General features: G+C 45.5%; 1 protein-coding gene across 1 annotated transcript; it reads left to right on the top strand.

The window, feature by feature from the left end:
* The first annotated feature begins 17,005 nt into the window (after window positions 1–17,005).
* FBXW11 (F-box and WD repeat domain containing 11) lies at window positions 17,006–97,179 on the top strand. The gene is made up of 14 exons (XM_082489999.1): window positions 17,006–17,128; window positions 26,467–26,546; window positions 58,961–59,023; window positions 60,147–60,372; window positions 70,973–71,159; window positions 72,016–72,106; window positions 84,178–84,315; window positions 84,913–85,031; window positions 86,024–86,273; window positions 87,301–87,419; window positions 88,051–88,161; window positions 89,205–89,283; window positions 90,829–91,017; window positions 94,555–97,179. The coding sequence occupies exons 3-13, from the start codon at window positions 58,973–58,975 to the stop codon at window positions 90,988–90,990; spliced, it is 1,533 nt and encodes a 510-aa protein (XP_082346125.1). The 5' UTR covers window positions 17,006–17,128; window positions 26,467–26,546; window positions 58,961–58,972; the 3' UTR covers window positions 90,991–91,017; window positions 94,555–97,179.
* The last annotated feature ends 22,654 nt before the right edge of the window (window positions 97,180–119,833 follow it).

The raw sequence follows: 119,833 nt of genomic DNA, 5'->3' as shown, positions 1-119,833 counted from the left end.
GTTGTTTGTGTGGTGGTTTTTTTGTTTGTTTTTTTTTTGTTGTTTTTTTTTTTAAAGAAGCTTTTGCCACTGTGCCTCTTAATGCGGGCCAAATCCAGATGGGTGACGTGTGTGCTGGGTGCGCCCGCTGCCTCTGCTTCTCCCGTGTCCATGCTAGATATATGGAGGACTTTCCCAGAGAGGATCTGCCTCCTCTGTTAGCTGGGAAGGCGATGCGTAAAAAGACATCATTAATATCAGGAATTTTAATGTGTGCTTTAAATCGCCCGTCAGCTGGTTTTGCCTAGCGGCGATTCTCTGGCTGAAGCTGAGCATTCACCTCCTTGTGCCACAGCCCCAGAATGGAGCAGGATCTGTGCCAGCTCGCGCTCTGCCTGTTGCAGGTTCCTCCAGCAAAAGGTCTTTGTGGGAGCTCAGGCGAGCTTCAGTTTTTGTACCCGCTGCCTCACACCGCCTTTGACCTGTAGTCGTAGCAGACAGGAGAGCGTGGCTCATGGTCCTCAGGTCTCCGGATAGCAGAAGTCATGGAGATGTGACGTTTCTGCTGGAGCAGAAATAAACACGATGCCCAGACGACTTTGCTGCATGCAGCTTGGTAGAGGAAACTGATCACCATTCAGCTCGTGATGCAGATAAAGGCATCAAGCTGAGATCAGCACAAAATATTAAAAAAAAAATAATTAAAAAATCCCATCAGTCAGCGTGCGTCACAAGAGAAGCTATTGCTTGCAGAAAACTACCCACGCAGTCTCACCAGTCCGTGTCACCAGGCATGTGGATGTATATTGTTTTTAAAAAAAAACAAAAAAACAAAAAAAAAAAACAAAAAAAAAAACCACAGAAATATTTCTCAGTTAACCCTTTACTGGCAGCAACAGCAAAACCTGGATTCTGCTTTTTTGGTTTTTGCGTTCACAGGGGAAGCGAGGAGCAGCGGAGCCTGGCTGCTGCGCAGGGATGCCTCAGCGCGTTCCAGTTCAGTGTCGCAAACGCTCCGTGCCAGATGTGCCTGGAGGTTTCCGTTTCCTCGTGTACTGATCCTCTTGGCTGGTCCTCATGTCTCTTCCCCTTCACGTTTCAGTGAGAAAACACAAGGTGCGTCCAGTCGGCAGAGCAGCCCTGGGCCGGGTCCCCTCTGTCCGCGCGTCTGGTCCTCTCCAGCTGGCCGATGGCGAAGGTGCTCGTGGTACTCACGCCTCTGCCTCCTCCCAGAGGCGCTTCCCCTCTACAGAGAGATGTCACTGGGGAGAAACGTGGTGAAACTCTCTTCTTCCTTGTAGCTGCTGGAAAAAGGTCACTGGGTCCTTTTAACCCTTCAGAAAGCAGTTCCTGTCGCAGGCTTGCTTTTGTCCCCGTTGCGGGGTCAGTGTTCGCCCTCGGATTGTCTCGCGTTTGAAAGTGCTGATTTACGGTCATCTTTTCTTTGCTTCAAATATTGCAGCGCACCGTGCCGTCAGGTTGGGGGGGTTCTGCCTGGTGTATAAACACGGTCCTCGCTTGCAGCGCTTTCACGCAGGAGGCTCGTCCGCCTTCGGCGCGCCGGATTACTGCAGCGTGGAATTTGGAAAGGAGTTTGGTGGGCGCCAAGTTTACTCGCTTCCAGACACGAGCGACCAGAGGATGCAGGTTGGTATTTGAAAGCTGGGCAGGAGGGCTTGCCGCCCGCCCGCCGGACTGCGGGATGTTGGATAATTATTTCCCCGGAAGGGATGCCATCTTCCTCAGCCTGTAATCAAGAGGATAAATAAAGCGTCGTTTCCCGTATGTCGCGTAGAGCCGCTTCTGTGCATCTCGGAGAGGTTTAAAGGGCGCTCTGAGGGTCCCGTCCCTGTGCTGCTCCACCCGCCCTGTTTCACGCCGAGCCTGGCCGTGGCGTGCCGCTGGGCACATGCCGGCACCGCCTGAGCCTTTCTAGCAGATGATCAGCCTCTGTTCGCTCCCCCGGTGCTTTATTTTTCTCGTGCCAAAGGGCTTCAGCTCTTCTAAATGCTTCGACTGTGTGTGCCTTACCCCCTCGCTAACACCCGCTGAATTTTTATTTTAGGTATCGTAAGTCCGTATCACTCTTAACCGCGTTCCTCGGTTTGGTTTTAAGTTGGCGCTGTGCGCTCAGATATTCCGATAATGCTCTTCTTAACCGCCGCTTTTTTGTACGGCTGTAATTAAAGACAGAATTTGCCCTTTATAACTTGTTATTTCGGGAGCTGGAGCCCGGCCTGCGCTGTTGTTGCTAGCAGGCTACAAATGCCATTGTCCTGGGAAGCCGAGCGCAGCCGGCGGCGCTGAAAGGCAGCTCTGGAATTTCACTCGGCTATATTTAGGCGGTGGTGAAAAATTGCACTTCCAACACTTTTGAGTCTTTGTCAATGCTTAAATAAATCAAAGGGCAAATCCTGACTTCTGGCTAACGAGCGGGACGAGGAGGTGACCTTAAGCCGCTGCGGAGGCTGAGTTGGTGAAAAGGCGAAGCGCGGGGTGGGAGGGAAGAGCCCCGGCACTGCCCGCCTGGACGCTGCCTTGCTCGGAAGGGGCTGCCGGAGCGGCAGGACACGGCTGCGCAGCCGCGGCCGCCGGCCGGTCCCCGCTTTGTGCAGGTGGTCCGTGGCCATAGCTACGCTGGGGTGGCTGCTGGCTCCTTGCTTTTCTCCCTGTACCCCTTTTGGGGTCTGTCCCCCCACCGTTTCCCTCTGTCTCCCCTTCGCTCTGCCATAGCTGTGTAGCTCCGTGCATGCAGGTCTGCTCCCCGCAGAGCCGCGGTGGTGGCCACCCGGGACGTGGCAGCCCTTGGAAAGCCGGGACCCGGAGGTAGGAGCTCCTGAAGGATGCTGTCTGTAAGTCCGGGTGGCTGAATGTTAGGCTGTCGTGTGTTGGACTGTTCCCTTCAACCCCAACAGCTGTAAGGCAAAACCAGCTTCTAACCCACGGTTTCTTCTTTTTAATGCCAGGGTAGGGGTTTTCTGAGAAGTTCCTTCACCTGTTTGGCCACCAAGTTTCCACACTGGCACAAAAAAATCCTCATTCTCTGGCAACGGGATCCTCCCAGCCGAGTTCCCTTGTCTCTGTGTTTCCTGCCACGTGCTGGCAGAGTCCCGGGTGGCTTCTTTGCCCTGTGCTCCGACTTCGGGACTTGGTTTGAATGGGGAGACCTTCGACTAGCCTTGGTTGTGGCTCCCAGTAGCCTCCAGTTATCCGAGCGCTGCTCTGCACATTGCCCGGGCTCCTACAGCCCCGTGCAGGTAAGACAGTACTGAGCAGGAGCTCCTGGAAGGAAGCGTGCGGTGACGCCGGCCGTGCAGCCCCCGGAAAATCGCAGCCGGCTCCAGGACACCCTGCAGCGTCCCCAGGGGAGGGATGCCCACGGCTGGCTTGAGTGGTGGCCACGGGCAGGGCAGACCCTGCCCACCCTGCTGTGGGCCACGGAGCTGAGGACCCCGCAGCCCTCCTCCTGGAGGAGGAGGATGCCACCGCTAGGTGAAGCCCCGGCGTCGCAGCAGAGGGTGCAGCGCTGCAGGGAGACGGTGTCGGGAGAAATCGGGGATGGTGAGGGCTTGCTGTGCGTTCGGGACGCTGCTGCTCACTCTGCCGTACCCGCTGGCAGCAGTGCGGAGGTTCCCCCGCATCCCTCACCCCATGAGGGACAGGACTGAGGGGGTATGTCCCAGCCCGCGAAGCTTCAAGCCCTGAACATGGCTGGTCGTTTCCATCTTGATGGTGGTTTCCATCATGCTGTGCTGTTCACGTGGGCACTGACCCCTCTCCAGGCTGCTCCTCAGGGGGTTATCTGCCCTTTTAGGGATTTTCCTGGGTTTGGGGCTGGGGGGAGGGCTACTCTGAGCATCGGAGGGTGGTGCCCCGCACTGTGCTGGGCAGGAACTGAGCTTCCACAGCACCACAGGAGGTGGTGGTCCCCGGGCACGGTGCTGTGCAGCCCCTGGGAAGCCGTCTGCAGGCAGAGGAGCTTTAGAATCACAGAATCATTTTGGTTGGAAGAGACCTTTAAGATCACCGAATCCTACCGTTGCTCAACCAGGCTGACAAACTCCCTTTGCTTTTCGGGAGCTGCGTTCAGCTCAGGTGGCTGTAATTTAGGAGAAAAGCTCCTGAATGCTCCCGCATTGCTGCTCATGCTGCTCCTCAAACCCCCCGGGAATGTTCGGGACGCATCGGACAGCCACGCTGAACCCCTTGCCAGTTAAACTCACCGAAGGGTTTTTAACCATCTGGTTTGGTAGAGAGGATTGCACTTTCCACATGCGCAACCTTGTGCCTGCGCCTCTCCCGTCCGCACTTCTCCCCACGCGCAGCCACGTAAAAGCTCCGTCACATCTCCTCTCCGTCTTTGCTTCTCAAGACAAAACGAACCCTCTCCTTCGGTCCTGCCCGGGGGATCAGGTTGTGCCGTGGGTCTCCCCGCTGGCCGCACGCCCGCTCGAGCGTTCCTCGCCGCGAGGGGTCGGGAGCAGGATGCGGCCAAGGCTGCGCGCAGGGCACAGCCCACATCACGCACGCTTCTCGGCCACGGGCGGTTTGGGGCTGATTTTGGGGTTACACAGGGGGACACTGACTCGGTGTGCAGGAAGGAGGCGTAGAGCGCAGCCCTCGGGGTTACCCTCGACGGGGTGGTCCTGTACAGTCACGTCTAAATTTAGCCAAAATAGCGGAGACGTTTGTATTATTTGAGGACGGGAGGGGATGGAGGCTGGTGATGTGACTGAAAGCTAAAAGTGGGTGAAAAAATTATTTTCCTAGTGAGGAAAATGGAAAACACAGAGGGAACGAGAGGCAGAAGAGAAGAGGGAGGGATGGCCGGTCTCATCTGAGCGCTGGATGCTGTCCTTCGGGAACAGCGGGCGGCTTTGAATGGTCACAGGCATCCCCGGTGGTGGGGTCCCCAGCCACGCTGTCGCTGCTGGTGCCTGGCTGAGACGGAGCGGCCTCCCTCCCGCATCCTCTGGCTTTTCTCCTGCTGGTGTGGTGCCTCTGTCCAGGCACGGGGAGGGGACACCGCAGTCCTCATCTCCGGATGTTCTGCCCTTCAGCACAGCACGTGGCTCCCGCGGCTCCTGGGTTCTTCCTCCAGGCTGAGACCTGGACGGTGCTCAGAGACACCGGGAGCTGTTCAGAAGCCTGGAAACATCCATGGTTATGTTAGCGGGGGTGAAAAAAAGCATTTTACTAAACAAATGTCATCCTTCAGGTCACAAAATAAATGCTGCCTCCAGGGAGCGGCGAGCGATGCTCCCAGCGCTGTTGGAGGCTTCAGTGCCTTTCCCAGGACCGTCTGGCCAGGACAGACCCAAACTCTTGTACGCCAGCGCCATCCCGCCGTTCCCCCCCCGAGCCAGAAACGCTTCTGGATATGGGCACCTACTGTGAGCTTTGAAATGCTGCTCCCTGGCTGCCCTGGGGAGGGGGGGACCACGCTCTGCAGCTCTCTCCAGCGCCGTCGCCGCCCTCTCGCCGGTGCTCGGCAGGACATCGGCATCCCTGCGGCTTTGGTGGATGCCGACGCATTGAGGCCAGGCGGGTCAGCAAAAGTTTACTTAGAGGTCGTCTCTGTTTAAAGAAAGGGGTTTTCCTATCTATTTAAATAGCGTTTTACAAGGTTTGCTCAGTGCTTAGCTTGCACAGAGGTAGTTTGGAGTTTGCCTGCAGGGGCAGGTGAGGGGGAGCGGCAGAGGGAACACTCACGCCGCCGGAGCCGGTTTTCATTAAGAAAAAACTCCGTTTCCACACTGCCTGCCCGCCGCCGCCTGCGGAAACTCCCACTGACTCAGCGCCTGTGGAACGCGGCAGGTAACCAGCCGAAAGGACGAGGCTCCTGCTTTGCGTACGAGAGAAAACGCGGGGACTTTCCGCCTGAATCGCGAGTGCCGGAGGTGGAAGCGAGGGGTTGCCGTAAAAGTCGGCCGCCTTCGCTCAAGCGCCGCTTGGGAGGCGGGAACATATTTGTGGAGGGTGCGGAGGGAAGGGAGGGTGCTTTACACCCGCGTCACGGGTGGCAGCGGGCCGTCGGGACCACGTGGTGCCGGCACACCTCCCGTACCTCCGTGCTGGGGTTTGTGCCGTCGTTCCCCCTCTTTCGTCACACACCCGATGTACCCTCCGTTCCTCACCACCCTGCCTTTCGCCACGCTGACTTCTACACGCTGCTTAACCTGCTTGTTTTATTATGCTGGGATGGATTTGGGCTGCGTCTGTGGCTAAATGAATCTTAAACGACTCCCTCCTGCGTCCTCTGTGCATCCCGGCTGTGGCCAAGGTCTGCCCAGTATTCCTGAGGGCACTTAGGGATGGCAAAGAAGTGCTTCGCAAAGTTGGGGAGGCCAAGGGACGGCGCTTCCACAGCATTCTCCTAGAGAAACTGGCTGTCCATGGCTTGGATGTGGGTGTCTGCTTTGTTGGGTGAAAAAACAGCTGGATGGCCGTGCCCAGAGAGTGGTGGAGAATGGAGTTAAATCCAGTTGGCAGCCGGTCACAAGTGGTGTTCCCCAGGGCTCGGTACTGGGGCTGGTTCTCTTTTAGTATTCATATTGATGACCTGCATGAGAGGATCGAATGCACCCTCAGTAAGTTTGCAAACAACATCAAGTTGGGTGGGATTGTTGATCTGCTGGAGGGTGGGATGGCTCTACAGAGGGATCTGGACAGGCTGGATCCATGGGCCGAGGCCAATGGTGTGAAGTTCAACAGGGCCAAGTGCTGGGTCCTGCCCTTGGGTCACAACAACCCCATGCGGTGCCACAGGCTTGGGGAGGAGTGGCTGGAAAGCTGCCTGGTGGAGAAGGATCTGGGGGTGTTGGTCAACAGCTGGCTGGATATGAGCTGGCAGTGTGTCCAGGGAGCCAAGAAGGCCAACAGCGTCGTGGCCTGCATCAGGAATAGTGTGGCCAGCAGGATGGGGGACGTGATCATGCCCCTGTACACAGCACTGCCCCACCTCGAGTACTGTGTTCAGTTTTGTGCCCCTCACTACAAGAAGGACATTGAGGCGCTGGAGCATGTCCGGAGAAGGGCAACAGAGCTGGTGAGGGGTCTGGAGCACACGTCTGATGAGGAGCGGCTGAGGGACCTGGGGGTGTTCAGCCTGGAGAAAAGGAGGCTGAGGGGAGACCTTCTCGCTCCCTACAGCTCCCTGAAAGGAGGGTGTAGCGAGGGGGGGTCGGTCTCTGCTCCCAAGGAACAGGCGATGGGACAAGAAGAAATGGCCTCAAATTGTGCCAGGGGAGGTTTAGGATGGATACAGGAAAAATTTTTGCAGCAAAACCGTTGAAGAACATTGGAACAGGCCACCCAAGACAGTGGTGGAGTCACCATCACTGGGGGTATTTAACAGATGGGTAGAGGTGGCGCTGAGGGACGTGGTTTAGTGGTCGGTTTGGCACTGTTAGATTAACGGTTGGACTTGATGATCTTAAAGGTCCCTTCCAACCAAAACGATTCTATGATTCTGTAGACCTATGGTTGCATTTCCATCTTGAGACCATCCTTGCTGCGCTTCAGCCCGGTTTGGTTTAATGCCTGGGTGACGCTCGTTTGCTAGAGCAGCTCCAGGAGGAACATCCCAGGGGTGTAAGGAGGGCACCGAGGGGGAACGCGCCGTGTGTGGCTTTGGTGTGAGGAACATCGGGACCTGTCGTGGCAGCGGCTCGGAGCTGCTCCAGCACAGGGGGGGATGCTCTGTGTGGGAAGGGAAGATCCCATGAGGCTGGCTCTGATGGCTCGTTAGTTTTTGTGTAATATCTTAATCTTGAGTATATCAGAGCTCATTTGTGGGGAATGCAGGCGCTGGGTTTGAAAGAGAGACTGATACACGTGGGAGGTGAGTGGAGATGGTACTGGGACAAACTCCTCTGCCGTGAGCGCAGCCGAGGATCATTTCAATTCAATGAAAATTATTCTCCTGCCCTTTTCCTTGCTGAGGTGGAGATCCTCTCACCCCGTGGGCACAGCCCCCCGCGGTGGTTTGAGAGGTGCCCCTGTGCCCCGTCACCCACCGTCTCATCCCCCGCGGTACAAGCTACCAGGGAAATCACAGAGCTGCTGTAACTGTGTAAGAGCACACCGGAGACTCGGAAAGAACGGCTATTCCGAAGCCTCCGTCTATGAAAAGCTGCGTTTCCTTTGGTGCCCGGGCAGAGAGAGGGTGTGGGGTCTTCGGGGCTCTGCGTTGCTGTAGCTTGGGGGGGTCCCAAGTGAGGTCCCACGGCCGGGCTGCACTGCCGAGGTCTGCTGGGTGCCCACTGGGACCGCTGGGGCCGCGGGGAACCCCAGGGCACTAATCCTTCCCAAAGTCCGCGCGGTTGTAATACCTGGTCAAAAACTAGCCGGAAATAAATTCCAATTAAGACCAACAAAAGGGCTGGAGCTTTCCCTTTCACTCGCGAAAGCAACGGGTGGTTTAATCCCTCACCGCCGGTGCTGGGAATAAAGACCGTCTGTGCAAATTGCTTTTGTTCTCACGTTCGTGTTAACGGGGAACTGAGCTCCTCACAGTCCCTCGCCGCTTTGCTTCGGTAGGTGGATGCACCTGGAGGGTGCTGCATCATGAAGCAAGTCTGCTCGTAGCTTTGTCGTTGGCTCCCAATCAATTATTGGCTTCAGGAGGTTGTCTTACAGTTGGCAGGACACCAGCTGCCCAGATGTCACCTCCTCCCGAGCGGGATGGAGAGACAGCGCTGCCCGCGTCCGCACCCAGGAGGTGCTCTCCTGCTCTCGCAGTCAAAATCTTGTTCAGGGTTAAGTTGTCTGCTTCCAAGCGGTCCGTTGTCAACTCTTCTGTCTGTAAATTTAATTAAATGCTGAGGACTGAGCTTTGTGGCGCCTTCACCATATATGAGCTGATTCGGGAGGGTGACAACCTAAAAACCAAAGCTGGGAGCGCAGCTCCCTGATGGTCCGGCAGCTTTGCCGTTCCTGGGAGGAGCATCCATGGCACCGGGGAGCAACATGGTCAAGTTCGAGCCGAGCCGAAACAAGCTGAGGCCAAGAGAAGTCCTTGGGCTTTGTGGTCGGCTGATAGCAATGGCACTACCGTATTTACCGCCCGGCGCGGCTGCGTTGCAGCTCGCCTGGGCACCGGCACGGCCAAGCTGAGCTTGGGCGCGGGAGGTTTGGTTCTGTTCTTGGATGGTGAAGGGTCAGCAGAAGGGAGGGCGATGTGCCGGGCGAGGGATGGAGAAAACCTTCTGCCCCACCTGAAAAACCCCGGTGGGAGCCCCAGGAAGGCTGCAGAGCAAGGCTGGAGCTCAGGTTAAAGCTGGGATTTTTGGTGCTGGTTTTTGCTCTCTCCATCCAGCACGAGGTGAAAATACGTTATAATTTCTTAAGTGTGCAAAACATGCTGAAGGCGTCAAGAGAAAACAAAGGCATTGCTGGAATAACCTGACAGCATGTCTGCAGAGAGCGTCTGCCAGCGAGTACAGAAACAAATGTATTGCAGATGTCCGGGGTGGGATATAAACCATTAGCAGGATGCATGGTGTTTGTGTTTGTATTGGGGCACCAGAGCTTCGAAAAGGCATTTTGGTCACCCCAGGGCGTCTGTGACTGCTGCGGGTAAGTCAGGAGAGAAGCTGGGCTGGGAGAAGCCGGAGTGGGTGCTGAGGAGCGCCCAAGGGTGGTGTCCCAGTGGGTTTCTGGCAGGGAAGGATGCGTGCGGTGGGGCTGAGGGATGCTGAGCTGCTGGTTTCCCCGTGGCAGGCTCCCGCAAGGGGCTGTGGGTGACTCTGGCCATGGAGGTGCTGGCCAGGACGGTGCAGTTCCCACCCCCAAAAGTACAAGCAATGGTTCAAACAAAGTGAAATGGTGTTAAAAACTTCAATTGAAGGGGTGCTCCAGTACGCAATAGTCCCAGGGCTGGGCAGCTCTGGTGAACCAGCCAGTTTCAAGTACAGCTTATTAAAATTTGGGGTTGTTTTCTTAATAATCCAAAGCTGACACTCTCTAAATTATACCCAATTTGCAAATACCATTCTGAATTGTATGAGCTGACCTTTTTTTTCTTTTTTTTCCATAGTTTTCATAGAATAGAATCATAGAATGTTTTGGGTTGGAAGGGACCTTTAAAGGGCGTCTGGTTCCACCTCCCTGCCATGAGTAGCGACATCTTCAACTAGACCAGGTTGCTCCAAGCCCCGTCCAACCTGGCCTTGAACACCTCCAGGGATGGGGCAGCCACAGCTTCTCTGGGCAACCTGCGCCAGGGGCTCACCACCCTCAGCGTCAAAAATATCTTCCTTATATCTAGTTTAAATCTACTTTCTTTTAGTTTAAAGCCATTACCCCCCATCCTATCACAACAGGCCTCGCTAAAAAGTTTGTCTCCAGCTTTCCTGGAGCCGCTTTAGGTGCTGGAAGGGGCTCTAAGGTCTCCCCGGAGCCTTCTCTTCTCCAGGCTGAACACCCCCAACTCTCTCAGCCTGTCCTCCCAGCAGAGGGGCTCCAGCCCTCGCAGCATCTTTGTGGCCTCCTCCGGCCCCGCTCCAACAGCTCCGTGTCCTTCTGCTGTTGGGACCCCCGGAGCTGGAGGCAGCACTGGGGGGGGGTCTCCCCAGAGTGCAGCAGAAGGGCTGAATCATCTCCCCCGCCCTGCTGGCCACGCTGCTGGGGATGCAGCCTGGGATGCCGGGGGCTTTCTGAGCTGCCAGTGCACGTTGGTCCATGTCCAACTTCTCATCCACCGGTACCCCCAAGTCCTCCTCGGCAGGGCTGCTCTCTGTCCCTTCATCCCCAGCCTGTATGGATCCCGGGATGTTTTCATGTGACAGGAAATTTTATTCCATGTACAAGACCAACTCCCGCCAAACGGGGAGGGTTTATGTTACGCGCTGCACCTGCCTGTGTATGAAAAGAGCAACTGCGTGCTGTTTTCTTACATCTGAGAAATGGTTTCTGGATTTTCTGGGAGACCTGAGGAGCAGTGCAACTTGTCTGACCCGGATGAGCAGCAGTCTGTGAGCAGCAAAGAGGGTCTGCGGAGGAGTGTGAAGGAAAGCGGTGATCCCATGGGCTGCAGAGGGTCAGGCATCAAACCACGCTTTGGGATGGGAGCTTCTGGTTCTCTGATCTCCAGACCACAAAATCACGTCCTGCTTTATCAGGTAGGACGTGTCTACGGAAGCAGCGCAACCCAGGTGCTGCGGGAAAGCAGCACACGTGTCGCTGGAGCAGGCGAGCGGCAGCCCTGAGTCACGAAATCCCGGCGCTGCCGCTGGCAGCCATCTCACCGCCCACGCCTTCTCCTCCTTCCTCCCTTCCTTACCTCCGAATCTTTATCGAACGAATGAACATAGCCACAGGAAAGAAAACTTGGGGTGCTGGATCCCGTGCTTGGGTCCTGAGCAAGCTCTGCGGTGCCTGGGGGTGCCCTGTGCCCCATCACCCCACAGCAGCAGCCCCGTGCCCACGTCCTCGGGAGCCGTGGCCATGCGAGAAGCAGCCCTGGCCCCCCCCGCCCCGGGACAGCCACACGGGTTTTGCTGCTCCGTGTCCTGCATGGTCCTATGGCGGGCAGCGCCTCCTCCTTCACCCAAAGACGTGGGGTGCTTTGCATTGATATTTTATCTTCCTTATTTATAAATAATGGTGTTTTGAGCCCCCCTCGCTCCTACCCTCGTTATTTCAGGTGCTGTAGCAGAGCTGGATGAGGACCGGCTGCTTCTATCTGGGTGGCGGCAGAGTTAGTAGGTCTGTTATTGGGCAGGGCTAAGAATAATTAGGAATCTGTTCAATTTTTCCTAGATCTTTAAAAAAAAAAATAAAAATCATCAAACAGCGTCACCCCATTTTGGCTACAAAATATTTCTGCGAAGGAAGAATAAACATTTTCGTACTTCAAGTGCAGTCATCCCTGCCCTAAGAAAATGTTTATTTATATCTTACTGCTACCAGCTGTAAGTTCCATAATTGTTCTTGCGGCAGCAGCATTTGAAATGTACCTGCCCTTGCTTTTCTCGCACTGTAACTCGTTCCTGGCCATTGAGTAACCTCTGATCCCTATCCAAACAGCCAAATAAACCAGCGTAAGATCCTCGGATGAGGGTTTCGGTGAGCGGACTGTGTTAGGCTGGGGATTTCGGGAAGGCATCCGAAGTTTGGGAAATGGATACTCGTGGAGTTACCGGAGGATTTGAGCAGCTAGCTCCCACCGGCTCCACAGCAAATCCCAGAGAGTGTGTTGCTTTGCCACCGCCTGTCTCTTTTTTTTTTTTTTTTTTTTTTAATTTTATTTTATTTTTTCACCTGTCCTCAGCCGTGCTGGATCCACGGCGGGGCTGGGGGCAGCGTCCTTGCCCGTGGGTGCGGAGGAGCCTGTCTGGGAGGCACCCACGGCCCGTCGCTTTTCGCCTCGTCCCGTGGGTGTTTAACACCGAGGAGGATCCCTGAAACAGGGGACAAGCCGCCAGGATGATTGCCATCTGACTGGGCTATTTGGGGCCTAAAAAAATGGCAGAAAATGGAAACAGGCTTAGAAATAAATCACTTCGTTACCCAGAAAGGTTTTGGGGAAGAAAAAAAAAAAAAATCAAATCGTGTTCTAACTGGGAAATATTTCTATATTGTGTCAGTCCTAATATCCTCCCGCAGGCGCTTTGGGGTGCTGGTCCACGGCAGCGTGAGCTGCAGACGGAGCTCCCCGTGTGGGAGGAGAGGTTGGAGGGGATTAGTGAGCAGATCCTTCGGTGGGGTCGGCGGCACGGCTACCTGCCAGGCTCCCCCCGTGCCACCCGCCCGGTCCCGCCAGCGGTTCGCCATCTCCGCGTATCTCTGAGCGCAGATGATCACAGGTGAGCACAGGGGCCGCTGGAAGGCATCTGCTGGAAGGGGAAACCTTTCCGTCACGTGATGAACACACAGATACACGGACTTCACATCATGGCCGAGTTTCGGTAGAGGTGCCAGCCCAGGGGTGGTGGGTTGGGTTGGGGCTGCATCCCATGCTCATCAGGGCAGCCTCCCGCCCCTCGCAGAGCGGACACGGTGACTCGGATACCCACAGCCCTCAGGACAGTGTCTTGGGACCCACGGTACAAGCTTTTCAGGGTATTTTTAAACACACAATTACTTTTGCTTCGATACGGTGAGGACGACATCGGCCTCAATGAATTCTTGCCCTGTTGCACAAGGTGAAGGTATCTCCAGGTTTGGTGGCGCTGGGACTTTCCCTCTTCCACTTGCTCCTCATCCTCATCCTCGCAGGCAAACTGGCGGAGCGAGTCCTCTTAGGCTGAAACAGCCCCACCGCCCTGGTGTGCTTCCACCTGAACAAGGTCATCATTCGAGCTTAACGACCGGCTTTGTCCCTGCTTTGCTGATGTGCAGATGCGTGACACAGATCTGTCAGCAGACAGTGATACACACACACAGAGGAGCTATTGATACAGCATCGCGTTAACTCGAATTCAGAGAACACGCCCAGAGACGTGCTCCTCAAATTATGGCAGTTGTGTGGCTCACACAACTGGGAACACAGCGCTTGGCTTCACCAGAAGCCAATGGTTTTGTATCTCCACCTCGTCAGACCTTGCCTCGGGCACGTCGCTCAGTCCTCATGAGTTGCTCAGGGACAATTTTACTTTAATTTGCAGATACAAGGATCGTTATCCCCCTCTCTTCCTTTTCTTGGTGTTCCACAGTAACTCCAAAAATTTCATTTTTTTTTTTTAATAATGTTTTCCTAAATTATTTTCAACATTCTTCTCTTTCTTTCGTATCACAGAAACTGGATTTTTTTTTTCCCACACGATTAAAAGCAGATTATAGGAACTCAAGTTCCACCTGCCAGCTCATGCCACAGTTTCAAAGACCCCCGTCCCCTTCTGTAACATCCATCGTTGCGATGCATTAACCATTCAGACTGCCAGAATGAGACTGCAGATTTACTCTTTCTTCAGATAAATGGAGGTATTTTTGCCTGTTTTTCTAGTTTTTTTTTTCTCTTTTTCTTTTTCTTTTTTTTTTTTTCCTCTTTTCTATTTTTTCTCTTTTGTCCTGGGCACTCCTTTCCATAGTCAGAAAATTCGCCCGACAGTAGAGCTGTACTTTGGAAAGCGCCACGTAAAATAGTATTGTGCTGGTCAGCAAATCTCTTCCCTGCGTATATTTAGACTGAGACATGCTGATTTTTTACTTTGGTGTCACAAACAAATACCTGCTGCCTTGTTTGATCTCCGGAGCGAACGCCTGATTACAGGGAGAGCAAAAGCAAGCTGGATCTTCTCCCGCCTTGTTCTTGGTGACACCTCTGTGAGCTTGCCGAGGTCGGCGGCGTTACACAACGTGAAGGACGGGGTATAATTTGCCCCGCGAGTCCTTCGTTATAGGTCGTGATGTGAAGGTGGAAAGAATTCAGCTCAGCTGTCGGTCCGGGTGCCCAGGTTTGACAGCAGAAGCCCTCGGATGTTTTTTCACGGGGAAACGGAGGGTGTCTGGGGAAGGGTCGGCGGGCGCTTGCACAGCCTGAGCTGACGTTAGCACCGGTGCGTGAGTTTGGGCTTTGTAGTCCCAATTCGAGGGACTTTGGGGCAACGGCATGGTTGGTATTCTCTTTGACCAGAAACAGGGCAGCTTTTGGGGTACAGCAAAGCTTCACCCCCAGACTCTGAGCAGCAGCAGTTGTTTGATGGGGAGGGAGACCTGCTGCTCTCGGTTTATGCTTTTAAATGCTATGAATAGAGTTTAGAACTCATGATAAGTATTCTTTTAAGCATTTTTGAATGAATAAGATACATTTCTGCTGACATAAATGTCCTGTAGAGCAGGTGTGTTGTCAATAAGAAAGGACTTTGCACCATTTCCATTTGTTCATATTCAATTTCTCCACCATTTGGCAGAGATTTAAACAGGTAACAAAAAAAAAAAAATGCTTAGGACGGAGCTACCGAGTCCATTTTCATCGCAAGCACAGCGTCGCTAGTGCTGTGCTGTTACACCAGATTGCTGCTCATGACATTTTTGCTTCCAATTTCCAGTGCCTACAAATGCATTTGGTCCCTGCTGTGTCATCAGACCGCAGCCTGCGTGCCCTTGGTCACCCAAAGCACCTGAGCTTTCACCGTCGCCGATCCTGCGAGCCCACCTGACGCTCACTCCAGCTGGAGCGAAGCTTTCTGTCTTCATCTAACCTAGAAAGTTTTCTCGGGCGAGGACCATCTGTTTATTTTCTAAATGCTGTGCCCGCTGTCAGTCAGCATTGGGTAAATAATCCCATTTCAGTGTATCCGCGGTGGGTTGGATGTTCATACAGCCGGCCCGCTGAGCAGCTGGAGTAGCAAAGCAAGCAGAAATCCGTACTCCGCTTAAAAGCACAGACACGATTGCCCGACCGAGCGATGCCAGCAAAGTAAGTCCTGAGGCACATGACTGGACAGAACGGGATTTATTAAATAAAACTGTTTATTAAACAGTACAGCATGCAGAATCAGCACGTGATAAGGTAAAGATAAAATGCTGCTGGCACTTTATTTTGTTAAACAGATGCAGTCCCATTCTGCAACCTTAGGTCCCTACAGACTGATTTAGAGCACTGTAAAGACTCAAGTCCCCAGTGGCGATGCCACCTCCCCGTCAAGCCGCGGGCCGTGCAGGAGCTCAGACAGGGACGTTACGTATTTCCCAAGGTACCATCACAGGCTGCGACTTCTCTTGGGTTTTTAACTGTCATTTTGGACTTGGAGGGTAATCCTCAGCTATGCCACCAAGAAGAAACTCAGTCAGAGCCACTGTAACAGTTTGTAGCAATTAGCAGCAAAACAAACAATCATTCTTTATGAAAATGTTTCTCTTTGTAAACCCTAATATAAATGTTACTGTGACACTGACAAAAGCCTGCCAGTGCAGTGCCCGACTTTTTCAATGGTTTTGAGCTTGTCCTCCTTCCTCCACAAGCATTTCTGAGTTTTAATCAAGAGAACACAGTCGTCAGGTGTGGCACAAAGACAGCGGCCAATCTCCTCTTTGGGCAAGTCAAAAAGGATTTTAGAGACAGTTCCTTGCACGGGTTTTGGAGCTGATGCAGGGACTCTCCTAGGGCCTGGCTGCCGGAAGGCTTCGCTCCCCCTCCATTAGTCTAGGAATGCAAAATTAAGCCAAGTTGTGGTTCAATACCGGGATACTAAAGCTGACTGAGACAGTTGCAACAGGATAACATCACTTATTTAAGTCTGTTAATTTGACAGGCAAGTCGGGACAGGGCAAGGTGGGGGGTCAGCAGAGCAAGATGTAGTGGTGTGGCTGGGGCAAGCAGATGGGGGGGAGGAGAGTGTCTCAAAGGTGTTTTCCAGCGATTCAGATTCCCCCGTGTCCTGCAGCGACCCCCACGTTGTTTTCTCTCCCACCAACAGGCACCGTAGGAAGCGGAGCAGAATGGCCGTGACCCTCGTTTTGCTCCATTTCCCCGTGCTCGGGAATGCGGTGAGAGGCGTTGCTGTCGGCTGCTCCCGGGCCCCTGCTCTCCCCCCACTAATCCCCTCCCCGCTCCTCCTGTCACCCTGCCTCCGGGCCGAGGCGCCACCGTGCTCTGAACGAGACGGGGCGGCTCTAGCGTCGGTGCCGCTCCCCGGGAGGGACGCGCACCCAAGGGACACCGGGCCCGGTTGGGCCCCACAGCGGTTGCTATTCAGGCCAGTGCCGCCGGGCGGAGCGCCCCTGGTTCGGTGGGGCGCCTGAGCCACCCGTGGGCTCTCTGGGGCCCTTGGGCCATCTCCGGGCTCCTCAGCGGCCCAACAGGGCCCCGGCGGAGGCGGCGGCGGCGTTGCCCTCAGGCATGGCGGCGCCGGAGAGGCCTCCCGCCGCTCCCAGCACGCCCCGCGCAAGCAGCGGGGCACGCTGGGAGCCGCCGGGAGCCAATAGCGGCGCGGCGCCGCAGGGGCTGCTGGGAGTTGTGGTCGGTTACGAAGAGGGCGGTGGGGCGGGCGGTGCCTCTCCTCTTCCGGGCGCCGTGACGTTGCGGAGGACGCTGCGTGCGTGCGTGCGGCCGTGCGTGCGGCGGCGGGGGGGCGGGCGGGCGAGCGGCGGCGGGGCCTGGCGGGCGCGGGGAGGCGGCGGGGGCGGGCGGGGCGCCGTGGCGGAGCTGCCCGCCGCTATGGAGCCCGACTCGGTGATCGAGGACAAGACCATCGAGCTGATGGTGAGTGACCCCCGCCTCCCGCGCTGCACCCCCTTCCCCCGGCCCTCCGCGCGCCGGCAGGCCCCGCCGCCGCGCCCGGGCCTGCCGGGGTCTGCCGCCGCCCCGCCGCCGAGGTGACTCCGGCGAGGTCGCCCTCGGCCCCAGGCCGGGCCCGCGCCCCGCTCCGCTCCTCCCGCTGCCCGGCGGGGGGTTGGGGGGGGATCCGCTCCTCTCCCCGCCTCCACTGCGGCCGCCGGTCGGTCCTCCCGGCGCAGGCCGGAGCGCGACGAGCTCTTTCATTTCGTTAAAAAAAACCCCAACCAAATAAATAATTAAAAATAATAAGACCCCACTAAAAGGCAGAGCTGGTGTGGGAGGCGCGGAAAATCGCGCCCGGTGCGCCGGTGATGCGGGCACGCTGCAAAAACCGAAACCGAAATGCCCCCGGGGCACACGGGCGGTGCGGGGCTGGGGCTCCCGCCTCCCCCCGGAGCCGCTTCTGCCGGGCCGGGGCCTTTCTGCCGGGCCGGGGCCTCCCCGCACCCCCCACCCTCCCCCCGCTCCGGAGCCCCGGGCCCGCCCCGGTGACGGTTGCGGGAGGCCGGTGGGCCCGGGGACGGGGGGTGGGGGTGGATTTAAACGTCCAGCGGGAGGATTTGGGGCTCCTCCATTTGCGGGTTCGGTGCTGGGGGCAGCTCCCCTCTTCCCGGAGCCGTACCGGTGCTGGAGCTCCCGTCCAGCAAGCACGGTATTACCTAACTGGACCTAATTGGTGTATTCATTATACCCCCTCATTAACGCTTACGCCGCTAAATTTGGGTGAGTGTGGAGGTGGCCAGATGGAAGCAATAGAAAGAAAATTTTTCTTTTTAATATAAGGAAATCTTAGATCTCCGTAGCCAAATATTAGGGGGCCCTAATTTTACTGCTTTCAGGCATGAATATAATTAAGTTAGGAGTGCAGAGAGAGTAATAATAATTAAATAATCTTTTAACTTATTTGTCATAAGCATAGTTTGCTTTCACACACAAAATTTCATGCAATACTGCAGAATTGAGTGGTAAAACACAAAAATTTGCTTCTAAGGCACTCTGAAGGTGAGTTGGTTCAGTGGAGGCATTAAATGGGTTTTTTAGCCAGCAGAGTTCTCGCTAAACTACCTGGTCTGGAAAATACAAACTTTCTTTGAGTTGCCTGCTCTCAAGAAGCAGAAATGAAAAGAAAAAAAAAAAAAAAAAAAAAAAAAAGGCAACCCCAAACTCCTTTGTGATTCGTTCTGTATTTGTTTCTGATTGCTGAGGCCAGTAGCTTAAAAGCTGTTCTTAGCGAGCCTCCTTTCCTGATCGCTATCGATTCGGTGATCTTGCACTAAACCGTGGATGACATCAGAAGTATTTCCACGTTAGTGGACTGCAGCGTCGAGGATAAAGGCTGGGGGCAGCTGTGTGGGTATCCGTTACAGGACAAGTCGCCTACAGAAAAGATGCCTGCTAAATTTCCGAGGTGTAAAGTGAGTTCTAGTGGCTTTTTTCCTACCTGGAACGGAGGGTTACTAATACTTCTCAGCCTGGGGTTATGTGAGGTGGTAAAATAACATTTGAGGCTGGAAGGTACGTTTGCCTTGCTCAGCTTTCTTGCTTGTCTTTTTGTAAATGTTCTCCTTTTTTAGAAGTCTCTTCTATTTGGGGCCATATTGATACCAGGCAGACGCAAATGTAGCTTCTGCTGGTAATTGTTGTTTCCTGTCTTTACAGTCGGACCTGGGAAATGTGCTAATCGATGCAAGTATCAATGGGGTTATTCAGATTTTTATTACATCGTAGGAGATTTAAGAAACAAATTTTTCTCTCTTTCACAAGAAATTAAGAAATGTAAAAATGTAATAAGATGAACAATTAATTTCGTAGTTTCCAATAGAAATGGTACTACTTAAAATGTAGTTGGTAGTTGAATTTAATTTGAACCTTAGTGAAGGCTTGCGTAGAAACCCTCGTGTTTGAGTGTAAATGTTTCACTAAAATCATTGAAAGTCATTCTTCAATGAAGACATGGCTTGGAGGTTTTGCCTTCTTCTGTGTTGTAGGAGATAAAATTCTCCAGAAGATTTGTTTAAATAAACAAAGCAGAACAACAGAGTTTTCAGGCAGTGATTTCAGTATTAAATGCAAACTCTTGTATCGGTTGTTAATGCTGGTGGCAAACATCCCTAAACCAGGGATCGTCTTAGCCCGTCAGACTTAGCGGGATGCTTTTCTTTGTAAGAATGTTATTGTTTACTAAAAGCAGGATGTTTTATGCTTCTCTTTGATGCAGGAGATTGGTTTTGGTGCAATTTGGGTACTCGATCGCTTCCCTCCAATGCCAAGGATGAATCTATAGTAAACACAGGAGCAAATGTATGATGCAAAAAGTTTAGAGGAGCAAATACAATATAATTCCGAGTGGCTGATAAACAAGAGATAATGTGTCAACATGTTAATTGCATGGAAGTTTCAGAACATGATGTTCTAGCCATCAACTGTGCCTTCACTGGATAGATCATTTGCATTTATTTAAAAAAAAATCAGTCATGGAAATAATGCTGTTCTATTTTTAAAGCTGGAATCTAAGAGAAATGTTTTAAGGTTTCAGAGCGACAACTTTCATCTGCTGTATGAAGTTTTAGCGAGTGTTCTGAAGTCACTGTATCTTTGGGGCAGCTTAAGGCTTTGCGTGTCTTGTTCTAGTTTTGTACATCATGTCATCTCGCTGTTTTAATGGTGATGAGCCATTGATTTAGTTACAACATTTCATTTGTACATGGTGTCTAACTAGGGGGGAGATACCCGGTGCGTGTAGAGGTGATTTCAAGAGGCACGAGGCCTCGAAGTTTAACTTGTGTTGACTGCGGGAGGTCCTGATTTAGGTTAACAGTGTATCTGACCGGGGTTGTTTTTGGTTTAGATACATTCGTACTTATGTTGTCTCAGTTAAATGCTTTGCCTGAGTGGGCAAACTATTAGAAAATGAGTAGTAAGGAAGTAATCCGGAACAGATGGAGGGTTAGCCAAAGTGATTGAAAGGGCTCTTTCTTCCCCTGGTTTTCATTTTCCCTGTGAAATTAGATAACTGTAACCTTTTTGCTCTTTTAAAGAATCAACCTTTTTTCTTTCTTAAGGTGAAGTACCATCAACAGGGCTTTGTGAAATAGGGTTTATTTAGCCTACAAATTCAGAGTTATGTATGAAATCTGTATTGTTCAGTTGCATCAAACATGCGTTTGTCTTCAATACCTGCTAAAAGCCATTTTCTCAGAAAGCTTCACCGAACCATACTTTTGTTTTACCAGCAGACTTTCAAAGTAGGGGGTAATTAGCTGCTTAATTTGTATTAAAGTGGTTGTAAAGGAATACATAAGTATCACAAATGTGTTTTTTTTTTTTTTTAATACAGGTTAAAAAGTTATGTATTCATGGGGTGAACTGCGTGCAGTGTAAGATGTGGATAAGTTATAAAAAAAAAAAAAGTCTTTTGCTCCCAGCAGACACCTATGAGACATGGTTACTGAAGCAGGAAGCCAACTGTGTGTAAATTCTCTCACTTACTGTGCTTATTATCATCAGTCTTTCTGCTGTGTCCTTGATGCACATGCTTTTCTCCCAACACAGATCCCCCTGCTGCAGAGTTGGCAGTTTAAATTCAATATAGCACTGCTCCGTGGTAGTAGCATGAAAGGGTTATGGAAAGACCATGCCTAGGAATAAAAGCAACAAGCACTTATTTACATTAAATTATCATTTGTGTCCTAAAGTTATGTATATGGAAAATATTCTTCGTACTATACTACCTTTACTGTCTAGAACATCTCTCCCTGTCTCTCATAAAAGCGTCCAGTGTTTAAGTGCCTCTATAAATAATAAATGAAGAACTATAATTGAATATGTTGCCAAAAGTCTTTCAGTTTTTCCTGGCAGAACTTTGATGCGGGCTGAAGGTCTTCAAATTCAAAAGGTAACAATCTCAGGATAAAGTATTTCACATAGGCATGCCTTGCCAGCGGCAACTTCTGTAAATCATGCCAGCGGTACCTGGTTCCTTGGGTTACTGCAACTGGAGATGGCTGTTCCCCCATACTATTTAAAGCTTTACATTGCAAAATAAATCTTATCATTCTGTTTGGAAATAAAAATCCTGCTTCTGTACGTATCTCAGTAGGGCTATAGCGTTCTGGCTTTTTACTTCCCTCTCTGTCTCAATTATTGCATGCCAAGCAGGCAGTCACATTTTTGTGAATGTTTTTGCTACATGTTGTTAGAAGAATCCTTCAAAGAGTTTACTTTTGTAGCAACAGAGATACAGATGGACTAGGTGGGGATCATCTTTGCATCTGAAACAAAGGAGGTGCTGTTCTAACTAAAATGTGACTGGTTCTTAATCAAAGGCTGGGAGTAGATGGGGAGTTAGTAAGAGGTTTGTAAACCTGTGTGTCACCTAGTTGTGCTTTCTTCAGTAGGATAACAAGCCAGATGCTTTGCTGTTATCTCTCTTTAATCTTCAGTAGCTAAATTATGAGCTGAGAGGTGCATGTCAGACATTTAAGCATGCCGTCGATGGTATGCTGGACAGTTTCATGCATGGAGGGGTGGGGGGAAGAAAATGGCTAGAGCAGCTATCTAAAGAGGCGGTGGTTAGGTAGGAAGGCACAGACGAGCCTTTGGGGCACGGGAGGTAAGATCTGTGCTGCTGCAGTGGCTATCAGAGTGACAGGCACATTTCAGAGAGTGCCTGTAAGAGGCAGGGTGCAAATATGAAGAGAATAGATTGCTGTGACTTTGGCAGCGGTGCAGAAAATGGGAAGGAAGAGCCGAAGAAAACGAATTAGAGCAAGGCAACTGCATTTAGGGCCAACAGTGATGATGAAATGTGGGAAGTGGACAAAGAAGGCTGGAAAGCTGTGTCTTTTGGGAAGGGTTAGATGAAACACTAGACTGAGTGGGGAGAGGGGGTGGCAAGGGAAAGAAGGAGAAGACAAAGATGGGGAAGAGAGGTTACAAAGGAAAAAGTTATCTGAAGTTTGCGATCGTTATGGCATCAGCCGTCAGTGTATACAGGCGAAGGAAAACTGCAGATGCTCCGCTTGTAGGGAAAATTCAGAAACTAAATTGCTTTTAGTTCTTAATAGGGGAAAATTACAGTTTCTTGGGGAGACTAAATGTTGGTGTTTCATCAAAGGCTTTTTAAATCTCATTTGAGACTCGGAGCCCTTTTTTGCTTCACAATGCAGTTAAATTTTTTGACCCTTGCAACAATGCTGAGCAAGTAAAATGCACCAGAGAAAGTTCCCTTGCTGCCTAAAACACATGTATAGCTTCCTGTGTGTGTGAGCACCGCTGGGTAGTTCCCAGGGCGCCGAGTTGCCTGTGAGCTCGGGCTTGGGAGCGGGAGGTCCTGAGCTGTGCTCGTAAATCCGGTGTCCAGGTGTCACTGTGGAATGAGATCACATCTCTGCAGGCACGCCGGTATGCGGGCCAGCTGCTCTCTCTGAAGTGCTATTGGGTTGCTCCTTTAAAAAGTTGTAAAGCGCATGTATGCCATTTCTGCATTTCAGACCACGCTGACTGTATCCCTTGGGCAGAGTTGTTGAACGTTGCTAAAAATTTGGGTCGCCGTTGAGCATTACAGCGTCATCTCAGCAAAACAAACTGTACCCTTAGAGAGACCTGGGAACCTTCTTTGAAGGACGGGTGTATCTTTTCATTTCATGTGTGTTTTCTAAAACACCTTCGCTACTTGTTAAATCCACTTGATATATGTCTCTTGATGTGTTATGTTTTATTGCTGTGGAGTTTAGAGGTCACTGTTGCTGTGGCGTTTTCAGTTTCATCTTCCTGTGCTGCTTTGAGTGCTTGTGCAGCAGCATGCAAAGCGAGATCGGTGACGGGTTTAAAAGGAAATGGATGTTGCAGCAAACGTGCCAATGCGAGAAGAATGATGTGTGGGAGAGAGTAAAAGACCATGGCTCTAAGAGGGCTGCTCTGCGACAAGTCATTTTTTTGTTGCAAGGGAGAAAATAAATTGAAGGGAAATGAGAATATTTACGGAGTTGTTTAAACTAACGCTGATTAATAACAATACTTATGTTTCAGCTTTTTTTCTCTGCTGTTGTCTTCTTTATACTAATGCCACTGTTTATGTTATATAATCTGATTTCTCGGTTTGATTTTCGTAGTATTGATAGTACCTCATTATTCACGGAAAATCCACTTTTTCTGGAAAATCCCTTCGTTCCCCAGTTTATTGGTGTATTTGTGAGCTCAGTGGAGCGACGTCTGACAGATTACGCTGTTTGCCTGAACAACTTCCACACGTTTCCCAGTATGAGTAGTGCACGACTGAGAGCAGATATGCAAAAATAACGCAATGCCATTTGTATTTTAACAACAAAAAAGCACTGACTCTTTTTGGAAACATAATTTGCTTCTCATGCAGGCTAAATTAACAATGGGAACATTTGAAGGCATTTTGTTTCTTCATTGCTTTGTTAATCCAGGTCCCCTCAGGACTTGCCTCCCTGTACTTCTACCCCAGGAAATTCACGTTTTTACTGGGGATCAAAGAATAGTTCAGCTTCACAGGTTTTTGTTTTTGTTTTTGTTTTTAAATGAATACAAACAGAAATTTGTAAGACATAGGTAGGTACCTACTTGCTAGGAAAAGGGACTGATGTGTTTTCTGGGTAAAGTGGTAAAAAAAGCTTTTCAGGTCAACTTTTAGCAGTGGCAATGCTACGAGATTTTGTTTTGTTCATTGACTTACAGGAGAAACACCGCTATATATTCAGTGTTACGAGTTGCGGGGCTGCGTTCTGAGTTTCACACTGTTGAGAAGTTCTTGAATATGGAGTTTTGTTACAAATGAAGTTGTGCGAACTTGTGTTCTTTGCCTTTTTGTGGGGCGTATGTTTGTATGCCAGGGTGTTTCGCGCCATGATGCCTTGTTCAAATCTATCCTTTTCGGTCTCGCCAACTTAAAGATTTTGGACAAAAATAGCTACAGCGTTTTGCAGATCTATACTCAGAATGTTTTTGCAAAATTTAAGTTACGATTACAGCTTGTATTTGATCGAGAATCTTTTAGGCAATTTGGGCAGCAAAGGACTAGCCAGGAAAACTTGATATTCAGGCTGTCTCCATCACTCCAGTACTTCTTGAGACAAAAATCAGACCTGTGCTTGTAATGCTTGCAAATACTTTTAAGGAATAACCTCCATGGTGAAGTGCCTCTCCTTCCAACACCCTGCTGGCTCTGTTGTGACTTAGCAAATCAGTACATTTATATAATTTTGCTAGCTGGCTTCTTACTGAGCTATATTGTACTCTTAAAATTCTGAGTCATATGCCTTGACATCTTATCACTTCACTTGGCAGCCTTAAAAATCCTAGATTGGACACGATATCAGGCTTACAGTGCTGCTTTGTCCTTGAAATGTCACCATATAGTTGACTATTGCTTTACCAGGGGTAGAAAAGCAGAAAATGGCCCCATGACGAAGATGCTCCTTTCTTGGGGTAACTCTGGGCAGTCAGGGCCATTACTGTCCTCATCAACACCTGGGAACAGTGGCAGTTTCTCCCACCCTTCTCCAAGCTGCTGGCACTTTGGGATGTGGGGCACAGTTGCAGAGGCTGAAGAACGCTTGGTTCAGCTTTCTGGAGGGGTTGGAGAGTGGAGGAAAGGGTGGGAGGCAGCGGTGGCGTATTCTCCTGTGGATGTTGCAGCATTATCACAGAGTCTCCTAGATTGGAAAAGACCTGTAAGATCATCTAGTCCAATCATTAACCTAACGCTGACAAGCCCACCACTAAACTGTGTCCCTGAGCACTATATTTACATGACCCCCAGGGTTGGGGACTCCACCACTGCCCTGGGTAACACGTTCCAATGCTTGATGACCCTTTCAGTAATTCTTCCTGTAATTCTTCCTGATATCCAATTGAAACTTCCCTTGGTGTAACTCGAAGCCATTTTCTCTTGTTCTATCACTTGTTACTTGACAGAACAGGTTGACTCCCACCTCTCTGCAACCTCCTTTCAGATAGTTCTAGAGAGCGAGAAGGTCGCCCCTCAGCCGCCTCCTCTCCAGGCTCAACACCCCCAGGTTCCTCAGCTGCTCCTCATCAGACGTGTGCTCCAGAGCCCTCACCAGCTCTGTTGCCCTTCTCTGGACACGCTCTAGTGCCTCAATGTCCTTCTTGTAGTGAGGGGCCCAAAACCGAACACAGTACTCGAGGTGGGGCCTCACCTGTGCGGAGTACAGGGGTAAAATCACCTCCCTGGTCCTACTGGCTACAATAGTCCTGGTACAGGGCCAGGATGCCGGTGGCCTTCTTGGCCACCGGGGCACGCTGCAGGCTCATGCTCAGCTGGCTATCAATCAACACCCCCAGGTCCTTCTCTGCTGAGCAGCTTTCCAGCCGCTCCTCCCCAAGCCTGTAGCGTTGGCGGGGCTTGTTGTGGCCAAAGTGTAAGACATTGCTGTTGATTCTGGCTGCTGTTAGGGGAAATTCTGTGGGCCATATCTCAAACTTTTTGAAGATCTGACTGGAAGGTGTGTGGTCTGGTCTCTCTAGGAAACACTTTCTATTACGCACATAGCGTGGGCTTTCTGCAGGCTCCATCTTCTCTTGGGTGTTACTGTTAAGGCTGCTTTAAATTAGTCACTCATACTCTAAGCGTTGGGGTGAAAGTGTCGGATGAAGGCTTTTTATCATCTTGCTCAGTAAGAGGTGACTTTTTCTTGTCTCAGGAGTAGCATGCCTTGGCTTACTCTCTTCTAGACTGCTTTCCAGACACACAACGACACAGAAAATGTACTGAATTCAGCGCTGTCATTCAGATCGTAGGTGTCTTGAAGACTCCGTCTTGGTGCTGCAGCTAGGTGAGGCAAGTCTGTTCATTTTGAGTCCGGAACCAGGGAAATAATCATTGCAATAAAATGCTTTGGAGCGTGTTTATGGCAAAGTAGGAGAACTGTATTGGACTGTTTTGAAAAGCTGTGTATTTAGCGTTTGCTTCGTTATTTGCATTGTAGCTTCTTCTCATCTTCCTTAATCTTGGCGAAGTGAGCTGTAGCCCCAAAACGTTTGTTGTGCGTTGGGTGATTCAGGGCAGGGGAAAGAGCAAATTCTTGTCCGTAAGTCCGTTTCTTTGTCTTAGATCCACCAATCCGATGACCCCACTAACGTAGTCGTTACCGGACTGGTAAGGTGCCTAGGCTGCCTTGTCTCTCTAACAGCATTAGGAGTACGTAATTGGGATTTCGTTCAAGAAAGAAGTAGATACACCAAGCTGAAGATGATTGGCTGCTCTCTTTTAACAGACAAGTCTGAGAAGGAAAACCCATTCGAATCCCCTTTCATTCTGGATTGGTGGATCTGAAGCCCAGAAACAAAGTTTCAGGTAAGAAGTCACCCTGTACTGTCTCTTGCTGCTTCTGCTTAGATGAGTTTGTCCGCAAATTCAGTATCTTGCTTTAACTGCTTAATGTCCCTAAAGTGTTAGAACACACCAAGTTAGCTGCTGAGCTTAGAGTGAGAAAGGGCATATTCAGTAAATACACACGCAGTTTATTAGGAAATTGAAAAACAGACCTAGGAACAGAAGGGGAACTTCTGCGGAGGTGGAAGGCAGTATCTGCAGGTACAGGGGCACGAAGCAAACGGCTTATACAAATCCTGCTTCTGAAAGGAGAAAGCAGCCTCACCAGCGACTTCGTTGAACTTCCCAGTCGAGTTCAGGAAAGTAACAGCGGTCTGCTCTGATTTCTAGCTGTGTATGAACCTCTGGTGAATTCATCAGAAATTTGGAGAACTTGCCTAGTTGTTCCTAGTACAAATTCCAGCGGCTTTACCCTGCTGAAGTGCCATTTGAAGTTTTGTTGTGGGCAGCACTTGGAGTCAGCCTTTTAAATCCTTCACGAGATTTCAATGCAAAGTTCTGTTCCTAGTTGTTCGCAAAGCACAACTGAGCCAGTCGTAAGGCACGGTTTTCAAGCGGTGCTTTTATAGCGGGTTTATTTCAGAGTAGGGGAGTGTGGTCGTATTTTGAGTCACATTCATCTGAGATTTTGAGATGACTGTAAAAAGCTACAGCATGTTATCTTAATGACAAATTTGGAAGGTATTTGTGTCCCTGGCCGATAGGAAAATAAAGTGGCGTGAGTTAAATATCTGGTGTGAACGGGAGACCTGCACCTCTCCTAATGCTCAGCTTTATTGTAAGTTAGTGCTTTAATGTACTTGGCAACTTATTTCTACAGTTAGTATGAAGTAGTATGCCTCAATTCCTTTTGATATTAATAGCAATAACACTAAGCCTGCTTGCGTGTTCTCTTTTGTAGACAGCTATTAAAGTGAATGTTAAGGCCTCAACATTTAATCTACTGTCGAAGAAACTCTGTAGGAGCTGTTGATCTCATGTATTGGTTTAGCTCTGCGTTTGTTTTGCTGGCGTGGTATTTTGTGCAAAAATTATACTTGAATTAAATTGATTAATACATATATAATGAATTACTTGTGCACAGGGTATTGTTGTTTCCTGGTTTGATTTGAGTACTTTATTTGGTTAGGGTGGAGAAATGTTGTGTATGCTTTTTTGGTATAATTCTTTAAAAAAAAAATCTGAGGGAGAATCTAAGGGAAATTCTCATTAACCTTAGTCTGACGCATTTCTTGCAGTCTCGTCTAATAGCAAATTGAATTTGTCCCACACATGAATCAGACTCACCTTGGAGTTAACAGTGCAAAATAACATCTTCCCGTGGAATATTTGCTGTTCAGGGTGTGCCTTTTCTAAAATGAGGGAATGGGCAGGCAGAAGTGAACTCGGCTTCGTTACTGATGAAAACTGAAAAGAGGAAATAATTTAAAATACACTGGGGGGGGGGGGGGGAGGAGAAGAGGAAGCATAAATGTGTACTCCTGATGATTAAGATCCCCGATACTATGATATTAAATATTGCTAAACTTTTTTGAAATGTGAAACAGTCTTATCAAAGCCAGTAGAAAGCGAAGTTGAACTCGAGTGCAAGTGTATGCAGGTTGGACGCTTACTTCTTGCCCAGGTTTTGAATCTTACGTTTCAAAAAGTCAAAGTCAGCTATCAAAGGCTGTGTAAATGTTCCTCTGCAGCATTCGATGTACAAACCCCGAATGTGAAGCTAATGTTTTATTATGTGCTGGGCCCAGAATTCACGCGCATTTAAACTCGTCAAGTTAAAGTGCATGCTGCCTTGTCTATACTAGAGTTTTCGATGGGGTTAATATTATTTTTAGATCGTGTTAGACCTCATCCTTAAAAACGTAATACATGAAAGAGTCTAAGACAACTTTTAGCATCTTAGACAAATTTCAGCCGTGTTTTTCGAAGCGTTCAACTTACTCAAAGTTTCTCCTATTTCAATTGGCAGTGCTAGGTCTCTTTTTGGTGTTTTTTTTTTGTTTGTTTTTCCCCAGTTATGATTTACTATGAGCAGGTGTGCTGCTGTCTGTAGGTGTCTGTAACACCTCTGTTCCTGCTGCATAAGAGCATAGAAAGCCATTTTTCTTTTGAAATGGCCTTTTTAGGTAACACAGGGTATGTTAATGCAGAAAGGAATATTACACTTCTGGAGTTTGGGAACTGTGGGGATTGGGATGTACGTACATGAAGGAAGCAAGGCTTCATCGAAATACTGTGTGTTTTGGAAAGTTCAGATGATTTCAGTTAACATTCAGAGTGACTTACGTAAACGTGTTAGGATTTTCTTGCTAGTCTTTTGTTCCTTCCTGAAAACGAGCTACTGCATCTCATGAGTATTACCCTGATGAATAAATTATAATGGAGTAAGATTGTTGTTATATTCAAAGAAAGCATTTAATCTTTTCTCCACTGAACCCATATTCCTTTTGTAGCATTCGTTTTGTCGTAGCAACCGCATACTTTGATCTTCAGGAGCAGAGCGGGACTGCGTTATCGATCACCCTTCTGTGAATTCATTGTCCTATATAGAAGAACGGTGTGGTAACGAGGAAAATTTACCTCATAAATTATTTTCCCTTTGTCTTGCTTTAAATTTCCTGATTCCTCACTTAGTATTTTTCCCCAACTGCAAGAAGCTTACGTGCAGGTCTTGAATGGCTATTGGAAGGTTGTAACATTCAGCAGTTTTTATTTTGAATGGCGATCATTTAGCTAAATAGATTTTTCTAATGGAAGTGTGACTCAGCTGTCGGTTGCCTATTTTTTATAATGAGCTGATAACAATAAAGGAACAGTCAAAAACGTTTCATAAGTTAAAATGAGTTTGCTCATTCATGGATACTTGTTTTTGAGAAATTCATCAAGGGACAGAAACGCAAGAATAAATTACATCTAAGACAATTTTCTTGACCTGAGAATGTAGCTGTTCCTAAATGGAAGCAGTACACTGGAATGCGTATGTAAAACTCCATGCGTTTTGGAAATATATTGTATGAATGGTACTTAAACAGCCTTCCAAGTCAGACACTCAAGACTGGACGCGAGATTGCATTTTGGACATGGAAAAAGTAGTGATGTGATGGCACCGATTCCAACCAACTTGGATGGAGCATGTGAATACACTGCATCTCTCAAGGGACAACTTGGTTTTGAAATGAGAATAGGAAGAGCCCAAAGCACTGCTATTGGTCTGACATAAATTATTTCATTGTTTTGGGGTACCTCCGCAAAGATACTAAACGTTGTACCAAAAACGTGCAGCGTAGTGAATGTGTTACCGTGCCAAGCCAGGCTGTCACTTGTGGAACACCCGTATTTGTGTCACATGCATGCCCCCACACTTTAGTTCTGACTAAGTGTTCACACTTAAGAGTATACTTTGACATTTTTACTTTTCCACCTCTTGCAAATAATCAGCCTGCTTGTTCCGATACCTAGTTGGTTCAACACCGTTCTGCTTGTCGCTATTCTGAATAAATCGCTTAAGGTAAAAACACCAGGTAAGATCTGGATGATATCCCAGCTGGCAGAAGGGGATGGAGTTTGAGTAGTTGGCAACTATTCCCTGCTGAGTGTAAAATAATACTGAAGGCCTTTCAACAGCGATACCGCTTTATATATATATATTTTTTTTATATGTCTTATTGTGGTTAATGCTGATTTTTGAGAAACTGAGATCTGAGCTTGATACTAAATTTGACTTGGGAGCGTATACCTTTCATAAATGAGCATACTGTCCTTAAGTCTAAGTTTGCTTTTCAGAGCACCCCTTTTTGCAGCATTAAATCTGAGCTGCCGGGGAACGCGTCTGTCGTCCCCAGCCATAGAGAGGGTTTTAAGTAGCAGCAGTTACCCCATGAATTTAACAATATTAAGTGTTAATAGAAATAAAGAAGTGTCAGTTCTGTTGATCCAGGCCTAAATCACAGTAAACTGAACAGTAAATTACCAACGTTGAATAGCATGCGAGTTTCTTATTGCTAAAAACCTAAAAAGAATTCAGAACAAAGGGCCAAGTTTTTTGTTTGTACCTTTTTTGCCCGTCTGAATTTCTATTCATAGGCCTGTAGACATCCAGAACGTGAAGTAACCTTACTGAGGAGCTGCTTTGTTGTCACAAGAATATTGGGAAAAGCATTGCAGGCTTTAGGATTTGTAAACTTTAATGATTTGCTAGGTCCTAATGTTCAATTTTGTTTTGTAATAAACTGCATAAGAAAGAAGTTGTTGCAGGAGGAGCGAATTAATATAATGAGTCATGCTGCTAGAAAAAAAATGGAGTAAATTAGCTCCTTCATTTGTTTTACTGTATTTTTCTTTGAAATTCCAAAATACCTCCCATTGCCAATGTTTTTTTGGAATCTGTCGAGAAACTGATTTTCAACAGCAAGGATATTTTTGCCTTTAAAAGAGAATTTCCCAAACTGTAAACATACAAATAAATTTTGATTTCTTAAATTATCCTGTATAAATAAAATGAATGCGGTGAAAAATCCCGAGGTCATAATTTTAATACTTCATAAAACTGCGAGCAATAAGGCTTGGTTTTGTAAATGCTGTCATTCTTAATTACGACACTGCAGTATTTCCATCCCTGGGTATCAAAGAATGATTAGTTCCGTCAGGAACACAGGCTATAGTCCGTATTCATTTCTTGAGCAATTTAGCGGGCACTATAGGATAAATGGGTGACTTTTGTTTTTTAAGGGATAAGATAGTGTGAGAATGTGACGTCTGTGTGACATCACTCAATTTCAGATGCACTGAAATGAAAGGTTTCTGGACATTTTATGGTGCTTTCACAGAAAGTCAGTGCTGTACACCTATGAGAAGTCCAAAGTGAATGAAAACTTTGGATTGTTCAGGGGCTGATAGATTTTGGGTTTTTTTTTTTTTTTTGGTGCCTCTGTCCAAAAAGTTACCACATTCAAGCTGATTTATTGGAAGAACACTGCTGTGTGCTTTACTGTTAGTATAAGAAGTTCTTAGCACCTGACCTTTAAGGACACTGAAGCATATTCCCTTTTTACTGATTCTACTGAGAATTTATAGTTCTGAATGTAAATGCAAGCATTTGCATGGGTTTCTTAAATTTGAGATTTAAGATTGAGACCTAAATCTGGAAATGTAATTCCTGAGGCTGTACCACTGCAGCAGTCCGTTGTGCATGGAATTAAAATCAATCCTATAATAATAAAATGAATGTATTAATCTTTCCAAACATCAGCCATCTGAAAGATCAGATGAGGGTTTCTCTATTTGTCTTTATTCTTTCAGCACCATTCACTCCTTGCCATGAAGCTGTAAAGCCCCTCTTTCATCTGCTCGCTCCACCCCTGCAAGTAGTGCGTTCAGGTGAACACACAGCTATCTTAATGTGAGTTGATTAAAACTCTGCCTCGCCAATTAGTTTGTTCCTTAAAATTGGAGTTTTGATTGGCCTTATCTTAGGCTGTATGGTTCTACTGTCTGCCAGTGGTATCGACACTGCCTTATATGTGCATTTAATGTTCTCCCCATTGGCCAGGGTCCTTTTCCCTTTCCCAAACTTTATTAAATGTTTATTAAATATTATTAAAATTAAGTGCTGTGTCTCCCTGGGGTCCTGATGAAAGGCAGGTGGAGAGTGTAGGCATAAGTTCAGGCTCTTGTTATGCAAAAATTAAATCTTTACTACGCTATTATGCTTTTGTTTATGACAGTTCCTCTGCAAGCAGAGTCAAGAAATAATGTCAGTGAAGCACACAAATATTTGCACATTCCTCTTTTAGTGTGAAGTAGAACGCAATATTTAATTTGTAGTATTGTGCAATATCGTTGCTACAGCTAAGTGTCCAGCGATTTATAAAAATCCTTTTATTCGGGGTTTTGTAATACTGTGGAAAGGTTTTTTTGTGGCTTAAACTTGGCATGGAAACGGCCTCTGTGTCTAATGTATTTTGAACTAAATTAAAAAATGGTTCTCAGGTTACTCATATTTCTCTTAAGTTCTTAAAATTCATCTTATTTAGCTAGAGCAGTTCCTAAAAGAAAACACAGTCTAATAATCTAAACCAATGATTTTTAGCCTATAATTTGTGGACTCCTGTAGGTGTAGATTCATTATACAGATTATATGCACAGTATCGTACATCTTATCTGAAAATCTTAGGAGAGAAGTTTGTGGTGTTTCTTGATCAATGGCTTTTATCAAGTGGTGTGGACAGAACTAAAATTTTTACTGGCCCTGTATGTTTAAAAATGCAAACATTTATTTGGGCTTTAATAAATACCTGCAGTGATGCCCTGAATTTCTGTGGTTCAGTGTTGCGGAAACGCCATTCAGGTATTGTGCCAAATAAGATTAAATAATGAAACAGATTAGAAAGGAAGTTTCTTGAATTATGTACGCTTGTTTTGAAGGAGAGCTGTAAACAGTCTAATATAAGACCCCGCGTCTTCGGTATCACGACCAGTGGGTTTGAACAGTACGTCCTAGCTAGCTTTAATAATATAGAAATCCTTTCTTTTTTTTTTTTTTTTTTTTTTTTTTGGTGTCTCCTTGAAATTAAGGTAGTTTCCCTAATGTGACTGGTTAACTATCTTAGAGCAGTTCTGGGAAATGAATTTCAAGTGTTTGCGTGAGGACGTGTCACAATAAATTATTGCAAAGTAATTAGAGATATACCAGATTAATTACTTGAGAGCTAAATGAAAACTCATATTTCCCTAAACTCTAAATAAGAAACTTTTAATAATATAGAACTGTGATTTATTTTGATATTGAAGGAAGAATAATGCAATCTAGCATAAATATGTTTATTTTTACCTCTCTGCATAAGATTTGTCCACCCACTCATCACACGACAAATGCATAGTACAGAACATCCATATGGAATTGCAGCCTTCCTGCTGGATGAGAGGAGAGAGAATTCCAGTGTGTTTTGGTGCTGCTGGGGCCGTTCTTCTCCTGTTATTGCTGTAATTTCTCTCCTTGGCACGGAGATGAAAATATTAGGCTTTCTTTTGTTTTATTGATAAGGTAGAAAACAAACAAAGGAAAAGGTTTTTAACCTCTCCAGTGCTCCCTCCTTCCCCTCAGTACTGACACGCTCTGAGTCTGCACCGGAATAATTTAATAACCGGAGCGGTTATTCCCCTTTCAACTTTGATCTGTGTGGGGATTTTCCTTTTAAAGATTTGGTGTTTGTTATAACTAAATTGGAAGCCTGGGTGAAAAATATTGAAAGCTACGTCTGTGCCAAATTTTAGGGCTGGGTTTGTGCACTGCTTCGTAGTGATTAATTGAATCCTTTTCCCTAACTTTATCTGATGGTTATGTCGTGTATGTACTATTCTGTCCTTAAAAGGAACTGTGAAATAATCTCATTGAGCTCTAAAAGGTTTGGGGAGTCTGTCTGCATTAAACTTCTTCAGCTTCAGAAAAGAAACGAAGAGGATTTCCAACCTTTTCCTAACTTCTAGTGACAGCAATGTGGAGTCTGGTAGTTCAGCTTGCTTCTTTCTGGCTTGGGTGGTGGTACAAGTAAGAAATGGAGTTAGGGTATAATTTGGCTTTAGGATACCCTCAACTGATAATACAAATATTTTTCCCCAATAACCCATTTAATCAGGATACTATGCATCTTGGCTGAGCAGAACTTGGTCTTGCAATTTAAACTTAGCTAAGCGTTGTCCCTCTTTAAAAATACTTCCATTTTTTGGTCGTATCGGTGTCCCGGTAACCTCAGAAGTTAATGTCGGCTTTGCTGTCAGAATAAATAAGCACAAATTGAGAAAGTTGAGACAGCGCGGGGTGCCAAACCTTAATTCCCGAAGCTCCTCCGGGTTGTACTCTAAAGACTTGCCACCCTGACGCCAAGCGCCTGCGCTTCTCTTCCCCGCGGGTGACCACAAAGGTAAAAACCTCGCAAGCAATTTTTGGCTGGGCGGGTTTGCTGGGTGAGACATCTCCCCGCGGCGGCGGCGGCACGGCTGGTATCGGGAGCAGCGTGCGGACGCACCGCTGAACTGATGGACCCAAACTGGAACAAACCCCAGTGCTACCGGCAGTACGGTAGAAAATTCAGCTGGGCACTAAAGCCGAGCGGTTGCAAATGAGGAAAATCAGCTCGTTATCCTTGCTAGGACGGAGGGATGGCTTATTTTCTGAAAAGGATCTTCAGTGGTTATTTTACCCTTGGCCGCTAACCTTGTGATTAATGTAGAAATAACATAGATAAGTACCCACGTTAACATACTAATGAGTTGCCTGCCTTGAGTGATTTGTTGTGGCATCTAACTGCTTCTTCTCTTCCTTCCTTTTTGTCACCCTGCAGTGTTCTGTGCCAAGGTCTTTGTGGCTAGGCTGCTCCAACCTGGTAGAGAGCATGTGCGCACTGAGATGCCTGCAGAGCATGCCCAGTGTCAGATGTCTCCAGGTGCCTTTCTTCTTTCTTGTTGTAAATGTTATGCGTATGCTGTTGAACATTTGTTTAAACTCTCAGGACTCTGTTTAATCGAATTGTTAAGTCTGCTAAATGTTTTTGGGTTTTTTTTTTGTTTGGTTGTTTTTCTTTTTTTTTTTTTGTGCATCCTTTTCTGAAATCTTCTACTTAACTGCATTGGAGGAGTGAATCTTAAGAGGGCTTTCTGTACAGTAGGCTCTTGCGGGGGGGGTGGTGAGCTTTTGTGTTTTATTGCCTGTTTACTGAAGTTGTGATATAAGTAGCATAGTTGTGCATGTTGCCTGCTACGTTTTGCTTTCTCATTTAATTTAAGAACAAAACAAAACAAAAACATAATGAGCTTTGCCATTTCTCTTTAATTGCAATGAACTGACTAGCCTGTAATATTTGTGTGATTTAATTTAGAAAGGATAAGCTTTTTATTTTCTGCTAAGTGGGAACCTGGTTATATATAGCCTTACGTTACAGTTGTTGCGCATGTTTGAATGCAGAATAGTTAGAATGGGAGTCCTGGAGCTCGTTGGGTTTAAAAAGTGAAGAACAAGGGATTGGTGGGGGCTTACTCTGCATAGAAGACCACTAAATCTCAAGTTCTCTGTTGTTTTTCTTCTAGTAAGCTGTTGAAGCTGAGCCTGTGTAATTTATAGATGGGGGAATTTCTGCTCTTTCTTTGCTGGTTTGGGAGGGATTGAAAAGGATAAAAAGGGAGATTTTGCTACCGGTTAATGATTTTGAACTCCCAGGATATTTACGTTGGAAAGAAAATGCAGAACATGTGCAGTAACTGTGTGGCACTTCCTAAAGTGTTTTTAGCAGAACATAACTACTATTTAATATTAGTACCTTTAATAACATAATAGCGTTATTCAGTGGTTCAGTCTTTCATGTGTACAAAATGAATACTTAAAAGAAATTGCTTTTTTGAATGAACATTTAAACAAATTGAGATTTCTTTGCAGTCAGTCCATTTGAGTTTAGACACTGGATAACATGAATGTCGTGCCTTAGCAACCATGTGTTTCAGAATCTTTCCTCTTGCATGCAAAATTTGGCCAATTGAGTTCCAGGAAATTTGAGATTCAGAATTAAAAATGTCTTCAACATTTCTGTTAAAATATAAACATGTTTTTCTGTTTGCATGCTTTCTTTCAAAATTTTCAATTTTGAAATAGTATTCAAAGTATTTCATGGGGAAATCCCCATGACCAGGATAAAAGTATAGATGGATAATCCAATTTTATAGAAATTGGCACTACCTCACGGCCAAATAATGGTTATAGTAGATGGTTATAGTCATGACAGGGCAAAGTCACAGAGGTGTGGTGTCTGTCTTGGGGATATTTACAAGCTAGTTCTGATACAAGCTCTTCCTCTTCTCTCTCCCTGATCCTCAGCGTTCACTCCCTCACTGGAAAAGTAAAATAAACCTTTCTTCAGTGGGAATTCTGATTTTTTTTTTTTTTAATTTTTTTTAAATTTTTTTTAATTTATTTCTCTTGAGACCTAACTTGTCAGTGGCCAAAGAGCATCTCGGAGTTTTTCATCAAGCTATTAAAATTGTTGTTAAGATGGATAGTGGTGTTGGGAGAAGGTTGGATGGAGCCTGGTGGGATGGGCCAGTAATTGTTTCAAGGCTTGTTAATGAACCCTGGTGAGGGATGTGGGCAGTGAGCTTCAAACAACTGCTGCTTTGCTGTCTGGAGGCTGTTCTTGGGTGCAGACCTAGGGTTGCAGTCCTACGCTTTCTTGCTTAATTTTTTTACCTCCTCTCTGCCTGACTTGAATTTGTGACTTATGCCTCACTGTATTTAACAGTTTGAGGACTATTTCAAGGTAGGAGTAGTTTTGCTGTTAATAACTGTCTTTTAAAGGTGTTAGATCTTGGCTTCACGGACTACAAGTCTTGGGGAGGGCTAGCTGCTGGACCCCCACGCAGGGAATTTTGAGAAGACTCGTCAGGCTGCTCCTTAATGAGCTCAGGTTCCCTACTGCAGGCAAAGCGTGCATCTCTGCAAATACCTCGTTTGGGAATTGCAGAGACTCCTTAATGATGAATGTGAGAACTTTGACTGTCCCGAGTTTCTTGTAAATGAGCTCTTTGGAAATTTCTCATTAGTTAGCACATCACGGCAAATGAACTGTTTTTTTTTTTTCCCCAACTGAACTTTTTATTAAAACAATAGCACAAACAGCAAAATCTGTATATTCAATTGAAATAATAGCAAACCTATTTATTGGGAACACTTTTTTCTTTCTGTTACAGTATCAGTAGGTACGTGGTAGTTAACTGTAAATTGAACAGGTGAAAGCTCAGACCAGGCTGGGCGGTAGATTGATTAACGCAGAATACATTGTATTACAAACTTGACTGATTACAGGATAAAATACAAAACAGGTGGTTCGTGAACGTACTGCTTTATACACAAGATTTTTGGAAACCTATTATCACACAGATGTGGTGTCATATGTAATTAAAACCCGTAGCTGATGCAGCTGTAATGTCAGAATGTGTCACTTTGAAAAATTTCTCAAACCTTTGTTATTTTCAGGAATTGTTACAGATCTGTCAGCTTTCCCGAAAATCACGTTTGAAGTACCAGTTAATTTGTGTCGGCTTTTTGCTCCATGTACCTGAAGCAATTTAATGCTCCCAGAACATTTTTAACTATGTAATAGTAACAGCTAACAGGGTTAGCAAATTTTAGTAATAAAGTACATCACTGCAAGGACAAGGATGTTGTTCAGGCTGGTGGGACTGATTGCTTTGAAGCTGTGGGGAGCTCAGGGTGAGGAAAGAACCAATTTTGGGTCTCCAACCTGTTGCACTGCAGGAGTTAGTTACTGGGGAGGCATTTCGCCAGGGTGTTTGGCCCCTCTGCGTGTAGCAGGGCTTCTGCTTTTCTGCCAGCTGCCACCCTCCTGGTGGGTTGTTTAGAAAATAAGAGGGATAACTGTCCTCAGCAGATACCTGTGGGGCACACTGCTTGGTGAAGTGTAGGGAGAGCTTTGTTGATTTAAATTTTCTTCCAAAATAAAGGTGCTTTTTTTTTTCCTGATTTTTGTAGAACTGCAACCAGGACTAAGAGGTTTTGAATCTTGTGGAAGCATCTGGTGGGAGATATTTCAAAAAAAAAAAAAAAAAAACAAAAACCAAAACCCAAGAAAACGGTTCTCCTTTCAGGCGTGTGACTCAATGACGTCCGAAGGGGAACATGGAAGTGAAAGTGGCACCAGCTGCTTTTCCCCGTTTTTTATATTTGGTACCATGACTTGTCCTTCATTGTTTCCTGAGCTATAAGCTCACATGCAAAAACAGGTCGGGCACGTACACCAGGAGATCGTTGTTCTGTAGCACACATTCAATTAGCGTAATGATGATTAATAGGAAGTTTAAGAAGGGAAACGTAGAAGCCCTTCAGTGATTCAGAGGAGCTATCTGGGAGTTGTATCTGTTATCTGTGCGTGTTGTATGTGTAGAGTAATTAGTGAATGGACAAGAAAGAGAGCAAGAAAACCTAGTCTTAAATCTGGAGCCTTGGAAATTTCTTCAGGAAGCTCTTACTCAGTCTTAGTGCTTTTTCAAACATTTAGCCTTCAAGAATAACCTACAGTCAGTCTAAAAGAAGAAAGCAGAGATTAAGTTTACTCTTGCCTTTCCATAATGTTGTTAGCAATCATAAAACCTCACTAGGCTCTTCTAAAATCAAGCTGTGACATTTAAGTGAGTATCCTGTGATGCCAGTGGATTGGAGGTAGTGTTCCAGTTCGCCACAATTAGGCTGGTGCTTTTTCTCAGGCAGTGAAATACTGTCATAGTTCCTGTAGTTTACTGGAGAAACATTTGCTTTCTGCATTCTGTGAGCTGTTAGTGAATGGAGAAGAGAGATAGATAATTTATTAAAAAATATTTATTCCCATCTGTGGTACTTGGAGTTTGCTCTCAGCGATTCTGATCCTCAGCGTAATTAATGTTATTTGGAAATAAAGTCCTTGACGCTTACTATCGCTTGTTATTGTTGTATGGAAAAGCATATATTAAATGTCAGTTCATAATACTTGAAACTAGATTCTGAGGCCTCATTCTTAACTACTTAATTATCTTTAATAATGTTTTTGCACCAGGGAGCTTACCATTATGAACACACTGGGATTCAAATAGCTACTGTTTTCATCCTCTCGTTGATATGGATTTGACTGCAAGATTAAAAGGTCTCTTATTTAGGTGTTTAGACAAACTGGTTCTATTACCAGTTGTGTAATGCGACCCTATGGATACATCACTTTCCATAGCTTCATCCTCCTGAAGCATTGCAGTGGTTTTGAAAATATTTTGTCACGCTGATTTGGGAAATAGCTCTAACAGCGCTGTCACGCAAAGACAAACGTCCAGTGTTCCTAGTTCTGTAAGTAAACATCTCCAGTGTGAATTGAAGACTAATCATTAAACAACAGAAGATAAGCACTCAAACATCGCTTTGAATTATTGCATAATGTAGGATGTGATGAAATAATGCTTGGGGAATAAATTATTAGATAGATGTAATGAAATTAACCTAGTAACCAAATACTGCTCAACTGACTCTTTCTTCCTTGTATTCAGTGACACTTTTCCATTACTTTTTTTTTTTTTTTTAAAGAGATCATCATACCTCTATTCTAAAACCGCTTAGTTTTTTCTTGCTTATTTAGACCCCCACAACATAGAATCATAGAATAGATTGGGTTGGAAAGGACCTTAAAGATCTAGTTCCACCCCCTGCCCTGGGCAGGGACACCTCCCACCAGCCCAGGTTGCTCCAAGCCCCGTCCAACCTGGCCTCGAACACCTCCAGGGATGGGGCAGCCACAGCTCCTCTGGGCACCCTGCGCCAGGGGCTCACCACCCTCAGAGGGAAACATTTCCTGATATCTCATCTAAATCTCCCCTCTTCCAGTTTGAAGCCATTCCCCCTCATCATATTGGGGTGTTTTTCTACACCTTTCCATTTATTGTCCGTAACACTTTCAGGTTCGTTGTATGTAATGTTCTGCTCTTCCTTCTATGTTTACACGTGGGGTACGTAACTTGGAAGCTTTAACAGAGCACTGATTCACTATAGGAACGCTAAACTTTCCCTTCCAGAGCTTCCAGCATGAGAAGTTGACTTGCTCCTTCAGAGGCCAGGTCTTACAATTCATGTAGTGGCTTTCTCAGAGTTGGAGTTACCCTGACTCCTCCCAGCCCATTGGCCCAGTGGTCCGTAGGCTTGCGATAGCGTCCTTTACCTGTCCTTTGTCCTTGACTTCTGCACAACGGGATGTCCAGCTCTATAGGTTTTCCTTGATCTGCATTTTCATTCTTACAGCACGTGTCCTGGTGATGGACAAGCAGTTGGAAGGTGACATTGACTTAGCTCTTTGCCAGTGTCATTCCTGCTTATAGATTAAGACAGGACTGTATTGATTTACTCTCCGTAACTGAAAGCTGTCCGCAAAAAATGTGGTCTTAAAAGTCTTTTGAATTGGCCAATTCATAATTTATTACTGTTCAGAAGAACTTACTATTTGCCAGCGGCAAGTGGAATTCTGGAGCATTAGGGTTTTAATATTTATTCCTTACAATAGCATTCCCTGCAAAGGAAATTATTTGTTAGCAATAAGGAATCTCAGTGCTATCACAGCTGAGCTGAGGCACAAAGAAGGAAGTTTATCTGTCTATTTATTGATAAGATACAATTTAGCATTAACTTACTTAAACTTCTATTTATTATTCTTGACTGATTTTCAGCTTCGGTTGGTTGATGTTTTCTATTCAGATACCAGTAAAGTAAACCAACAGAAACTATGGCTGGAAAAAAATGTGTTTGAAAGCTAAGAATTCTGATTTATTGACATGAAAACTTCATCATCCTTTTCACAGTGCAAATTCAGACACAGACATGATGCAGTATTCTTAAAAGACGATGAGTGTAGTAGATGCATTCTGCTAAAACCTTTTCCTGTGGTGCATGAAATCACAAATCGGAAAATGATGAAAAGCCTGTCGCTGTGTAGTCTGCATCCTTTTGAAAATGTTATTCTTCTCTGCAGCTGTGAAAATGAGTTGTCATAGCTAGACAACTGCTTTGCTTCTTCTGTTAGGTTCGAAGTAATTTGCAAATACTTCTTTGACATGTTTGCTGGTATTTTGCCTCAAAACAGTGGGGCTGTTACCATTTCTTTTTGGAAACAGTCCAACAGGTCCATTAAAAAGAAATGCATATTTGCCTCCTTTTCTTTAAAGGAACAGAGTGTTCTCTCCAATATCTGGAATATTTATGTTTGTCCCTCTATTTTAAACAGACTTCTTTCTGAGACAGAAAGCTTTAAAACTGAGGGTAGTCTTGTAGAAGCAATTAAAGCTCTCCCTGCAGTAGGGCTGTTGCCGTTCTGTGCGGTGAGGTGGCCCGAATTATCCAGTCTGTGGAGCCGATGTAAAAAGGTCCCGTTTTCCCCCTGTTAATGCGCAGCAGTGCTTCCCAGCATTGTTGTTTCTTCTGGCTGAAGCTGCAGTCTCCTCTCGCCCTCTCGAAATTAATAGCAGTTTGGATTTTGTTTTCAGCAATTTCTCATAATATTTTTTTTCTTTTTTTTAGTTCTTAGTGTGTGTTCCAGACTCTGAGGACTGATGTGACAGCTCAGTTTGGTGTTAGTTCCATATGTTGCTAGTATTTTGCAAAGGGTAACATTGCATTTTTACACACACACACCGCCCCCCCCCCACTCCCCCAGTGCTCCAGTGCCTGGCCGTCCTGGCGGTCTCTGCCAGACCACACTCTGGTATCCCAGTGTATTTCTTGTAGTGGAGTGCCCAAAACTGGGGCCGGTACTCCGGATGCGGTCTCGGTAGAGCCAGGTCCAGCGCTGGTTGCAGTCTCTTAATGGTGACAGCGGCTTCTTGTGGCGTTTCCTGATGGTGTGGCCGTGGCTTGTCGCTAGGTCCAGGCACCGATAGGATAAGTAAATGTAAAATGCAGGGATTGGTTTATTTTCTAAGCGCTGATTTATTGTCTGAAGGAAAGTGTTATGATAAGCACTTTTTTCAGTCCTCCTTTGTGTAGCTGAGTGCTTTCAGTTTTATGACTTTAATTATTAACTAAGCCTGTTTTTTCTTAGGGTCAAGAAGAGAGCCCTTCTCTTTATTGGGTCAATTCATATTGTTTATTTTTAAGTAGAAGAGGGTGTTTACTTACTAGATTACTCTAAACTTCAGCCAGTGAGCTAGTATTGAGCTACAAACCAGAGCTCCTCTCCGCTTTCCTTAGCTGAGGAGCAGAAGTGTGATCCCTGATGTCAGAAGACGAGCAAACGGGGTAAATAGCTTTAAGTTTTGCTTCCTGATTTTTCCCTAGGCGGGCTGTACATCACTCACTTGTAGCTGACTACGGCTTCTGCCGAGTGGGTCCGGCTGTGTTCCTTCTGGTGTGTTGGTAGGTGTGCAGCAGCCGGTGGCTGGGGGGCGAAAGGCTGCCTGTGAAACCGCTCTGCAGCCTGGGGTCATCTGCGGTGGCCTCTCCGGGGTGGCTCTTTGAGGGCCGCCAACCACTAACCTGTCTGCTTGTGGGTAGAGGGTTTGGCTGGTATAAACGACTTCATACGAGTGCTTTTTTTTGGACTTTGTCGTTTTCAGCAGTTTTTAGAGAGCACTCGGGCTCGTACGCTTCATCCCCAAGCTGCAAGCTTGCTTGAACAGAAGAGTGACTCCAGAGGAGCCTGGTTCTCTTCCTAATCGGCTTTCTACCTATGGCTGTTCCTTGGTGGGCAGTTCTCTCACCTTTGTCTTTTCTTCAGAAGCTGCCGGTATTTAAAAGTTAGTAACTTAATCAATAATCTTTATGATGGAGATTAGGAAGAGGTGGTGATATGACTCCTTCTTGAGATGTTTCCTGAAGCTGCTGTCTGCTGCAGAGGGCACTTCCGAAAGGAGAAAAAGTCATGTGAGCTTAGAGATCCGCTCCTTATTCTTTCGGGTGATGTGCTAGCCCGCCTCGTGATAGCGTTCTTCTCTTGTACCATTTAGAGATCGCAATCTTATCGTCTCTCCGGCTGGGAAGGATACATCCCGAAGGAGGCAAGTACACTTCTTCATGATGGATTCATGTATCAACACAAGACACTAGACCTTGCCTCTGTAAATCCAGAGCCGCTGTTTATAGCTGCAACAGATGAGCGTAATTTCAAACATAAATTTATGTTCCTCGGAAAAGCTAGCACAATCGCACTAAGCTTAATATATTTCACAAGCAGCGGGCAGGAGCTGTTATTCCTGATACAGTGCATCTGCAGAGGACGAAGTCTTTGAGTGGAGAGAAGTTGTTAGCCACACTTTTTGTGTTTATGCTTTCTCAACCTCCTTTGGAAAAGAGGATTTTTGTGCTGGCTGATCCTGTTACGGTGCAAAGAAATTTGGTAGGTGGTGGGTCTTGCTTTCTGCCTGCCTTCTAGTAGTGCCGTGCTTCTGCTGGGGGGGAGTGAGATCTTTCTTAGGAGGGGAGCAGGAAACGCGAGGCAGTCTATTCTGAGTATATTCAATGTAGTCCTCTTTCTTGCAGGTGTTTGGTCTACTTCCCATGGAAGAATTTTTAAGGAAACAGAAAAATATCATCAAGTATTTCCCTTTTCCCTTTGTAATTTTCACTAAAGTTGAAATTACATTTGCGTGGTGTCTTCACACAGCATTGTCAGACTTCTTAGCGGAAACATCACTGGCAGGACAATCTGATTCCTTGCTTGTGGGCAATTAAGCCGCATTCTTGATACCAGTGTTAGTAATGATTTTGGTGATATTAATGGTTTCACTGTGAGTCATAAGGCCATTTATTCTTCCAGTGTGAAAAGTTCCCGGGGTGCTTAGCTGGTCGGCCATTCCTAACTTTCCCTGGGCCTCCTTTATTTGCATCTGAGGAGTTGGTCTGTAGGTCTTCAAGGCTGTGCTATGAGTCTTCATGTACGTGGTTTGGTTTTTGTGATCCTTTCAAACGGTGGTAGGATCCAAATAAATCAAAGGAGGCATCGGAGTCAAGGATAGAACAGCTGTCTACAAACCCAACAGCAGGGTTGAGCCCATCTTACCAATTCCCATCTGTCAAGTATGGAAGAAGTGGTACAGCAGAGGAAGGAAGGAACTGTAACCAAAATCTTTTACTACTTTGCATAATATTTCTATGGCAAAATAGTCATGTTTGCAAAGCCCCGCTGCGGAAAGGCGTTACTTTGTGGCACAGCATGGTCTCCCAGTGCTTCAGGCAAGTGGATTTTACAGATAATTCAGAAGTTTGAGTTGACTTTGTTGTCCTAGAGAAATAATATAGGTCATCCTCATCCCGACCTTTTCACTTGCTTTGCGAGTATTGAATTCTGTTCAGTGACATTGCACTGATGTTTTTAGAAACTCTCAGCTGTTGAAGCTGAACTCTTTGCTTTTTAATTTCTTACATATGTTTTTTTTGCGTTCCTGAAGTTCACGCACAATTTTTAATGCAATTATTAAGTCGGACTTTAGGGATGATCCAAACTATACTTCTTACTTGGTTTGGTTTTTTTTTTACTTTTATTCTACTTTTTATTTATTCAAAAATAATATAAACCTGTTAAATGCTTAGTATAAAGTGTATGAATGCAAACATCTTTTGGCATGTCTATGGACGCTTCAGCTGTTTTTCCTTGTGCTTTATAATGATAAATGTTGAACATCGTTGTCCTAAATGGATTAGGGCCATAAGAGTTTAAATTTGATAGAAAATACAAAAACATCTATGAAACTAAAAAAAAACCCAACAACCAAAACTGATGAATCAAACTGGACTTTAAAGTTCTCTGATTACTTGCTAGCTAATAATTAAATGCCCTGCTTGAAAAATCACTTAAACGAGGATCAAGTGAAGATATTTTTAAAGTTGCATGTGTGATTGCAGAATTTGAATGCACTATGAATGATTTGAAAATCATAGTGTCTGCTTCTGAAGATACTTGAGCTAGAGAATTTATTCAAGGCATATAATACTGAAAAATTATTTACCGTAAAGTTACAAGAATCCACGTACAATTCTGCACACCTAAACTCAGGTCGTTGGAGCAAATGTAATCTGAAAGTCTCAAGCTTATATGTAAGTACGTGTTTTGGGCAAAATGATAAGAATTGGGCCAAATGCCTTTGAATTCAGTACCTGGATAGTAAAAATGGAGGATGCCTGCTACGAAGTGATTGTCATCACTCTACTGCAGAGACTTTTATATTGTTCTGCAGTATCTATGAAATTCTGTTTGAGCCCCGCTCACTTCAAAGTTATCCTTCAGTGCAGTGTGTCAGAAGCAAAAAAGCTCTTCCAGATTCCGGATCAGGCCACAGAAACCGTAGCTGGCACTTTGTGTAACGCTGTCCCCTTGGTCGGAAGTAAAAGAAAGCAGTTTTCCTCTTGAAGTGACATCAAACCCAACTGTCTTCAGGAAGTATGGAGCTGGTTGCTGGCACGCTGCGGTGGCCACAGCTTGGCTTTCAGGGCTTTGTTGCACAGTATGTTGGTTTCAGCCCTCCCCTGCCTTTTCGAGCTGCTGCGTACCACCTTTCGTTTACGCCGCTACAAGATGGTGTGCTGGACCGTAAAGCAAGGCACTGATGTGCTACAGATTAAAAATAATCTTCCAAAAAGAGGAACCCGAGACACTGGGCAAACTGTTCCTCCTGTTCTCAAATCCTTTTCTGTAGAGTCTTACAACAATGTGCTTGTTGTATTAATCCACTGTTTCTTGAAATTGTAGGGGAAGAAGTGGTGCTGGCCTCATGGGTCAGGAGCATTTAGACATCCATGATATAAACCATGTGAAATCTAAATTATGCAATTGCACATTCCTTTTAATACTTATGTAAAATCAGCACTTGAATGCAGAGTGTGTGGCTGACCCCAGGCAAGGCTGAGTGGATATTTGGAAAAAATGATTTGGGTATTTTTTTTTAACATCTTGTATTACTGAAGGGTTCTTTCTTAGCTGAAGTTAGTCCTCAGCCTTTTTGGAGATAAGATTTCTCTCCAGGTTTTTGGTTGCTTGGATATTGGCACTTAGAAAAACACACTGAAATTGTGTATAAACAAAAGATTATGTTTCAGACAATTAATGAGTGATTAGGGTTTCCTGAATAGTTATGATGGATTGATACAGTTTCATGAGTTGCCGAATCTGGAATATGTTGCTGTACATCTTTGGAGGAAAAAAATGGACTCATAACTGCACGGGATTCTTTCTTGGAGTAGCTGACTGGTTTGGGGCTTTAGTTTTATTGAATATTTTGTTGTGGTTGCTACTTTTTTCTATATTTCTTTAGTGTGCAGATACCTTCTATTTTGCAAAAGACAAATAGTTGGGGGTTACTGCAATTTTATTATTTCAGACCCCTCAGTGTTTTTGAATAACCTTTTTATAACTTTTACCAAAAAAGTTTATATAGAAACCTCTTCAAAATCTGCTTAAAGTTTTGCTGATCCTTGGAAAAGAGCAAAGATCAAAGAATGAGAAGAAATTCTGATGTAGTTCTGGTGGCCAGGGAAAGCAAGAAGGGATGTAGAGCAAGAAATGCCAGAATCTGATCTTAGAAAAATTAGACAAAATACTTTCCTCCAAGCATGCTTATGTATCAAATGTTTAATTGAAGCTTATAGCTTCTTTTGGTTCTCCAGTCCTAGTGTGTGAGTATTTAATGCCAGTGAATTTGTCTGTGGGCTTGTAGTTGTTTGGAGTTGCTTATTTTTAAATTATTCGCAGAATATCAATGGTGTGGGTTGGAAGGGACCTTGAAGATCACCTCATTCCAACCCCCCTGCCCTGGGCAGGGACACCTCCCACCAGCCCAGGTTGCTCCAAGCCCCGTCCAACCTGGCCTTGAACACCTCCAGGGATGGGGCAGCCACAGCTTCTCGGGACAACCTGCGCCAGGGGCTCTCCACCCGCACAGGGAAAAATTTCTTCCTAATATCTAAATCTCCCCTCTTCCAGTTGGAAGCCATTCCTCCTCCTCCTATCCCTACATGCCCTTGTAAAAAGTCCCTCCCCAGCTCTCCTGGAGCCCTTTCAGATACTGGAAGGCTGCAATGATGTCTCCCCAGAGCCTTCTCTTCTCCAGGCTGAACAACCCCAACTCTCTGTCTGTCCTCATAGCAGAGGTGCTCCAGCCCTTGGATCATCTTTATGGCCCTTCTCTGGACCTGCTCCAACGGGTCCACATCCTTCTTGTGCTGAGGAGTCCAGAGCTGGACGCAGTAGTCCAGGTGGGGTCTCCCCAGAGCGGAGTAGAGGGACAGAATCCCCTCCCTCGCCCTGCTGGCCATGCTTCTTCTGATGCAGCCCAGGATACGGTTGGCTTTTTGGGTTCCGATGGCGCATTGCTGGCTCATGTTGAGCTTCTCATCAGTCAGTACCCCCAGGTCCTTCTCGTCAGGGCTGCTCTCCATCCCTTCTCCACTCAGCTTGGATTTGTGCTTGGCAGTGCCCTGATCTATGTGCAGGACATTGCACTTGGCCTCGTTGAACTTCATGAGGTTGGCTTGGGCCCACCTCTCCAGCCTCTCCCAGTCCCTCTGGATGGCGTCCCTCCCCTCCAGCGCGTCTACCTCACCACACAGCTTGGTATCATCAGCAAACTTGCTTGAGGGTGCACTCCATCCCACTGTCCATGTCACCAACAAAGATGTTGAACAGCATGGGTCCCAGTACTGACCCCTGAGGAATACCACTCGTCACTGGTCTCCACTTGGACATTGAGCCGTTGACCGCAACTCTTTGACTGCGACCATCCAGCCAGTTCTTTATCCACCGAGTGGTCCATCTGTCGAATCCACGTCTCTCCAATTTAGAGACCAGGATATTATTCTTCAGTTACGTGTGCTTTGATATGGGGTGTTTCTGTTTGTTGCTCCGCCGCTTTTCTCAAGCTGGAAGTACTTCCATTTATTGTTTTGCTCAATCAAGTGTTAAAGGGCTGTAGATATTTTCTAGATCTTAGGGAAGAAAAAGGTAATAAGCACCAGTTCATGCGTTAAGCAGTAGTGTATATGAGAAAAGAAATCGCTTAATGATCTGGATCTTTAACTGGCTTCAGTGTCTGTCCTGTCCTTCATACGGCTTTTTAGACACCTTCGTATTGAAGGTTGCGCCTGTCTTCAGTTGAGGGAACTAATTTTGGACAGAGCTGGTTTCACATGGAACCAGCAGCGGAGATCTGAACCTAAATTCCCTCTGGGAATCTAGGAATAACCCTTGAAGTATTTGAACTTTGCACCAGGCAGCCAAGTTGCAAATGTAGTTAATCTTAACGTAGGCTAATTTATTTTTGACGACTCTGAAGTCATCTAATTACTAGCTTAGCTTGAAATTTGCTTCTGTCATGTTACTTATCCTACCTTTAATATGAAATAGTAATTGTGTAGGGGAGAGTGGTGTGTTTTCTGCCTTGTTTACCCTTGAACATAACGCAGAGAAAAATGTACGACTTCCAGCTTTTGTACACAGCCCGGTACAGTGTGGAGCGTAATTTGAATTTTGCCTTGCACGTGACTCGGGGTGTCCACACGGCGCAAGCAAACGCTTTTGGTATCGATACTCTGAACTCCTTGGCTTGTAGGAGGCGCGTGCAGGCTGGGTCAGGGCTTTGAAACAGGAGGGCTAAGGTAGAAATAGCCTGTCGGAGGGATGCATCAGTTAGCTCTGAAACGGTTTGGCTTCTTCTGGAGTCCTCAAAGTCAGCTGCTCTTCGTGTGCTGTAACTCCTCGGTTACAGTCGTTCTGATGGATGTACTAATTTGAGCAGTCAGCAGTGAAATGCAGCTTTCCAAATGGTTTGTTTTCTTTTTACAAGTCCTATAAATGAATAGATGAGTGAATCGGAAGAGGTTTCTTTGCATCTGTTCTGGAAGGATGAAAAGTTGTTATAATCTTGAGCCATTATTTTCCCTTCATTCCCTTCATCAAGTTTTCATTTCTGATGTTTTTTTTTTTTTTGTTTTATACAGGAAATAAAAGCTAAAGGTTCTCTTTAGTAAATATTGAGAAAGTTTCTAAGGTAGTAAGTACTACTTAATGTTTCCATTATACCAAAAAGCCCTAAATCTTGACATATCTAATCCTCCTAACTGCCTAACAAAATCCAGTTATTTAGGGTAGCTTTTGGTATAGTTGTAGATGCAAATGGTCTGAACAAATATGTAACGTGGGATGAGTGTCTGCGATGCAGCGGAAGCTCTGAAAACTTGTTGCGTTTACTTCAATAGTTTCAAAGAGCTCATGGTATAGGTAACACGACTTGAAGTTTCCCTTGAGCCTTAAAGTACAGAGGAAAAACTGTTTTGCTTCGCAATGGATTAAGATTAGGAGTGCAGATAAATTCTGCCTAAACAGGTTTATTTGGAAAATTAATTAGGTGAACCATTAGCAATATTGGTAGTGCAAAACCAATAAAAGTAATTGTAGCTGAGAACTTAAAGGAATGTCTCTTAATTAAAAAAAAAAAAAAAAAAATCAGTACCTTGCTCCTAGTTTCTGTGTACCTTTCTACAGCCAGTTTGTCATAGCTCTGTTTCTGATGTAAACATTTTACTGTTAAAATTATTATTTGCAGATGGAAAGGATTTCTTTTTTTGGGGTATTCGTACTCTAGAGTTGTGCAGGTTAATTCAGAAATGTTTTAGGAAAATGGTCGCAGCCATTTGCAGTGATATCAATAAGCCTGCTGACTGCTTTAATATACTATTGAAGTACTGAGATTTTTTTTATTTTTTTTGCTCTGGGCAGAAATGTGAATTGCTAATGTACTGCACACATACAGCATCTGCCAAGAAAGGCTGAGTGACCATACAGTTAAAAGCATGATCTGAGCCAGCTGAAAACCAAGCAAGGCTTGTAAAGCTGAAGGTATAATTAAACCTCCTATTAGGCTGGGAGAGGACTGCAGAGTCCAGCTGCTTAGCAAATAAAGCCAGTTTTCATCTGAAGTAAAACATGACCAGTAAGCCTCAGGTGGAGGAGCATTGCAGTAAGAGTTGCTGGCAGCCCCTTACTGCTGGATGCTCTTTCACAACCTAAGATTTTTTTTTTTTTTTATTATTCTTATTATTATTGATTCAAATTTTTTCAACCACCAGCTTGAGCTGAGCTACTTGCACGGTGGAAAATGTTACAGCAGGGCTTAACGTAGTCCCCAAATCTTGCCTAACTGAATTTAAAACTGCGTTTGCGATTTTTTTTTATTTTTTTTTTTTTTTAGGAAGCTGATGCTGCATAAAACTGGTACAAAACTGGTTTTGAGGGGCAGGTGTAGAGAAAGTGATTAAAATATATACATATATATATTTGGGGCTCAACGTATTTATATTCAGCAAAATAGTTTGCATGATGTGCAAGTTTTGCAAGCCTTCATGCTTCGGTACTCGGAATGGTGCAGGGATGAGTCATCAAATTGCTACAATTACACAATTCAGTACTCATTGTCCTTGTAAATACAACATATTAATATAGGATGGATACAGGCAGGTTTTTTTGATTACTGACTCTTTATTCCAGACACTCAGAAAATTAAATGAGAGTTCAGGTGCGTTTGAAACAGTTACGCAAGGAATATGTTAGACGTGATCCCGCGGTACCTGTTGAGGTAAGCCCTCCCCGAAGAAGTAATAAGCTGTTACACATTTACCAAAAAAAGCCCCAACCACGGAGAACTTGAATTGGCCTATGGATCAAAAGCATCCTCCCCATCTAATTTTAGAAACGGTACCGGCTGCTGAAAACACTGGATGACTCTCAGGGTTGTAGTAATTGTATTTTTTTTCCTAGCGATGTCTGTTTGCCCAGTGGAAATACAGGCGTGCTGGAAAATAGCTGCTAACTTGCACAAAAGTAGCACATTTTTGCTTTGTTTCTTCTTACATCCTAGATTGATTGCTAGTTTAATCGGTGATTAATTTTTTATTTTATATACTAATCTTTATGAGATCTGTATTGCACTATTTTTGAAGTTCTAAAAGGCAGCAGGGTGATTTTGCAGTTACGGTCCTTACTTCATCAGCGGTTGTGCCTTGCAGGTTGGGGTATGAATTACCAAATTAACTGCTCCGCTGGGTAATTTGAGACTGCAGTTTGTGCGTACAACTACCTATTAAAAGGATGTGCCGTCACCAAAAGCTCTGTGGTGGGGCCGGAGCCCTTGTTTAGTGCTTCAGGGAATTGGATCAGAACAATAATTCTGAACTTTGGATTATTTTCGTGTCTTATTTCATATTAAAAACAACTTACGTAGGTGAGTCCTCTGTGGACTCAGCCCACACTGATCTGACTTCTGAGATTAACTTCATGTCAAGTCAGACGTACTGAATATTAAGAAATGCAGTTACGTATTTACAGAAGATCAGCAAATTAATTTTGTAATGAGGTTAAGGTGAAGACTGATACTTGAAAAACAAAATTAAAGTAGTGCTACTAATTGCTAGCCATCAAATCATCAGTGATTAAACAAGATAACCTGTTTAGTACCTGCTTGTATTCTTTTGAACCTGTGAAAAATAACTGTTTTGGAACATTTAGGTGAAGAATGACTTGACATTTTCTTTCTCTGAGCAGAGAGAGGGGAGCAGGCAACTATTGGTTTTGGGGGATTTACTGATCTGGACAAAACTTCCTTAAAAGTAGGCCCTTGAGAGGTGTCAAACTGGGTATGGAAAAGTATTAGGTATCTCTTCAAAACATCACATGGAAAACTTGTGGTTAAACTGAGGTGTTTGTTTTTAGAGGCTTTAAACACCAAACTGGGTAACTGTCTGCTGGTCCTGAATTTACCCTGTCTTCCTGTAAACTTGTCGGTGGTTAGTCAGAGGCCAAATAAAAATGACGCCTTATTTTCATTACGAGGGCTTTTTTTCATCTAATTTTGCCTTCAGCTGTTGGATCTTGGTAGACTCTTTTGGTATTTCAAGTATATTTTTGTTTGAACTTCCAGCAGTAACTACACTAAAATAAAACCTGGCAACTGGGAGAATAGCTAGGTAAGAAATGAAGCGTGTTGAGTTAATTTGTGCAGATCCCTAGTGCTTACATAAATAGATTAATTTAAGCTGAAACAAGCAGTTGGTAATACAGATGTCAAATATAGACATGTCCATGGTCAGCAGAGTTAACTTTCAAGTTGAAAACAGAATATCTCAAGTTGGAAGGGGATCATTGGGTCCAACTCCTTGCTCCTCGCAGGACTGCCTAAAACGAAGTCAAATTTTAACTTGATGAACCTTAGAGCTTTGTTTTCAAAGTGCTTTATAGTGACTGCAGACAGTGGATTGAGTTTATCTACCATCAGATATTTTCAGAAACTCTTTATTTGGAAAATCAGTTGGCCATGGGCTCTATTTTCTACTTTTCTCAAGGGACGTTTTTTGTTTTCCCGGAAAGGTATGGCTTGATTATCTCACTAAATTTAAAAAAAAAAAAAAAATATGCAAATTTTATCTTATGTAATTAATGGAGAAATATTGCAAGGAACCATTTTCTATAGGCAACCTGAGTGAGGTTAAACCCATCGCTGGGGGTGTGTTGTTGCTGGTGCTGCCTTCTCTGTGATACCAAACATCTGTATCACCCAGATTTGAATAACCGTCCGTACTTATGCTTACTCCTTTGATACAGGAATCTTTTATGTAGTTCCCCGATTTTTAGCCTTTATCTATGCTTCTGAAGAGACTGTTTGAAGTGAAGAATCTTTGCAGTGGTGAGGATAAGAACACTTTGGTAGTGCCCCCCTATTTCAGACCTGGCATTTGGGAGCACTGTAGTGTTTTTGCATTTCTTTTCAGACTGGTGGTATACGCAGCTTTTGAGGGGTGTGAGAAGGGATTTGGTCCTTGCTGTGAGAAGAATTGATTCCCATCTTGTGCTAGCGTTAACTAAGTTGGAGAACCACTACATTTAGTGTTTGTGCGACAGTATATTTTTATTAAGAGTATCTCAGTAGTTAAAAGAAGAAAATCCCCTCCTATCCCTGATCGAGTATCAAGATGTTGTTAATAAACACTATTTAATATGGTCCTGGATTAGAAAATGGTGACCAGTATATCCTAAGGAGAGGCTTGCATTCATATTTAAATGCTTTCAACCATTCGGGGTTTTCTAGCTATATTAAAAGCGGGTCACTGTGAGGGGGACATGCCCATTGCTTTTAGATGGGGAAGATGGTTACCCAGCTTTCTTCCTTACTGATGTGGTCCAGTTGTCACATAGGATGGTGGCATTCCTCTCCTCCTCTGGCTGAATGTGTAATTAATACCTTCAGCAATCCTCGCGCTGGCAGAGCTGGTTTCAGAAGGCAATTTGAGTATGCAGAGCTCCAGCTCAATCTGCTGTGTTTGACTTCAACATATCCAAGTATGTATTCGTTGTTTTTCATCGTTTCTTCGACTTCTCTAAGGTCAGATGTAGATGTGATTTTGTTAAAGGAAATCGGAGTCTGTTTAGCTGAACTGTTTTGATTAGTTTTGCCTATTTTGTAATTTTAAATGAAATTTCCTATTATCTTTTCCAGTGAGTGGGAACTTGGTCAAAAATGAGATTTTTAAAGACTTAGCTTGGTCTTTAACTCACATGAGAATTACTGTTGTAGTCTCCAGGGTAGTGAGAAACAGAAGTTCTTGCTTTCTATCCCTTTCGCTTTCATTATAGCTGAAAATAATTGAAGACTGCTATTCTTTTTCTCAAGGTAACACAGCTTTTGCCTAGTTTTGTCCATCCGTCCTTTGTATCCTGTGAATCCATTCTTTGGTAGGGAAAAGTTTCTCATCAAAGAAACTTAGTGATGTTGTCTGCCTTGCTAGGTACTACTGCTGCTGCTGCTTGCGTGTCTTGTCCCAGTTCCCAGGATTACTGCTATCGCTTTATAATTGCTCTCTCGATACTGGAACTAAAACTGGGTTAAAGAACAAAGCTGGCACCGTGCTGTTTCTCTTCGGCGTCAATTAAGTGACTAAAGGCACTCCCAAGTCCTGAAGCACGGCGCAAACCCAAGCGTTACCTGCCTGTAGCTAACACAAATCTGGTAGGAATCTGGTTAGCTCGTACAGGTTAGATAGATTTCTGCTGGAAAAGATGCAGCGTTTGTTTTGGGGTTTTTTTTTGTTGTTTTTTTTTGTTGTTGTTGGGGTTTTTTTTTTTTTCATGTATCTCTTGAGTGAGATGAGCCTCGCAGGCTGAGTGCCATTCATCCATAGAAAAACTTAGGTGCTTTTACACCTAATGTCATACAGTCATACGTATGGGGAACTATTATGCCGGTTTTGATTGCTACCAGGTATCTAAGGATCTTAATTGAAACTGTGATTTATGAAGTTTTATAACACCTACAAGGTTTTATAATGGGGGTCATTTATGGTTGTTTTCACTTTGGAAGCTTTATGCAGTTATGCTTGTCGGTACCTCTTTCTCCCCAAGTAACTTTTGAACCCGTTTGCCACCTTCATCTGCATCTCATAGAAATGCCAAAGACTTGAGGTATTGTGGAGCAGAAAGACTAAAGAAAGCTTGAAGTTACTGCGGAACTAGGTGAGGAACATGGGATGCAAATCTTCAGGAAAAGAGCTTTTAAAATTCTACAGCTTGTAGAGCAATTTGTAAATTTTACTGCCGTTGCTGGTTTTACCATTAGTGAAAATAAAGACAGAGGCTTTTCGCAGTGTAACTTTATTCAGTTGGGTTATAGTATTTATAAGGCAACGGAAAACACTGATGCTTAGACCCATTGTTATCACTTCGCTGTTGCTGCCATTCCCAGTAGGGGCTGCAGAGCGCTTATTCCAGGCTGGCTAATTAAGGAATGACAGCTGGTTGGAAATATCGTTCCACTTTTGCAAGAGCTGTGAGCAACTTAACAAGAATTTCTGGGGGAAAAAAAAAAAAAAGAACTTATAACCAGGATTAACTGACAATATTTAGAAGCTACGCTTCCACTGTGAGAAGCTGCGAGGCTCTTCTTGGTTTTGAGGGTAAAAATATCAAGTTTGCTCTTTCAGAGTCTGCAAGTGCAGGAGCTCGTGGCCTTGCCGGAGTCGCTGAATGAGAGGTCATCATTTAGATCAGGTCTTGATGCTGTTCAGAAGCAGAGCTGCAGGGAAGCGGCGTGAAGTCCGCGTTAATGCCAGTTTAAAGCTGCCTGGGAAACCTGCGGAGGCGGCCGGCACGGTAGCTTTGTGTAGAGGGTGGGTGGGATAAACAACGAGGTACAGGGTAAGAGAAGGGAAGAGCATGATGAAGGGAAGAGTTGAACTTGTAGATGCCTATCTTCCTTCTTGCACAAGAGCGGGAGGCCTTTCCCAGCAAGGACCAGTGACACCAGCTGTTAGGAATTTGGAAGTTCTTCTTTTGCCGAGTGCTGTGGATGTACAGGACAGATTAGAGTTGTCTAATTGCTTCTTCCAGACAACAGGACAGGATCCACCTAGTCATCTTTTAGTCTTCAGTTAGTAGGCTTAAGTGCTTTAGAGACACATTAGAGTCTGTGTATAATGTGTAAAATCCATTGAGTTAAGATGTATGTTATCTGCGGAATAACCCCCCAAATTAAGTGTTTAAGACAAAAGTAGAGAGAATTTATTAGAAAGAAGATATAATAGGGAAAGCAAGCTATATATTTGGGAGTGGAAAGAACCCTCAAGCCCTAAAATATAGTAAGAAAATGTGCAGTGAGTTTAGGAGTGGAAAAGAGAGAAAAAGCAATAAACACTGTAGTAGATGCTATTAAATTAACACAGCTACCTACTTCCCAATTAAATACATAAATACAATGTTAAATTTCCAGCCTGAAAATCAATCCATGTAGTCTGCCGTCATATTCATGGCCCAGATGTTGAGAGGTCATGGAGATATCTCTCAGCAGCAGTACTGCCTGTGCCAGGTTGCCCGTTTGTGGAGCTGAGACGCTGTCCTCTTAGCCAAGACTATGCCCTGATGCTCTGTGGGAAGAGGGACAAGTGGAGAGAGGCAGGAGAAATGCGGTCGCCCTACTTTTCCCTTGCATCAGTGGACATGCCAAGGATGTAGCATCTCCTTAAAAGTCTGCTACCCAGTTTTCTTTACCTAGGCAGCAGCAGAGGCACAGTAGAATTGAGTAGGCGCACACCGAAGACAAAATCTTGCTCTGCAATCAACAGAAGGCAATTTGCATCCTGGGCTCCATCCCCAGCAGCGTGGCCAGAAGATGAAGGGAGGTGATTCTCACCCTCTGCTCTGGTGAGATCCCACCTGGAGTAGTGCATCCAGCTCTGGACTCCTCAGTACAAGAAGGACATGGACCTGTTGGAGCAGGTCCAGAAGAGGGCCATAAAGATGCTCTGAGGGCTGGAGCCCCTCTGCTGGGAGGACAGGCTGAGAGAGTTGGGGTTGTTCAGCCTGGAGAAGAGAAGGCTCTGGGGAGACCTTATAGCAGCCTCCCAGTATCTGAAAGGGCGCCTACAATAAAGTCGGAGAGGGACTTTTTACAAGGGCATGTAGTGATAGGAGGAGGGGGAATGGCTTCCAACTGGAAGAGGGGAGATTTAGATTAGGTATCAGGAAGAATTTTTTCCCTGTGCGGGTGGTGAGCCCCTGGCACAGGTTGCCCCGAGAAGCTGTGGCTGCCCCATCCCTGGAGGTGTTCAAGGCCAGGTTGGACGGGGCTTGGAGCAACCTGGGCTGGTGGGAGGTGTCCCTGCCCAGGGCAGGGGGGTTGGAATGAGGTGATCTTCAAGGTCCCTTCCAACCTAAACCATTCTGTGATGTAGCAGACAGTTCTTAGCCTACATCCCAGGGAGTTAGCAATGATCTCTGAGATGTTTCCCAATAAAGGAGGAGAAGAAAGCAATGGCGGAGTCTTGCCATGACCTACCAAAGCAAAGTTAGGTTGGGGCTAAAGAGATGTAATGTGTGATCTCTGCTGAATATGCTGACCCACGCCATCCATGTTTGATGTTCTCAATGAGAGTGCCTGTTCCTTGCTCTCAGCTCACGGGATTGATGCGTGTATTTATCCTTCAACTACAAAAGGGGATGAGATGTTTGTTACTCATTTAAGCATGTAGTAAATTGGAACACTGTTTGCAACATGTAATCACTGTAATGAGTATTTCTACACATTCAAATTTAAAAAACCCTGCATAATTCCCTGCAGTAATGTTTGCTGGTGTGGGCCCGCTGGTTACCAGTAAGTCTATGGCTGATCTGTGCTCCCTCTTGTGGCACCGTGTGGCGGGAAAGCATCGTTCGCCCATTGCTGGCACATCAGTGGTAGTGCTGGTTGGGAGCAGTGTGTAGTTATTCGTAACTGGAATGGCCCTCAAGAGACTATAATTTTGAAAACATGGAAAGGGTGATTTACTTTTCCAGTGTTACTGTTCTATGTATGTCCAGAAGCACTAAAATATACGTATCTGTGGCGTAACCTTTACTACCTTTGTCCATTTTTTTTGATTCTTTGCTGGCCATCTCCTGGCCTTGTGTTTGTCATTGTTACGTGCGTCGTAACCAAGGTAGACTGGAGTTTTCCCATCACCCAGTGGGCGTAGTTTCCATAATGTCATCTCTCCTCTGTGTTGTGTGTTTTTTTCACCCCTAACTGCAAGGCAGGAAAGGGTTCAAGGTAGACTTCAGACAAAGCGCTGTAGTCAGGTGGTGGAGGAAGGGGTAATGCTGTTAATTTTTCAAGTTTTCTGGTTTTGGTGCGGTACATCCCTTATACAAGAAAGAGGAGGAGATGAAGCGGTGAATGCTTTTGAGGTGGAATTGTTTTGAATGGGGATTGGATGTAGTTATTAAGGGGTTAATCCATAATCTGTGATGGCAAGAGTAAAGGAATTGTGTGACTTATTCCATCATGTGTTTCTCTTGAGTGCGTTGTTCCTCTTTCTGCCGAGACAGCTGATAGAGGGGAAGAAGGCTGAGATAAATACGGTGTTTTAAGACATTCGTTATTTTTCACGATAGCCCTCTGCCAGTTAGTGAGTGTCTCCTGGGCATGAATAACGGGGAGGAAAGGCTTGGTGGGAAGCTAGATGAGCCGTAATTGCCTAGGTGTGGGGTACCAAGGAGTGGGCAGAAATACATGGGTGACTGTGGTACGGACAGCAAAAGGGAGCAGATAATTCAAAACCAAAAAGGGAAGAAACGAGTGAAAGATTTTGAAAAACTGAGGTCGGCTCTAAAAGAAACATTTGCAGCTGAGTGTAGAAATTCTCACATCTCGTCCTCGACCAAAAGGGAAGAAAACAGCAGGGAGGAACAGTTATGCTGTGGGGAGAGCACTGTAATTAAGTCAGGGTGAAGAAAGATGGTGACTGCCAGGGGTTATAGGGGACAGACTGTAGCAGTGAATTACAGAGACATTCTGCAGAGAACGGTCCCTCTTCCTTATGGTAAGCTAGAGCTGGGAAAAAAAAATCATATTCTGTTGCATGTAAGTAGCGTAGAGTGATTTTTTTTTTTTTTTATTTTTTTTTTTTTCCCCCAACTAGACGTATGCAATTTAACTTTGGCAGAAAGTGCTAGTTGATTACTTTGACAGGTTTAATTACTTTGGCTTGAGTAGGATGAAAGTGAATTTATTTCCCACTGAGAAAAGCATTGAAAGGCTGCATGAAAACCTGTCAAAGGAAATTGAAGAGGGCTTGGGGAGTTATCTTTACAGTAAATGGAATTGATAAACATGTCAGTTAAAAGGGGAATTTATTTATAATACCCAGGTTTTGTGGCCAGAAATCTTTGATAATTCCATTCACTGGGAAAAAGAATTTTATCTGTTCAGTTGATTTGCTTTTTCATAATGCTTGTTGAGCAAGGAATTGCCATAGAATAAAAAAATTGAAGTCATAATTCTTTTTTTTTTTTTTTTTTTTTTCCCCCTAGAACACGTCAGTAATGGAGGATCAGAATGAAGATGAGTCTCCAAAGAAAAATACCCTATGGCAGGTAGGACTAACATTTGCTTAGAGAGAGAGTTGGCACGTTTTTGTATGTTCTTGCTTTTGAGAAACTTCCAAATCATGCTTCTGCACAGTCATCCTTGTATGCATCCTTACTACATATGTAATGCATCCTTGACTGTATCTTCCTAAAATTAGCTCAGCCTTCAAGTGAAGGATGACACCGATGAATAATACTCGAGAAATTACTAGATCTTCTCAGATTTTGTAGTTTGTGCTGACCTTGAAAGGAGAATTCTGCGTCAAAGGATACTTGGGAATACAGTTCAGCCTTTCTGAGCACGAGTGTCATTTAAAAGGAAAAATTCAACACCTTCACGTGGCAAGGAGTTGCAACCAATTTGCTTTGAAGAAGTTTGGGAATATTTCAGGGAACTGACAGTTGTTCCCCAGCAGTCCTCTTCGTCTCCTGAAGGGCTCAGAAGAGCTTGCTGTCAATCTTTGATTCTATTTACTAATTAGCAGTAAGTCTTGGGGTGTTCTTCTTGTAGCATCCTTATTTGTAGCGAAAGCTCCCAGGATTTTAATCATGTTTTTATGTGGATGTCCCAAACATTGACATGAGCTGTTTTTCAAAAAACAATCCCTTGACATCATATAGCTCTCAGTTTTCATTTATGGACAAGCAGTTCAACACTGACACGAGGGTCTTGAATTTTTGTGTTAATTAATACCCAACTTTAGTACGTCTCTAAATGTGTATTATTTTAACTGCTGGAACCTGTGTAAATAATTTGTGGAGGGACACTGCAGTACGCAGTAGAGGCAAACTGCAACATGGCAGAAGAAACCACTGGTTTAATCTGGAAAAGTTTGTTCTAATAAGAATTAAGTTCCTTGCTGTTCAAATGGTGAGAAGTGTAAGGGAATTGAAGTCTTTCAGTATAAGAAATAACTTATAATTATGAGCAAGCTCCTTTCATTCATCTCTACCTATGAAAGCTGACATTTGTATGGCGTAACTCACTGCTTTAAGAGTGTATTTTAAAATTTAATTCTGTTGAGTATTTCTTTGCATCTTCTCAGATTTTCTTCCTCGAGAGAGCTCTTATAAAGCTGTTCCTCTTCTTGTTTATATTTAAATACTGATATTCCTTTTCTAAAAACAGATAAGTAACGGAACTTCATCTGTGATTGTCTCAAGAAAAAGACCATCGGAAGGAAACTACGAAAAGGAAAAAGACTTGTGTATTAAATATTTTGACCAGTGGTCTGAATCAGATCAAGTTGAATTTGTGGAACACCTTATTTCACGAATGTGTCACTATCAGCATGGACATATTAACTCTTACTTGAAGCCCATGTTACAACGGGACTTCATCACTGCGTTACCAGGTAAATTAATACTTATTTTACAAGAGGCGCATTTATAAATACTTTTTCTTGTTTGTTTAATACTTCAGGTGTATGCAAACCTTTTGGAACATCCTCCGCATTTAGATTGTCTCGTATAAATAAAGTGATGCTCCCTAGTCAAAAGTAGCGCAGGAGGGGAGCTGCAGTCATTCCCTTCTGTGATTAATTGAATTGGCCACTGGATGCCAGTGTTGTTCCATGTAAAAGTAGTTGTGAATAGCATATCCTGAAGAATGGTTTGTGTTTAAATTGGAACTGAGTTGTCAAAGTTGTATCTCTGCAATTTCTGGGCTAAATTCCTTTTTCATACAAACCCCATAGGTGTAGAAAATACTATAGAGCTGTTTTCATTTGTGAAGTCTTTATTACGTGTTAGTTTATTTAAGACTTGGGAAATATAGAAGAAAAAGCAGCGTGCTTAGATGGGTGAATCTAGTTTGCCTGGTCTTGTTGCTGACTCGAGCAAAAGCAGTTGTGGATTTTTATTGTGTACTCCAGCCACGATTCCTTCCTTTGGTTGCTCAGAACCTCTTCTGCCACCAAGCAGTGTAAACCTGTGTCGGTAGTTCCAATATGAAGTCTCTTCTTACACTTGCTATATGCGTTTCTTGGGGGGAAAAAAAAAAAAAAAAATACGGAGCAGTAATAACTAGGTATATGGAATCTTGAGCTTTCCACCTCCTGGTGAGTTGTATATGTTTTTCCATTAATTTCTGGAAAGAGTTGTACCCGTGGATTTTTGCTGCTGGGGAGAATGATTCATTTGATTCTTTGAAAGGTAAATGTGTGGACGTTGTTTCCAGAGTGGGAAATGAGCGTGAAAGAAGTGGTCAAAAATGTTCTGCTTGCCGCTGGCAGTATAATAGCACAGATTCGCTCCCGCAGCGAGCGAGTTCCTTTAAAGGCTGGTCGTATTACAAGCTCTGAAGCTTTTGTAGCTGTTGGTGTGCTTAGGTGGTCTTGTGCATATGGGCTTTCTTGGTGTCTGGGACAGAACGCTGCTTGCGTGTTAGGGGTTTCTCTGCTCTGCAATGCCGCTATACTTTCACGAAACCTGGAGGAATTCAACTTTTGGAGGTGATGGGAGGATTTTTGGCTCATCCGTCACGCATGGTTGGAATGAACTACTTAGTAGTTGGAGGGGAATGAAGAACGTGGGGTAGGACGCAGGAAGTGATACGGAATCTCATATGTGCTCTGTTTTCTTAAAAAACAGGTTTGAAAATGTGAAAGAGGGCTACGAAAGGGAGGGAACGTCCTTTTCTCCCACACCTCAGTTTCACGGAAGTTATTTTATAGAAGAACTTAGCTTGTCTGGCCACACACATAAAAATGTGCTCCTCATTTTGACGGGAGAGCTATCTCCTTTCGGTAGTGTGGATGTTTCTTCCAGCCTGGTTTCAAAATACTGAATTCTGATTTCTTTAGGGAGTGTCAGAGATTCGCTAAAAAATAAAGTGAAATAGACAGTCCTGGTCATCATGTGCAAGTATGAGCTTCAATTATAATTTTATTGTGTTTGCTTTTATTTTATTCCTCAGGGCTGATTACATGAAGACATACAGTTCCTTCATTTTATATATTTATTCCTAAGAAAATTTTGGGAGCTGCGTAAGCTGAGGCTTACTTACACACATTTGTGTATATAAATGTATATTTATATTTACAACTCTTGTTGCTTTTGAAGATGTAAATACTGGGAACTGTTCCCATACTCAGCCTTTCTTAAAGATAATGTGGTGTTTGGAGAACGCCTGTATAAATTTACCCAAAAACTTAATCTGAGTTGATTGAAATCAATCCTGCGTTGGACTAACATCACATTAAAAGCTTAAGACAAGTGAAACTATCTTATCGTTAAGAAGGAAAATTCCTTTGTTTTAAATGGAAAGAGTTTTTGCTCGCTACCGTCCCTACTGATTTTACACCTGTGAGAATGCAGGAAAAAATGGAAAAAGTTTGTTGTCTCTGGCTTCCCTTCGCTTCAGTGGAAAAAAAGTGCTAATTCTGCTGTGCTTTTCTGTAAGCGGTGGCAGAATGTTTAGTCTGCAGGCTCTGTTCTTACAAGTTGGGCTGTGGTTGGGGCTCTTTACTACAAAGCACCGCGGTGGCGTGTGCCCAGCTGTATCAGCTATCGCTGTGTGGCGTACAGCTGTGTCACCCATCGCCAGTCCCGTTGATCAAGCGGCTCGGAAGCCCGTACCCATTGTTTTTTCCACATCTGCCACCGGTGTTTCCTCTAGCACGTCAAAAACAACTCTCAAAACGCTGCAGCCTATAGTGGGCAGCATCACTGCAAGAGTAACTTATCTCCCCTCGGTGCTTTTGGTTCTCTTAATTATCTTTAAGGTGTTAATCTTAATATAATCTTAATATTCCTTGCCTGGTCTCATCCAGCTTGTGCCCTTTCCTTAGGTGAGTTACAGCTTTGACCCTTAAGCACTGCCTTGTCACCCTTGATTAGGAGAGAAAGTCCCTTTGTGTGTTAAAACTGTATGAGAACCGTACGCTGTGTCAGGCAAGTAAAAACCCGGCCCGGCTGCTTTTAAAATTTGTTTCTGAAGTAATAAAAGCCTGTGCAGTTGTATGATCTAAGTGACTGTTTCGTATCTAATGTAAGTCAGTTTTATAGAGTTGACATCCCACATTTGGGTTTCATTTTCGTACAAAGTGATATTTACACATTGAGCTTTGAAATCCCTGTGGATTTTAATTGTTTTAATTTATTATTGAAATTCAACCAAACCTTCATCTGGTACCTATAATCAACAACAGCTGTAATTTTTCACCATTTTCTATAAAACTGCAAAAGCCTTTTGTAGAGGAATAAGAGTTGGAAGTAATGTTTTTCTTTGAAAAGTGTACCAGTAAATGCTAGATGCCTTTTACTAAATAAAATTGATAGGTTTCAGTACCTATTTCAGAAACTGTTTATAAAACTAAATGCTTACCATCTTTTAATGTAAAATAGGTATATACAGCTGTTTCGGGCCTTGATATATATTAAACTTAGTCCTGCATGTCGTCTGAAATAATTATAGCAGGTCCGTCTAAGTATCTGTGCTTTGGACCTGTTCCTACTATGTTAATTAGAGTAAATATTTCACTCGATGTCTTTTTTTTTTTTTTTTTTAACAACTTAAATCTGTGCACTTTTGCAAGCAGTAAAAAGCTTAAGAACAGACTTGGTGGCAAAGCATTTGTGTAGTTGTGCTCAGTATACAACTTTCAAGGCTTTGTCAATTCATAGAAGATGAGATTCCGGTATTTTAACTTGAGTTTCTGACTTCTTAAAAATCTGTTTTTCACTGTGACCAGTGTTAAACAGAATTGTGAAAATTATGCATCTTAATAAAGGGCTTCTGCCCAGTAATTCGCAGTTGATCCTTAAAACTCGATGGAATATTGGCTTCGGAATGAAGAGGCTGTACATGTTAAAAGTGTGCAGCCCCAGGTTGATACGGATACGTGTGTATGTTATCGCCCTTGGGGAGATAACGCGTGTTGTGGTGGCTGATTGCAGTTAGCTTTTATTGAAAACCTTGGTTTAGTGCAATTAAACATTAATGAGCATTTGCCACTAGGATTACACCACAAACTAGAGTCTGAAAAGGCCTTGGGTTGGTGAAGTGAATAAAAACAAGCTGAGCACTTGTCACTTGGGTTTTGTCTCTCCAAACGCGTGGTCTGATAGTTCTGTAAAATAGATAACACTTGAGTCTCGATCTTCTGGAGAACATTCCTAACCTGTAGGAAACAAAAGTCACCGTAGGAAGGAAGACTTTCCTTGTACTTTGAGTTTATTTGGGGAGTTACTCTCCTTAGGAACCACGTTCTAACCTTGACTCTAAGTGCTCGGTATGTATGTTAGGGTGAAATGATGTTTTGAAAATTGGATTTGGAGAAGGACCTGGATCTTAGCCTGATCTTACTGAGCTCTGTACACAGCCCAGAAAGGCACAGAGCGCACTGAAATACCCATAGAGCATAGGCTCTGTCGTGCCATTCCCCGAAGTGGAGGAGAGGCTCCGGTTCAGGATGCTGGAGCCAACTCTCCGGAGTTTTGTACCTGTTTCTGAGCAAATGGCATTAATGACTCCCGGTGCCTCAGCGGCAGTTTGTTGAGCTCTTCACTTTGGCTTCAAAGTGTCTTGTCAAGGGCCAGAAATCGCAACATTGATCTCTCCAAGAAAAGGCGTAGCTTTTGGATGAATTGTTGGTGGTACCTCGGTCATTCGGGTTGCATTTCCAGACTCGAAGCTTGAGAGGTGGCTTTGGATCCAGGTTTTCACGACTTTTTCAGAGGATTTTTATTGCTCTTTCAAATGCAGTTGTGTGAAAAGCTGAACAATTGCAAAATGTTCCTGCGTGTCGTGTCTCATTGTTCTTAATCAGGTCTGTTCAACCGCATTTAATCTGGAGAACTATCTTTTTGAGAAACAGTATTTCCCAAGGAAAAGAAAACTGAAAGCAATTGAACTTATGTTGACGAGTACACACGTTGTATTACTGGTACATCGCGTTCATTTCTAAATAGGGAGTCACAAAACCATGGACTCCAACAATTCTGCGTTTGCCTCGTGCTGAAAGGTGTTACAGGCCCTGGTGCGTGCTGTCTACCATCCTGACTGTGATCCAAATACTTTTTTTTAATAGTCTTGAAATAGTAATCTAAATTAAATTATTCTGAAACTACTTAAATGACACGTACATTCCTACTTGCGCGAAGGATGTAAAATACAACGTACTGGTTTCTAATAATGAAATATGCTGAATGCTGCATATAAAACTCCTAAAGCCTTTGAACTTGATTCAACAACACTTGTCCACTGGTGAAAACCAAGCGATGCTCTCAGCCTAACTCTGAAGGGTGTTTCAGGTTCCACTTTCAAACTGACCTGTTCAGTGTCTTCTGAAAGATGAGACAGGTATGTCAGAGCAGGGGTAAAATACCAAACTCGCCACCACCAAAACCTCCACAGGACTATGCAGTTGTTGAGTTTCCAGGCATGCTTTGCAGTGTAGCCTCTTCACTAGGTTGGTTATTCCTAACTTTACAGCTCCTCAGAGTTCTCATCTCTTTTTGTTTTGGGGCGGGGGGGAGGATAATTTAGTTTGTTGCCAGGAGATGGCAGTAACAGATAAACTTTTAAAGAAATATTTTATGTGTGAACATCTATTTGTCTGTCACTTTCTCCCCTGGGAATTCGTTTTACATCTGACATCTTCATGATCTTTACATTTCAAAAATTGCTTCAAAGGCAAGCAAGGTGTTAGCAACGTGTTCTAGTGCCAGCATGGCTAATTCATCCCCTAACCTTTCTTTAAGTCTATGGTTGAAATAAGTGCGGAGTTATGGTTTGCTTAAATGGTTTTTCAAGTAGTACTAAGTTTCCCCCTTCTAAGAACTTTAGTATACGTGTGTGATGCTTGTTTGACTATGCCAATTAGGCAAAATTATACTTCCTGACTTTGGAACGAGAAAAGCATCCAGGTGATGGGTATCTGTGCAGCCTGGATCCTGCCGTCCCATCTTTATGACTGCTAAATAGCAGCGTTTTGACCAAAATACGCCTGCTGAGGACAGCCGTTCCTCTGGCCGTAGAGCCGGTTTATTTGATGAACTTTGCATCATTCATTTGCTCATTCACCTGCCATCATTCAGGTGCACGAGTAAAGAATTTTACACCTTAAAAGTGCAGACATTGAAAGTTGTCATCAGTGTATCTCGTGCAACTGTCTCTTTTGGAACCCAGACATAGCTGGAGTGTGGTTTTCCTCTAATAAAGAGGAATTGAGGTCATGTGAAAAGGTTAGTTTGATGTGTGCCTCTGCTCCTCTGCCGTGCCACCGCCGATTACAAATGCCTTTCACGTGGAAAGGAGAGGACAGCATCCTCGTGTCTCTGGGAGAGCTGAAAGCCAAAAGTTGGGGCTCTTGTCCTTCTGCCACGTTTTGCAGAAATACTGTTGCCATCAGAGTGTCAACAGCTCTTTTTAATAATTTCTGGGTCCGCTGCTTTAACTGTGAAATACTATGGTGTTTACTCTTAGTCTCTTTTAACTTCTTCCAAATTTTGCAATCATTCGTTCTTATATTTAATTAGTAAGCTTGAAACATAGTAGCCTGTTACAGGTTGAACTGAATTCTCAATTCTGTCATTTGTTAGTGCTACAGTCTCTTTGATTACTAAATATCCCTGTGTGAGGTGAATATTGATACACCTTTGGCCCTGAATTAGTGTCCCCATGCTGGGAGGATGGTGGACATGCTGCCTTCGGAGGCTGAAGAGAGGGAGAGGAGGGTGATCTAAGCTCAGACGTTGTATAATGGCTATTGAAAGGAAAACGATGCAGTGAAATGAGAGCCTTAAACACCTTTTATACAGGAACATCAGTGTATTGCTTGCTACCGAGTTTGCAATTATGGTAGTTAATTGCCGTATCCTCTGCGCTGGTTCCCTTTGGGAACTGCAGTGCTTCACGTAGAAAATTCTTCCTCTTCAAAATACAACGTGCTCTGCGCTGGGAAAATATGAAGAGGGCTGCGTTGTGTGATTACAGCGGTACCGATGTACTAGACAGTCACTTGTTCTCTATAGGCTGATCTTATGTTGTTGAACACGACTATTTTATACTGAAGTCTAAAATAACGGTTACATCTGTTCCTGTTAAAACATGGCGTGTGCCCTCTTCACACCCGTGGCCTTCAAAATCAGAGAAATGCTTACTCAGCAGACCTGTTTTCTTTATTTTTATCTAGCTGTGTCCTTCACCTTGCATAAGGAATCAGTTTGTCTTCTTGATACCCAAGGATTCCCGATTTTGAACTAACTCTTGAAAATGACCTCGCAATGATTATGTTTTCTGGAAAAACCTTGAGAACTGTTTCAAATCACATAACATCACAGTAAGATAAATATATCCGAAGTAAACAGTATTTAGAATCTCAAAGTTGCTATTTACTAGAAAGATTGGGATGTGGCAGACTGGGAGACCACTTTTATGATGTATTTAAATGCCCTGGTATTTTCTTCAAACTGCTGATGTAGGAGATGGTGCAGCTTAAAGCTGCTCTGAGACACGGTATTTTTATTTGAATCTGTTATTATGACTGGTATTGAAAAACTTCTACAAACCTAATTTCCATTGCAGGAGCTTTCACCATTCTTTAAAGACTTTTTATCATTCTTTAAATTAAGTAGAAGAAATGAACAAATGCTCTTCAACTGCATGTCTTCGTTTCTCCTTTCTATTGCTGTTCATTTTTATGAAGGCTGTAGCAAATTTAGTGTGCAGTGGAGGTCTATATGAACACAATTTCCTAATTCCTTAAATCATTAACAGCAGTTTCTTTGATTTTTGAGGACTGTTTGAAGCCTAAACTAGGCTGTCGTGAGATAAACTGGAAAATTAAAAAGGTCGTCATCTCCTAGTTTGAAAGATTTTTTTCGTTCTTGGCCAACTGGCATACGTTATTCACGAAAATGAAGTTATTCTAGATCTCAGATTTGTTGGAGTTTTTGGGAAAGCACAGTTGCAGGTCCTTTGAAATAAAAAAACAGATTTACCAGTGATTTTTGGTGGGACCAATGACACTGTAGTTGGCACTAGATGATCTTTAGGGTCCCTTCCAACCTAAACCATTCTGCGATTCTAAGAAAAGTTTGATTGCTATTTTAAATTTAGTGCAAGTATATTATCTAAGTAGTTTCTGTGTATGTACCTTTACTCAGCTGCAGTCAAATTTTTAAATCTAACACCGCCGGCAGGAGAGAAGATCTAGGCAAAGGCCATAAGCAAGTGCATGTGGGATTCCACCTGGTTTATGGCTCGATAGATTCGAGGTGGCAGCGTACTGTGTTCGTCATCTTTGTTGATGTGCTTATTCTTTCTACCAGCTTCAGCTTAAGTACCTAATGCGTTTGGATAAGTATTAACTGATATTTATGAAATAATCTATCGCAGCACATTGCTTCACACAGACCTGGATCAATGGGCAGGACCCCAATTCTGGTATATTTGAACTTCTGCTGGCGAGTTGAGTGTGTTGAGTACGTAAATCTAACCCTATCGTGCTAGAAAAGGATCACAGGGGTTCATAAGTTGCTTCTGGTGGCCGATCACAAGTGGTGTGCTTCAGGGCTCAGTGTTGGGACCATTTCTGTTTAACATCTTTATTGATGATCTCGACAAGGACATAGGGTGTATCATCAGCAGGTTCGCAGATGACAGCAAATTAAGCAGGAGTGTTGATTCCCAGGAGGATAGGGAAGCTCTACAGAGAGACTTAGATAGATTGGATCACTGGGCCAACATCAATGGTATGAGGTTCAACAAGGGCAAGTGCCAGGTCCTGCACTTGGGCCACAATAACCCCATGCAGCGCTACAGGCTTGGGGAGGTGTGGCTGGAAAGCTGCCGGGCAGAAAGAGACCTGGGGGTTCTAATTGACAAGCGGCTGAATACGAGCCGGCAGTGTGCCCAGGTGGCCAAGAAGGCCAACGGCATCCTGGCTTGTATTAGAAATAGCGTGGCCAGCAGAAGTAGGGAAGTGATTGTGCCCCTGTACTCAGCACTGGTGAGGCCACAGCTCGAGTATTGTGTCCAGTTTTGGGCACCTCAATACAAGAGAGATATCGAGGTGCTGGAGCGAGTGCAGAGGAGGGCAACGAAACTGGTGAAGGGCCTAGCAGACAAATCATATGAAGAGCAGTTGAAGGAGCTGGGACTGTTTAGTTTGAGGAGGAGGAGGCTGAGGGGAGACCTCATCACTCTCTACAACTATTTGAAAGGACACTGTAGAGAGGTTGGTGCTGGTCTCTTCTCACAGGTAATTAATGACAGAACAAGAGGGAATGGCTTCAAGCTCCAACAGGGTAGATTTAGACTCAACATTAGGAAAGGATTTTTCACAGAAAGAGTGGTCGGGCATTGGAATAGACCGCCCAGGGAGGTGGTCGAGTCACCATCCCTGGATGTGTTTAAGAGACGTTTAGATGTGGTGTTGGGGGATATGATGTAGGGCAGAACTTTGTAGAGTAGGGTAGATGGTTGGACTCGATGAACCCAAGGGTCTCTTCCAACCTAGACAATTCTATGATTCTATAAAAGTCAGTGGTTCCCCAGTCTGCTAATAACACTTGCTTGTTGACCAACATACCTTATGCTGCAGGTGGAATTAGAGCATGAGAGTCGCCCAGGTAGATGTTGTTTCTGGGATGTCTAAGTACTGCCTAAAGGTTTTTATTTGGAGTAACGTTGTTTTACTTGGGAGTTCTCCTGTGGTACGTTACTCAACTCGTTCTTTGACCCAGTAAAGCTTCTACTGGGAAGGTAGACTCAAATCTTTGAGTTTTTTGCGGCCTCAAATCAGCCCTGCACAAACTTGCACCTCGCTCCGTTGCTGTAGAAGGCAGTGTGCTCCAAGGGTGGGAGAGCAGCAGATGCAGGAAAGGTGCTAAGATAATATCTGTTCATATGGCTGTTGGAAATACTTTGGGAAATCTTTCTGCAGCTAAACTAAATTTACTTTGCGCTGGAATTTACGGTGCAGAAGCTGAGCTGTTGCCCCTCGTTATTGGGCGGAGTATTGCATCCATTGGCCCCAAAATAAATGCTGCATTGAATGTTACAGTCTGATTTACTCAACTTGAAACTGTTTCGAAAAACTCTAGCTGAAGGTAGGCCTCAAAGCCCCCAGCTTCTGGTGTAAATCATTCGGTAATAATTTCTCTGCGTATGGAGTCTAGTGACGGTAAACCGTGAACGGGGATAACTGCCTTGGATGTTAAAGCACGGATAACTGCCTTGGATGTGAAAGCACCGTTGGCAATTAGTGAATTACTGTCAAACTCATTCTTATTGATTTCCCCCTCCTACACCAGGCCGCAGGGCATGGTGTCTGGTGTCTCTGGCATGTGCTCTACCACCACAGTCCTGAGCAAAATTCAGGAGCGGACTTGGTACCTTGCAGGTTATAGAAAGAGCTTAAATACAAAAAATGGCCTTGCGTTTGATGCTAGATTTTTTTTTTTTTTCTTTTTTTGGCAAAATCTTTGTTCATGCTGCTACTGGATATGTCTGGATTTGTTCCTGTGGAGTTCCGTCTTCTGCTGAGTCGATTTATCTATTGTTCTATGTAAGGGAGGAATAAAGGAAGCAATATTTTAATTTCGCATGACTGCGGCTTAGTGAAGCATCTGCTTGAAGATGATCTTTTTGAACCATGTAGCCCAATGCATTACATGCTCAAAAAGTCCAGAATTCTGTGCCCAGAAGCAGCAAAATGTTTTCTGCTGCTTGCAGAATGCTGAATTTTGGTTTACGCTCATTCTCACTCTGTGGAAATGGGACAGTCCAGTAGGCAGGCTGTACCAGGAAAGGAGTAAAGTGTTAGAGATATTTTGGTGTACCTGTTTGGATTAATTTGTAACTGGCGCTTCTGCGTATGATAATTTAATTATCATGTTGCTCCAGTGCCTTAAAGCTGTGTTGGCTTTCTCTGAATGTATTGCAAAACTTGTTTAGTAGTTTACTGTGAAGTGATTGACGTTTTGCTTGCCTTTATTTTTTTGTAGAGCAAGGCTTAGATCACATAGCAGAAAACATCCTTTCCTACCTTGATGCCAGATCACTCTGTGCAGCAGAGCTGGTGTGTAAGGAATGGCAGAGAGTCATCTCTGAGGGAATGCTATGGAAAAAATTGATTGAAAGAATGGTACGCACAGATCCGCTATGGAAGGGACTGTCAGAAAGAAGGGGATGGTAAGTACCTTGACAATAACTCAATTCACCTTTTACAGTGTCTTCCTTCACACGTTTCCCTAACCATGAGCTCTGCTAAAAAGTAAGCTTATAGTAAATTGGGATCACCGATATCCTTAGCTGTGCCATGGACTAGAGGGGGGTTAGTAGCTACGGCGAAAGCTGTCAGCTCCCGTTTCTACTTTGGCTTTGTTCCCTGTCCTTTTGTGCACCAGTGTCTTCCAACACTTGCTTTCTTGCGGCAAGTCTGTCTGCAAATTTGTAATTTCCGTTTTGCAGGGAGAGCTAATGTTTAGAATCGGCTCACAAAAACTACCAACAGCATGTTTTGCAGGGCTTTTTTCGAGTGAAGTATTTCTAATTAAACTTTTTTTTTTTTTTTTTTTTGCTTAAAATGTAAAAGAGCTGACTGGGCTGCAGAAGCCTCTCTCAAAGAAAAAACGCTTATTTTTGTGGCCGTGGAGGTTTTCTATCCTTTGCGAGTATCTGAAGAGATGAGGTGTGTTCTGCTTTAGAAACCTGCTTTTCTGTGCTCTCTAGTGGTGTCCCTGAGAAAATGCAAGGCATATTGTAAGAGCAAGAGGACGACACCCTGCAGGCTTAAAAAGCCTTATGAAGCAGTGAACCCTAATTTGGAAAACCATAAGGAAAAACACCTATTATTTTTGTAGTCTTGGACATTTTAAATGCAGCTGTCAAGTTTTAAAGTCACAAGGGTTGTAGCGGCAATACTAAAAATTCTTACGAGGACTCTGTGAGAATATATCATAAGGTTTTGTTCTGTGCAGATTTTGAATTCCTTTAAAGTTTGGATTCTTTGTGGAAAATTGAACAACATGTTTCTGGTTCTTTCCAGGGATCAGTACCTGTTTAAAAACAGACCAACAGATGGCCCCCCAAATTCATTTTACAGGTCCTTATACCCAAAGATAATACAGGATATAGAGGTACGTTTTCTTATATATAATACCTGCAGGAGAAATAATGTTATATGTTGTTAGTGTTTCAAAGCCGGTGCATGTTGGAGCAATGAACTGTCATATCTATCTGTATCCCTACTGCTTCGTGAGCTCTGGCTCTCAGACAATGTAAAAAATACCCTCAGCAGCTTACTGCCGCAGTACGGGCGTTAACGTGTTACTGTAAGTGTTAACACCATCTTTTCTGCGTTTAAAGATTTTTGGAACTCTTCTGGGACTATGGATTTTAATCAAATAGCTGTTTCAGGAAACTTACTACCAAGACAATTCCACGTATTGCTGAATGTTCTAATATATTGGTGGTGCTCACTTAGAAAGTGACCTGAGGGTTAACGCCTTAAACACCGATCATTTAAAGCATTGCTCATTTAGTACCTTATTACTTCTAAAGCATTCACTGTTGCAAATGCAGCTTCCTTTGGGGTAGGGGATTCTTTTTCCCCCTTGAGTGGTTTGATGAGTACAATCAGTACTTCAACGATAAACAAAGTTAAGGATATCGGTGGTAAAAAGACTGTAGAAATGACTGTTCTTTTCTTTGACGTAAAATTGTGCTTATCTTGTTTAACTTTACAAAGTTGGGCTTGCTCACTTAGTTTTAAAATGTTTCTGATAAACCAGGGTCATCTTGGTATTCTGCCTACCAGCAGGAAATCTGTCTTGCTCGGTTTGCTGTCTACGCACCACAAAACTCTTGAGTTATACCACAGCCCGTAATGGATTTATTTCAGCCACGTGATGGATGTGAAATTATTGGTCTGAAATTCATTAGTGGGGGAAACAAGCGTTTTGATGTTTAAGACAGATGTGAACTAATGGAATCATTCTGCTATGGCAAATGTGAGTTAGTGTTGCTTGGCACTCGGTAAACAAAATTATTCAGAACTCTTAACATGACTGTAAAATGTATCTGCTGGAAAACACCATCCAGTTTTCAAATATTTGTTTATAACTCATGCTACACAATTTATAAACATTTAAAGATAAAGAGCTAAGCATGGAATGTAGCCTAGGCAAAATAAGATCAAACTTGATATTTACTTGTGAGCTGAATGATACACGTTTTATTTTTTTGAAGGGAAATGTCTACTCTCTGTCAGGAATGACAGAGTGATATTGCAATGATTAAAAGCCCATGGGATTAAGGAGGACTTACCGTGATATTTTCTTGCTTTCTGCAAAATTCTGGCATTGGTCAGTAATGAAAATGGGCGAAAAGCAGGGTGAAAAGATGACCTTTGAGGCGATGTAGAACACTGAAGGAGTTCAGCATTATTATAACCCAGATTTTAAAAGTTATTTTTCTGAAACCCATTTGTTTAGATGTAAGGGGAATATTTGTATAGGAATTCCTGTTATTAGAGATGGGAGTGTCCCTTAGAGGTGTTCTGAGGCCATTCAGCCTTTGAGCTGTCCCGGTCCGCTATTTAATACTTTCATTCTTTAGTTGTTGCGGATGTGCTAGTACAACGCACAGAAACGAAGCTCCTGAATCGGACAGGTTTTGCCGGTATGAAATAAGCAGGAAAAAACCCCAAACTCTCAGGCTGTGCTTGTTGCTAATACATTAAATGGAAAAATCATCAGTCTCTAAATATACGGGAGTGGGAAATAAGTATACCACTAAAAATACATCATAGTAATGAACATGTTTCTTGAAAAAAAATCCCTAAATTTCATTAAGATAACAGCAAATATATTAAACCCTCAAATTAAGAGAAGAATTTGCACTGCGCTGCCTGAAAAGTACGAGCTCATATATTCAGTGTGGATAGAAAATGCATCAGTATTTGGAAGCTGACACACGCGGTTTTGTAATACTCTTTTGAACCCTAACTTTATTTCAGAGTTTCAACTCTTACATTTTTATTTTTCGTTATATAATGCGCAGGTGGAGGACGTGCTAAGTGTAGAATCTGCAGAGTAAGGGGTTATCTCGTGTCAGGCTCTGAGACGGAGCTGGAAGGGTAGAACGTGCTGTATGTAAAACACGCCGTGCCACTAGAGCCTAAAAATAGTACCGTTGAGTAATGAGCGTGGGAAAAGAGTTGTCTCTTCTGTGGTGTACAAAGAGTAAAGTGTAAGCTGTTGCCATAGTTTCTGCCCATTCCAAACCGTCTGGCAATGCAGCTACTTTTACATCTGATTTCCGTAGTTTCTATCTAATGCTTATATCCTTAACGATGTTAAATATTACTGGGGCGTGCGGGGGAAACTCCTGTGTGTCTCAAACTCGGATGGAGGGAGGAAAGAATAAAGAAGCAGAATTAGGGCTGTTGAGGGGGAAAAAATCTCCCGGAGTTCTGTACTTCCCGTTCCTTGCTCATGTCTGACAACCACTAACGATCAAAGGTTTTTCATAGGTTTATAGTCACTTGGGGTGGAACTAGCCTTGGCAACTAACCTCACCGCCGTCTGTGGCCCGTGGATGCTTCGGTAGAGCAGTAAAGGTGAAAGGAGCCGGGACCTGGCAGCTGTGGGCTCTTGCCTCTGAACTTCACTTTAGCAAGAGCGAGTAAGAATAAGCCTCTGTTTGCCCAAATTTAGGAAACAAATGCGTCTTTGTCCGGTCTTCTGGAGGGGTGAAGTCTCTCTTTGAACACTTACGGCTACTTGCGGAATCATCACCGCTCAGTTTATACAGGCAGTGCGTTTCCCACTCCTGGTTCTTTGAAATTGCTGAACTGGAGGGGGAAGGCAGAAGGACCCGGGGGTATTGTGCCTCGGCAATTTTTTGCCCCGTTTATAGATTTCCTTCAAGCCTTCTGAAATATTCCTGTTTTCCAGGTTTCCAACCTGGAGTGGGGTTAGCGTTTGTGCTAACAGTCAAGGGTCCAATAATTCTTCCACTTCTAAAAGTCTATTATAATTTTTCTAATAAATCACCCTTTAAAGCACTCTTCCCGAATTGCTTCCCTAAAGGACTGTCAAAAGAAGCTTTTAACACTGTTTAAAGGTGTAGATGGTGAGTAACGATAACGACAAAACTTAGCTATGAGGAGCACTTCTTAACTTTTTTCTCCCCTTAACCTAAGATTGTCATGCTCTCCCTCAGTTTCATACTTCTCCCCTTCCTTCATTTTTCAAAGCAACGCGCAGAAGCTCTTAAATAAGACTTTCATCTTAGCTGTGATGAAGAATTTTGTATCTCTGAATACCAAAATGTTTTTTCTTCAAATATTTGCCTGGACCTTTAATAAGATCTTCCTGTTTCTGCCAGAGGGTCAGAGTTTAGGGAGGTAGTGATGAGCCGAAGGCTACCACATTAGCATTTATATAATTATATAGGTATTTATAGAAGACATTTATCTTGTGTCCAAAGGCCTTGGTTTTTTTTTTTTTTTTTTAATACAGTAAAATATATTTGATGTAACACAAAAATCTTGTCATTCAGCATTTTACCTGTGGAGCACAAAGATTAACCAAATTCTGCTAGGCTGTTTCTAATGATAAAGAGTTATTAATTTACTGCAGCTGGTACTAAATTGGGTTGTGGGTAGAGATAAGCTTGAAGGAGGATGGGCTCTCTAATTCGGATTGACTGACAGAATTTGAGAAGTACTCCAAAACCTGAATTATCAAGTGGAAGGAGAAAATGAGGAATGATAAATAGTGAATTTGAATTCTTTCTCTGGGGCTCTATTTGCATTTTGGGTCAAAAGTCCATGCAACCACAGAGTGGTGTTAGCTGCAAGGTAATACAGGCAATGATTTGCCTCTCTGAAAATTTATTAGTGCCAGTATCTGTTTATTTCATGCCAAACACATTTTAGGAACATAATGTCACTTCTGAAATCATTGGATTTGAAAATAAGAGGACATTTAGAGATCTGAACCCAAATTCTTGGAAAGAAGCAGTTACGCTCCACCTCCACTGTGAAGCCAAATATTTAATTAGGTTTCATTTCACAAGAGGTGGTCCAGTAATTTTAAATGTCTCCAAGTCAGATGTTGAATTGCCAAACCTTCTTTGGGAGCTTTTTAAAGGGAAAACCTGATTTGGGGCTCGTCCTAGAAAACCAAACTTTTGCAAGACCTTGTTTATGGAGATGATCTGTTTGGTGCTGGGTATCCTGGGCCCGGGTGCCGTCCCAAAGTGTTGTGAAGGTCAGCTTTTTTAATGGGATCGTGTTAATCGGCACGTTGCCAGGATGGGAAGTTTAATACTGCTGATTCCAGAACCCCAAGTCCCTGGATTTTTTCCATATTATTTGTGAAGCTTGGCCAACTATTCTGTTTTCCTCTCAGGATTAGCACAAGTATCTATTTCTTGTGATGAGTTGAGAAGACTTCATAAATGTTCCCCTTATCTTTAGGCACATGGCAAGTGCCCTCATCTTGTTTCCATGGCGACTTAGGTCCACCTAATTAAGATAGGAATTAAAATGTGATTTTGCTGAAGACATTAGGAAAGCGTGGCACCGGGCCATCAGATAAACCCCATGTGTTCTTCTGAATTTTGAAAAAGTTCAGATTTTAGGACTGGAACTGAAATTTTAAAGCCTTGGGAAAATTTGAAAAGGGGAGAATGTCAACTCTCGCCCTAAGTCGCTGCCAGCTTTGGGAGATCTTTGCTCGTGAAAGTTGCAGTGTATGATTTCTGAGGGAAATGGGTTTGTTTAGTGCTGTTCTAATTATGATGCTGGAGAAATTTTATGGGGGGGAGGGGAGAATCTGGTCAGCATTATACGCCTCAAGTTTTTTCAGCCAGCCTTTGAAATCTCTACTCCACAGGCATTTTCCAAACGGCATTTCTTAAAAAGGAAACCGGCCAAGGAAAGGAGAGGCTTTTGAGCGGCAGGGACGAAGCTCTTGCGGTGCACAGGGCAGATTTTGGCTCTCGCATCTGAACAGGGCAGAAGACTCCTTTAGGTGCCCCTAGCACGGGACGGATCCCTGGCTTGGCTTTTTTGTTCTCTTTGCCCACCTCACGCCTGCTTTTTTTTTCCGCAAATGGGCAAACTTAAGACTTGACGTTTTTCTCCTGCAGATTTGGAAGAGGGATTTATTGTTCCTGTTTGAGTACTTTGAATGCCCCTATGCTCTGATAGGGGCTGATAACGACCCGTTTAAATAGAACTTTGTATTTTTATGGTGTTGTGTACAAACTTGGTTATTGTCTCCAGTGGAACCTAAAAGGTGCAATAATTCTGGTTTTCAGCAGCGTTGTTCTTTGTCAGGTGTTGTGTACAGTCCAGATGCATGTCTCATTGAAGCACCTCGGAGGACCTCTCTCCGTTTTCATTGCTGTTGGCTTTTACTTTTAAGATTTCCTCTCCAGATCTGGAAGTTACAGTGCTTCTCCTCTATCGCTTTGGTATAACCAGGAATCCACTTAGAGTTAGTATATTTTGATGTTGTATCTGTAACCTGAAAGCTTGAAATCTTGCTCTTAGGCGCGTTGGATCTAGTTGTTGGAAGTCAGTGAAAACGGGGGATCCTTTAAGAGAAAACCAGTGAGACCCATCAGTGGGTGTTACTGTGATCATTGCAGCTGCAGAGAAGAAAAGGGTTTGCTTCATCCGATGCTGCCCTTGAATCTCTTCTGGGATCTTGTGCTTTGTTGACTGCGTTTGCAGAGGCGCTTGATAGAGAAGACAGACCTTTTGGGGAAGAGAAACTGCTTTGTTCGACAGCATTCTCCAGTTCCTGGTTCTCCTGAGTAGGAGTTGAGAGGATTCTTTACTCCCTCCCTGGGGAGACAGAACAACTGGACCGGTCGGATGAAAGGTCGGCTATAGCGCAGCATCCCGTGACAGAGGTGCGGGGCAGAGCACGGGGACGTGATGCAGCTACACTTCCTTTACGTGGGAGTCATCAAAGCCTCTCGTGTTGTGCTCTGTCTCCCCCAACAAGTCACGCGCTACCACCGTCCCGGGCAGTCAGATAGTCCTAACGCCGAGTTACTCTTCTTTAGGTCTGGAACTTAAGTTTATGTTGCTTTCTCCCAAAGTCACTTCCTATATTCCTTGTATGTCAGTGGCCTTTAACGCAGTTTTTGCAAGTCTTCTCCTCTTCCCCTCTACGTCATATTCCACTGTCCAGATTTATCTCACTCAGCATCGTAGGGTCAATCTGTTCTTTTTAAATGTGTCTTTAAAAAGGGTTCAGCAAAGCTGCAGTGGGAGTTTTACTTGGTGGACCTTTGAGCAGCTTCATACGTATTGGATCAATCGCATGCAGAAAGAGTCAACACTTCATCAATTTATATTGTCCGCATTTGGATCTTATCTAAGCAGCTATAAACATTAGGAACTTAATTTTTAGGTCTCAAATTCTGCCAAGAAATAGTTATTTAATTGTAACACTTGCAAGGAAAGCTTCCCATTCCTTTTCCTCTAGAGTTGTTTAGATTTTTTGGACTTCACTGTTTATGGCTTTTTTTTCTGGTCTTGGAGTTCATACTAAAAGTGTTATTTTACCCCAAGCTGATCTGAAAGCCCCCGTAGCGTTCAGGGGTGGAGTGGTTCTCAGTAGAACACCCTTAGTTTTTTGGTCTTGCTTTAATTTCAGACTGTTCTTCGTAACATAGCCTGGGTATCCTGTGATTCTTATAAATCAAGCTCTTTTTATGGAAGTGGGCCTTTCTGCTTATATTAAACAAATGCACGCTGAACTTGTGTGTATATATATATATATACACACACATGTATAAAAATTAGCATACGTTACATGTTAGTGGGGTATAGTGAATCCCTATTTCTCTATTTGTTAGACTTGCTTCGGTTATTCTTCATGAAGGTTGTTTTTATTCTTACTTGACTCTTCTGTTTGTGTGAACTGAGCTAAATACCAAAAATCAATTGATCGCTGTTTTGAATTAATTTTTGCTTAGGTTTTCTTCTTTGCATTTGTTTGCTATGTTAATGTTTACTACCTCTGCCCATGTAAAATGGCAACAATTTCTTCCATGTCACTTTTTATTTTGGTGTTTTTCTTTTTTTTTTTTTTCTTTTTTTTTTTTCTGGACTTTCACTTAGTTTTAATTGTAAATAATCTAAAATATAAAGAATTCTTGGTAGTGGAAAGCTCAAATTGTTTTGATGAGGAGCAGTGCCTGCATTTTCAGATCATGAATGTATAAATTTTAACTTACATACTAAACAGCTCCCAAATGAGGGACAGAGCTCATGCAGCTCCCAGTTGTACAGCTGCTGCCCTCAAAGCATTTTGAGAGTAAAATCCAAATCTAGTCACCCTTCTGAGTCCTGTAGCGTAGCGTGAATCATGTTGGTTCAGCTTTTTCGTGAAACAGGGTAAGAGAATTACCAGCGAAAGGCAATGAGCTTAATGGTAAAAGCGGGATAATAAATGGCAAGATGCGGTGGTGAATGGTTCACAGCACTTCACTTGGTGTTCTCTCTTTGAACAGCAGTGCCAATTTATGTTTAAGATGTTGGTACGGACGTCTGTATACCCTGCTGCTGGCTTCCAAAGACGTGTCTGCTGGCTCCGGGGACAATATGCGGAGGTCTTAGTGAATGTGTAATTAGGTATACCGTGCCTGCAGCCAAAACTCTGCAGCTTCTCCCTTGAGACGTGAGCTCTGCAGACCTTACTGACCACATCATTTTCTTGTTCATCACTTCCATTATGCAGCTGGTCTGAAGAGGAGGTGTTGGATGAAAGGGATGGTGGATACAGCCCGAGTCCTTTTTCTGCCGTGCTGCTTTGGCACAGGGCTTTCGTTGCTGTCCTTGCACAGTACCTGCCCCAGTGCTGATCCAGTTCCTGTGGTCTGTGAGTTTTTAGTCGTCTTTGCTGCTGCATGCCTACCACCGGCACTTAGCTCCTTAGCAGTGGTTTATAAAAGTGATGACACTCACAAGAAAGACGGTGATGCTCTTTCCTTGCAGGGTTTTTATCCCTCTGTGGGCTGCTTTGGAAGGAGGCTTTGCTGCTGGTGCGGTTTGTCATCTGTTGCTGGGAGGCAGTCATCCCTGTGTGGTCAGAAACCTCGTGGTTTATGCTGTTGTGGGAAGGACAGGACAGCTAGCTCACTGCAGATTCCTCTTGAGAACCAGTTGAAGCCTTCTAGGTAATCAGCATCACGTAGCCTTTCTTCTTCAGGCTGATACAGAGACTACAAATGCTCTTTGGTCGCCCTCGCTGTCTAACAGCAGCTTGGAGACCCAACAGTGAATTCCAGACACAAGCCAGGATTAAGGGAATCCTTCAAGAGCTTGATGCTGGTTTCCCCCCCCCCTTATGGTGTAGCATCTTTAGAAAGTCCGAGAGGAAAGACCTCAAAGATGCAGGGAGCCTGGTGCCATGGCCAAGCTATCGTTTTGTCTTTGCTTATCAAACCCTCTTCATAATGAATGAAATACTGAGCCCTCTCTACCCCAATGACATAAGTTCATTTGCTTCTGCCTTTCCTCTGCCACAGTCAGGAGGGATTTTCTATTTTCTCTTCGAAGAAAGCATGTGAAGAACATGCCCCCGGTGTAAATGCCTCATGCTTCAGGAAAAATCCCGACGGATGTAACAAATGTGTAATGTTCCTTTTTCTTTTTTCTGCCCCATTTGTCCTGCAGGAGAAGTGTGTATTCAGAGGGAACAGAAACCCCTTGGTTTATGGGATTAAGATAAACCCACTTACTCCGCAATAACATTCACAAGGATAAAAATGCAATTTTTAGCCAAGGAGCTGAACACAGTGTACATTATCAAATGGGAAAAAAACCTGTTCCTAGTAGATTATCCTTAAGGCTTCCAATGTATAGTTAATGGTCCAACTGTTAATCCAGATGAATTGCATCTTTTTTCACTGTGCATCTTTGAACCAGTGAACGTATTCTGGCATGGTCGAGGCTTGGCTATACCTCTACATCTTGGACTATTTTCTATGTGTATTTTTCTCTCTAAATGCCTTTTTTTTTTTTTTAAATCCATTTATGCATTTCTTCAGCTGCCAAATGGCTCTCCTGCTGTGGCAGATGCTTTGGCTTCGTGCTTGGTCTTTATCCCCTGTATGTCCAGATTTTGTTGGTTATGCAGCACTTGTCAGCTCCTTGCTGCTATTGCTCTAGTGAGCTTTTAGGAAAGTGCGAGAAACTTTTTTTTTCTGTGTGTGTGAACTCAGGAAATAGTGTTCTGCGACATCTTGCTTTTCATTGTGAACCCCAAGTTTAGAGGCATTTCTCGTGGAGACTTTGAGGGGATCTGTAGAAAATACAGTAGTGGGTGTTGCATGTATTGGCGTTAGGTTTGGTACCGTAAATACGCAAATAAGCCGTGCGGTGTCTTCAGCGCCGACTCCCTGATGCTTGTCACAATCCATAAAACACAGCAAAGTCTTCCTCGTACGTGCATGCCTTCCTACTCGGCGTATACGCCGTTTATGAAGATATCTCCTGGAAGGAGGTTGCAGATGAAGACTTTTACTAACTGCGCTATTCAGTAACAACCAGAAATTTCCTATCGCAAGACGCTTTAATGTGGTTGCCGGTATTGTATTAAACATGTTCCTTTTTGGAGGGTCCTCCAGGTTGCCCACCCACTCGGCCGTATTTAGTCATCTAAAATAATGTTATTTCTCTATACGTCCACATCTGTTTTCACTCTATTGCCAATTGAAATGCTGCTGTATATTCTCTGTGTATCGTGGCTACTTTCCCAGCGTATTGAAAATTTACGCAGTGTAAGGGTATTTTACAAGTTCTCGAAAAACATGAAGTATTTTCCCACAGTAGCCACACCGTATAACGTCTAAATGAAATGACATCTATTCACAGAATTAAAACGTGCACCTGCGTATGACTTACTGCTCTATCGTGCCTTCACATAGATATAAATAATACTTTAGCTGCTTGTATTTGAAGCCAGCATTTTCTTATGGGGAGCTTATTAAGTAGCTTCCTATAGTGAACTTCTACGAATTAAGCCAGCTAATGTCCCCAATGTCTGGTGAGCGTACTTTTACTGACTGCTGTTCGGTTTAGGAACCGGTTACAAGCAACATTTCTGATTTGTGGTCCTCTTAATGTGTTCTGTAGCTGTCGGTAATCACTGTCGCAGGAAGCTGAAGCGTGAAAGTGCTCAAACGGTGTTTGAGCGCTCAGCAGCTAGAGTCAGCCGGCGCACGTTATGTACAACTGCTTATTTCAGACCTTCCCAAGAACGTTGCTTTAAGGGAAACTCCCCCTTAAGACTTCTTAGAATTGAATATCTGAACGTATATGGTTTCTAAAACTATTTAAATTGGCTAAATCAAATCGGTGATGCTTTGTCTCCCGTGTCTTCGGTGTTAGCATCACATTTTAAAATATCTTGCCTTCAGATCTATGATTATATTGGTTCATGCTATTAATGTCTACAATCCTCTCCTGTTTCCGAGGGTCACCCCTGTAGCAGCAAAGGAGTTAACGAGTTGCAGTTCTGCCCTCCTAGCGCAGATGATAAATCTTCGGAGCAAGCTTGAGAATTGCCCGTCCTTCCTCCTGGAAACCTCCATCCCGCGCTGAGCGAGTAGCGTAGTGAGCAGTCTGCTACCTTCAAGGCAGGAGTCCAAGGCTGAGCCACCGCAGTGTCGGATTTGAACGTTTTAAGCCCAGTTCCCAGTCTGACAATCGGCAGCGCGCTAGCTGGCCAGAAAAGCTGATCCCAAACTGACAGATGACTCGCTATCTTAATTTCATTAGCTGCCCCACCAAATTGGAAGAGAATGAGAGGGGATGAATAACTTGTCAGCGTGCGCCTCTAGAAGCGTCTCTTAGTGCTTACGATTTAGACAAATTCCTGTGGCACATCAGGTTTGTATTATGACTACGTATAATTCTCTCCAAATTGTATAATGGGAGACAATTGAAGGAGCAAATGCGTGGAAAACAAAGTGGTAGGTTAGTTTTCCCTTGGAGCAGACGCGTTTTCCTAGAATTGGGACGTCATAGTTGCACTGCACTTTTGTCTTTAATAAGCGTTTCAGTTGTTTTTCCAGTCTTGGAGGAGCTGCGGACGTGCCTGCTGTTGCTTTGAAAGTTAGCATTTGGTTATAAATGTGCTTTTGCAAACAAACTGGCAGTCGATCGGCTTTCTCCCCAGGTTTCCATGAAGTGTTTGGGGGGGATCCCAGGGAAACAGCTAAATAAATGGCCTGTTCTGGTGCCTACACTGGAGGACGGAAAGCATCCCAGCCTGCCTAGGTACTGCAGGTGGTGGCCTGGAGCTCTGTGCGTGGATTCTCTTATGATTGTTGTTACGAATTTTCTATCCAAAATCCCACATTTCTTTGAAATCAGCGTTGGGTCTTTTACAAGTAATAAAGCCGATCAAAACATGGAAATTGTCCTGGTTCTGCTGTGAAATAGTTTGTGGCTTTTTAAGGCGTCAGGTCGCTTTCCTTAAACGTATTTCTCAGAATGAAAATGTTGAGAATTACACTTCCGCAGATTTTAAGAGGGAGGAAAAAAAATTAAGCTTGGATTATTTGAAACCTTCTAGTCCCTGTTCAGTTTTATTTTTATCAGGCTTTAAGGTGCTTAGAGGAGGCTTTCATATCTCGAAATCCCTTTCTAAGATGTGTAACAGCAGTTAATAGGTGAAATGATTGGGGAGGGGAAGGAAAGATCCACGAACTCCTGTAACGACCCCCCTGTTGGACTCGGCAGTTCTGTAGTGTTAGTTACTCTGGTGAGGCTCAACGTGGCACCGTATGACCTCCTGGTTTAAACTTTACTGCTTATGTCAGGTGATCGTGTAAATATGGGGGGGGGGGACGACGACGGACACGAAATTGTTGTGACATGTATCTCTCTAATGGCTGCTTTAGAAATTCTCGTTAAAGATAGTTGACCATAATTTTCACCACTAAACACAGCTTTTTGTCCTGACAAATCATAAAATTCCTAATTCTAATTCATTGCGGTTTGTGTATTTTTACTGGGGGATGGGGAGAAAAGATACATTTAAGTTTCATATACTTCAAATTTAAGGATGACGGATGTCAAAGTGGAAAGATTGCTGGGTCTGCGTTGGAGGTAGTCATGCTCGAGCCTGCAGCCTTGTGCCTAACTCCTGATTGTTCCCCCTCTTGGCAGACTATAGAATCTAACTGGCGATGTGGGCGACATAATTTGCAAAGGATTCAGTGCCGCTCTGAAAACAGCAAAGGCGTCTACTGTTTACAGTATGATGATGAAAAGATTATCAGTGGCCTACGAGATAACTCCATCAAGGTAAACACTTTTTTTCAGTCTTTTTCCTCGAGGTAAGTGGGTAATTCTGCCTTGGAAAAGCCAGCTGCTTTGCATTTCCTTGATTTCTCTTGTCTCTTCATGGGACAGTATTTATCTGTGCAGGGTTTATGAGGATGGGGATGTCTTCTGTAGCCTGGCGAAGTTCTCGCCTGCGCTTTGCTCTGGAAACTTTGGGGACTGCCAGCCAGAGATCAATACTATTGACCACAAAGAAATGCTTGTGAAATCAGCGTTCTCGTGACATGAATGAAGAACGCATGTGCCGCTGTGTCTTTTGTCATTGCTGGAAGCTTGCTTCCGTGCTAGTAGGTTGCTTTCATGCTAATCGTCCGTGGCATTTCCTTTTGCAAAACAGGCTTTTATGTATTGGTTATTTCACTGTTCTGTCAAAAACTTGCATCAAGGCTTCCTCAAACGCCAAGGGAGGACAGCCCCACTGTTCAGACAGGCAAACTGCCCAGGGATTCTTCCCGCTGTCTCCAATTTTCTTCCTTCCTTCGCTGTTGCGGCAATGTTCGAGTCTTGGGTCCATGTTCTTGAGCTTGATAAGCCGTTTGTACTTACTGTTTTTAACAGATTTGGGACAAAACAAGCTTGGAGTGCTTGAAAGTATTAACGGGACATACTGGCTCAGTTCTTTGTCTTCAGTATGATGAAAGAGTCATTGTAACTGGATCTTCAGATTCGACAGTGAGGTGAGTGCTTGGGTGTTAAGTTTTTGCACAAAAATCATTGGAGTATCAGGGCTGGGAATATTTACAATAATCTCTAAATATCAGAAAATATCCCTAATATGAGCGTGGTACTACTATTCCAAAACCAAGATATTCATACTTGGCAAAGCATCACATTCAATATTTTTTTTTCCCCAATCTGTCCCATTTTTTTAGTGTTAAGAACTTAGAAGGAATGTGACCTGAGTGATTCAAGGCATATCCTGAAGGGTTTCTTGTAGTACCGGCTGACATCTCTTAATTATGACTATTAATTAAAGGGATTTTGGTGTAGATGGAGCACTTGTCTGACTGCAATTTTGATGATACTGAGTTTAAATTCTTCTATGAATTCAATGGTCAGTAGATGTCCAATATAAAGATGCTCCGGTACTGTCCAGTGGAAGGGCCTTGTCTCCTCCTGGTGTCTTGCATTGGAATGCCAATGTCAATCTCTAGTTCAAAAGTGAAGAGCTGATCTAAACACCCTTCAAGTACCGTAAATTAAGTAGGGATTTGTCACTTTCTGTAAGCTAGTAGGTAGCCCCGGAGGGTGCGACATCCCAATTGCTACTGGCGTGTGCGAAATCTGAATGAATGGTGTAAAGCTGGAAAAAAAACCCATATGGGGTAGTATTTGTTTTGGTCTTTTCCATCAATTTATATGTCATGGAAGCTTTAGTCATCCTGGAAGAGTTGTAGAATTGTTAAGCGGATCTTTCTCTTAGCAGCGGTCCCAGCTTAGGCATTTCCTGGCCTAATTGTTCACTGCTCTTAATTGTTGCTTGTGAATCTGAGACGTGAACGAGGATACTTCCCCAGCACCCATCTTCCTGCCTTCCCCCAGACCCTAAGAGATGTTAAACAACCAGAGAGCTCTCCATCAGAGACAGTAGCAGACTCGTACATGTTTAGGCTTTGTACCGTGCGTAGCCATCACCCTTCATTTGGAACAAAATCCTTTTCTTTTGCAGAGTTTGGGATGTAAATACAGGTGAAGTTCTGAACACGTTGATTCATCACAATGAAGCAGTGCTTCATTTGAGGTTCAGCAACGGCTTAATGGTGACGTGCTCAAAGGACAGATCAATTGCCGTTTGGGATATGGCATCACCTACTGACATCACCCTGCGCCGTGTCTTAGTTGGCCATCGGGCTGCCGTTAACGTGGTAGATTTCGATGACAAGTATATCGTGTCAGCGTCAGGTGACAGGACCATTAAAGTAAGTTGGCAGAGCTCTAATCTAGGACTGCATGCTTACCACGCCGGAAGAGCTTCCGAGCGTTGTTCAACTCTGAATCGCCAAGGTGTTCATAAGCAGTTCTGTGCCTTTTCCTTGACCGTGGAGCGAGCTGCTCCCCCTTGCTAGCTGTTAATGTCTTTATGCGCATAACGAGGCTTGTAACATTTTTGTGGCTTCTGTCGTACAATTGCAAAAAAGTCAAGCCCATTTGCTGTTTGAACTCCAGTCTCAAGATCGGTTTGTTTGTTAAATGTGGCACATTTTGTGCCTTTTTCCAAGCGGTATTTTTTTTATTTCAATTGGCAGTCCTGTTCCAGATGTGAAATTTATCAGCGCTTGCCTTTCCTCACCACGCCTTTGCAGCTGCTCAACCAGACTTTGCCATATTTGAAGAATTAAGAGGCTCTATTTGAAGGCTATTACATACCAGAAGATTTGAGTTACCCAGAGTGTATTAATGTAACAAAGGCGTTTCCACCCTTCCCTCTCTAGAACCAGAGCTACCTTAGACTCTGCCAAAAAGCTCTTGGCAGTTTAATGTCCAAATATCTGCCAGACATCCTGCTGCACTCTGTGTTGGAAAATGAGCCACTGGATACTCTACGTAACAACTTCAATTACAGTTCATTAAAAATGGGCAAAGTTGATTGAACTGTTTAATGTTGAGAATGGAGCAGCCACCAAACTTTCACGGGCCACGGTTTTGGCCTTCTCTTACTAGTAGATTGCTAGCAATGCCTTTGGTAAACGAATGTGGGGGTTTGGTGTATGTGAGAACTTCCACTTTTAAAAACACTTACTAACTTATCAAGGCTCAACCGTAATCTAGCTTTTGAAATAATTTAGGACGGTTTCTACAACCTGAAATTATTTGATATGTCACGCCCCTCAACTTTTCTCATTGACTCCATGTGCAATAGCAGTTTATGAATTTGTAACGGCTTCTGCTGAAATTCAAAAACTTTGGGCATAATTCTCAGAGGAGTGTTCATCTTGTGTTTTGCAGGTCTGGAGTACAAGTACGTGCGAGTTTGTTCGTACTCTAAACGGGCACAAGCGTGGCATTGCATGCCTCCAGTACAGGGATCGACTAGTTGTCAGTGGATCTTCAGACAATACCATTAGGTGGGTGCCCACGAGCTGCTGTGGGTATGTAACGGTGTACATTTGCACGTGTGAAAATAGGATTTCCTCTGATTTTTTTGATGTTGGCCTGCGCTGCTGCACATGCAAAACATCTTGGGTATGTCTTGCTGTTGGAGCAGATGATGTATGACCGAAATTTAATTCAGTGTGAGAGTGAACATGTCATAACCCTGTGAAAAAGTGGGACGCTGACGTTTATGTTAAAGGTAAACAAACTTCTTATCTGTTGCTGGAGTTTATCGCCTTGTCTTCTGCTTGGAGACATGAGGAAGCCTTTGGTCACTGGTTTTCTTAATTGCTTTCTGAACCTCTAATCATTGGTTTACGTAGGATTAAAAAAAGTGCATGAAAGTTTCCCAGGATAACCCATATCCAGCCTTTACTTGGATGTAACTTTGAATGACTCAATTTTGATATACTGCAGCTGCAACGCAAACTTATCTCTGAATTGCATGCAAGGAACATCTCGTGGTTCTTACGCCTTCCTAAGCAGATTCTGTGATGTGTCTCTCAGAAGACCATTCAGTAGCATGCTTAAATCGCTGCACGCGTGGCTCAGGGACGGTGCTGAACCTGAGGTAATCAAAGACTTTCACTCTGTTTTCTTAAGGCTATGGGACATTGAATGCGGTGCCTGTTTAAGAGTATTAGAAGGCCACGAAGAACTGGTTCGATGCATCAGGTTCGACAATAAGAGAATTGTTAGTGGAGCCTATGATGGGTATGTTTTTAAAATGAACTTAAAAAAAACGTGCTTTTCTTAGCAAAGCATCTTTTGAACGCCATTGAGCCTTGCGCTCCCTTGTGTAAGGGTTCTCTTCTGATTTGACTAATGGAGCCATTGTCAACTGAGTGGCTGCTGCTTGATCATTTCAACAAGGCAGGCTGCAGTTTTAAATAGCCGAGAAACTGCTTTTCTGGTGCTCTTTAGCACACTCCTAAGTTGTGTTATCACTCAAGTTTGACTGTCCATAGAAAGTAAACTTTTGTTTGGCTAAAGCGACGGCCACTCTAAGTGCATTCCTTTGTTTCTTCCCTCAGGAATTGTTCCTTGCCAGGTCCTGTGTGCTCAGAGTAGTTTAGGCTTTCTATTTTTATAAGACAGCAGCTCTGAAAAATGTTTATTGTGAGCATAAATATATCTTGTGGGGCTCTCGGAACTCTTTAGTGACCGCCTGTGGTAGGTTGAAGGCAGGAGCCCCACTGTTAGCGCTGCTGACTTGCTTGTCAATGTGTACTGGATTCAGGACAGCTTCTATCCGCGTCCAAATTCTCAGTTTCTTTCTCTGCCCTATTTATACTTCCAAGTGAACAGTAGAGTTATTGAAAACAATTCTTGAACTGTGTTTGTCTCTAGCTTTTTATTTGGGTTTAGTGTCTCACTGGGGTTGGCAGTCCCAGTTTAATTCCCTTTGGAACTTTGCACCTCATCAGTGGCGCTGTGAGCTTTGGAGATCTTCTGCGGTTCCAGAACAGCTTGTGCATTCTTTGTCAGCCTGTGCAGCTTTGTCTTTCATATAGCCAACCCGCTTGGTCCATCACAAAGACATTACTGTATTTGCTGCTAAAAGGAAACACAAAACTATCTGTGTTTTACGAGATTTAGCGTTTTTATTGTAGTGAAGATAGATTCTAACATTTTGCTTGATCCTGCTGAACTAGCTGTAGGGAAAATCTGGTATGCTTTCCATTGCTTTAGATGTTTCTTCTATGCTTATACTTGAAACAACACTTTCATAATGACCTTCTCGTTTTACTTTATAGCAAAATTAAAGTTTGGGACTTGCAAGCTGCTCTTGACCCTCGTGCCCCAGCAAGTACATTATGCTTGCGTACGTTAGTGGTATGTAAAATTAATTCATTTGGGGTTATCTGAAATCTTTTATTTGTAAGTGAGAGGCATTTTATTACATTATAGTGGGATAGGTGAGAAACTTAATGTTTTATAAAGCAAGCCTAGGCTGCTTCTTATTCTAAGAATAAAGAAAAAAAAAATATATAGTTATATCCTGAATGATTTGGATCTGAGCTTAAAAGAAAGATCAAGTTTTTCGAGTTTGAGATTCTCAGATACTCTTAAAAAAAATAAAACAACGTGACACTGTATCAAATAATTCTAGTTATTGGTGTGTTTCCCCAATATCAGTGTAGTGCTGGCTTTAAAGTTCCTCTTCTTAAAGAGAGGGGTGGAATCTAGAGAGCCATTCCCAAACCTTTCTCCTAACCCCTCAGTTTGGAAGGAAGAGATGTGAAGAGGGAAGGGCGGTTGAGTCGAAGGGATTACCACAGGAGCTCTAATCACTTCAGGGAACTATTAGATTGAAGGCTGTTGCTAAGTTATATTTTCCTTTGTCGTGAGGGTTTTGGTTTATGACAGTAGATTTAATTAAAAATTAATTAGGGAAATGAGTTCATTGTTCTTTTCACTGCAACGTGCGTGAAATTTTACTTCAGGGGTCAGTTTGACGAGCTCGTGTGTTATCACTTGAGTGATAACCCGAAGTTACTGTCTGTATGTGGTGGTAACTGGCTAATTCAGCAAGTGCTTGGCCTTTCCAACACCTAAAGAGGTGCTTACATGGCCAGAAACGCTTCTAATTTTCCTTTCTTTTCAGTAGCCTTTGCATAGAGATGAGATTTAACTGTTCTTTTATTCCATATGAATGCAGTGTATTTAGTTTTACTGAGAAAGTTGATTCTTTCCCTTCTGAGGGTATATTGTAGCTCAGGTTGTGGTGCGGAGATCAGTCTGACGGCTTCGGTTAGTTCTCTAATAAAAGTAGCGTACTCCTTTTAAATTTATCAGAAATGGGTAAGCAGGACAAAGAGGAGAACCTTTTCTGGGCCTCTTAATGCCGTTTCGAGATTTGTTGAAAGAGCTGATGGAGCACGTGCTCCTCCACCTCCCTTCCTTACGGCGGCGTTTGAACGCAGTCGTCTTGACTGGCGCGTGAGCCCTAACGATCCTTTGGGCAGCGTGTCCTTGATGAAGCTGTGATGTGGTGGGTTGGGACCGTACAAAAACGGAGTCAGCAGCAGCAAACGGTACGTAAGAGAAGGCGCCCTGGCAGATTGTCGGTGCCAGCCAGTCTCCTAAATTGCTGCTGCTTGATCGATAGGCTGCTTCTGTCTTTAATAATCTCGGCCTCTACGGCCGGCCCCGCCGGGGGAGGCTCGGGGTTTACAAGCGCTGGGTTTGGAAGCCGTGTGTCTTGCTGGAAAAAAAGCTTAGATAGAAAATCAGCTTTTCTTTAAACTTGAGTGTAGTTATAATTAAGGATGCCTTAGCCAGAATACACCGTTCTGTGTCCGGATACACGCGCGAGTACTAATGCAGTGAAATGGTACCCGCCTCTTGCCTGGCTAACCGATTTCGTATTGCTCACAGGAACATTCAGGACGTGTCTTTAGACTCCAGTTTGATGAATTTCAGATCATTAGCAGTTCCCATGACGATACAATTCTGATTTGGGATTTCTTAAACGTGCCACCCAGTGCCCAGAACGAGACCCGCTCTCCATCTAGAACATACACTTACATCTCCAGATAACAGTCTGCACTTTACTACCCTCAGAAGGTAAGTCTCCCTCTTTTTATTGGATGTATTGTAAATATCTGAAACTATCGCTCTGCCTGCAGGTTGACGTAGTCAAAACAACAAGCTGGCCTTTTCCTTAAGAAAATAAAAATTATTTCTGCCACTTCTTTCACTATCTAGTCTTTGTACGGTCATGCTTCAGCTTATAAAACTTGTCATGTTATCTTACCCCCTTCTGTAATCCCTCCTGTTTATAATAGGTTACTTCAGGTATTTTATGGAAAGTTGTTCCGATCTTCAAGGTCCTTTCCAACCTAAACCATTCTATGATTCTCGGTATTCTTGGAATATTCCAGATACCCCGTGAAATCAGAGCCTGTTAGAGCTCTCGATGCATCTGTTCACTATGTGAATCTTTATAATGAGCGTTGTAATGCCTCTCTAGTGAACTAAAGGGACACGTACGATCTTTGGACAAATGCTCATCAGCAATGAGCGGTTCTGAGATAACCACAAATAGTACGGAAAGCGCTCAGAACTAAAAATTACATTGTGTTAGGCAGCATGAAAACTCAGAGCTGTCAGGAACAGCGCATGTGAACTTTGCCTATTTTGTTCCCATTTTTCTGCAAGTCAGCTTCATTTAGTTCTCGAAGCGCGGTGGGCGAAAGCTCCGCTGTAGATCTGTTTGTTAGGACAGCGGATTCTTTTCCTTATGTCATCTATATTGCTGCCAACAATTGCACTTCAAACTATAAATAGCTGTGAATGCTGCGACTTGGAAAGGCAGAAATTGCCTTACCAGCGCGGAGCAGCCGCCCCTTTCTCCAGTGCCCTCTCCCTGCCGGTGCTGAGACTGGGTGCTTCCAAGGAAGTGGAGACACCGCAGCGAGAGGAGTTAGGAGTAACGTTGCCCCAACAGGAAGGATTTCTTTTTATTTGACGTAGGCAATTAATAGTCTGCTTAAACACTGGGGGAAAACCCTGTCTTCATGTAAGCATGGGTTTTCATTATCTGTCTGTATACCTTCATCCCTGTTGTGGCAATGAGTTCCTCGGGTTTTTTCGCTCCTGTAGGATCTTCTTCCCTTGTGAAGACACACTTTGCTTCTTTGAGATGCTGGTTCTTAAAAATTAGTTTTCTTTCACCTGTAAACGTTCCTCAGGAAAGTACTGGCTGCCTTTCCTACTAACTTCACTCCTACACATTTTTAAGAAAAGCCAAGATAATGTCCTCTGGATATGACCCTTGGATCTGTTGGCTCGCTACGTTTCCCAGTGGGTCAAAGCAGAAGGCAGGCCATTGCTAGACTGAGTTGCCCGTCTTCCTGAACCTGTAATGACTTCATATAATTAGGCCCATAATTAAGGAAGAAGTCTTCTGCTACGGTGATGAGCTAGTGTGCAGAATCAGCAGTTATTGGAACTTTCTCTCAAAACCACATTTTAAGAACGCTGCTGCAAGGGGAGTTTAGTAAAACTCGTCGATGTCCTTATCCTGCCTGCAGTGGGAAAGCAGAAATCCTAAAAGGCCAAAGGTGGTGTTTGTACAGGGTGGGGACACTGCCAAAAGATGGGATTTTCTGGGAGGTAAATCCTGAAACTACCCGAAGTGCCGGGTCCTCCAGCACTGCCTACCTGTGACTTCCACTTCAAAATTATTTTTGTTTGATTCAGGATGACATCCTTGGTGTGGAAAGCTTGGTGCTGTCGCTGATGGGAATGTCCCTAGGGACTTTGTCCTGCTCCTTTTAAGGCGGAGATGCCACCGTTGGCTTGTGTGCCACCTGGGTCCATACCTTTCCTCTGCTGTGGAAACTCCGAGGCTTGTTGAAGTTGGATGTTTTCCCTCTCTATGGAAAACATTTCTTCCTCCTTTCTGAGTAATTCTATTCCCCCCCCTCCCCCCCTTGCCTTTTCAGGCAGATAGAATAGGCTGTGTGAGAAGACAACGATAGTTTTAGGAACGATCTCCATCTATCTTCCAGTTCATACACCAGTGCTTGCTCCTGTTAACTTATAAGGTAATTTGAGATTGACAAACTCTAGTTTTGTTTCTTTTAAAAAAAACCAAAATACAGAATTATATTTGGCAGGCCGCTTTTATTAGTTTTGATTCATGGAAAAGCTATACATAGCGTGTTTTAAGCACAAAAGAAATTAGGAGCTGAATAAAATTTATATCAATTTGCTTGACCGGCAATATGCTGGTGTCATACTTTCCTCTCTTGCCACGTGTGGCCCCCAAAACCCACTGTCATTGAGATTTGTCAGTGAAATATGAAATGCCTTTGGCAGTGCCTTCTTCCGTTCAAATTCTGCACGCTTGACAGTTTTGCACAGCTTATGTCTGACTTGTCCCATGATGCACCACTGAAACCGCACAGAGCTCCATATCCTGGGAGTTGTTGGTGTTGGTAATGACGGTCCTTTAGTAATTAATTCCTATATAGGAGAGATGCTGTGATGTCACTTTTTGACAGGTTGGTCCGACTTCACAAATCCAAAACCCATAAATCTACATAAAATTATGGTCAAGCAGCTAATATTTCATTATGACATTTAATGCAACGGTTTTATATGCTTTCAAACATTATAGTTTTCGGAATTTTGAAGCGGCCCTGTACGCTTTTTTTACAAGGCTTGCAACGTTCCGCCTCTTCAAAGCGGATCATTTTTGACAGTCCTGGCAGTTGGCTGCGAGAGTTTTATTGCTTTCTGTTGAATTCCCGTTGTTTATTGTAACATGATAAAAATTGTTACCATATGATAGTCTAATATCGGTATATTAAGCGCTAGGCATTGGGCTGGGGGAAGGGAAGGCAAAGGGAAGCGCCCAGAGATGGTTTAACCTTCCATGGGAATTTCGTATCAGAAGAGGGTAGTTCTCCGTAGTCCATAAAAATGGGTTTGGGAAGCGGCAGGTGAAATCAAAGTTCAGATTTAATTACAGTAAGAACTTGCACTGGTTCCCAGCTAATAATGGAATCACGTGGCTGGAAAAGGGATAAAACTTACTGGAGGTGTTTTTGTCTTGTTTTCTTAAAAACTCGTCTATTAAAGCAACCGAACTCGCATCCTGTGCAAAACTCGCTCCTCTGCGGTGTGCAGAAGGAGGGAAGAATTTCTCGCCGTTGTACGGAGGTCACAGTTCCGGTAAATAGCGTTTGGTGTTTAGCGAGACCGGCTGGTGCTTCACCAGCCCCCGAGAAGGTTTTTGATTCTTCCTACCTGTAAGAAAACTGCCAACCTGTAGGTGACCCCCCAGGGACTAGTGCCGTTGAGAATCTTGCCCTTTCTTTGAATTCAGAGCATATTCTCCAGTGAAGCGAGTGTCCTGTGGAGGTGCAGCTCTCCTCCCAGGAAGGGCTTCTGGCACAGAGGGGAGCGTTTAACGGCGAGCGCCCCCTCCGTGCCTTGCATTAGGTGTTGCGCTCCTCGCAGGTGTTTTCCCCTTTTAGTTTCAGCCCGGAGGGCAAAAGACGGTGTGAGCCTAACCTCCTCCAGAGCGTCTGCAGGTGTTGCGTTGTGATTTGTATCTTCTGTCGGTTCAGCTTGTCTTTTTGTCTCTTTCAGGGTTTCACAGTCTTGAACTACTGGATTTTTGGCTACTACATGCCTGAAGATGTCGATTGACAGCTAAAGTCAGAATTGGTTCTAGATGCTGTGTAGATGCAAAGCAGCACAATTCTATATCTAAGTTTCTTAATCTTTCCTGCTCTCAGTGGTCGTCTTTGAATTTACTACAAATTCACTGACTTCGAGTAGATGAATTTCAGAAGCCTGTCCTTCCCTGCAATGAGAAATCCAAAGCTTCACATGTAAATTGTCCGTAGAAACTGAACTCCGATGGCTTGTTTTTCAGAAATAAATCAGAAGTCAAGAAAGGACTTGGCCTAATTTATATTGCTTTGCACTTTTGTCTGACTTTAAAGGAAAAAAAATTCTCCAATGAAATTTGGGTGCCAAACACATACCCAGAATGTACAGAGCTTTGCTTTCAGAGTCACCGTTGTCCTTTAGACTTTACTCTCATGACAGATTCAGAGCCTTGTTTTGTTTGATAGGAGTGTACGTTGGACTCGTAGAAATATTTCTGAATCGCTCAGTAATATTTTTGCATTACAGTTTACTTGTTTCTGCACCAATAATTTCTTTTAAATTAAAGATTACCTGTAATTCAGGCTAGGTTATCTAAACTAGTTGTATAGCACTGTCTTTTTTTTTTTTTTCTTTTTTTTTTTTTTTTTCCTTTTAACTGTGCTCTGTACTACAGCCGTCCTTACGCTTCCTAATGTTTGGTATAGTAAAAACCTTTCCATGTGTGCTTGCCTCATTTCAAATACTGTATAAGCATGTAGATATAATGTACATAACAGTGTAACCTCCGGGTGCTGGGAGTCAGGATTTCCTGACACTACACACTAATCCGAAGCGTGGTAGCACTTGGCAGCAGGACGTTCTAACTACTGGCACTGTAGGGGTTCGTATGAGTTACCTTAGACATTTGCTCTGCAAAAGGAGGTTTTTTCAGTATTCGTTAGGATTATTATTATTATGTTTTGTTTTGTTTTGTTTTTTTTTTTTAATGGGAACTACATATTTTAAAATGTAATTTCTAAACTTTTTAAAAAATTAAAAAGCGTTTAATTTATGTTCTGTATCTTAGATTTTTGTGCCGCAGTGTTTTACAGCTTGTCTTTCTTTTCACGCCGGTAAGGCCCTCGCAGACGCCTGCGCACGGCCTCCTTCCGCGTTACTTCAGCTGCTCAATGGAGAAGACGCCGTGGGCCAAAAGTTAAATTTATTTATGTTTGATTTGTAACGCTTCCTTACGGTGGAGTGGAGGTCCCCTTCAAGTCAACGCTCTGGTTACCATGCTGATTACCACGCTAATTAGCCTGCTCGTTTTCTTTTCCGTAGCTGTCAGCTGTGACCGTATTACGATGTCCAGCGATGTCCAGGTCATGGTTCCTCTTCGTTAGCGTGCTTTCATTAGGAAGTCTCACTAGTTTCTTCTTACGTTGTCATAGTCTCCCTTCTGATTCCTGTGGTCCTATAAACGCTACCGCATTTTTCTTATGTCAGAGTAAGACGTGGGTAAATGCAACCGTGAATATTTTCTCTGCATCGGCCATGTGCGACTACGCCTGTCGGTGGCTTTTTCTTTCATGCTTCAGCGGAGCTCAGCGTGAAATCCGCCTGTTTTCCTTTCGTGGGGAAGATGCGTGCTGGCACAGAAATGTATTGTCATTCCTTTGATCGTTTGTACGTCATGGGTTTTTTTTTTTGTTGGTGTTTTTTTCTTTTTTTTTTTGTCCTCTGGCAGCACTTTGTTGGGTTTGCATTTTTCCCTTTGACAGTCGGGAGGGTCAGGGGATGTCCGATTGCCGAGGGAGCGCTCCTGAGTTACCGGCGGACCGGCCATGGTTAGGTGCCTCGTTTCAGAGAAAGCGTACGGCAAGGCGTTACCGAACCCTTACGCAAGTGCGACTTAAGGTTTTCTCCTCTTCACCCTTCACATTGAGAGAGGTGTTGGGATCAGTGTTTAAGTTAAACTCCCATTTACCTTTTACCACGACTATATTTATCTCATCGAGATGACCGAATGTGACGAAGTACAGAAGATTACAAACACGCTCCCAAGCGTCCGTAAGACCGTTCTTTGGTAAGCTTGACAGTAGTTTGTGAAAGTGTCTTACTTTGCCCTTCTCAACTAATAGCTTTAATATTAAACTGTTTAAAGAGGAAAACAAAAATAATCTGTCGCTGCCCTGAAGAAAAAAGGTATTTGTTTCGGAAGAACGGAGTCTTTTTTTTTTTTTTTTTTTTAAAAAAAAAAAGATGCATGTGTAAGATTTAAATTCATGTTTTTCCTTGGGAGATAATGGTATTGGAACACGCAGTCTGAACTCTTGTGCTTTGTTGTAACATAGCAGTGGACTTTTTGTGATTGGCACCCAAGGGACTCGACTCCTGGGATTAATGGTAGTGATCCTGGCTGCACTCTGGACTTTGTTTTGCTAACCATAACTGAGCAACTGTACATTACTGCTATATTAATGTTTCAAAGCACTGGGATAGTCTAATTCTAACTTGTAATTATGTTTGCCAATTATCTGTTTGGAAAGTTGGTGTATGAACAGCTTCTTGAAACTGTTAAATTGTACAGATATCGTTCCTGATCTAAAGCTTTGTACTGTGGAATGTGCTTAATAAAAAAAAAAAAAAAAAAAAAAAAAAAAAAAAAAAAAAAACAACCAACCAAGTTTGAACTTAATTTGTCGAATAAATGGATAAGTAACGTCATCTAACCAAATGTCGGTATGAAGCGTTAGTTGGTGCAAGCTCCTGTTGGTAAGTGTTGTCCTTTGGGCTGTGCGGGGCGCTGGTGCCGGCGGCGCTAACCAGTGTAACCAGTGGGGCGCCTTTCCCCGTCACTGGGCAGCAGCTCCCGGGGCTGACGCTCCTCAAGCCCAAGAGGTGCCCGCGGTGCCCAGCAGCCCGCCCCGGCGCGCGTGTGCCCCGTTCCTGTGGGGGGGGGGTGTTCGTACCCCACTGTTGGTTACAGTCCAGACTTTGGGAGGAAGCGGTGAAGAGTGCAGCTGAGCCGGTTCACCCCTCTCAGAGGAACTTTGTGGCAGCGCTTCCGTGTCACGCGGCAGCAGAAACATCACAAGACCTGTTTTTTTTCTCACTTTATCGAGAATGCAGATAGAACTTTAAAAAATAGTACCGTTTCCTTGGCTGGAGCAATGTGTGTTCGTGCCCTGAGCCCTCTGCAGATAAAGGGTCTTCCGGTGGCAGCTCTGCCTCAAGAAAACCTTTTAATTGGGTTTTTCTTCAGCTGTTGTGCAGCGAGTAGTGAGAAGGAGCGATGCAAAGTTCTCCTCTTTGCCCTCTGTGCCCTGGGCTTCTGTCAGGAATTTTATTTGTGAGTGAAGTTCGCTTTTAAACGATTTCAGAAGTTGCTGCCGCTGCGTGGTTCGTGACTCGCTCCGGTTCATTTCTTGAACGGTCAGACCCCAAGTGATGGATCGTGCAGCTCCTCCGCTCCGGCCTGATGCCGTCAGCCCCGGGGGGGGACTGGCCGGGATCTTGGTGGCTTCTCAAGGTCCAGGTATGAGGGCAGCTGTGGGGTGAAAACGTCTTGTTAAATCACAGTGCTTCGGCCTTTCTGCGGCGCTTGAGCCGACTTTGTATGCCGACCGTGGGGCTCACGGCAATCTTTTGCCGGTGTTGGCTTTGGGAAGGTGTCCGTTGGAAGCGCTCACCCGAGGTGTTTTTAAAGGTGCCATAAACTCCGTGCTAAGAATATGAACAAAGTCCTGGCTGAGTATTGGCAAATTCGGTCTTCAAAATCTCTCCTCTATGGTAGGTTACTTTTTATTCTTCTTGGCCCACTCGGACACTGGATAATAATTTTCAAAGCGCCGTATGTGCTTTTCGGTGAGAGGGCAGCAAGTAAAATCTCCCGTATTTGCTGCTAGGAGTGCGCTGTAAAAAGCGGAGCCTCGCTCAACTGTTTGATGGGGTTGTGAACGTCCTGCGGAGTATCGTTAGCCAAATAAGCCGTTAAAAGCTCGGTAATATATCGGGGAGTATAAACTTTGAGGTCAAACTTTAAAATTCTATCTTACCTGGGTGGCCTTTGGTTTTGGTTGTTTTGTTGGCTTTTTTTCCCTTCCAGTTGTAGCCTGTTTAACAGCCATCTGAATTCCCACCGGAGAATCATAGCGGAGCTGTGGAGGCACCTCTCCGCCGGGTGCTCCCCCCTCCACCCCCCTCAGCCTGCTGTGGTTTGGGGGCCCCTTTCGACTCTTCCCTCTCGCCAAAGGTGGGGAGGGACAGGCTGTGCCGAGGAGGGCAGATCTGGGGACCGTCCGGCCCCGGTTGAGCGATGGAGCGTTGGCCATGGGGCATTCCGCAGCTGCGGGGTCTGAGGTGGTGCCGGCCGGTCGCCATAGAGCCGGTTGAGGGTTACACTGCTGGTGGCCCTACCAAGCAGCAGGTGGCTTCGCTGTCTGTGGTCCTCTGGGGGTCTGGAGGACACCGGGCTGCTGTTGGTCCTATAATCTGATGGCTCTTGGTCACCAGGCGATGGGCCAAGGGGTGGCGCTTCAAAAGGAGGTGAAGGGGGTTCGTGAGGTCCCTCAGTGCCCCGTGCTGGGGGGTAGCGATGCTTTTATCTGCTTTCGTCCCAATTTGTGCTGTGTGGTGGTTTATCTTCTGGGCAGCAGCGGGGCTGGTTTGCTTCGGCACAGCTGTAGGCATCCTTTGTCAAGAGGATCGGAGGGGACAAGTGCTCAACAGAGAAGTACAAATTATTTTTATGAGCTTCTTTTAAAACTTGGATGTCAAGATACGCTGCAGGGCGCTGGGCTGTTGAGCTGTGACTCCCCAGCAAGAAGGTTTGGTGTTGGTGGCTCCCCTGGCTCTGGTTTTCCCACCGGAGTGCGGTTCTCCAGTCTCATTTGTGCCCCTAAGGAGGTGGCTGCCCATCCATCCTTGCTAGGATGGGTTGCTGTCCCATGCCAGTGCGTGCTGGGACGTCACCCTTGGCTTTTCCACTGTGTCAGCGCTGCGATAGCAGCTTCACGGCAGAGATGCTGCCGGGAGAAAGGCTCCTCTTAAATGGGATGCGGCTGCGCCGGCGCTGGCTGGTGGGGTTGGAGCCACGTTGATGAACTTCATTGGGTACGAATCCACTTCGGCCAAACTGATGGATGGAAAGTGTGATTTAACGGAGGCGGTGGGAGGGAGAGCAGCGGGGTGGGTGTTCATGGGCTGAGCAGGAGATGTTTAGGGCTGAGTTTTCGCTTGACTTTGCTGAGCGACTCCTCTGCTGCAGTGTGGTTTTTCCTTCCCAGATGGCTGCTCTCCATTTTCCTCTGCTTCTCACCATTTCCAGAAGCTTTTATTTTTTTTTTTTTAAATTTCTGAGCAGCTGTGAGATGGAGAAGACCCGAGCGGGGGGGGGGGTGAGAGCAGGACTGCGGGGGCTGTGGGAACCCTTGCAAAGGCAGGGTGACTGGCAGGGACCAGCGTGTGCAGGGAGCACTTGGATGCGGAGGAACACTTCGCTTCTCTCTCCGGTGTGAGCCCGGTGGTATTTCTGTGGCGGCTGATGGCGCCAGGTCTCTGCCATGGCAGGGGGATGGGGGGTTCTGGGGTCAGCTCTTGCCTGTCTCGGCTCTGTGGAGGACACCCGGCCCCGTCCTGCAGCCGGACGGACACCAAACCTCTTCGCTGGGCTGGAGCTGGGAGCTTTTAACGTGGTGTGAAGATGACAGGCCTGTTCCCACACCTTTCCAGTTCCTCATGTGAGCGGGAGAGTAAATAACCCGTGTTTCTGGAACAGATCTTTCTGGCTACGTAAGTATGGACGGCTCCTTGAGCTGCCCACTTAAAACAGGTGAGGTACGAGGTACAGCCTTGTCCTGAATAGCATAAGGACTGTCGTAAGTCCTAATGAAGGGACAGAGTGTACCATCAGCCAGTTTGCTGATGACACAAAACTGGGAGGAGTGGCTGACACGCCGGAAGGCTGTGCCTCCATACAGCGTGACCTGGACAGGCTGGAGAGTCGGGTGAGATGAACCTGTTGAAGCTCAACAAGGGTGAGTGTAGGTACTGCACCTGGGGAGGAATAACCCCACGCACCAGTACAGGTTGGGGGCTGACCTGCTGGAGAGCAGCTGTGCGGAAAGGGACTTGGGAGTCCTGGTGACCAACAAGATGCCCACGAGCCAGCAATGTGCCCTGGTGGCCAAGAAGGCCAATGGCATCCTGGGGGCCATCAAGAAGAATGTGGCCAGCGGGTCAAGGGACATCATCCTCCCCCTCTGCTCTGCCCTGGTGAGGCCACATCTGGAGCACTGTGTCCAGTTCTGGGCTCCCCGGATCAAGAGGGACAGGGAACTGCTGGAGAGGGTCCAGCAAAGGGCTACGGAGCTGATGAGGGGACTGGAGCATCTTTCTTCTGAGGCAAGGCTGAGGGACTTGGGGCTTTTCAGTCTGGAGAAAAGGAGACTGAGGGGGGAATCTTATCAATGCTTATAAATCCTCAAAGGGAGGGTGCCGGGGGGTGGGAACAGTCTTTTTTCAGTGGTGCTCAGTGACAGGACAAGAGGGAACGGGCACAAACTGGACCATAGGAAGTTCCATCTCAACCTGAGGAGGGACTTCTCTCCCGTGCGGGTGGCAGAGCACTGGCACAGCTGCCCAGAGATGGGGGGGAGTCTCCCACTCTGGAGCCATTCCAAACCCGCCTGGACGTGTCCTGTGCCACTGCTGGAGGTGCCCCTGCTCTGGCAAGGGGTGGGACTGGGGGAGCTCCAGAGGGCTTACCAGTCTGACCATAAGTCATAACAAAGTTTTGCTAACTAAATACTTTCTTAAAAGTACCGTTACAGCTAATGGTTTCCTCCAAGGTTTGCCAAGCTCTGCACTGTCCCCTTGGCTGCCCGGAGCTCTGGCACCCGCTTGGCCCCGCTGGGTGACCGGACCCACTCTGAGCTGAGCCCGGCATCCTTGTGGTGCCTCCTGTCCCCCCTCTCGGGACGTTTTGCTCCAGGTTGCCTCAGTGACGATGCTGTAGCTATGGTACAGCCGGATAGCGCACACGGCTCTGCGCTCCAGCTGTGCAAACGCCACTTCTAACAGAGCAGGAATTGCCTGTCGGCAGCAAGGTGACGCTGGAAGCACTTGCCCAACCACAAATAATGGTTGTGAAGGGTCTGTCTTCTCCTGGGCTGAATTAAAGCAGCAGCTGGAATGACTTGTTGGCCTTTCTTCCCCAAGCTTGACAGCCAAGTGTGCAGACGCGCGTGCCGGGAGCGCTACAAAACCCTCCTGTGCCAAAACCATCACCAGATCTCCGCCCTCCGGGGGAGCAGGGACGAGCCTCCTGGGCTGGAAGCGCCCTGGTGACAGCAAAATGATTTGGGTGAGGGTAGAGCAAGCTTCAGTGTGCAGTGGTGGACCTCCTGTGGAGCCCTCCCGTCTGCGGGTGCAATGTGCCTCAGGCGGGCCTGTGACTGCGGACTCCCCAGGCAGGGATCTGGTGGCTGTTCTCTTACCCATTCCCATCTTTTGAGCTCATGCATGCATGGTTTTCCTGGTTTAAGTCCACCCTCTGGGTTGAGGGGTGGCGACTTTCAGAGCCGCGGGGTCGATGTGGGTCAAGGCAGCCACTCGGGCAGAGCTTGAGGGGACGGAGATGCTCCCTGTGACCGTCCCGGGCTCCCCGGGGAAGGCCGAGTGGGAGCTGAGCGGTGGGGATGGTGTGACTTCACGACTGAGGCAGCATGTGGCTGCTGGCTAATTACTAGGGCATGAATTGGCCAGGGGGTGGCAACAGGAAGGCTGGGGCTGAGCGCTTGTGCGCTTGTGACGTGCTCTGAGGGCTCAGGAGGCTATAGGGGACCGGGAGCTGTGACCGGCGGGTTCGCAGCACTCTGGTCCAGCAAAGGCGCTGGTGTGCCCATGCTCTGAGCTGCTTTCCAAGAGTGGGCGCCAGTTGTGTGGGGGCCTTTAACCGTGTCAGGGACCATCTCGTCCTCTTTCCCCGCCTGCCCGGCGAGTGGGAGCTTTCCTGCCTCTTTTCCAAGGGATGACCCTTCTGTCCCCATGGGTCGGGGTTTCCCCTCTGTCTTTCTGAGTGCCTTCACCCCTGAAATCCACCCTGCCTGTGCGTCCCACGCATGCCAGCAGGAGGAGAAGGTGGATGGAGATGACCACCCGCTCCGGGGAGACGTTTCCCTTCCAGACCTGGAGAACACGCTGCGGAACTTTCCCGCCATGTGTTTATGGATGCAGCGTGCAGGAGGCCCTTGTGTGGCTCCAACGCACTCGTGCGAGATGTGTCAGTGGGGGAACGGCTTCCCTCGCGCCTGGCAGGAGCTGCCCCGGCCTCGGCTGGCCAGGGCGGCGCGGCAGCCCCCGGCTGGGTGGCCCCTTCGTACCTGGAGACGGGTCTCAGGCTGAAGTAGAAACAGCTTTTCACGTCTGCACGATTTAAGGAATCGCAATTTCATCTTTTCCTCGGCACAGGCCAGTGCAAATAAAGCGAGATGCGTTTGTATCTCTTGAACAGCTTTTTTTCCATGGTTGAAAATTTTGTATTTTCTTTTCCTCCTTTTTTTTTTTTTTTTTTCCTTTGAAGGAGCCCCTTGAAGGTTTTATTTTTAATTTCTGAACACATGCTCAGAAGAAAAGCTTGCTTGTTTTTCCTGTAAGTCTTCCACCAAGATGGGCTGTCACTTCCATGCCGGAGGAGCGGGTGAGCTGGGGACCGGGGCTTTGGCTCTGCCGGATGAGCCTCTCGTCTGGGGGGGTGATGGGCAAAGAGGTGGTGTCTGCCCCTTTGGCTGGAGGAGACCGTGGGGTGCCCACGGAGCCAAGCATCGTGCTTGGCTGTGGTGTGTTTTTCAGGGCTCTCTCTCTCCTACTGCCATCAGACTTACCTTCTTCATGCTCAATGAAGCATACCTTGAATCCTTGTGTTTCTCCCTAGAAACGTGAGCTCCTCTAGAGCACCTCTGGAAAGCAGGTATAGAACCATAGAATGGTTTGGGTTAGAAGGGACCTTAAAGACCATCTCATTCCACACCCTGCCCTGGGCAGGGACACCTCCCACCAGCCCAGGTTGCTCCAAGCCCCGTCCAACCTGGCCTTGAATACCTCCAGGGATGGGGCAGCCACAGCTTCTCGGGGCAACCTGCACCAGGGGCTCACCACCCCCACAGGGAAACATTTCTTCCTGATATCTCATCTAAATCTCCCCTCTTCCAGTTTGAAGCCATTCCCCCTTGTCCTATCACTCTTGCCCTTGTAAAAAGTCCCTCCCCAGCTCTCTTGTAGGCACCCTTCAGATGCTGAGAGCCCACCATAAGATCTCCCCAGAGCCTTCTCTTCTCCAGCTGAACACCCCCAACTCTCTCAGCCTGTCCTCCCAGCAGAGGGGCTCCAGCCCTCGCAGCATCTCTGTGCCCTCCTCTGGCCCCTCTCCAACAGGTCCATGTCTTCCCTATGTTGGGGGCTCCAGAGCTGGACGCAGTACTCCAGGTGGACAGAATCCCCTCCCTTGCCCTGGCTGGCCACCTTTCTTCTGACGCAGCCCAGGATGCGGTTGGCCACCTGGGCTGCGATGGCGCATTGCCGGCTCACGCTGAGCTTCGAGTATCACGTATCGAGCTGTGGGACGCACAGCGCTCAGCCGGGCACCCTGTTTTTTTCCCAGGTGGTGATCAGTCCTGAGTCTGATGGAGCCTCCTCAGACTCAAGGTTTTGGGGTGCCGCGAGCAGTAGCGGGAGCTTTGCGGGTCTCAAACGGGGGTTGGCTGCCGGCTTCCCCCAGCGCTCAGTGGCATGGCACAGCACTGCACTGCATGGCTGCTCTAGTTTGGAAATCGGTGAGCAGTTTGTTGAGCCAGTTCATGAAATCCTGCACACGGGAGAGTTTTTGAAGGATGGGCGTGTTCGTGATAAAAAAAAAAAAAAAAAAAAAACAAAGAAAAAAGGCTGGAATAAGTCAGGATTTTAGGGTTTCATGAGGAATTCGGTGCCTTGGGGTTTTGGGAGCGCGTGTACTTGTTTATTTTTCAACTGAGCGAGCTTGTACCCACAGGAGGTGGGAAAGAAGCTGCTGCGAACGCTTAGGCATTGTTTTTTAATGACAGAACAGTCTGTTTAAGGAGTCCCAAGTGGCTGTTAGTTTTATGCTGCCGTTTCATCGGGAGGCTCGCTCTCCTCTCCAGCTCTCGGCAGAGGGGGTCCCCCCAGCGGGTACCCCCCCAGCAAGCAGCCGCGGGGGCTCGGACCGGGACCTTTGGAGGGATTCGCCTCTGGGCTGTTTGTTGCCTTCTCCAGGGAAGGGCTGACGCGGGCCGTGCCCGGCGCTCAGCCGCAGAAGCCGATCTGTTGGCCTGGGCCCCATCTTACCTGCCGCCACGGGAAGATGCTCCTCCTGCTGCTGCCTGACCCTTCCTCTGCTGTGCTCACTCGTTTCCCGCAGGTGAAGAGTAATAGGGACAAAAGGTCACAAAAGGATCCAAAACGCTGTCTTCTGGGGTTTTTCATCCTTGTTTTTTAATAGCTTTACTGAAACTAAGCCGTTGGGAAGGAAGTTAAGCTATGGGAAATATGTTTCTGGTGGTGAATGGTTGAAATTCACCTGTATTCTGTAAAAAACAAAACAAACCACAAACAAAAAACAACACAAAAAAAAACCCCAAACAAAACCAAACCAAAACAAAAACACAAAGAAAAACCCAACAATCCAAACAAAGAAAACCCAAACAAAGGGAAGTGTAGACAGAATGTGAATGTCTGAGCTGGGAGGAGATCCTGGGATCAGTGGGGCCAGCGCCTTCATGCAACTCCTTATTCTGCGCATTTGAGCCCAGTCCTGCGAGAGGCCGAGTTTCCCACGGGAGCCACCTGCTCAACGTGGAAAGCGAGATACAGCGTGGACTTCTCAGCGCTTTTCCAGGAGAGTGAGTTCAGATTCGTGCCCTTGGCATCTGCATTTTGACAGCACCAACCACAATATCCCATCGGATCAAGATCAAGGACTTAGTCCTTATTCTCAAGGTGTGTAACGTTCTGGGCTACGGATTTCTGACAGCCAAAAGCTTCCAGCCTGAGTTAAACAACACGGCAGCGCTGGCAGTGTGGATGGGTAGAGCACCTCCATGCAGGACATGGACCTTCCTCTGCGCTGCACCGGGAGCCGTGGGGATGCCCAGGAGCAGAGGGACATCGTGGATGATGCTCCCCCCTTCCTGAGTGCCGCCGGGAGCCTCAGGACCAACTTCTAAAAGAAAGAGCATAGGTGCAATGTAAAAAATAAATTCAGGAAAGCTCCTCTTCTCCACCCCACCGGTGCTCTTCCTAAAAACCGTGGGCCAGACCCAATCTACAGGAAGGCATCCCTCCCTTGGACATGCTGCTCTGCTGGAAGAGGTGGAGAGGCAAAGCCCCGTGTGTCAGACACCAGCCCCACCGCTCACAGCACCATCGAAGCAGGCGGTGATCATTAGCGCAGTTTAACCCCCACCCTGGGGGATGCTAAAACTGCCTTTCGGTTGCTCTGCGGCGGCTTGATGGGTTTTTCTTCTGATGGGGGGCCAGCCTGCCGCGCAAACCGCCGCGCTCTGCGGCAGGGACAGGTTTTACGGCCACCCCGCACCGTGGGGGGCACCGTGTCCCGCAGCCTCACCGGCCACCAGCTTCTCCCTGGATGCTTTGAAAGCATTTGTGCTGTGCTCTGTGGTACCGGAACAGGACGCGGGACAGTTGTTAATCGCTTACGCACCAGGAAAAAATACTGCTATGGGAGGCAGCATCTTCGTGGTAGTGCTGTGTGCCTTCTGCAGAAATGCTTTCCATTTTCCAGTATAATTCAGGACTTAAGATGACAAAAATCAGCAGTAATTACCCAAATCTGCAGCTAACATCCTATTTGATGACCTAGTGAGGGCTGAGTCAGGGTACTGTAGCAGGATGAAGGACGGATTTGAATCTTGACCTCTCTTCATTTAGTTAGAATCACAGAATGGATTGGGTTGGAAGGGACCTTGAAGATCACCTAGTTCCAACCCCCCTGCCCTGGGCAGGGACACCTTCCATTAGACCAGGTAAGCTCGCTCACTTTTCCTGGGAGTCTCCACTATCGGTAAACATGTGGTATGTGCCCGCTAAAAGCTGTCGGCACTGGCTGAAATAGTTATTTCTTAACCTTAGATTTTCCTTTTATTTTAGCATTTAGATATAAATTTTTTTTTAATATTCTATATAGTAATTTAACAAGTCAAAATTACAACTGAGCCAAAGAGAGATTCCAACAGAATTTTCAACGTGGTTTATGCATCTCTGCACGACGTAATTGGATGTATTCGATTAAGCGTTAGAAACGACCCCCCCTTTTTTGTCTTCTCTTTGATAATGACCGAATGACGCTGCTCCGCCGCCTTGCCCGAGCACTGCGGGAACAGTGTTTAGTTACGGCTGCATCTGGAAAGGTTTGGAGTCCGACCACCCTCTCTCCCCATCTCGTCTTTCCTGCTGCCTGATGGCGGCTGTGAACCCGGAGCAGCCCTCGTGGCCGGGTAATCCAGCCGCGTCAGAGGAATGCAGGTTCTGCTCCTCTGCAGGATTTCTGGTATCAGCGCAACGAAGCTTCTCACCAGCAGATGAACCCGATGATCTTGCAGGTCTTTCCTGTCTAAACGGGGCGTCTCTGATGAGTTTTGCATCTGTCTGTGCTCTTCGCCCTGCAGCGGGCTCGTCTGCGGCGCGGCTGCCCCTCAGGGGTGTTGTTGGGGGGAACCAGGCGAGAAAAGGCTCTTGGAGTACTCGACACACATGTCACTGCCTCCAAATCCACCGGGCTGGTTTTGGCAAGCGATAAAGACCTCCTGCCGGCTCCTCCCCAGTGCCTGTAGGCATCCGTTTATCTCAGCACGTGCTCCTGGCGAGCTCGCAAACCCGTGTCGCGCTTTACAGCAGATACCACGAGACTCGAACTGTGAAGGGAAAAGTCCAAACCACCAGCGTTTGGATTGAAAGGCAAAGGTTTTCCTCCTGAACGAGGTTGCGCTGAGTGAGGAAGAGAGGTGCGGGGACATGGCCAGGGTGGTGTTGCTCCAAACCTCTGCTTCCCCTTGGACAGGAGGGGTTTTCATGGGGACCCTCTGCTGTAGAGAGAGACGTAGGCATAGAATCATAGAATGGTTTGGGTTGGAAGGGACCTTGAAGATCATCTAGTGGCCCCCCCGCCCCTGTCCTGGGCAGGGACACCTCCCACCAGCCCAGGTTGCTCCAAGCCCCGTCCAACCTGGCCTTGAATACCTCCAGGGATGGGGCAGCCACAGCTTCTTGGGACAACCTGTGCCAGGGGCTCACCACCCTCAGAGTGAAAAATTTCTTCCTCATATCTCATCTAAATCTCCCCTCTTCCAGTTTGAAGCCGTTCCCCCTCATCCTATCCCTACATGTCCTTGTAAAAAGTCCCTCTCCAACTTTCTTGTAGGCCCCTTCATATACTGGGAGGCCACCACAAGGTCTCCCCGGAGTCTTCTCTTCTCCAGGCTGAACACCCCCAACTCTCTCCGCCTGTCCTCCCAGCAGAGGGGCTCCAGCCCTGAGAGCATCTCTGTGCCCTCCTTTGGATCCGTTCCAACAGGTCCATGACTTTCCTATGTTGGGGGCTCCAGAGCTGGACGCAGTACTCCAGGTGGGGTCTCACCAGAGCAGAGTAGAGGGGAAGAATCACAGGCCCTGGTGCATGATCTGGCTGTGATCTGCCGAGGACCCTTCATACTCCCTAATCCCGTTCCTGCTTCTCCTTGGCACGGGACCCCATCCTTCTTTGCAGCCCCGCTCCGTTTGATCCTGGCCCACAGACAAGAGGGGTGCGGAGGTGCACGGGGTTGGAAAGAGCAGCACAGCGGTAGGGCAAGGAGTAGCCCCATGGTCTGCCACAAGCAGCGGTGGCAGGGAAAGTTTGCTTTACAGAGGTGCCTCCTCTGTCCTGGCTGCACCCATCTTGTAGAGAAAATAATGTGGATCTTGCTCAGTACCTCCTGGGTAGAGAAGGCAACGGACAGCCACAGGGACTGGCTGGGGGGAGAAGCCCTTTGCCTTGTGAGCGAAATCTCACCTGTGGGGCACCCATCTGGTGGTCCCAGGGCATCCAGGGCAGGGATGGATGTCCCTAAGGTTCAAAGGCCACCACAGACTGTGCTGGCTGTGCCCATCTGGGCTGCGGAGACTGGCTTTGTGAAGATGGGGCTCACAGCCTTCATGGAGCCCGTCCATCACTGGGGACCTTGTATCAAACGCCAGGCCTCAGCTCTCGCGATGTTGACAACGAGAGGTAAGACCTGCCTACGCCATGCTGTTTGGGGTTTATTTTCTCTTCAGAAAGAGGTGAAATGTTGTTGCAAGGGAAGGGTGGAGAAAGCTGCTGCCTTCTGGAATGATGGCCCCAGTGACAGACGTGACAGTGAAGAGTTGAAAATGCTGTCCCTGAGCTCTCCGCTACTGCTCGTGCTCTGGGCTGCGTGGAGCTGAACCGGCACTCCTGGTCCTTCCCATCTCCTCATGTCTCTCTGGGGAAATGGAAGTCAGCAGAGGTTGGTGGAGAGACAACAGCAGAGAGGGAAGGGACCCTTCAGCCCTCCTCTGCCCTACCATTTTGGCTCCGGCACCTGGTACCTGTTGGCTGGGGAGCCCACCCAGGCAGAGGGCAGGAGAGGGGCCATGTGTTCTGATCTACGTCCCATGGGCGCCTCGGCGGTGTCCTCTGGGAGGAGGTAACCCCTGCACTGACAAGTTGTTCTTGATAGGACAAGAGGTAACGGGCACAAACGTGAACATAGGAAGTTCCATCTAAACATCAGCTGTGAGCCAAGGGCACAGCTCTGCTAGGAGGTAGGTCTCCTCCCACCACGTGGCCAGTGCCTGGGGTGACCAGACCCCGTGAGCAGCAGCCCTTGTAGGCCAGGCAAAGCCATGCCTCTCCCTGAGTGAGCCAACGGGGGACGTGTTCAGCAGGAGACTGAGCCATCACACCCACCTCTGCTTGGCCGCCGTGGTGGGAAGCTGCTGAATGCCAAACCCTCCTTCAGGATCACCTTCTGCCCACACGCGACAGGAGTGATACTCCACAGCACCTTGAACCCACTAGAACCTACACGCTACCATGAACATCCACCGGGGTGGTGGGTACAAACGCCTGTCAAGCAGTGGAAGGCAGTGAAGAGAGAACCTCTTCTCTTCAGTGATGGCTCCTGCTTCTGCACCTGAGCCATGGACATGCTTCAGATGGGACCTTCAGCCCGAAAGCCGAGTGTCCTGGGAGCCACCTGAGCGCAGCCACCTCCGTATTGCCAGTCCGGAGAGACCCCGTCGAGGACAGACGATGCTCTGCCCGCTAATCGCGTTTCAGGACATATAATCCTGACTTCACACTCTTTCCCAGACAATATCTTTCCATATAATCTTAATGATTCCTGCTGCAATAACAAATAGGCAGCCCTGAGAATAACTTCACACTTAATTGCTCGTGCCAAGAATCTCACCACTTGGCCCTTCTTTGGGTGTTTTCCCTCCAATCCATCTGCACAAACAGAAGTGGGCCAGTTCTGTGCCTCAGGAATGAGGAGATAAAAAGGCAATAATTTATTTTTCCACCAAAGCTAGAAGTATTTTATAGAATTTGCTAAAGTTTTTGTTTCAGGAAATTTCATCATGTCTCCAGGAAAAAAAAAAAAAAAAAGCGCTTAATTGGCCTCAGATTTTCTAACTCCCTTTTCATTTTTGTAATATGAGGAGGTCTAGGTCATCTCAAGGTCACTGCAGTTAGTGTTGCTTTAGTGCACCTCTGTGGATACCTCGTTCCTGCAGCAGATTTTCCTCTAAAAACAGCCCCAGCCTGCTGCTGTAACAGCCACTTTCTTTGGCAACCATTTGCATTCCTTTAGCATATGGAAATATTTTTTAAAACACATAGAAGCGTATGCTGCTTATAGGTGAAACTCGCCATCAGAAACGGAGCAAATGCTTCTAAGCTATTTGAATGTTGTTATATATTAAAAAAAATAAAATAAAAAAAAATCCCTCAGCTTTTAACAGAAAGCTGCCATTTCCCATTATCTACGTTGCAATCTTAGTTAATATCAAAATTAAATGCTGGTGGTTATCAAATTAATAAAAATGTTTTGCTTGGGAAAAATTTAATTTTACCACCTTCCCAAGACTTCCTGCTGTCTTGATGTGTTGGCTTGCGTTGCTTCAGCTGGTGAGTTCATTCCGGCCTGGGTTTAGCTTGAGTTTTCTGATCTGTCTCAGCAAAGCTGTGGACTCCAAATCTTTTACCTTAGAAAAATTCGTTACATGCTGGCTTGAAAATGGAACAAGTGCTGAGTCTGTATATACTGCAGAAACATAGCTTAAAAAAAAAAGTGTCTGTACCCGAACGATGAGTTTTTCTGAACAGATAAGGCCAAAAAAGGATGGGAAGAAGGAGGCACTATCCCTGGCCGTTGCTAAGGAGCTGCAGCATGGAGGGAAAAAGCAATTTACACCTTGGGTAAGGTCTGTGGCCGGATCAGCGCGTTGCATTAACCTCTGCGCCAACGCTGCCTACAGCACAGCTTTCCTTGGGACGTGATCGTCTTCGGCTGGAGGTACCGGGTGTTTCAGTCGTACATTTTGGAGAGGGTCCAGCAAAGGGCTACAGAGGTGATGAGGGGACTGGAGCATCTTTCTTATGAGGGACTTGGGGCTTTTCAGTCTGGAGAAAAGGAGACTGAGGGGGGATCATATCAATGCATATCAGTACTTAAAGGGAGGGTGCCGGGGGATGGGAACAGTCTTTGTTCAGTGGTGCCCAGTGACAGGACAAGAGGGAACGGGCACAAACTTGAATATAGGAAGTTCCATCTCAACCTGAGGAGGGACTTCTCTCCTGTGGGGGCGGCAGAGCACTGGCACAGCTGCCCAGAGAGGGGGGGAGTCTCCCACTCTGGAGCCATTCCAAACTCGCCTGGACATGTCCTGTGCCACTGCTGGAGGTGCCCCTGCTCTGGCAGGGGGTGGGACTGGGGGAGCTCCAGAGGGCCCTTCCAACCCTCACCAGTCTGGGATTCTGTGATTTACATCAAAGCTGTAATGTGTATCCCCACATTTTCTCCATCTGGTTTTGTTTCTTCAGGCTGCTTGTGTCAAAAACTGACAAAAATTTGAAAATTCACAAATGAAGGGCCCAAAAGCAAGCGAGGATTGGAGGGGAGAGCCTGGGCAGGCGCAGTGAGGGAGAAGATGCTGCCACACTGGTGATGTGCCTCCTGATCCCATACTCAACACACAACACAACCTCGTAAGCTTTCTAGTAATGCCGAGGAAGGACAAACTGCCTGGCTCTGGGAGAGGAGAGCGAATTGAGAGGACCAGCTAGCGTGTTCCTTTGCCATCTGCCTCAGCATCAGCCATGGAGCATCTTCTTAAGTATGAGAAAGGCTTGGTGGAAATATGGACCAGCTCGATGAGCAGGGCACAGCAGCAAGCGGCCGCCAAGTAGCTGGGTTGGTGAGCTTCATCATCACATACATTTGCCAAATTCATGGGGACAGCTGCCGGGCTACGAGGCTGGGAAAGGACCTTAGAAGGTGGTGATGCTACGCCAGGGAGTTTAATTACAAGCAGGACTTGGAAAAAAGATTGCTGTGGAAGTGGTTGTGTTCCCACGGGAGATTTTTTATTTTTTTAGGCAAGCATGTGGTTAAGCAGAGTGCCAGGCTGGATCCCAGTAGGGAGGTATCTGTGTATTTATTTGTTTAAAAAAAAGAGGGGGGGGAAAAAAAGGTATGTATAAGAGACTGCGCTGCAGTTTGGATCTCTTGCTTGCTGGAGATGCACTGGTCCTCACGTCCCCCCAGCTCTGATTTCGGGTCGCAACTGGCAGTCCCTCTGGAAATGTGACTGGAGGGTGGTGAGTTAGAGTTGTTCACCTCGCAAAAGCGTTGTCTTTTCACTCAGCATCCTCCTCTCTGCTCTGTGAAAAAGCTCCTGTGTGCCCGCTGCCAGCGATACCGTAAGAGGAAGGCCTGAAAGGGAAGAGAGGTGAAACTTTGCTTTGCTAAAGATCACATTTCAGCGAACGGAAGGGCCGTAAATGCCTGCACTGGTCGTCTTGACAGGGGTTGGAAAGAAAATTGGAACGGAGGGAGAAAAAAAATCATATATTTGGGGCAAGAGCAGCAATGAAAGCAATACCAAAATTAGCCCTGCGTGACCAGCAAGGCAGATAGTGATGCTGAATGGACTTTTCCTTCAGAGCGGCGCTGGCGGGGCCGGGTGCGCTGCGGCGGCGTGGGGTTAGCAGGCGCTTGAGCCGCTTGGCACAGTGTGACCGGCACGCTAACGCTGTCGGGTGCAAGCACGCACGCGCTCACCTGCCCTCCTCGCGGCACCTTGCGCTCTGAAGTCACTTCTGGAGATGTGGGTGAGCAGAACGTGGGCTTTCCGGAGCGGAGGAAATAGGCAGCATGTTTTATTTCTGTAAGAGAAATACTCTTGGTACAGTTACAGGGCAAGAAAACAGCCCAGATGCCCTCTTGAGAGCCCCTCTTGGTGTATTTGCTGGGATGCACGCAGTCCCAAAACACAGATATTCGCAGTTTTGAGTCTGCATATACGAACCGGTTTCTCGCTTGTGCTGTATTTGTCCCTTCTGTACTGCCCCTTCTGAATATTTACATAGAATCATAGAATGGTTTAGGGTTGGAAAGGACCTTGAAGATCATCGAGTCCCAACCCCCCTGCCACAGGCAGGGACACCTCCCACTAGACCAGGTCACCCAAGGCCACGTCCAGCCTGGCCTTGAACACTTCCAGGGATGGGGCCTCAACAACCTCTCTGGGCAACCTGTCCCAGTGCCTCACCACCCTCAAAGTAAAAAACTTCTTCCTAATGTTCAATCTGAACCTGCCCTCTTCCAGTTTAAAGCCATTTCCCCTTGTCCTATCACTACATGCCCGAGTAAAAAGTCCCTCCCCAGCTCTCCTGTAGGCCCCCTTTAGGGACTGGAAGGCCGCAATAAGATCTCCCCGGAGCCTTCCCTTCTCCAGGCTGAACAGCCCCAACTCTTTCAGCTTCTCCTCATAGGAGAAGGGTCTCCAGCCCTCGGATCATCCTCGTGGCTCTTTTTACTTTGCATAATCCTTGGGGAAAATGCTAAGCCTGCAGGCATTTTGCACAAGAAATATCAGATTTTAGGTATGATGGGGTGCAGTTTATCACAACGGCAGGATGTAAAGGTGGGGACAAAATGCCCTAAGTTGCCCACTGACGTTTAGTTGCAAGGAGAAGCAATACCATCAAACAAGTCCAACAAAGACCTGCCTGTGCTGGTGGTTTGGTATTTTTCCTGTGGTCCTTTAGGAGTGCATAGTTATTTTGCATGGATGCAAGAGGGAAAGCTAATGTAGATACTGTATTTGGCTGAGAAACCTCAGAGCAGCCTAATTTCTTGGGGAACCATGCCTTAAAGCAGAGCTGCTCCTTTTCTCTTTTCTATGTCTCTTTTTTGCTTATTGTCCGGTTGCTGCTAGTCTGAAATGTACCTGAGTCAGTAATAGTGGGTTTGGGTTCCCTGTGTACATAAAAAAAAGAAAGAAAAAAAGTAATATGCTGTGAGCAGAACCTCACAGAAATAGAGGTAGCCTGAAATGTCATTTTTTTTTCTTTATTCTTAATCACAGTGTTGGTATAAACTGCCCCAATAGATTGTTTAGGACTTCGTAAATCCTGATCCTAATGTTTTATCCCTCGCAGTTTAAGGCTAAAACCTCTCCTTTCTGCCTACTTGAGTCATAATTGGAGATACCGTATTCCCGTTTCAGTGATGGAAAGCATCTCTTCTTTAATAGCTTTCTCCAAGTGAAAGCCTTTTGCTGAGTCTGGCTTTGTCAGGTTATTTCCCTGGCATAAGCTCTGCCGGGCCCCCGTTGCAGAGGGTAGTCAAAGCGGTGGTACCCCCCAGGCTGGGAGATGGGGGCTCGGCTCCAGCGCGGGTACTCAGCTGCTTCTTCATGGCTTTATACTTATCATTTCCTCTGGCCACAACAGGACCTCTGTCTTGCTTAGGCGCCCTTATTCCACAGCCATATACAAAGGCAAATTTTGTAGCTATTATTCCCGGGCTTAAGTTCTTTCTCTCACGACCAGACACATGGCCGAATATCTGCTGGCAAGCTGGGAATGCAAAATGAAACACCATTAGATATGATCTATTTACAGCTGTATATGTGCTGGTGCTGATCCATCTGTGCCACTTGGGGTATAGTGGGAGGGAAGCCCATTTAGAAAACAAGCTTGCGGAGCAACGCGTTCCTACCGATCATCTTGGATAAGATCTTTCACCCTCAAGGTCTCATTTTCCTCCTGCAGCTGATGACCACTGTGAGACAACAGCCAGCCACAAGCAGGGTTATTAGCTTTGAACAGTTAGTTCCGAGAGCTCATTTAGGGACCAAGTTGGGTGGCTGGGTTTTCGAAAGGGCTCTCCACATCTGGTATCACGTGCTTTTGAAAATCTGAGCTGTGTACGGGGTGGAATTTGAGCGACGCTTTTGAAAATTGTGCCCCACTTGTGGCTGCTGAAAGGTCTGAATCCTGGCATGGCGAGAAAGCCAAGTGTTCTTGCAGGTGGACCCCCGTACCCAGCTGGTGTTCTCGGGGCTTGTTTGCACCTTCTGCTTCATCCTTACCCTCTTTTGCCATATTAGGCAAATAACAGAGAACTGGCGAAGATGCCAGTAATAAATACCGTGTTTTTCTTGTGTTGATGAGTTTCCTGCAAACACCCATTTCTAAGAGTCTGCTCGTCAGAACTGGCTGAGCACCGCATGCAGATGTCTTTCAGCTTGCAGAGTGTCGGTGAGTTATTTGCCGTGACTAGCCTTTGGCTATTTACCGCGAGCTGTGCAGAGCGAGTGATTAATCATGCATGTTGGGTGCTTTTGTTTTGTTTTGCTTTGCTTTTTCACTCCATGACCGGATAGCTGAAACAAGAGGAGTGAAATGAGGAAATTCAAGTTGCCACATAAAGACTTCCAGCATGAATGCTAGAGCCAACACACATTCATGTGAGGGCTGGCGAGACTTCTGCTTCTTCCACTACCTCTATGACATTTTGGCAATTCCTGAGCCCATTGCTGAGCTTTTAACTTGTCCCGTGTGACACAGTCCAAGTACGCTGGGCCATGCTCCTTCTCGGTTACTGCAGTGATAGAACAGGCGTCCAGACGATATTTCTCTCTAAGGAAAATCGATATTTTTTTTTGCAGGAACTTCATGGACTGGCTACGTGTCCTTTTTTTCTTTTCTCAGCCAGTGCTGTGGTGTGGTGTGAGGAGAGCATTGGCATTCATGTGAACAACAGGGCTAGCAGAGTTCAAGGTAAACGGGGACACGACCCGAAGGCAAGTTTTATTTTAGCTTATTTTGAGATAGTTCAAGCTCACCTGTGCCAAACCAGTGGCTTTAATTCTCTTAATCGTTGAGGAGAGCTCAGCACAAATCCAGCCCGATTCCCACCAGTGAGGTCCCCAGTGGGAGCAGGATCTCGGTGATCAGGAAGCACGTGTGGTGGTGTATGGGCTGACAGCATGAGAACTCTTCTCAGCCGAGACCCTCTGCTTGTCTCAGTCATGCACAGGCCGGTGCATGCTCTGCTCTGCCTGAGTTTGGGGTAAGCACAGTGGCTTGTCAAGTGGGAAAATTTGGGTACGAGGTGGGGACTTGTTTGAACTGAAATGTTACTTGTGCGTACAATACGAAAATTATTGATTTAAAGCACGTGCTGCAGTGACCTCAAGCCCACAGTTGGTTAGAACTTGGAGACATACACAGCTGAAGCTGCTGTTGCTCTCTTTGGATTGATATTCCCCGTATAAACACGTTTTATTACTTATGTGTATGCCTCTTCATTACCTACCTCCTTCTTAGCAGCATCCCAGAACCTATTGCTTGTAAACAGTTTGTGAGCACCTTCAAAAAAGAACCTCTTCCAAACGTATACCCTCCAGCTTTACCAGGGGATAAAGACTCCCTGCCTCCTGGAGCAGAAGGGCTTTTTTTCGTCCTCATTTTGAACTCACAGGCAAAAATTTTGGAAAAAGTCATATGATTTTGGAAATCGCAGTGGTTGAAGATTAATTTAGAGGCATTGTTGAACTACTTTGCAACCCAGGTATTGAATTTCAAGCAGTTCAAGTCATACCCCAGAATAATAAAAAAAAAGTTTTAAATGATTAGTTGTTTTTGAAATTTTTACTTATGCTGTCTTCTATTACCTTCTTATGCTTTCATTCACCGAATAAAACCCACATTCAACTGCAACTGTGATCCGGGGCAGCAGGTACAAACCAGAAGACAGAAAGAGCCAGTCAAGCCTGGAGCCCCCACACAAGGCAAAGGGAGAGTAAGAAGAGGAGCAGAGAAACTGGCACGTGCGAGTTCATTTAATTGCCCTGGTAGTTCTTCAGGTACTCTCAAGTCAATTTATACCTGGATCTTTGACCACATTTTTAATCTGGGTTAGTTTGTTCATGCCGTCATTGCACAGTTGTTAATTGCGTGGGGGTTTGTTGTACGCTCCCCTCCTTGGACTACTTGTCTGGGTCGTTTCCTTGATAGGGAGGAAGAGCGGAGTCTATTTTCAAAATCTCTCTTATTCCTAAATTATTTACACCCTTGGACAGGATTTTGATGGCAGAGCTGATGCTAATAGCAGGTGCAGATCTATTTTCAGAGCTCCAGAAAGATCAGCAGTGTCTCTCAGCACCTCCAGCCAACAGCAGTCGATTCTCTGCCCAAAGCATCCCATGACACTGCGATTCAGAGTCCTGACTCTTCCCCAGCACAAAACGGGGCCCCACGGCAGAGAACATGAGCTTGCCACGCAACTTGGCAGTGATTTCTCTCCCGTATATTCAGCCACCTGGCTCGGCTGTCGATGAAGTAGGTTGTTCTCCTCGCTTATTTTCGGGGCCCTTCCAACTGGGGTCGTCTTGCTGACGAAGAGAGCTGAAGGGGTCCCTGTTTGCGTAGCGCACTTGAAAGGAATGGATAGCGGTTAGGCAGACCGGGCACATCTCCCCTCTCCCCGGTGAAGCCATTCGCTCCCTCCTGAAGAGCACGTGAGCACGGGTACGTTACACCAGTGTCCTGTCCCTGCAGCACACCCCCTTGGGCAGCTTCCGAATAAAGCCGCTTTCAAAATTTTACAGGGAAAATGAAAAGTTGTGTAAAATTGCAATGGAAGCGGAAAGCGTGACTTTTGTCTTCAAAATGAAATAAAACTTCAGAGCTTACTGATATCTTTTTGGCTAGTCCTGCTCCACTGCTTTATGGCATTGGCTTACGCATGTCCGTTGCCATCGTTACACCTGATATTATCAAGAACGCAAGACTTTCTTTGGGGAGCTGGGCTTTATTTGTTAACTTGTCTTCTCCCTTTTGGCTTGGCTGTGAAATCATATAATAAAAATCACGCACAAAAATAAGATCCTCACAATTTCATTTGCTGCGCAAAGTAAGGAGTTTGGTGATATTGCTGGTGAAATGGGAGGGGCAGATAGCTGTGAAAATATACTGTAATTATTTCAAGCAGCTGGTGAAATGTGAATGTTTACCAGGATGAACCGTTTTATTGTGCTTTAGTTTCTCCAGTTCGGCCACAAAGATGGCCAGAAATAGAGCAAAATGTTAAATCATAAATGTATTCTTAAGGTAAGTATAAAGAATAAAACTGGCGAGATGAAATCGGGCACCTCCAGGGAGTATATCCTATCCCTTGTCTAATTCCAGTGATTTGCGTGAAGCAAAGTTCCTTATGTTGGGGATTGCGCAACTTTTGTGGTGTTACATGCAATTACCTTTTACTGCCTAGACAAACTGTCAGAGCATTAACCTGAGGTTTTCCATGTAATGTTCCAGATGCATGTCCCCCTTGAAAAAGCCCATAATTCAGCTTATTTATAGCTGAATAAAAAACAATGCCTCCAAATAGAAGTCAAAGTTCAGAGGGATTGGCTAGTACAGCATTTTAAAGCCTAATTCTCAGCGGGTTATAGGGCTGGGGAGAGGCCATAATAGGATATTGAAATGTTTTTCTTTTTCAGACTTGGCAATAAATTCCTTGACATCCCGTTAGGATTTTATGAGCTGGTTGAGACTGTCGTACGGCATTAGCTCCTGAGAAGCCTCCCTGCAGGGAGGAGCACAAGCCCTGGGCCTGCTGTCCACCTACGTGTGACACCGGAGATGAGCAGGTAGGTTTTTGACTCATCTACCTGCGTGGAAGGACCTACAAACTGCCCAGCCGGTGTGGCGTCGTAGTGCCACAAGGGGCTGTCTCGGATCCTTTGAAAATCCTGGTCTGAACCTTGAATGCCAGTGCCAGTTCACACATGGAAACACGGCTGTGGAAGCCAAACCCAAAGGAATGACGATGTAGCTGCCCAGGCTACAGCAGTTGTCCCACGTGTGGACTCACACCACACGATATTGCAGCCCGTGGTGATCCGTGAACAGGCCCACTGCAGCATCTCACCTGTATGAACCGATTTTGCATCTGTTTGGTTAAAAAAAAGCATTAGCAGTCCACCTTCCTTGCCTTCTCCGCGCGTTGTATGTGCTGCTTCCCTTCATGCAAAGTAAACAAGCAAATGGACTGAAGAGAATTTTCTCTGTGGTCATTATATACATAACAAAAATGCACATACAACCTGTCATCTGTTTCTTTTTCCCAATGAACTGAAAAATCAACACGCACAAATATGTTTATATGAACGGGCCAGAAAAACAGCTGGTTCATCAAATAAAAAGGGGCACGCTTGGCTCTGCTAGGCCAAGTGCTCAACTGGATCCCATGTATTTATAAAGTGAGAAAGTAGAGCATATTTGAAAATGCAGGTGTATAAATATTTCTGCCAGACCTGTTGGAGTATTTGAAGTCTCCCTCAAGCCGCTGCTCTGACTCACCACTTTCCAGCATGTGGGGAACGCTGCCTGGTGGGCAGCAGCCGTCCAGATTCTGGAGACAACCTCGGCCGGGGCTCTGGGACCGCGTTGCCCCACGGGGGCTTTGCCTGAGGACCACTGGAGGACACCCCTATGTACAACCTCACCCTGGCTGGAGGAGCGTGATGGAGTGGGGGGCCCAGCAGCAAGCAAAGGCTGGGGTGGAAGCTTCATCCAGGGTGGAGGCTTCATCCTGGGTGGAGGTTTCATCCCAGGTGGAAGCAGTAGGTTGACTCTGTGGAGGTGCTTTGGGCAGAT

Source organism: Vanellus vanellus (genome assembly GCF_965231255.1).
Source record: "Vanellus vanellus genome assembly, chromosome: 13".
In the NCBI taxonomy this organism is placed as follows: Eukaryota; Metazoa; Chordata; class Aves; order Charadriiformes; family Charadriidae; genus Vanellus; species Vanellus vanellus.
The sequence above is the reverse complement of the archived record's forward strand: the minus strand, read 5'-3'. Positions and strand labels throughout refer to the sequence as shown.

Excerpts from the sequence above, each read along its gene's own strand:
- FBXW11 (XM_082489999.1), top strand. The coding sequence starts at position 58,973 with ATGGAGGATCAGAATGAAGATGAGTCTCCAAAGAAAAATACCCTATGG. Across the intron at positions 71,160-72,015 it reads CTGTCAGAAAGAAGGGGATG|GGATCAGTACCTGTTTAAAA; the intron begins GTAAGTACCTTG and ends GGTTCTTTCCAG. Across the intron at positions 87,420-88,050 it reads TCTTCAGACAATACCATTAG|GCTATGGGACATTGAATGCG; the intron begins GTGGGTGCCCAC and ends TGTTTTCTTAAG.